The 141,135-nt window shown below is 41.0% G+C and overlaps 13 protein-coding genes across 15 annotated transcripts; 3 read left to right on the forward strand and 10 right to left on the reverse strand.

Annotated features, from left to right (window-relative positions):
- Window positions 1–940: 940 nt before the first annotated feature.
- On the reverse strand, window positions 941–3,594 carry LOC139299918 (T-cell antigen CD7-like). The gene is made up of 4 exons (XM_070922868.1): window positions 3,498–3,594; window positions 3,062–3,397; window positions 2,587–2,702; window positions 941–1,521 (listed from the first exon to the last, which is right to left on the reverse strand). The coding sequence occupies exons 1-4, from the start codon at window positions 3,562–3,564 to the stop codon at window positions 1,435–1,437; spliced, it is 606 nt and encodes a 201-aa protein (XP_070778969.1). The 5' UTR covers window positions 3,565–3,594; the 3' UTR covers window positions 941–1,434.
- Window positions 3,595–8,241: 4,647 nt separating this feature from the next.
- On the reverse strand, window positions 8,242–17,525 carry LOC139299919 (jupiter microtubule associated homolog 1-like). The gene is made up of 5 exons (XM_070922869.1): window positions 17,375–17,525; window positions 14,758–14,900; window positions 11,611–11,759; window positions 10,946–10,976; window positions 8,242–8,773 (listed from the first exon to the last, which is right to left on the reverse strand). The coding sequence occupies exons 1-5, from the start codon at window positions 17,428–17,430 to the stop codon at window positions 8,634–8,636; spliced, it is 519 nt and encodes a 172-aa protein (XP_070778970.1). The 5' UTR covers window positions 17,431–17,525; the 3' UTR covers window positions 8,242–8,633.
- Window positions 17,526–18,378: 853 nt separating this feature from the next.
- On the reverse strand, window positions 18,379–24,247 carry LOC139299742 (small ubiquitin-related modifier 2-like). Of its 2 annotated transcripts, XM_070922627.1 has the most exons (4): window positions 24,182–24,247; window positions 22,453–22,584; window positions 19,984–20,055; window positions 18,379–19,111 (listed from the first exon to the last, which is right to left on the reverse strand). In XM_070922627.1, the coding sequence occupies exons 1-4, from the start codon at window positions 24,200–24,202 to the stop codon at window positions 19,049–19,051; spliced, it is 288 nt and encodes a 95-aa protein (XP_070778728.1). In that variant the 5' UTR covers window positions 24,203–24,247; the 3' UTR covers window positions 18,379–19,048. The 2 variants fall into 2 exon arrangements, with proteins under 2 accessions (XP_070778728.1, XP_070778729.1); XM_070922628.1 differs by lacking the exon at window positions 19,984–20,055.
- An 816-nt stretch (window positions 24,248–25,063) lies between these two features.
- nup85 (nucleoporin 85) lies at window positions 25,064–32,931 on the forward strand. 2 transcript variants are annotated; one of them, XM_070923301.1, is made up of 19 exons: window positions 25,064–25,168; window positions 25,614–25,710; window positions 25,799–25,955; window positions 26,101–26,171; window positions 26,276–26,319; window positions 26,587–26,656; window positions 26,780–26,901; window positions 27,033–27,167; window positions 27,904–28,026; window positions 28,257–28,388; window positions 28,509–28,615; window positions 28,743–28,826; window positions 29,010–29,075; window positions 29,433–29,584; window positions 29,691–29,808; window positions 30,287–30,387; window positions 30,967–31,118; window positions 32,268–32,369; window positions 32,747–32,931. In XM_070923301.1, the coding sequence occupies exons 1-19, from the start codon at window positions 25,136–25,138 to the stop codon at window positions 32,843–32,845; spliced, it is 1,965 nt and encodes a 654-aa protein (XP_070779402.1). In that variant the 5' UTR covers window positions 25,064–25,135; the 3' UTR covers window positions 32,846–32,931. The 2 variants fall into 2 exon arrangements, with proteins under 2 accessions (XP_070779402.1, XP_070779401.1); XM_070923300.1 differs by having other exon boundaries at window positions 25,614–25,704.
- A 1,516-nt stretch (window positions 32,932–34,447) lies between these two features.
- Window positions 34,448–40,023, reverse strand: gga3b (golgi associated, gamma adaptin ear containing, ARF binding protein 3b). Its single transcript, XM_070922812.1, has 17 exons — window positions 39,954–40,023; window positions 39,345–39,429; window positions 39,191–39,266; window positions 39,015–39,113; window positions 38,787–38,910; window positions 38,600–38,703; window positions 38,025–38,105; window positions 37,722–37,859; window positions 37,435–37,516; window positions 37,221–37,340; window positions 36,831–37,079; window positions 36,523–36,605; window positions 36,292–36,431; window positions 35,809–36,095; window positions 35,525–35,694; window positions 34,762–34,872; window positions 34,448–34,645 (listed from the first exon to the last, which is right to left on the reverse strand). Exons 1-17 carry the CDS (start codon window positions 39,991–39,993, stop codon window positions 34,535–34,537), a joined length of 2,100 nt encoding a protein of 699 aa, XP_070778913.1. The 5' UTR covers window positions 39,994–40,023; the 3' UTR covers window positions 34,448–34,534.
- Window positions 40,024–40,233: 210 nt separating this feature from the next.
- On the forward strand, window positions 40,234–42,579 carry mrps7 (mitochondrial ribosomal protein S7). Its single transcript, XM_070922789.1, has 5 exons — window positions 40,234–40,286; window positions 40,804–40,995; window positions 41,078–41,141; window positions 41,216–41,383; window positions 41,466–42,579. The coding sequence occupies exons 1-5, from the start codon at window positions 40,243–40,245 to the stop codon at window positions 41,685–41,687; spliced, it is 690 nt and encodes a 229-aa protein (XP_070778890.1). The 5' UTR covers window positions 40,234–40,242; the 3' UTR covers window positions 41,688–42,579.
- mif4gdb (MIF4G domain containing b) lies at window positions 41,885–45,431 on the reverse strand. Its single transcript, XM_070922790.1, has 5 exons — window positions 45,347–45,431; window positions 45,038–45,147; window positions 44,568–44,723; window positions 43,982–44,074; window positions 41,885–43,735 (listed from the first exon to the last, which is right to left on the reverse strand). The coding sequence occupies exons 1-5, from the start codon at window positions 45,423–45,425 to the stop codon at window positions 43,508–43,510; spliced, it is 666 nt and encodes a 221-aa protein (XP_070778891.1). The 5' UTR covers window positions 45,426–45,431; the 3' UTR covers window positions 41,885–43,507.
- Window positions 45,432–47,927: 2,496 nt separating this feature from the next.
- slc25a19 (solute carrier family 25 member 19) lies at window positions 47,928–50,730 on the forward strand. Its single transcript, XM_070923785.1, has 6 exons — window positions 47,928–48,059; window positions 48,385–48,540; window positions 48,665–48,835; window positions 49,419–49,599; window positions 49,705–49,835; window positions 49,912–50,730. Exons 1-6 carry the CDS (start codon window positions 47,928–47,930, stop codon window positions 50,125–50,127), a joined length of 987 nt encoding a protein of 328 aa, XP_070779886.1. The 3' UTR covers window positions 50,128–50,730.
- A 3,068-nt stretch (window positions 50,731–53,798) lies between these two features.
- Window positions 53,799–93,144, reverse strand: pitpnc1a (phosphatidylinositol transfer protein cytoplasmic 1a). The gene is made up of 9 exons (XM_070923483.1): window positions 93,097–93,144; window positions 69,227–69,375; window positions 66,263–66,351; window positions 64,246–64,253; window positions 61,022–61,093; window positions 58,969–59,064; window positions 56,234–56,389; window positions 55,557–55,620; window positions 53,799–54,109 (listed from the first exon to the last, which is right to left on the reverse strand). The coding sequence occupies exons 1-9, from the start codon at window positions 93,142–93,144 to the stop codon at window positions 53,799–53,801; spliced, it is 993 nt and encodes a 330-aa protein (XP_070779584.1).
- Window positions 78,024–79,735, reverse strand: LOC139300161 (class II histocompatibility antigen, B-L beta chain-like). Its single transcript, XM_070923166.1, has 5 exons — window positions 79,623–79,735; window positions 79,243–79,509; window positions 78,779–79,057; window positions 78,557–78,691; window positions 78,024–78,463 (listed from the first exon to the last, which is right to left on the reverse strand). Exons 1-5 carry the CDS (start codon window positions 79,672–79,674, stop codon window positions 78,414–78,416), a joined length of 783 nt encoding a protein of 260 aa, XP_070779267.1. The 5' UTR covers window positions 79,675–79,735; the 3' UTR covers window positions 78,024–78,413.
- Window positions 81,039–82,385, reverse strand: LOC139300818 (H-2 class II histocompatibility antigen, A-Q alpha chain-like). The gene is made up of 4 exons (XM_070924015.1): window positions 82,267–82,385; window positions 81,868–82,113; window positions 81,462–81,743; window positions 81,039–81,356 (listed from the first exon to the last, which is right to left on the reverse strand). The coding sequence occupies exons 1-4, from the start codon at window positions 82,319–82,321 to the stop codon at window positions 81,214–81,216; spliced, it is 726 nt and encodes a 241-aa protein (XP_070780116.1). The 5' UTR covers window positions 82,322–82,385; the 3' UTR covers window positions 81,039–81,213.
- An 18,768-nt stretch (window positions 93,145–111,912) lies between the features above and the next one.
- LOC139300669 (voltage-dependent calcium channel gamma-1 subunit-like) lies at window positions 111,913–121,110 on the reverse strand. Its single transcript, XM_070923829.1, has 4 exons — window positions 120,870–121,110; window positions 114,116–114,190; window positions 112,339–112,476; window positions 111,913–112,145 (listed from the first exon to the last, which is right to left on the reverse strand). Exons 1-4 carry the CDS (start codon window positions 121,108–121,110, stop codon window positions 111,913–111,915), a joined length of 687 nt encoding a protein of 228 aa, XP_070779930.1.
- Window positions 121,111–127,416: 6,306 nt separating this feature from the next.
- On the reverse strand, window positions 127,417–138,685 carry LOC139300199 (voltage-dependent calcium channel gamma-4 subunit-like). Its single transcript, XM_070923213.1, has 4 exons — window positions 138,463–138,685; window positions 130,418–130,501; window positions 128,379–128,519; window positions 127,417–127,943 (listed from the first exon to the last, which is right to left on the reverse strand). Exons 1-4 carry the CDS (start codon window positions 138,683–138,685, stop codon window positions 127,417–127,419), a joined length of 975 nt encoding a protein of 324 aa, XP_070779314.1.
- Between the last annotated feature and the right edge of the window lie 2,450 nt (window positions 138,686–141,135).

A 141,135-nucleotide genomic window follows, 5' to 3' on the forward strand; every position in this document is an offset into this window, starting at 1 on the left:
AACAATTCACTGAATTCTCCTGCGTTATAATTAAATTATAGAATTATAGAATCATTATAGAATCGTTTCGAAAAGCCACAGTGACAAAGGGACTGATTTGATGTGAGGTGTTACTGGTTGAAATTGTGTGAGGATTTGAGTCACAGACAAAATGATCATGAAAACAGTAGAAGTTGTATCTGTATCGCTTGTTCGTTGCTCTGATGTTATCTCTTTTACAGTAAGTCAATGTAAGTGCACGTTTACAGTAAGACCCAAGGATGTTACTGACTCATGTCATCACATCTTCACTTTTTCACATATTTCCAATGAATCTAATGAATCACCAAAGTCTGAAGTCGAAGCCCAGAGATACGTTTTGAGTTTTACTCAAAGAAATAGAAAACTTCATGGTTTATCACTCATTAATGTAGCATTTCGAGTAAATATTTGTTTGCTTAGATTAACACCTTGACTATACATAGCAAACAAAGGGTTGTTTCATCTGGTGCACACTGGTTTTAAAATATTTAGATCACTAAGACTTTCACTCCCCTAACTTTTCTTGTTTTGTTAACAGTATAAAATCAGACTGAAGGGGCAGGCTGCCTCCATCACTTTCAGGAAATATTAAAAAAGAAAATACTTATACTTAAATACTTACCTAATTTCTGGTTCCTGTTTTTTTCTTTTCATTCATTTGGAACTGATTATTTTCATTATGAATTAAAATTGTACAATATAAAAGTGAAATGTGAACTGATTTTCAGATCATTTCATTGTTTTTTGGGTTGTGTGTCGCGTCATGGCTTAGTGGTGGTGCAACAAAACCACTGGATGGTCTCAGTGAGCGTCCTTGTATTCTGAAAAGAAATGTCTCTAATTATGATGTTTCACCATCCTCAAGAAAAAACGTCAAACAAAAAGTAAATTATTTCAGACATGGCTACTAATCCCAGGAATTATTTGTTTTATTTATCCAAACAAAAAATTACAGTTATTATTATTACAATACATAGTATCTATCTTTTAAGGCATTCAAATTAACACAGCCTTTAGTAATACAATAAGTCATCTGCAAAAAGTATGTTAACATTGTACAAAACTATAGGAAATTACTGAAATTAAAGAAGACATATTTACATATACAAATACATATCAGGGTCACATGTCAAGGCTGTGTCAGGGTACAATCCGGTTTTGATTTCACCGAAAGACTGTGCCAAGCTGTTCACTGGCAGTGCAGGTGTTCGGACCTGTTTTGCAATCGACGGAACTTATTGTCTTAACTGTCTTTCACTGGCATACACTCTGTCACACACAAGGCCTGAAGACATGTCTTGAGTCTCTGAGTATGTGGGAGGACACACTGAGCTACATTGCTTCACATGCATCTCTTGCACCTCAGCGGTGCAGAGATGGAGTTTCAGGTCGCATGCTTGCAGACTGACATCTTCAGCGTCTGAGAGTTCCACGCATGTCCTCATAAACATCATTGGTGATGACGCGTCTTGGTTTCACTGTGGTGCGCAGAGCCTTGGTCTGGTAACAACAGATATGGTGATGTAGGGTTATTATACATTAACTAACAGGATTATCATTCAGTGTATTTTTTTGCAACTTCGCTTTATTGTCAGTTTTTTTTTTCTTAGCTCATAGTTTATCTTTGACAACTTGTATAGAAAGTGACATTTTTAAGTGTCACATTCAAAAGTTTGTTGTCAGGCATGTTTGTTGTCAGGCATGTTTAGGCAACCTGAGACAGGTGGTTATTCCAACTATGAAGAACTGTCATTCTCCTTTCTTCTTCTTTTGTTTCCCCGTCTTGTATAACACACATTGTTGAACCACTATTGGGTCAGTTCACCTTGTATATATTAATCTTAATCTCTAATCTCGTGTTAGTTTTTTTTTAATTCATGTTAAATTCATTCATATCTGTTGAACTGTGTCACATTACACAGAGAGGTATTTCCTCTGTTTTAGCCTACCCTACTATACCCCTATAAATAGGGTGAACAAAGTAATAGAAACACCAGTCAGTATAAGGCAATACACAAACTATATCCTCCAGAATGACGATACAGTTCAATCAACACCTCTCTAACAAACAGTTTTAACAAAAACTGAGCATTATAACTTTCATGAATGTAGGAATTGTTGTATTAGACTGCATTAGAGGTGTAGCTAGGTGTACCTAATAAACATCTACAGTGTATGTATAATTCACATTCACTTTCATTCCTTTTGCTATAAAATACTTTGTTCTCATGCAGCTACCATTATGTTTTGTGCACTGGGTAAATGAAAAGTGTGAAAGTGATACTGACAATAAACCTTGGCTGTCAACAGTGAAAGAGAATAAATTCCACAAATGATTTTACTATGTGTTTGTCACACAACTACTGAGCATAACAGCAACGTGTGCTGTTGAGAAAAACAGGAACATGGAAACAGCCCCCAAGATTCCATCACAGCTTGTGAGTCACAGCAAGATACAATCAGATGAAGGAACCCACACAGGCACCTACAAACACACACACACACACACACACACACACACACACACACACACACACACACACACACACTAAAACACATGGGTACCTTGTGGATGATCAGTATGAGGAAGATGATGAAGATGATGACCAGGACAGCAGCAGAGATCGCAACAGGCACCAGGATCAGATTCTTATTTGATGGCTCACACTGCTGCGCTGTATCTGTTATGATATGATATATATGATATAATATTCCACTTATGTAAGTTTGGTATGTGTCAGACACTTTGCAGTAGTACTGACTGAATACAAATAGTATGTTAACACTTGAATTATTTCATACCTCTGAATTAGTTATCAGTAGTCTACTGTTACAATGTATCGTTGTAATGTTGGCCTTCTATTTCAATTCGATTCAATATGCTTTATTGGCATGAATGTAACAAAGACAATATTGCCAAAGCGTCAAGTAAAAATTGGTGGACGAATCATTGTTAAATTGGCATTTAGAAAACAATTGTTTCCAGTGGAATGATGATGAAGTTGTACTGTGAGTTAATACATAAATTGATGAGGCTCACCTTTCACCACCAGGAGCACAGACCCTTCGCCTTTCTTGATCACGACTTTACTGAACTTCTGGTCAAACCTTTTGTACTCGCACCAGTACGGCCCCGTGTCGTTAGAGGTCAAGTTTTTGATGAGAATGTCCACGTTGGGGAATTCTCCGTTTAACTGAAGTCTGCCTGTGAATTCTGTGGCGATGGTAGTTTTGTCGGAGTTTCTATCTTTGTACAAAACAGTGTTCTCCTCACTGAGACCCATCTTCAAACTCAGGAACTCTTGGTTTGGTTCAGGTGATCTGCACTGGATAGTGACAGTGCCTCCAAAATCTCTCCATACCACTCCACTGCTCCCTACACAGATAGACACAAAAATCTAGCACAGTTTTTCCTTTTCATGAATCACTACAAAATACACATCATTCTTCAGCATTATATATGTAATCAGTCTTACCTGGGTCACTCAGGGCTTCACAGGAGAGACAAAGGATGGTTATGAACTTCAGCCAGACAGCAGACATGCTGACAGTGACTGTCACTCAAGGTTCACTTGAATTCTAACTCCTCAGTAGGAAGTGTGTGTGTGTTTTCACCCACATCACCCAATACGATGAGTAACAGCAACACGTGACCTAAGGTGTCAGATGTGAGGGTGAAAGACATCAAGTCATCTCAGAAACATGGTAATGTGACACTGACTCTTAAAGATAAAGTCTTCGCTAAGGTCAAACCACTCGGAAGTGAAGATGAACACTAGACAGGTTTTTATCCTTCACTAAAGCATTAGGCAAGATTTTATCATTGCTTGAGATATTTTGAGAGCTTGCACTAGTGCAACTGCAGTGTTAGCAGAGGGTGAAAGGCTCCTGTTTTGCTGCGACAGTTAGTGGCAGAGGAACAAACATGTCTGAGGAGAACCAGAGTGCTTGAAAACCAACTAGATAAGATCCAGTTCTACAATATCTATTTCTATTTAAACTGGCACTGGCTGTGTATTGATAAACATGACTGCACAATATACTGTATAGTTTGAAGATGAGTATATTCTGAGTAGATACACTCATAGACAGACAAACAAACCGTGTTAATGCCAGCTAATGCCATGTTTCAGATACCACTTCACTGGCTCAGTATACAGCATCGCCAGGTATGAAGTAAAACAATACTCTGATATGGAAAAAGCATTTAACGAGACAAAAAGAGACAAAAAGTAGCACAGCCATCCCAAATTTGATAAAGCTTCATGAATTCATCATTACTTACATTCATTACCAGACAATAGTTTAGAGATAGAAATTTAGTTTAGAGTGCTAGAAACTGGTTTTGCTTATGGATAGAAACATGTGACCCTCATGCGTGTGAGGATGAGGAAATTAAATTGTGAGATCCAGACAGGCAGCTTAGCATGAAATATTTTATCACCTCGACAAAAAACAGATCAACACAAAAAACTGTTTTGCTCAGAGGTCACATAACTCACACTGACTGTTCTTCATTAGACCTCAGACACAAGGAAAGACATTAGCAGTGGATGATATGTTTTTCTGAGCTCGCACTACAGAGATAGTCAATACATATTCAACAACGAAAGTAGGTCAAAAGTTTAGTTTTAGCAGAGGCTGGAAGGCCACTGTTTAACAGTGTTTGCATTGCCCTCTAGTGGCAGAAGAGTGTCACTTAAAGTATATCCACCCTCCTTCTCTTTTAGCAGTTTTAAGCACTATATAAACATTTAATAAATGGTTTATATCACACTAGAATGTAGTGTTAATAAGTGTTAATCAATATATTTGTCAACAGCTGTAACTCCGAGTGGAGGTTGGTATATAAACAGAAAATGAATGATAATATAGTAAAACAGTTGTAATAATATAAAATGTGTTTTCATAGGAGAAGTTATAATTGTTGACAAATATTGTTTAAAACTACATTATAGTGTGTTACAAACCATTCAATGTTTATATTGTGCTAATAAAGTGTTACAAATATGGGATATATCAGGATACATGGATATACTCATGTAGAGATGGCAAAAATGCCAGCCAATGCTGGCTCAGTACATCTTCAGGTACGACATAAAACAATACAGAGATATATGAAGACAAATTTAAATGGTTGTTTAAAAAAACAAAATATTCTCTCCCATGCCCATTTTATTTGTTGAGATTTCTGACTCCATCCCAATACAATGGAGGTTAATGGAATTTTGTTATTGGTGCTGACAGCATTAAAAATGACATTTAAAACATTTAACAGCAAAATGTCTTTGAAGAAACAATGTCCTGTTCACGCTGTCGAAGATTCTTATAGGGACTATGTCTATGGTAGAATTATTTTCAATTCCAAGAAAGAATAACAAAAGGAATGAAAGGCCTAAACTGAACTTTTACGAGTGAGGAACACAATCTTGCAAACCAAATCCAGTCAAAGTCTCTTTGTAAACCAAAGCCTGAGATCAAATTTGGGAAAGTGAGTGGCTGTAAGAGCAGAGCACACTGAAAACCATGAAAACACAGGGACTCTAAAATCCAGACAGGCATATCTCAATTAGTCTGTAAAGTGACAAAGACCAAAATAAATACAGCCTTTTTTATTGCATCAATTAAAACTAAATACCATATACCATATATTCACAACACAGTCAAATATATATAAGATGATGACCATTGTAGTTTGAAGCTGAAATGACCTCAACAAACTCCATTAACTTGTCACTGTCCTGAGGGACTTGCAAACTCAACATCAATAACATCAATAAAGGCTTTCACAGTCTCTGGAGATAAATCCAAAGAACACAACCACCTCCTGCTCTTTCGGCCTCCCTGTGGGACAGAATCAAAAAGGTCCCTGTCCCTCCATCAGTTCCCTTCCTCCAGTCTCATCCAGCTAAGAAGCTACTATGTGAGCCGGAGCAGACGCTGCAAGGAGGGCTTTTTACGCTCCCTTTGTTGCTACGGAAACGGCCCTGTCCATTTGCCAACCAGTGCTTCCTGTTTAGGGCTTCTGGTGAGTGGGAGGCCTTTTATATTTTTGAGACTGCAACATAATCAGGAGGGTCTGTCTCTGGTCACAGAGAGGACAGGAAGACAACAATAGTACATATAGAGATTCATTAGTCTATATGTTCTTAATACAAGAACAAAATTATTTTGGGGGTGGAATCATAATTTCAGGAGAGCGGTAATAAGGGTCAGCATATTTAACCCTGCTGTCTTCTGAGCAACATATTAATAATGTATTTCCTCCTACAACACCCCTTCCTCCTCCTGCCTTGAGGAGTTGCTGAGTCAGAGCAGTATGACTGGATGGGGGTATTGATTGACTGATTGCTTGTCACTCCGAGATGACTCATCTCATTTCCCCTTCCACGCTCACATCCTTTTCCTCTGGAGAGATCTCCTGGGAAAACACACACATGGCCGGCCTCATCTGGAGTGCACATGGTGTAATGGCCCTGTCAATACATTGAAGTTGCTAATGAGCGAGGATGCATTCATCGCAGACATCAATTAAATGACTTGGCATATGGCTGTGGGGGAGGAAAATGGTAATCTCTCGTCTTTCTAGAAAGATTAGTCGGATGATCAAGGGGGATAGACAAGAGAGTCTGTTTCTAATGTGGTTTTACTGATTAGCTGTTGACCAGGACAAAAGAGCAAGCTGCAGTATTGTGTTTGTTTGCAACAGCCAAAAGTACACCAAACATTATGAACTTAAAATGAATACATGGGCATCACTATTCACTCCTTTCTCATATGTCTATATGTACATCGGGTTAAAAAGACTGAGGAAAGCACCGGAGATCCAGGCTGACTCTGCGTCTTAAGTTATAATAAAAGGCACAGGACTTTCTCAGTGGGTACAGCACTCTCTGAAAACAAGCCTTCATTGACTGCACTCCAACATCCTGGCATTTCTCCAGGGCAGGAAGTTCTTTTCCTGATCTTGAGTGACCTCTGCATGCCTTCCACGGCAGATGAGGGCTTAAACACACCGCCGTGCTGCAGCACTGCTCAGGTTTTTGGCTCTGAAGGAGTTCGAGTCGAAGCTCAGGAGGCGGAGAGAAAAGCCACTGAATCTGTTCTGATAGAAACTTTTATTCAGGTCTTTCTTTGGACACTTATGTGGCTGGTATGCAGACACGTGGAGCATGCACAATATAATGGAAAGACACTGTCTGGTTAAGCCCAAGGTGAGCACAGAATGAAGGTTTGCAGAAAAATTCTAAACTCGATCTGTCCAATGATCCATTCCCTGTTATTTCTGAAGAGTTTGTCATCATTGCCCCTTCAGCTTCACAGTAAGAGGCTTACAATGATTCATTTACTCAACAATACACTGCCATTCAAATCAAAGTCATGGAGTAAAGACAAGATGGCATTGTAGGGTGATCAGAAGTGATCTTCATATCCATAGAGACATTTGCTGACAGTGATGAGGTGTTTTGTGAGAGGAAGGCTGAAGTTCATCTTTCATCTTGGTTGAATACAGTTCACTAACTTAAGGATTGAACTGAGGTCTTGAAAATATGTAGTTAATTCCTGGGGCTGAACTTTGGCATCTATTTCTATGATAATTAAAGCATCCAAATTAACATTAAACAGCCAGTACATTACATGTGCCTCATGGTGCTCCTCAAGGCAAATAAGCTCAGACTAAAACAAGCATTTCCAAATAAAGCCATCTTTGAAGAGCGCTGTCAACGGTTATGTTTCACAAGTAACATCATGTCTGGCATGAATCGCTTCACCTTTTGAATCTGACTTTTGTTTTAAAGCTCCTCAGATTCTCAACAAAATGCAACGCCTATCTTAAATCAAGAACACCGTAAAGAGAGCCAAATACTCAGCGCATGATGTCATGAGGAGATAGTGCAGTTTCTCTTTTGGCAGAATTGGAGGCAGCTTTCGCGATTACTTTGTCTGGGCAGATTTCCAGTCAGAGAGCCTGTCTCTGCTCTCAGCGGCCGCAGTCTTCAGGCTCCATCTCACTGTACATAAATAATACTCAGCTCCATGTGTGGAGCCATTTACACAAATGAAAACTGAAAAGGTGAATAAACAGCGTTGTTGATTTTCTATCTTCATTTTTATGCTTTATATGACTTTATTATTTTTGCAATATTCACCATAGCATGATCAAAAGTTCCTACATACTATTACTATATTAAAAAAAGAAAAAGAATCAGCCACAGCAAATTAATATCAATCTTTATTGTATTTAGAAATCCACGCATCAAATCTTTTTTTATTATTTTTTCCTTTACCATTTACAACAGGGAAGAATGAGGGACAAGCTAGACGTCATGCCTTTCCCAGCAGGCGCGATGCACTACAGGATGGGCTGATATGGAAGGGGAGGGGAGGGGGAGAAGAGATACATAAAGTGCTTTTGTCAACAGTTTTCTTCTTTTAATACAAAAAAGGATCAAAACAAAAGGTTTGAGGGTGGAGGGAGAGGACACGGGGGTCCATGGACGTGACAGCATGAGTGCATGTGAAGTAGGTGAAGAAGGTGACAGGTTGATGAGAAGGAAGAGAGTGGTGGGGGTATTTATCTTTAAAAAATAAAAAAAGCAAAACAAGTGGTCTCAACCCAGGATGAGGCTGGACTTGCCACCAGGTGGGTTTCTTCGGCCGCCAGCGGCAGCGTTGGCACCTCCCGACGGGGCAGAGGGCTGTGGCTCCTTCTGCTGCTCCTCTTGCTCCACCTCCACATCGTCAGGACACTCTACAGATGCAACAAAATGACAAAACATTAATCCAATGCATGTAACGTATTTAATGAATGCCATCACAGACTGGATGACAGTATATGCGATTAGGCCCCCACAGTAAAACATAATTTTATCTGGTAAAACAAAAACTATAGCTAACTATAGTAGATAGTAGAGAGGAAAATGTCCTCCAACAAAGGCAGAGAGCATTAACTACAGACAGTTGAGAAAAAGGGCTTAACATTTTCAGCTAAATTGGTAAACTGTGTAACATAGGGATAGGATGTAATGACTTAATTGTGTTTTAGACTGATTATTTTACCACAAAAAAACTGACATAGACCATAAATATGACCTAAAAACTGTACTGCATTTGAAACTAAGGGGAATATGAAGGAAAACACCATCTACAAACAAAATGTATTCTTTCAGCTTTCCATCTAACATTGTGTTAACAATTACCATGAAATCAATATGATACATTCATTTACAATTTATTGCATTTGAATATGTGATTTAAAAAGTAGCTTAATGAGATGGCAGTTTCTGCTACTCTGCTGATCTAGGCTAGTTAGCTTTTAGCACAAATAGTTCAGCTGTTTGTATTCTCCATGATGTGATGTAGCTGCTGCCTTATTTGTGGGATAACAAACTAAATGACCAGTGTTAGTTACTCAAAACTGATAGGATTACAGGAAACAGATAGGGATAAAAAGAAAGTAAATTTAGCTTCAGCAAAGGCTAGCTGTGGCCAGGTTTAACTGCAAATTTACCATGCAACTCTGGTCTCAACTCAATTTTGACTTAATATGCAGTCACTGCATTTTTGTTAGAGTACTTCAAGGAGGTTACCCAGTACGCAGTGCTGAAGCATTGGGCTCTTGTTGTCCATTAGTGCCTGAATTACTGTCGAATGTGTAAATTCAAGGGGACCTTTTGACTTATGTAAAGGCAGCAACCACCCCCCCAAAAAACAATATTCTCAGCTTGACTGTGACATCTGCATTAATTATAGGTTTAGAGGACTGGTGCCACAGATATTAGGACTGTACATGGCAGCCTGGAGGATCTAGAAGCTCACATATTTAAACTCTCTGGGTCAGAATTACTAAGGCTTTTGTGCCTGTTTTTGCTGATGCGATGCAATCTACCTCAAACACATATGCTGTATTTATCAAACAGATGCACCAGGCTGGGGGTGCAGTTTGAGTGTCAAGTCTTTGCAAGGTGCGCCCCTCTCCTCATTGCATATGCAATTTTGAAGATTGTGCAAATAATAGGAGAAGACCTTTTAACAGAGGATGATTAAGTATTCAGCTGGATTTACTGAGGTCACGCTATTTACGGCTGTCAGTTTTACAGGGAAAATTCTCTGCCTCTGAAAAGAAGGTGGAACAGCGCAGATGGGATTTACAGCAGCCACAAGGAAGATTCTAGTGGCAGAAATACACATGCATTAAACATAAGCTGATACATAACTAAAACTGGATTATTAGAAACAAAAATGAAGCAATTTGGATTTTATTAATGAAACAAGATCTGATTACTGTAACGCAAATGAACAGTGGTCAGGAAATTGTGGTTTCTGTTGATCAAACTTGAATTAGCCATCAATGTTCTGTAAAATCACTACAGACTACAAATACACTTTTCCTTTGTTTTGTTAAGACATTTAAGTGTGCTTTAACATTTAAACGTTAATACACATATAAACACACTTCAAAGTGCACACATTCCAATCATATTCAAAAGCAAGGCAAGTAAGTGAGCTTTGATTTCTAAATGTCCATAGAGATGTGTGGTCAAACCCTCCATTATCTGCAGAGCCAGCCACTCACTCACAAACATGCACCTGGAGGTTAATAAAAAGCTTTTCATACTAAGTGAAGCCTGCCATCAAAGAACAGCTGCTTGACTACAGACCATCACGCCATTATGACAGGGAAAAAAACACATCAAAGAGATCATGTGGTGTTGACTTAGAGAGGGAGAACGTGTGTACTGTATCTTTATGGTACGGTCACCAGAATCAGACTTTTTAGAGGCAGTGAGAGTGGAATTACCTGATCTGTTATAGTGTACCATGGAGCTAATCACTGAATAATCCAAGTCATGCACTGCTGTTTAGACATGGTGAGAGTGTGACAGCAACTTAAAAGCCTCTGCTCAAGAGTCAGGATACTTACCATCATTTGCTTGTTCTTGGCCATTTTCACCCTACATTGAAAACATAAGACAAGAACATCAGATATCCTCACTGAACATAAGTGACTTTTTCACGTGTATATAAAAATGTCTTCCTGTATTACATCCAAATCCTATTATTTCTACTTTGTGGCAACACAGTGAGTAGACACAGTCTGCACATCATGGGTGGATATGCCAGATCATCATCTTTTTTTTTTTTTTTATACCACAAAGCCAAAAGAAAATACTTCATAATTCATGTAGATAATAGTAATAGTTCAAATAGAAGTGTTTGTGCCATCGCCAGCCAATTACCAACAATTTACAGAGAGGACCTTCGCGTTATCATCATATCTCATAACAGATATTAAATTGAATTAAATTGCTCAATTAGAAATTCAACCCATGTCAGGCAGTGAGGACTGGCAGATTCCCAGAATAAAAATTAAACCTCCACAGGGATTACAAATGTCAGTGGAGAATATCTATCACAACATCCTGGGTCAGTTTCAGATAGATGGATAAAGTCATCCATCCCCCAATGAATTTTCCACTGTACTGTTTAGAATTACACTTAATCTACGACTGTGTGCTCTTTAGAACCAAACTAGGCTGTGGCTGTGTTTTGGAAACAGCGCCTGTCAGACTCGATGATTGTAGGTACCTCTTGTCTCTGGTTCCAGACCAAGGCTGCCCCAGAGTTGTGGATGGTGGTCAGTTCCGGCTGAGGGTTCTTGGGGAAGAGAAGAGGCTGCTGGCACCGCCTAAGTGGGGCAGAAGGCTCCCCGCACAGGGTTCCTGTGGGTGCCCCGGCTGGGGAGGTAAGAGACAGAGGAATAGAGCAACAAACTTATTAAAGACTGAGCAGAGTGTACTACGCTGGCTATTGTGCCTATTTTATTATCTTTTTCCTTTCTGGCCAATGGATTACATTGAAGCTAGACAGGAAGCACAAGAGACAAATGGCAAAACATGACTCAGGCTTCAAAGCCTAAGAGTCATACACATATGGACACTAATCCCATTAGCCACAACACCACCCCCAGACCCCAGTGTTTCTAACCCATGAGGCAGCCACAAGATTCATCTTCTCAGATTTGACAAAACATCAGCTTTATGAGGGAATTTGACTGAAATAACATGAGACAAAATCACTGAAAATCAACAGGAAACATCACCAAATCCGCTTGGGCGTCTGCAGCAGACCCAGAAACACGGTGGAACGCTTCCAGGCAGACAACCTGAATGCCAAAACTCACATAACGCTGTAGCGCCTGCATTCTCCTTTAGCAGAAAGAGCATTAAAAGCCAGTGTTTGGCGCACTGTGGGGAAGCAGACTGTGCTAACCAAAGCCACATAAGGTAACAGCCCAGCTCTAGCCCAGAGGGCCAGGGAGGGGACAGACTGTCTTTGTCATGAGGGGAACAACGCTGCTGAAGAAGTGGAGGAGTGGCCATTGTTGTTAATGGAGTGAAGTGAATCAGCGCTGCTGAGAGCCTCCATCACACAACAAGAGCTCCTTCATTATTAGCTCCACATTTCTGAGTCTGGTCAATTCTCTGGACCGTGAACAGCAAATAGCAAATGGAAGAGGATTAAACTTGATTCAGGGGCTACACAGTGATGCATTATGTTATCATCCCTACAACACATAGCCTTATAGATCTCCTGGGTACATGATATAAATGCATGATAACAAAGAGCTCACTCGTCAACAAGCTTGGAGACAGGAACAGAAATCATGCTGCTGCTGCTGGTAGTCTTGGCTTACTCTCTGATTACAGAGTGCTCCTCATGTGGCCAGAGGCTGAGGGCACTTGAACAAACCAACAGCTCTGGTATCTGAAAAACCCTAAAATCCTGCCAAAGACTATATGCTTTACGAATAACAATATGCTTATGTGTCAGCATAAACATAACATCAGCACATTCCTGCAGTTACACTGACACCACACAGTCATAACTCTCATTAGAAGACGTTTAACCAACTATAAGAATTGCGTTGACACACTTATGGACTGCCTTATGAAGAACAGTTTATCAAATCAATTTTTTACGTTCATCCCAAATCACAAAAATACTTTTTCTCCCCTATCCCTAGTGGTAGCTATGAAGATACTTTTAGGTTTATTTACTCTGGTTTTGAGATAAATACGCTTTTAAGGTTTCTGCCATCACCACAATACTGTTAAAGTGAATGAAATGTCATTGCTCGTAGCATTGAAAGATGACACTTGGAGAAAAAAAAAAAGACCACAATCTATAACATAACCTCCGCTTACAGTCTACGGAGACTTTGAAAATCAGCTGTCACGCCTTCCCGGTGGCCCAGTGATCTACTTAACTGCAACATCTCTATTTTGAATCTATGATGGGACCTTTGTAGCATTCCCCACCTTTCTATTTGTTCCCTGTAACTCTAATTTCAGAAATAAAATCTTCCAAGCGGTTAGTGTACACAATGTTAGAGAATGTCTTACTATGACAAGGCAACCAGCTATACCAAAAGTGAAGCATGAATATGTAATGCAGGGCAGTATTCACAAGTAAGTGTACATTGTTCTAGATGGCTGAAACATGTATAGAGCACATAAAAGGAGGAGGTTTTTATAAAGGATCTACATAGGACGGCATGTCAAAGGAAACAAACCTGTTCATCTAGACTATGAGTTCATACCCAGGCCAGACTGACTGCACAATGCTTATAAAACCTGTTATAGTAATAAACCTTGCTCATTGTGGCAGAAACAAATATCCTCATCCAGTTGTATCCGTTAAAGCGGGACAACTTTGAGAGGGCTCCCCTGAACTTGACCCAAGTGAAACAATGCAAGCAGGAAAAGGCTTTACTGTCCGCAGCTGCTGGCCGTTAAGGTCAGAGGCTGAAGTAATGATTTTAGGGTAAATTCTTCATTGTCCACACAAAATTTGATACACCATGTAAACAGTTTTCTACAAAGTGGCCAGTGTGAAAACATGTGATCCCCAGCTTGTGAGTAACTTCATGGCCTTGAGCTGAAATGAAATCCTGCGGCTAGAGGGCTTCAATTTTCCTCTTAACACACTTTATCAAATCGTTGAGCCTGAACCAAACACTGACTAGCTGCGAAAAAATGTCCATCCTTAATTACTAGCAATAAAGATAAAGCATACTAAAGAGTGGATTGTGTTTGGCTAAAGTTTTACTTGCATTATTAGAAACATACTGGCAGGGACAATAATGTCAGACTACATTAATCTTTCATTCAAGCATTTGTGGCTATATGCTTGCCTTGAACTTGACAACTTAAAGCCATTTACAGGTGTCACATCCCCCTGCTGCTGCATTTGTCCGCCTCTCCCTTTTGTCTATCCAAGGCCACACATTTCACCAGTTGACACATTTTTAACTGACCTACTTCTTCCCATCGAAGGCTGATCCTCATCCCCATTTAACAAAGCCTAGCTTCAAATTACCCTTATCCCAGTACTCCAGGGCTTTTTGGCCATTACACTTGTGGGATGTTCATTCTGACAACCTAAATGGAAAAATACTAAATAACACTCCAGTTTGTATCTTTTCCTAGCTCAAGTTGGAAGGATTAATTCCATGGTACTTTTTGCTTACTTAAGTCTTCTGGTAGTTCTGTCTAGTTTTGCAAGATTGAACTTGCCCATACATAAGCACCACATAAGCACGCCCTTCCTGGTGCAAGACTCATACCACTGTTAAGGTTACAGTGTAAATCAAAACCTTATTGTTTTCATTCCTTTGGCTCTGATAGTGTCACATGGAAAATTAGCTAAGATAATGATGTTAGATTGATTTACTGGGTGGATTGTTCCTCCGATGAGCATGGGGGTCCTCAGGTTCTCCAAAGATGCTGGAGGCCATCTTGCTCTTGCGCTGGGGGGTCGAGTCTTCGTCTGTGCCGAGGGAGAAGCTGGAGTCCCCGCCTGGCGGTCGTAGTACCCTGAGGAGCAACAAATTACGAATTATAATGTAATTTGACATCCTGCTACCATGCTCCATCATCCACTCTTTAGGCCAACTAAAACACATAGTCTTTGTGTCACATGCCACTGATCAGCTGCACAGTGCAAAAAAAGAAAAAAAAAAAATCAATAGTCAAATATAACATGAGGATGCCTCAAGCTACTTACAACAGTCTCCCTACTCCACCCTAACCCTTTTATACACATACCCCACACACAAAAACACACAGGCTACCAGTAAGGTCTCTGCTCTCTAAGCCCCGGCTGTCAGCCTGTCAGACAGTCACAATCTCTGCCCGGCAGCTGACTCTAGTCGCATATAATCACAGAGTTAGCTGGCTAGCTGCAGCCTCTCCTCAGCACAGATTCCTTTGCAGTGACACAAGAGCGGTTGGTGTCAGTTCCTGGTAGCATTGGTATTCCATTATTAAATTAGTAAATGTAATACTCTATGATTTTGGGTCAATATTACACAATAGAGGTGAAAAGTCTGAGGTCCACAGCTAATATAGGTCAACTAATAAATGGACTGTTCCAGAACAATATAGAAAGCCTGCATGCAGACCACTGCATGGTAAACAAAGCCCACTTTCCTCCGACATTCCTTCCACCAAAAGCGGCACAAAAGGAACACGATAATGAGTAGGGAAACACTTTTTCCTTGCTGTGCTGAAGGACAGTTGGGGTGGATGACAAATACTGATGTGTTTGCAGAGCCCCTGCTGGACCCCTCCCTCTTTTTTCCAGCAAACTCTCCTCTCCTCAGAGTCCCTGAAGCCACCAGCTGACACACTGAGCAGCTGTCCAAGGGCCAGGCGGGCAGATGGAGTCCAAAAAAACAACTCAGCTCTCGAAGCACTACTACAAAGAAAGCAACCAAGAAGAGGAAAACCCACACTGCGTGGACTGCACCGGCGTGTATCTTCTCAATCAATTCTTGTATACACACACTACTGTCCGTCACACTTGGCTGTGACAGTAATGCCTAAACCAGACTTCACCTCCCGGCCAGAGAGGATGAGCTCATGCTTTCCACACGAATTGCAATGGGGGAAAAGCTTTTAGCTGCCTGGCAGCAGACCCCACCCTAGAATGAAACTGCAAATAATATCTATGAAATGGCATTATTGTTGAAAAGCAGGGTAGCCTAGGGGCAGGTGAAGCTAGGGCAGATATAGCTGTGCTCCCAAGCCAAAGATGGCTTGTGTGATAAGGCAGGGTGGGAGGCTTTTGATGGCCTACTAAGATTTTAGCCTAATTCTGCTCAACTGAACTGCTGTACGGATCCCTTTGGTCGTCCAGCCGCAGAAATGACCAGCAGCTCGTAAAAAGGGCTTTAAGGAGCAAAAGCTAAGAGCTAAGGAAAGATTTACAGGCTTAGCTAGCTCAAAGCCCCCACCCAAGCCCCGCATCATCCGAAAACAGCATGCGACTTCAAAACGCTTAATGATTGACCGAGATTTGACTCGTGCTCACTCAGAAAAGGGTAATAGTACTAGTTTTCCCTCAAAATATGCTTTATATTCCCTAAAATCATGGCCCATTATTGAGGTAGCCTTCATAAAAGTCATTTTCTTTGCATTGTTTTCACTGCAAAGGGGCAGGAATGCATCCGGACGAGACGCATCACTTGCTGGAAAGCCATGACTGCGTGCTTGGAGGATGAGTGGCCCTCTTAAGGTGTTTTTCCATTTATATAAAGATTGAATAGATATTGTGCGTCAGGCATAGACCATAGCGTAACGTTAGACCTTTTCATTGAAACTACAAATCGACATCACATCTCAGTTTCTCTAAACTTCCATTCGCCCTAACCAACAATGAGCCGTATCAGTGATAATGACATATGCAGACCCAAGTCTCGTCTAGGATTCTTCCCGCAACTGATCTCATATTTGGACTCTTGCTCCTTCGATCCTAGATTGAAACATTGCGATAAAATCCACAGTGTAATGTAATTAGGCTATAACATTATTCGCAACTCCAGAGAGCAGTACATTTAGAAAACACCGCAGGAGAGGAACTGTGACTTGAACGTAAAAAAAAAAGTTATTTTGTAGTCGACCAAGGCCAGCCGAAAGCTAACGTTAGGCGGCTTGAACCATTTCTCCACCGAAAAATAGATTGAAAACATCCCTTCGAGTGCTTCTCTCTCCTTTCTTTCTTAAACTCGCATGCCTAATTATTCTACAAAGCTCAGACAGGCTAACTCAAACTAACTTGTGTAGCTAAAGGCTAGCCGTTATATGGTGCATCAGTCACCCAATGAGATTAACTTAATTGGCAAGACTATGTGACAGTTTAGCTAAATCCAGAAAAATCCACCAGCGGGCTAATGTTAGGTAGCAGGCTCCATTTAAGCAAAGGCAAAAAAGAGGCGTTTGCTAGCTGTGAGGCTTGCCCGCATCCCACTTCTTTTGTTCCTCCGTGAAATGTTTTCAGCTTCTTTTACCTGGAACTGCTTTTAGCACCAGGCTCCATTCCTTTAAAGGTGGTTGTCGTCGTCATCTTTATGGAGTATTTCGATGTATTGGCGGTAATAAATGGTCAATGAGAAACTAATAAAAAGTCCTCTGCCTTCCCCGCAGAGATGCGACAGGATGTAGACTCCACCCGACACTGAAAAACATAACGAAGACCAGATCCTCTGGTTCTGCGGTGCCAGCCCACGAGACCCATCCCACCAGCGTTCGACCCGCTCTGATTGGACAGAACGTCACAGAACGCCCCTCTCATTGGACAGAACCTGAGAAACCGCCGCTCTTGTTGGTGGCAGGTCTTGGCTTCATGTCAGCGATCAGACAGAGTCCACATCCCTGAGGGCCTTTTTCTGCTATCTGATCTATTAGCATTGATTATGACAATCTGCAAACAGTTTTAAACTGCGACGTAATAGTAAAGAAAACGTGGGTGAACCTTGACCTCCAGCTGGTCAAGATCTTGGGATTGACCTTCAGTCTTAAAAATTAGGCAACAAAATTACAATATGGATTTGTGCTCAAGTCATGGTTCTACACATGTATTTTATAGTCGTTGTATTTCTGCTAGAGGTGCAACGATTAGTTGATCGAAAGGAAAGTAATTGCCAACTATTTTGATAATCGAGTAATAGTTTCAGTAATTTTTCAAGCAATAATGTCAAATTTGCTGGTTCCAGCTTCTTAAAGGTAAGGATTTGCTGCTTTTCGTTCTCATTTATGATAGTAAATGAAGAGTCTTTGGAAACTGTTGGTTGGACAAAAAAAAGCAATTTGAAGACATCACTTTAGATTCTGGGAAATTGTCATGAGCAATTTTCATAATTTTCGGACATTTGATAGACTAAATAATTTGTCGATTCATCATGAAAATGATCGGCATCATCGATTGATAATGAAAATTATCGTTAGTTGCAGCTCTAATTTCTGCCCAGAAGAGTGTCAAACAATCACACTCGAAAACCCGACAAGATTAGTGGAAGTTTGGAAAAAGACAATAGCTTTATTTTAACAGGCATCTTAATAGACAATACAGATGTTTTTTAACTGAAACATCTTTTTGGCTTCCCAAAATTTGAAGCTTGGCCAAGTCAAACAATTAATCAAAACATTTTTCTACACATCCACTACTATATAAAAAATGTATAAAATCAAATATTTTTTCTGAAGATAACAGAAATCAAATGACAATCCAGCCCCATTCCCAAACTGGGTATACCGTTCACTAAGCGATTGCCAGTCCCAAAATAGTACATTTTAAGAATAGATTTGCTGGACACTGACCAACCCTAGCCCAATGACATTTGATCAGTGAAGTCATTTAATTCTCACTATCACCCGTCCTATCTGTCTGCAACCTTAGAAGAAGCCCTTCAAATTGGGAAGGGAAGTCTTTAACATTTACCACAATACAGCATGAACAAACAAAACCTGAACTCGGGGTGATCTGGATGTGGTTTATGTACAAATACAGAAAAGCAAGAATGAAAATACTATACAGCAGTTATGTGTAGCAGAGAAATGACAACTTCTTCTGCATGGAATTCTGTTGAGACAATAGGACAAGTTGCAAAGAAGCAGCCGCTGTGTATCACAGGCGGGGCAGGTTGATTGTGTTGAGGAGGAAAATGGTGACGCATGTGGTTGATTTAAATACAGCCTCCCGTCTGTTGTTGAAACACGTCAATTGTATCTTCATCTTCCATTTCCAACTGTTAAAAGAGGGAAAAAAAAGTTATTTAAACATGTGTCACATGACTTCCACGAAGTTCTGCACAATCTATTTGCTACATAGCCAGTTGGTTAGCACCTTGTGTATCTATTTTGTATTGGCCCAAGGCGGACTGTATGCTCTATACAAACACAAATTTGTCGTTTGCATAGGCAAAATGGCACCATTGCGACCCAAATTAAACATTTTATTTGGCTTTGATGGCCGCAGTGTGCACAGACAGGTTTGCACAGCACTGCAAAAACATGCAAGTTGTCAACTCCAGCCATTAATTGCAGCAGGAATATCGGCAACTGTCTAAAGTGTCGTATCCAACACAAGTTCGAGAACACAGACACCAAAATTTAGTTTGGTGTGTTCGGACAGCCTGAGGCATCTCTACATGCTTCCCATGTTAGCATGTCCTCAACTGTGACTTGCACAAAGACCTGGTGTGAGTCTGGTTTCAGCCTACAGACATTTCTACCACACACTGCTCACTGTGGGGTGATCTGTATATTTAACTTTTTGTTATATCTGTGTGTGCCTGTACGTCCTACAATTGCATTTATCAAGATTTCCATCATGCATTTAACATTGTAGAGGGAAAAATGGGAAAACCAAAAATCGAAAGCACTTACATGAGGGTTCCCATGAAAGGTCATATAAAAGAATGCATGAAATATGCATACCTTGCTTGATAAGGATGGCACAAATGCACTAACACAAGTGATGACGCATGTGGATGCACATGAAGCATGTTTGAGCTTGCTATAAACTCCACAGCGTGCCCTGTGAATGTGTGTTTTTTAAGCACACTATTCAGTCTGTTTTGGTTTGCTAAACTTGTTGTTTCACATGTTTCACACTTACCTGTGCTGGTGTGTCCGTCTCATTTATTGGCTGTCCATCAAATCTGAACCTGATTTGCCTCATTGTAAGTCCCTGGAGAGACAAACACATAAAACCTTTGTTGTAAATAAAGCCTGCACCATCCCATTTGTCTACACAAAGACACAGTACTAACCAGACTTTTACCAACTCTTTTAACATTTGGCAGCCTAACAAAGTTAATTAAAGATGATGCACACAAATAAATCATATATTCAAGAGAACAATAACGGCATCAGGGGAATGCTTGTAGCTTCAGTAAAGGTTTGTTGGCATTTGTTGTGTGACATTTCTATTCTAAAAGCCCCCAAAAATATATATAAATATTATAACTATAATACTTTAAAGTATAAAACCTTGTTTAAAGTGTGTCTGCTGAAGTTTGCAGGTCATAGAGAAATAATGAGTTATACTGTCTCTTGCAGTGAAACACGAATAAACGGAATAATGAAAAACATCTGGTTCTCACTGTAGTTTTAAAAATGAGCTGCATGACAAACATGTCTCTTTTTCCCTGCAGGCAGTCCAAGGAACAGACAATATAGGCATTGGGTTTCCATTCTTCCAGAGAGTTGAACCCTCATTTGACTTTCAGATAAAAAGGAAGGTCAGAGGTTGCATTAGATATTCTATTCTTAACTTTTAGGTACAGACAATTCAGAATTCAGGATTGCTTTTGTACCCGTAACAGTACAATTTTAAGAACTGAACTGGCACTCATCCCAATGTTAACTCATCAGAATAAGTTATAAGAATAAGTCAGCATTCCTGCATCCAATTATAGCAAACAGCCTGGCGAAGGACAACTTCATAAGTGATTTAACTGCTGATGGAAAAGATGAGATCTCTTTTGTGATTTATGTGAAATCACAGTCGGACTAAGTGATAACGAGGTTTGGTTTGGGACGATGAGAAAGAAGTAGAGCTGTGTTCAGCTATTGAGGGAAGATTTGCATTGACTCTGCGAGCATGAAGAGAAGAGCTGTGGAGGAGAGCTGGATCATAGCCAATAAACAATGAACAATAAGTCTTTCAGAAAAAAATTACTGAATTCATGACCATGATGAATAATTCTTTAATGAGCATCATCTGGCTTTTATTTCACATTTGACCTTTTAGCATACTGCAACATACTCCATACGTACATATGAACTGTGAACTTACCATTAAGTAAATATCTGCAGTCAACTAAAGTCGAATGTCAAATAAAAACCTGTTAAAAACGTTCACTACATAATATATATGAAAAGTGGGACTTTAAAATAATTACTCTTATCCTTTTTTGTCTTCAAAGAAGATACTTGATGCTTTGAACCATCAAGTAATTCCAATAATGATTTCCATATAATATAAATGCAGCATGACTTAGCACCATAGCTCTCCGAAACCTTGCTCCACACTGTCAGTTGGAAAGACTACTTTAGTAAATGTGTAAATATTCAAGTCTCCGCTATGCCAAAAATATTCCACCCTGATAGGGCGTTTTAATGGCAGACATTTTGACACGTCATGGCAGGAAAAGCTCAGATGTATTTGATAACTTTTCTAATGGCTGCATTACATTAAGGTGTGCCAGTTCCAGGGCCTCAGTATTGTGCATGCTGGCTCACAGCCATGGCTGACTGCGACATGTAAATAGAAAGGAGACATTGTTATTGTTATTACTTACACTCTTACTAAACTCTTGTGCACTGCATGCAGTGAAAAAGGCAAGTTAAGAGATGGCAGGAGTTTTGTTACAAATGTACAAGAGGAACTGTAGGTGTCATTTACACAACATATTGTTCCTAAAATCCAATAACCGAGTGGATATATCACATGCAGTGAGTGTGAGTAATAGTGGAGGTGCTGCACCTTTCTCTCCAAAAAGATTAAAAAGCTAGAGCATGCGGTTCCTATCTAAACAGTACAGACAATGCAGTCTCAAAACTACAACTCCATTACAGGCAAATTCAATTCAGTCCAACTCTACATAATAAATACAACATTACTCGTTTCTTTAGAGATTCACTGGTGGTTGATATACTCACCTTTAAAGGTTAACAGCTTAGTAAGAATGAAAAAGGAGACTAGAAGATATTTATTTTAATATGATTCCCTTTTTCATTATTAACAGGGGCAGAAACACAGGCATGGGTGATATCAAAATCTATCCTTCTTTGGATCATTAACTTCATCACAGATAAATCTTAAGTCACCAAGTGGCAGTATGCACGTTATAGAAAAAGATAGTCAAATGTCTTGTTTGTGGTGAGAAATTCAATGCAGTAATTATGTTACACCTGTGTTTCACGAGTCAAAATGTCTGCTGTGAAAAAGGTCTATTCAACTTTAGTTACGCTACAAAAGTTCACATCCTGCAATAGATCTGTGCCCCTCTGTTTGGGAACCACTGGTTTAGGAAGTCAACCCGTAACATCATCCTGAATGCTGATATTGTGCCATGCCCACCTGTCTGTCGCAGTAGGCCTTCATGAGTTTGATGAGCGGCGTGTGTCTTTTGATCTTGAACTGCACTACAGATCCATCCTGACCTGCTACCTTCAGGTTTATGTGTTCATTGTTTTCTGTCTTGACTGCTTCCTGAGGGATAAAGCCGGAGAGAAAAAAAAACAGTCACACACAGGCATGCAGGGAACCACAGCTGGAATTATTAGTTGATTAATCAGTTAGTTGATCAACAAAACAAATGATTGGCAAGCTCTCTTTTTGAAAAATATGCAAATGTTATCAACCTTAAACACCATTCATTTCCTGGCTCCATCCTCACAGGTGTAAAGAACTGCATGTTTCTCTCTGTTATTATAAACTGAATACTGCAGCTGCCATTTTAAATCATCAGTCTGGGCTCTTGTAACTCGTGATGGGCAACTGTCATTATTGCTGACATTTTACAGACTAAATGAGTAATTTATATATGTAATAAAAGAATAGGAAGCAGCCACAGTGAACAGGTTAGACAAAGAGCTACAGAAGCACTTCGCTGAACTGCCCTCTGGGTGCAGGTACAGGTCCCTGAGGTGCAGAAGGGCTCGCTTTGGCAAAGGCCTGGTACCCGCAGCCATAGCAGCCCAAATCAGGGTGACTTGCTGAGGGAACTACAAGTTGTTTTTCATGTTGTTTTGCCTGTCGTTGTTGTGTGCTGTTGTGTGTAAAGTGTTATGTTAATTGTCCCAGGGATGCACAATGCTGTGAAAAAGAATTTCCCCCCAGAGACAATAAAGTCTAACTAACTAACTAATAACTAACTAACTAACTAGCAGGGGCTGATTTCAGAGTGGGTGAACTTCACCCCCAACATGTCATTAAGGTAAGTTGGTCAGTATGATTACACATACACTATGAGACAATAGGGATTTATTTTAAATCTGGTTGAGTATTGTGGCTATGAATTTCTACTCAGGGAGATATCCCTTTAGTACTGGGTTTGACCTATAAACTGTTGCTGACAATGTTGCAAATTATATTGAATAAGGTTTGATACAATCTGTAATTATTCATATTTATGTCCTTGTGCTCTTATCTTATAATCAATTCACCGGGTTAGGCAAAAACTGAAATTACAGTGTGGTTTGGGTATATATAAATGGTTACTAAAATTAATTTCCAGAAACTGTATTTTAATAAACTTTAAAATCTTTCCTGGCGCACATGTTCCCTTTGTTTACATTGTTTCAGTTTCTGCAAATTCAAATCAGTACAAGTTGGCCTCAGCCTGATATAAGCAGAGATGTAAGATAAAAAGAAAATACTGTAGTTTCAGTTGCATATACCAATTCTTACTGGTGTACCACTGCTGAGTGCAAAAACTTTCTCCCACTTGCACAAATGCGGGCGCGCGCGCACACGCACGCACACACACACACACACACACACACACACACACACTTAACAGGACAAGCCATTCACACACACACATTGGTAAATTGAGGCATGCACTGAGGATGACACCAGCTGGTTGGCTGTGTGGGATCAAGCAGAAAACGATCTGCGCGCCTGTGGATGCGCGTTCACAAACCTTCCGGTCTATCAAAGTAGGTATAGATAGTAGTTGAATTTCAGCTCTCAACTTTAACAAGGTAAAACAGACCATCTGAAAATGTTCGTTTTTCTCTATGAGCCCCTGTGGCACAGATCCGGTAAATAAGCTGGTGTTTAGATACAATGTAGATACACTCACCTTTGGTTTTTCATCAGCCATGGCCACTCTTTTGGCGCTTCTCTACGCTGCCACACAAAGAACACGAGTGCGCGCACGTACTCGTTCTGGTTTAAATTATTCGAACTGAACGTGCGCGCCCACGTGCCAGTGCGCGTCCACAGCACCGGGTTTTGAATGGCTACAGGTAATCACGAGGGTGAAAGCGCAGTCTGGACATGGGCGGGAGAGTCCAATGCGCGTTAAAGAGGCACTCAGCAACACATGCACGCGCATTGTGATGTTTTTCCTTTTGTTGTCAGGTGTTTAGAGGTACAGTAACCCCACAACATGCTCCTCATCACCTTGCTGACCTCTCATCATTGTTGCATGGTTCAGTCGTCATCATCATACAGTACATTACACATACTGGGAATGTAGGATATGCACTTTTTGCTTTTTTTTTTTTTTTAACCCTATAAATCCCAGCGGCCATCTTGTTTTTCTGTCTGACGGTGAAGATCCACTTAAACTATGTAATATGAGTACTTTACATATAAAGAAAGTGTGTATTTGCATAAGTCAAATCAAAACACTGATTCTTAACAGATTCCAGTGAAAACATTGGTATGCTGGGTTTGTATATGGATAAAAGATTCCCATATTTTGATAATTCATTATTTCACTCTTGTATATGAACCCGGTTCCCCAGAGCTTTAGAGTTATTGATTATCTGTGTTTATGTATTTATTTATTGTGTTTTTTTCCTATCTGTATGTCGGGACAACACCCTATTGAGTCAAAAACAGCAGCTGGAAAAACAGGCAGCCGGAAAGCCAGCTCTTCCGTGACGTCATCACACATGCGCCGCAAGGGCTTTGGAATGAACGGCTGAGGCGCGTAAGCAGCACTGCACCTGTAGTTCATGGCGTGAAGTGTTTCCAGCTGAATAGTTAGCTATTTCATATTTTATTGTATTGATCATATTTCTTCCTGATGGAGGAGGTAGACGTTGAGCCGGCAATCACCGTAAGTAACCGCTGCAGCTTAGTTTTCTGTCTTTTCTCCCAGTGAGTAGCATTGCTAACAAGCTAACATGTATCGCAACAACATAACTAAATGTCAAATCTATCTAAGTTGAATAATTATATGAAGACAGAATAAACAAAACAGTCAGACACACCAAATGTTAATAACAGAAATGCATACGTCTTAAAACAACAGCAACTGATATCAAAATAGTAATAACATGATACAAGAAAACTATTTAGAAAGTAATTGTAGTAACTTATTCGTTTGCCAGGTAATCATTAGTCTACTAATACTGCTATGCTGTGAGCAGGGTTTAAATAGTTAATAAAAATGTGGAAATTTGGCTTGACAATTTGAGATGATATTAAATTTGAATCTATCCACCACCTGTTTTACTGGATTATTTCAGTGTAATGACCCTGTCTCTCTTCTTTAAATGTAGAACATTCCTGCAGCCAGTGATGGGAAGCATTTGGGATTTGCATGGGGTCCTGGTGATATCCTTGTGCATGAGACCCTTTACAAAGCATCAGGTATGTGTAAATATTAATAAAAGCCCCTTCACACTCGCTTGCCCTCTCTCTATCCTGTCTAATGTAACATTTCCCTTCTGTCCTGTATTTTCAGGTGCTAAAGGATCAGGCAGCTCCTTCATCCATGAGGTTAGGAAAGACGAGGACATATATTCCCCCATTTTACGCAAACTCTTCAATGAGTCACATCACATCTTTGTTGGCCTGCAGACAATTAGAGAGGACCTACCCAGCAAGAACAAAAAACCCCAGTAAGACCACCTGATGGACAAGTGCTCTCTTCCTGTGCATGTCACTGTATTGATTTTCAGTTACGTAACTCACTGTTACAAAAGACGAATGAAGCACCTGCATAAATTATTGCATATAATGATTTGTCTCTGTCTTGCTCCTTAGATTTGTCAGCATCAGTAAAAACTATAGATCTGTGATACGAGCCTGTATGGAGGAACTTCAGCAAGTTGCAGGTCAGAATTTTGTAATAATTAGTATTAGTAGTATCATTTTGATATTTTAGTCTTCAATGTGATTACTCGGATAATCAATTTTTCCCCTTTCTCTTTTTCTGCAGTTTCTACAAAAGATACAGGAGTGGCCACGCAATATGGAAATCAGGTATGTACTACTATCGTATGTGTATCTGTGCCACAACATGCAGAGACATTACATCCTGATGAAAAGTGGACTAATGCACTTACAGGATGCCATCTTTGTGTTTGTTTCCTACTTGAGCTAGGAAATAATTCAGTATTTACATTTAAAAAACACACGCAAAGTATGTGGTATAATTTGTGACAACAAGAACATTTTATTTGAAAATATTTTATTTTTGACTGAAAAAATTATATTGCTAACCTCAGCCTCTGTTTTTTTTTACGACAGGTGTCCATTCTGTTGGCCATAGAACTGATCTGGAATCTGTGTGAAGTGCTGTTCATTGATGCTGCCCCTGGTTAGAGTTTGACTTTGTGCTTGTAGTTGATCTTCTTCTTCTTAATTCTACATTTTATAACCTTGAGACTTTGAAAGCACCCAAACAAACAAGTCAATGGTGTGTGTTTGTCTGTTTCCTCAGCGGGCTCGCTGTTGCTCCACCTCCTGGACTGGGTAAGGTTACACAAGGCTGATGTGGATGAGAAAGCCAGAGAAGTGCTGCAAAGTGAGAGCCCTGCTGAGCATCATGACTACTGGGATGTGGTAGGTGCAGCACACACACATGTACACACAAGTATGTCTTTGACACTATAAAAGCTCATTTTGTATATTGTCTGACATAGAGTGCAGTGTGAAATCTCAGTTGTCACATGTTTTGCGTCTGGGCTGTGCAGGTGGTGAGTTATGTGCTACAGGGCAGGTTGGAAGAAGCCAGACAGATGCTGGTGAAGCAGGCCACCCTAAAGCCTGCTGCCAGGAACATGTACAAGCTGATGGACACTCTGCTCAGCAAGATGCCCTTCTACAATGTAAGACCATCTGCCAATGGTTTATCTTATTGTGTAACTTTAGTCGTCCGTGGCAAGATGATAATTGTATTATATGTTCTTGACAGCCAGAATTAGTTCACACATGGTTTGATCTCAGATGTAAATTAAATTGCATTTTTACATTTATTGTCAAGTTGAAAATCACACATATGCACAACGTCATCTTAATAAGTAACATCTTACTGTATAATGCAGTTCAGCAGAATGACGCCTCAAATCCGCTCCTCTGACGGTATATACTGTAGTCTCAAATAGTTGAACACTATAATCAATATCACTGCTATTGATTCCATTGTTTCAAAGGTATTCGTGTTACTGTGTTACAACAAGATTTGTTGTAAATAAATTTACTTGGTGTAATAGTGACATTAGAATCACAGATGTCCCAAGATGATCTGTGGTACTGGTACTGTGGCTTAGAAAGGGATATTGTAAAAAAATTGTATTGGCTATATTGAGCTGCCTTTTGAGTTTGTCATCCATCAGATTCTTTGTTTATTTTAAACTACTGTGCTATGAATATGAATACATCTGTAAGCCCGTCTTTAAGTTCCTTATTCCTTAAATTCCTTGTAGATATTTAACAAACATTGTGTGTGGTGGTGTGAAATAATATGAATTAGCTAGCCGTTTCCATGAAGATATCCAGACCGATAGTCTCATAAACCATCCAATGGAGGCCTTTACCTCTGAACTCTCTATGGTAATCCTTCAGCCTGGTGGCACTGAGACGCTGACAGAGTTTGATGTGAAGTGGAGACACTGGCATGAGGAGGTGGACCGCTGCCTGCAGGACAACTCGTTTGCCAGCAACCAACACCTGGAGCTCATCTGCAAGGTCAGTAACCGTGAGCCCTCAGTAGCCCTAGCTGCTGTCAGAATATGTCAAACAAGTCCTGTTGAAGACACAGGAATGTACTGTGTTGTTGTTTATTTGTAGATCTGTGCCCAAAACTTCCAAGATATATTCCTGTGCATTTATTGCATTGTGTGAGTTTTATCTTAAGTTTAATCTCAAGTATTAATCCAACACCTTTTCCCACCACCTGATTTTTTACTTAATTTTAGATCCTAGTTGGGGATGAAGACACTTTGCTGGAGCACAAGGAACTGCTGAGCACCTGGTACCACTTCCTGGTCACTAGACTGCTCTTCAGCCACCCCACAGTCAAACCCACTGAGTTACACTACTATGCACAGGTACACTACACTAACTGCTGCTGCGCCACTCGCCATTCATACTTACTGCTACTACAGTCCTGTAATTTACTGTGTGTGTGTGTGTGTGTGTGTGTGTGTGTGTGTGTGTGTGTTCTGCAGTCATGCATGACCATGTTTCTGGACTCAAGGAGCGTCCCAGAGCCCCTGGACAGCATCTTACTGGCTGCCTTTGAGTTTGACATCCATCAGGTCATCAAGGACTGCAGGTAACTTGCAGGATTACATACATATACACATTATGTACAAGCCACATACGAGTTTATGCCTACAGTCTGTAAACTTTAAATTTTTCAACACACTTTTTCCTAATTTCTCCACCATGTGTCTCTTCAGCATTGCTCTCAACAACTGGTGGTTTGTGGCCCATTTGACAGATCTGTTGGATCATTGCAAACTCCTCCAGTCTCACAATCTACAGTAAGGACTCTGTTTGGCTGCTTTTGTACTTGCTGCTTTTAAGACTTTTAATCTGGAGATAACAAAATTTCACAATTTATTCATCTACCTTTTACTGTGTCATTCTTGTGTGTGTGTGTGTGTGTGTGTGTGTGTGTGTGTGTGTGTGTGTGTGTGTGTGTGTGTGTGTGTGTGTGTGTTCAGCTTTGGCTCCAACTTGAGAGAGTTTCTCTTGTTAGAGTATGCTTCTGGTCTCTTCACTCATCACAGGTATTGTTATCTAAGGCTCAGTATGTTAATTGTACTTATGGTATGGAAATACTGTTAATTAGTATATTTAATTACTTTGTTAATTTAAAGCTTTAGATTTACCCAATATATGATACACTTGATACACGTGGCTTTTGGAGCTGCAAATTATGATTATTTTTCACTATGAAATAATCTTTTTATGATTACTTATTTACTCTATAATTGACCTAGAAGGTGTCATGAAGCATGAGCCAGCTGACAGCAGCATCGTAATTTTGTAATAGGCCTCCACAAATGCCTCATCGTATAGTGTGTGTGTGTGTGTGTGTGTGTGTGTGTGTGTGTGTGTGTGTGTGTGTGTGTGTGTGTATAAAGTCTGTGGCAGTTGGCCGTGGACTACTTTGACCACTGCCCAGAGTTTGGTCGTGTCTACCTGGAGCTGCAGATTGAGCGGGTTCCTTTAGACACGGAGCGTAAAGCCCTCAAGGTGCTCAGGATCTGTGAGCAGAGGCAAATGTCAGAGCAAGGTAGCACTTTCTTTCTCTCATTCTCTACGAAAACACAGACATTAATATCATTATGTGTTTCCAATGCAGTGTAGGCTTAAACCTTTAATTTCCTGTCCTCACCCAGTGCGGAGTATCTGTAAGATCATGGCTATGCGGGCTCTGAGGAACAACAGACTGGGCTCTGCTCTCTCCTGGAGCATCAGGGCCAAAGATGCTGCATTTGCTACCCTCATTTCAGAGAGGTTTGTTCCCTTAACAACACACTCATTCTTCAAGATGTTTGTCAGCTATTTGCCATATCAGCGAGTGGTTTGTCTTTTTCTCCTCAATACAGTTTCCACCATGGACTCTTAAGAGCAACCTTTTTGCAGGCCTTTTTGAAAACACGCTCTTGTATCCTCCTCAAACTTGGAGTTGAGATGAATTTTGTGAGATGATATTTGTTGAGTTGATTACACCTAAAGACTGAAGACAAAAAGCTCCTCCTTGTTGCTGTTGCTTTATGTCTGTCGGATCTGTCCATTGTTGGGCTGATATCTTGTATTCTGGGGAGGCCTTTTACGCAACAGGAAAAAGTAGCGTGAATAATTACATGTGGTTTATTTTAAAAACAGATCAAGCATTGTTGTCTATTTAAGCTCTCAGATCAACCATAGCCAGCTGGTCTCCTTGTGAAAGCACTTTGTTGTGAGGTTTTAAAAGTGTGTGTTTGTGTGTCAGGTTCTTACAGGATTACTGCGCCAGAGGGACCTTCTCTGATTTGGACCTGATAGACAACTTGGGTCCAGCAATGCTGCTCAGTGACAGGCTTACTTTCCTTGGTATGAACAAGGAACACACACACTGCAGCATTGGTAGCACTGCTCAACATATGACTCAGCCTTGGTAGTGCTCTCTACGTTGAATTCACACATCAAGTGCGGGGACATTCAGTCGGGGCTGATTTTCTCCTGGACAGCTTCCCTTATAGTCTCTTAGGCCGTCACATGAGACTCAGACTCAGACGCAGAGACACGTGTGCACACAGAGATATTAATAAATGTATGAACTATGTACTGCTTAATGCAACAGCATGTGACAGCGTGTTTTACTGGAAGAAGATCAGTGAAAAGAGATGAACCATTTATACAAACCTTCTTAAGTACAGTACATTTAATTTAAAGAAAATGCTTTTCTATAGATTATAATTTATTCTAAACTTATACAGGGTTCATGAATCCAAGTGTTTGTCTCGTAAAAGCTGTTTTAATTGTAAATAAGAATGTGACCAATTCATGCAGGTGACAGGTAACAGGATACATACTTTTATACTGTGTGATAACATCTAAGTTAGTAATAAGCAAAGTATTAACATGGGCCAGTGTTGCAGTCTGAAAACATTGCTCTCTTTTCCTTCGTAGGGAAGTACCGTGAGTTCCACAAGCTGTACGGAGAGAAGCGCTTCACTGAAGCGGCTAAGCTGCTCCTCTCCCTCATGACGGCCAAGATTGCCCCCCGAAGCTTCTGGATGACTCTGCTGACTGACGCCCTGCCGCTGCTGGAGCAGAAAGAGGTCAGTCACCACAAGGTGTTCAGTATGCTGTGGATTTTTATCCATTTTTATTATTATAATCAGAAGATATTTGGCTCAGTATTGGTATATAGCCAAGTTACATTAAAATATCAAATTGATATGAATGTTTTGCTGCAGGTACAATAAAACCGCCATTTTTCAAATTATATTCTACTGCTTTGTTTCATATTATTTTGTCATGCCTTTAGACAAATTGATAATCTATGATGAAAATATGATGTTTTATCAAGAGCTTCAACTAACGATTATTTTCAGTATCGATTAATCAGACTATTTATTTCTCGACTCATCATTTGGTCTGTAAAACATCAGAAAACAGTGAAAACGTGCATTACTACAATGTCCTAGAGCTTCAGTTGATGCCTTCAAAAGTCTTGTTTTGTCTAACAGTCAAAAACCCGAAGACATTCAGATTACTGTCATAGAAGATTAAGAAAACAGCAAATATTCATAGTTACGAAGTTGGAACCAGAGAATACTTTTGCATTTTTGCTTGAAAAACAACATAAAAAATGAATTGATTATATCAAAATAGTTGCAGATTAATTTAGTATCGCTCAATTAATAGATTGATCGTTGCAGATCTATAAATGAATGAATTAATTAATTAATAAATTATAGCCCAATATTTTTGACAGGCATTTGTTGAAGTATGTAGGATAGACAAGCGTCCACGTTTTAATAGTTGGTATTAGACAGATGAAAACACATTTTAAGTGTGATCGGATTTTAGTTGCATAATTGATCTAGTTTAGTTTTGTGCATTTTCCTGTCTGGGAATTGTCTTATAGTATCAGAGGACTTTGTGCGTTGCTCTCTGAACTTCAGTGCGATCATGATCATGCATTTTCAATTACTAGTCTCAAGACTAAATCTTAGAGTGGATCATGCTTTTCTTCTGCATTGTTTTGTCAAAATTGATTTTATAAAGTTTACTTGATGTCATTCACTGAACAGAAATAAACTACAGTATCGAGTATTTTCATAAAACCTCACAGGATAAACTTTGCAGTCCACATTATTATGTTGGATACAAGGACAGAGGAAGCGTGAACAAGAGAGGAGCTGCAGTGCTCGCAAAGAATTTGGTCTGTGGACTGTTTTAACTTTGTTTGTTGAACTTTTTAGGTGATCTTCTCGGCAGACCAAACCCATGAGCTGATGTTCTGTTTAGAGGAGCTCACCTCCTCACTGAACACCACAGCTGCCGGTACAGACAGGCCCATGCAGGTATGCATCTCCTAACAGCCTTAATTGTTTGCCTAAGAAACTAGCTTTTAGTTGTTGGTGCAAGATCTTCTTTTTCCCATTAAAAGTGTTGGTCTCCTCAGCAGCTGCTGTTGACATAAGTGCTTAATATTTGTTTGGTCCTACGGTCTGAATGAAGTTATGTGAAACCAGCTCTACAATCATTGCTCTCCAGTTTACATTTTGAGAATCCGGCCAACTAGAAGCAAGTTATTAAGAACAACTCCTGGAGAACAGTTCAGCTCAAAAAAATGGGGCTGTAAAGTGTATTTCTTTAACAGCTGCATACAAGGATCTGCCGCGATGTTACAGACATACAATCCACTACACTTCTTATTCTTGTGTATTTGTCATTTCAGGATGAAGACATAGAGCTGACCAAAGTGGAGCTCCTGAGACTCGCTCTGGCCAGGAATCTGGCCATGGCTATAGTCAAAGAGGGAACTGTGGAGGCATGAATGTTTGAATTTTGAAATATAAAGAAAGCCCTTTTTTTTTTTTTTTTTCAATTGTTTGTACTGTATATAAAATTCAAATGAACAAAATGTGCTCTTTGATAATAAAACTTTTTTCATGACATAATTTGTTTTAAAATCTGACTTTTAGTAATCCTGTATTTGACGAGTTAAACAACCTCAGAATATCAGACATCCATTGAAAGAAATATTTATTTTTTCATGCAGCGAACACATGGCACATCATACAGTATGTACAGGCCTAACACTCTCCCAAAATCTACACGTCACATGTTCACTTAACTTCTCATACAACAAACAATAGGTACATTACATACTATGTACATTTAACACACTTCTGTACATCCCACATGACATCGAGTTGAGGACTACCAGAGAAAGGAACGTAAGGGAGGATCGTGTGGACTGATTTATGAAAATGTACTCACAGCACAGTCCCACTCTATGCCACTGCTGCAAAGGTTCAGATAACTGCGGAGAGATTTCCCTTTCGAGCTACCAAATTCAAATTCAGATTTTTCAATTCACGTTTTCTAGGATCAGTGATGCACTGAAACACTATAACAGAAAATAATAAATAAAAATTTGCCCAATACTGACACTGGTAGAAGAGTAAACATCTCTAAATACGGAACAAAATATGGATACCCACTGCTAAAAACATGACTGAAATGCTGACCATCTGGGGAAATCACCTTTCATTTATTTTCAAAAGAAAAAAACTAATCACATTAAATAAATCCAGAGTTGGACTCAAGTCATGACAGCATATTCATAATTATAAATGACCATCTAAAGTGCAGTTGGCTGACTTGACAGCACAAAATTCAACATTGTTGGTCCAGTAATCTAAAACAGGGCTAAATTAGATAAAACAATTGAACAGAAATTACTTAAACATGTCAAACATCTTGATCGCTGAAATAATCACGTAATAATACAGTCAACAACTTCCTGCGACTATACGACTATATGTGACAACAGATGCATTTTCCATCTTAACTCCATCCTAAGACATCTACTAGATCCCATTTCCACATTTCTGGATACATTCAAGTATATTTTCTGTGGGCTAAGAAAGTGCTCAGCCAGAGGAATAAATAAAAAGCACAGCTGTTTGTCTTTTAGGCTCTGTTAGCTTAGAGTTTAACTTCTTTTAAAATACTTTGTTATGCTGAAATGCATCCTGTCAGTCTGAGGCTGAGCTCTAATGCATTGATTATTTATAGTACATTCAAATCTGTTATATTTATTTTGGGGGAAAATCCATTAGAATATTTATCTCAATACCATCAACCTGTAAACACCATGGCTGTCTTACTCGCCAGTGTATATCTTTAGCTTATTAGCTATCTGCAGAAGAGTACACAAGCACTGTATAAATAAAACTTTAGTGTCTGCTGTTAGCATCTCGCTGCCAGTAATAACAATGGCCAAACAAATGGACAACGATTAGGAATGTGAAGCTGAAAGGTAAGAGTGCAGCTGAGTTCCCCTCCTTTCTCTCTGGGATGGATGTGAATGCGTACGCACGCACGCGCACACGCACACACACACACACACACACACACACACACACACACACACACACACACACACACACACACACACACCCCTTCATGGAGCATGAACTGCTCTGTCCCTGCTGAAAGGGAGCAGGCCTGCGTGCTGCTATAGATGACCCCATGTCTCTTGTGGGGGGAACTGGTCGACCTCTCCAACCTCGTTGCACAGACGGTCTCCTAGTGTGAAAGCCAGCTTGTAGCGCAGACGCACCTTCTCCTGTGAAGATGCACACACACAATAATCTTTTTTTCTTTTATCAGCATCTATCCACAACTTTTCTCCGCCTGACTGGTTTGTGTATTAATGTCTGTAAGCGTTTTAATGTCACCTACCTTTGTTGGATTGGCCAGCAACATGATCTGGGTAATGGAGGCTGGAGATAGGATAGGGTTAAATGGTGCCAGTTCTGTTCCTGATGGAGGCTGCAGCTTCACCTTCATTGACTGGTGGAGGATGAAAGGAAGAGTCAGCACTGTATTTTAAATGCCTTTGTTAAAAGGAGAAATTTAAAAAATGTTTCAAGTCTATCTTCATGTTTCCACGGACAGTGTTTCCTTGATGAGGGTGGCCTAAACTAAAACACTAAACTTGAACCTGAACGAGGACTGTGGATTTCAGCCCCCTCACTTACAATGAAATCCCGTAAGAAATTCTCTCTTCACAGTCAGTACGGAGAGCAGGAATGATTACAGCGACCAGATAATCTTTCAATGTACATAATGGCATGAGAGTATTGTTTTAAGACAGACTTGAAAAATGTGAACCTCTCCTTTAACATGTTGACAGCAGAGAGACGACAGGCAACTCCCAACAAAGAGGAACGTGGACCCGCTCTGTTACTATTACAACTTAGCGATTATCTAGACACATCAGTATATGAGCTGTATGGAAAGATTGTATATAGCATGGATCAATTTATAGATTTTCATATAATAAGGAAACAAAAAGCTTCATCAACAGTTTGAGGAAAAAGCTAATAAAACCCTCGGCAACATGGAGGACCTCCAACTAAAGCAAACAGTAGGTGAGGTTTACGCAATGACAACATAGCAAATAAAAGAACACACGAATGAACAGAAGAGTAGGTGTCTCTACCTTGGGGACAGCAGCTTGCAGTACCACATTGTGAACAGGCAGGGGAGCTGTATTGAGCATGGACACCACCATTACCAACACGTCAGGCCTGCCGGGGGGGCAGTCAGATGCAAAGTTGAGGAGCATCCGAACACCGTCCTTATCGTAGGCCGTCACAGGCAGCACTTTGCCTGAGGACAGACAGGGAACAGCCAATCAGAAACAGGCAGACATGAGCTATTCAAAGAGTGCACATCCAGATGTGTATTTTTTTTTGTTATTCCACTGCTTCCTCCTGTCCTTACTCGGTCTGATGGCCTCCAGAGGGATGTGCACATTGCTCAGGGAGACGTGTGTGGCTCTGGCCGGGCTTCCCTGGAGGGGAGGGTGGCAGGGGGACAGAGAGCGGAACAGCGGGCTGCCTGGGGCTGAGCCCAGGCTCTGGGCCTTGGCATGGGACAGAGCAGGAGAGCTGGGCATTGTACCCTGGAGAAAAGCGGGGGAGGAGGGAGAGCCCTGTCCGGGTACGAGGGGGGGTGCTGCTGCAGGCATCCCAAAGCTGCTTCCTCTGGCCGTCATCTGGCTGGACAAACTGAAAATAACACTTGATGGATCGCTATGAGGCCTTAAAGTACTGGTCAAATAAGAGCACCAACATCGGTTTAAAATGTCTACAAACAAGGGCATAAGAAGAGGAAATGCTATGGAGCATGGTGTTTGCTATTATTCCAATTGTTAGAAAGTACTGATTTCCAGTGAAGAGAAAAACACTGTAGATGACTCTGTACCTCTTGTGATCTGAAAAGCCCATCATGGCCAGGTCTTGCAGGTTCTGGAGACTGTGTGTGGCAGCAGCTGGTTCAGCTGGGGGCACCACTGAACCTGAACAAGCTAGACTGCCAAACATATCCACACTGGAAGCTGGAGCCTGCAGAGGAGATGTGGAGACAAAACCATTTACACACTGACTAACAAGCTGTGGTTTGGTTAAAGTTGCTCGCAAACTATTTTAGATGTACCTGCAGGGAAGTCCACTGATTGGACAAGTCGTTCAACTTGGGTTTTGATTGGCTGCTTAGAGAGGTAGGGGGGTCGTTTAGCCCTAAAAGAAGATACAGGCATTTGTATTGTCAAAAGAGAGAAATTATTATTTATATTATTAAGTTTTTCTTTTCAGGACTCTCACAAACCACATCAAGGAAACTGCTACATTAAAGCAATACTTAAACAAACAAGATATCACATGTTTTTTAGTGAGCTTTAAATTGGATTTTGTATTCGTTTGACAGAGCTGAATTGTGCCTTTACTCAGTAAGGGATGAACTACCCAGAGACAGCAGCTCATCATCAAGGAGAGAGAGTGCAGCAGAGGCCTTATCAAGGGGGGGGTGACTCGGGCTGCTGCTCTGACTGCCATGGGAGCCGGCCAGGCGTTTGGGAGGAGGAGGCAGGACAGGGATAGAGGAAGCCATGGGATTGGTGGAAACAGGGTTTGAGGACTGGGAAGGAGGGGCGGCAGGTTGAGGGGGGCTCGGAGTGTCAAGGCCGGCGAGGTCGATCAGTGTATCTGTTGTCTCTGTTGAGTAACGAAGAGAGGAAGATGATGATGATGATTGCAGTAGCTTATTACACCGTGGCAGGATATCTGGAGCACAAGGCAATCACATTTTTATGTGAAAAGCAAAACCATTATGCATAATTATAAAATGTATCTCACCACTCTCATTGTGACCACCTGTTGGCTCTTCACTGTCACCGTTGATGGGCTGCCCCTCAACAATCTTCTTATAGGCGTTGATGACCCTGGAGAGGTCATCGCTGGCCTGCAGGATGTCACCTGAGGAGTCAAAGGTCAGAGGTTACAGATTATACACGATGAGATGATCAGAAAGTGAGGTTCTTCAGATAAAGAAAAATCCAAACTAGCAAACCTAAACTGGCGTCATTGTCCTCAGTCTCAGTGGCCATTTTGAAAGCAGCACGCCTCAGCTTATCACACCGCTCGTAGAGCTCCTGAGAGGAAAGACAAAGGAGGTGCTGTACAGTTTCAATGCAGCTGTGACACCAACCACCAGGGAACTATTCCAGTTTCTACTTTATAGGTTAAAGAACTGATTCAAGTTCACCATCTCATTTATGTGTGTGTGTGTGTGTGTGTGTGTGTGTGTGTGTATGTGTGTGTGTGTGTGTGTGTGTGTGTGGGTGCACGGACACACACCTTAATGATCTCCTTGTCTGAGTCAGTGGAGCTGTCTTTATTGTAGTGGGACAGCATCTCGGTCAGCAACTTGACATTGATGTTCACCTCCTCCAGCGTGTGTATACGCTTTGTGACCTTATGCACTCGTGCCTCATCCTGACAAAAGCAACAAGGCACAATGTACTGGATGCTGCACATAGACATGGTCATGTTGTATAGGACAAATATAATATGTAATATCACCATGGCAGAAACTCTTAGCCAAAACAAGAAGCTTGTAGGTACATTTCAAATGAATGTGACGACTGTGACATGTCTTACCTCTTTCACCATGTTTTTGATTAGTCTGTTGGCTTCCTGGAGGTCCTCTGGATTTTTACTCCGGAGAAGCTCAGCAAGCAGCTACACACACCGGCACACACACACACAGCCGTGTTTCCATCACTTCAGAAGACATTACATTGACTTCATTCACATTCATTTCCTAGACCCTTACCCGAACCCCAACCTCAAACTAAGTCTTAACCTTAAAATTCGATGATCAATGATTCAATGGTAACGTCCCCAAAGGGATGGCGAGTCCCCACAATGTGACTATGTAAAAAGATTTGTCCTCACAACATGAGTAATACACAATCACACACACACACACACACACACACACACACACACACACACACACTTCATCATCAGTTTGCTTTTGTAATAGTAGAAATTCATCATTCACCTTGAACAAATGAGTCTACACTTCTGCTGATGATGGCAATCACTTCTTCGGAAATGTATTTAATCAAGAGCCAAACATAGTTATGTTTTCTTTTCTTATTTTTCTGAATCACTTTATAAGTTTAAACAGCCTGTTTGAATCCCAACATTGTTTTCCTTCAGTCTCTCACCTTGCCCATATCCTCGTTGTCAAACACCGGATGTTTAGGTCGTGTCGGAGGAGAAGGAATCAGAGTCCTGTCCAGCGGTAACTCCGGGTCACGTGTCACAAGGCCTGATGGAGAGTGTGAGGACTGGATTAATAAGCTTCCTTTAAGATGTCTTTTCACATGCATTATGTTAATCATGTAAACACACCCTGTCTTCTCAGGGTCTGGTAGGCCTCGCTGATCTTGGTTTCACTGGGAAAAGCCACTGTCCAGCTGTACAGCATCTCTACAATCTTCATCTTCACCTTCTCAGGTGCACTGTCACCCATATACTGGAAACAAGAGGTGACTCATTAAAAAGAGGCTGGATAGGGGGTCATACAGTCAGCATGCATTTCATTTGCACGACATATACATATACACGACATATGCTCACCTTTGGAGACACAACTTTGATCAGCTCATTCAAAAATCTGTATTTTCCGACTTCATTATGAAACCTTCTCCCGCAGTTCTTCATACATGCCTCCAAGACCTGTACATTAAATCGTTAAGTGTTTCAGTAGTTGACAGAAAGGGTGCATGGTGACATTTGGACGTGGTATTTCTTACTGTCAGAGCCTGAAGAGCTTCCCATTCTTGTGGTGAGTGGATTTTGTGGACGAGCAGAGTTACAGCTATCTGAGGACTGCGAGAGGAAATTCCAGATGAGAAACCTTTTCTGAGGTGACTAAAAGAATGGTTTGTGAATATTTCACAGACATACCCTTCCAGTTCCTTGTTGATCTGATCACAGAAGCCTATGATGTACTCCCAGTCCTCCTGCCTGTTTGTTGGATGGGTGGCTTTATCTGTGAGAGAAACACATTTACACTCACTTCACTTGTGTTTTAGGAGCATTATGCTGTGCAATGTACATGAATGCACATCACATCGTACTGTGAATATGGCTCTCAGCGAGTCTTGTGATCAACGTGACAATGCAGTAATTGTTATCATTCCTCCTCTTTGCAATTACTGATGTAGTGTTCATTGTATTGGCAGTGCTGCTCATTCATCATTCAGACCAATCTGTTTTCTGTCCCAACAGCTGGGAGTATGAAGCTGTACTGAGGGACAACTATTTTTAGAGCTTCAACAATCACTGCACACACTGTGCTGTCGCTGGTAAAAGTGACCCAGACAGTGTTTATTGTAGCTCTCCACCCACCCTGCTAATGATGCAGACAGTAGACTGTCAACCAGGAGCCTCTACCAGCTGGAAATCAGCGCTGACAGCTTCCGTACTAACGGATTTGCTACCCTGTCACCCGGTGCCATGTATCTAGCTAATTAACCATAATATTTAATTCACAAAATGGGATTAATCACTCACTGAGCCAAGATTCAAGCGACTCCCCTTCCTGGTACGCCATAGCACTAAAAACATCGCGCGATGTCACCAGCGAGTGCGCGAGAGTCCACAATTACTGTTCGGAGTTATTCTGAAAAAATACTCAGTATCTACCATTGTAAAAAAAAAATAAAAAAGAAAAAAAACCCTCATATTTAGGCTCGGCATTGAAATCAATATCTGCCGAAAGAAACGCTGATATTGAATTCATTTTTAAGGCATCTGCAGGATATACTAATGTGGGGTCCTAACTGAGACTCACATTTTCAAGATGGCTGCCTCCATCTCAGGATTATTAAAACCTTGGACACCGAGGTAATTATACTTTCCAGGAAGACACAAAGAATTAACAAGTGGTGTTAGCTGTCTGTTTAATGTTACTGTGCAATGGGCGCATTTGTCGTGCAACTCAAGAGTCCAAACACTGATGTAATTTACTGGCTGTATAGCGAATCATCTCTCACATTAAATATAGTAGCGAGGCTGCATTTAACGATTATTTCATCACTTAATCTCTCGAATATTTTCTCATTCAATTAATTATTTGGTCTCTAAAAATGTCAGACAGTAGTGAAAATGCCCATCAAAAAGTCCACGTTGCAGGCAATGCAGGTTCTGTCCGAAAGTCCAGAGAAATTGAGTTTATTAGTTTAAAAAAGAAGAAAACCAGAAAATTTCCAAATGACAATTCACAGCCAGTGAATCTTTGGCATTTTATGATCACTGCTTAATTGTTGCTGATTGATTTTCTTTAGAACGACTAATCGATTTGTGCTGAATTTGAAATGGATTTCATGTCCTCACACACATTTCGTGTGTCCTTTGATTGCAGAGTGTTCCTGGTGAGATGGAGCAGGTACAATCCTTACTATCTGGAGCCAGAGGTCAGGAAGGAGGCCTACAAGACACCAGAGACAGAGCTGAGCGCTGAGGAGAAGGATCAGCGGGAGCTCAAAGCGCTCAGACCCATTAAGGCAGCTACCAGTGGAGTCACCAGCTCTGTTTTCAGCGACCCAGTCCTCAGGTAGAACAAACAAACGCCTGTTTAGTTACAGCTGTGCATCTGAAAGTTCATGTCAGGTGATAATTTGTCTTTTTGCTTTCAGTAAATTTATCAACATGATGATGAAAAGTGGAGACAAGGTTTTGGCCAGAGAGATCTTAACACAGGTAAGAAAGCAAACACTGCTCACAGTCACAGTAATAGTATACGAGTTAACCACAATTTCTCCTTCTGCTTACAGACCCTGGAGAACATAAAGAGGAAACAGGTGGAGAAATACCATAAAGCTCCAGAAGGGAAGAAGGAAGAGATAGAGTGTAACCCCTACACCATTTTTCACGAGGCTCTGGAGAACTGTAAGCCTGTCGTCGGGCTGGCCAGCATACAGAAAGGTGGAAAGTACTACCAGGTCAGTGATGAGGCAGATCAATGTTGAAACAGTTGCTGATCTTGTTACAGCAAGTCTAATTATATTCTGTTTCTATACCCAGGTGCCCATCCCTCTTTCGGACAACCGACGTCGCTTCCTCGCCATGAAGTGGATGATCTCAGAGTGCAGGGACAACAAACACCGACGCACACACATGTATGAAAAACTTTCCCAGGAACTTCTGGCAGCCTCTGTGAAGGAGGGCAACGTTGTCAAGAAGAAGTATGAGCTGCACAAGATGGCTGAAGCCAACAGGGCCTATGCTCACTACCGCTGGTGGTAGAAAGAAACCCTGCAGGACTGAAACAACTGTTAACTCAAATGTTTCTTCACATTGGACGGACGTTGCGTTGGATCGATTCAGTGACACATTTTGTTGCTCAAAGCCCTACTGTAAATAGTTAACACCATGAAAATCCTCGTATTGTTAATTTAAAACACAATAAACACATAAAACTGAATTAAGGAAAAACTTTCAAGATTTATTAGAACAAATAAAAATACATTAAATGTACAACCCAACCATAAAAAATGGAATTGAGTAATGTAAAAATGGTGCAACAGTGTAATAAAATATATAAACGTGTACTGCAGTCAGTACTGGGCCCTGTCATTAAGGGACCATTAGTGTCTACAGCATTTAAATGTAGTTATTCGTAATTTAACTCTTTAGGACTAGTTCAATTCTTTTCATTTCCAACATTTGAGGATTTGTTCACTGAATCGATCAGAGGTTGACATGTCTGACTGCTGTGAAAGCCCATTTTATATTAAGCTTTACTTATTTACATATTATTACAGATGTCGCTTTTCAAAATAATGACATTTCAAAGAGATGTGATATTTGAACCACACGACGTGTCCTACGCTTGTCTGTCTGATTCCAAGGCACAGCTTTGGTTGTAAAGCCGTCACTTAGTATCAACAAAGGTAACAACGAACTCCAACGTAAAACTGAGCTCAGCTACATAATGTTTGTAGTGCTGCTGGGACCCGAATTCAAAGGAAAAAATGTTTACTTACTTTATACTCATAACTGACCTGCTTATATGTGAAGGGAGGAAAAATACCTGCTCCTCCAGCAGTGATGGATTGTACATTTACTCAAGTACTAATTTTAAAAGGTGCTTGTAATCCTCCAGCACCTCAAATACAAATGAAGATCTTAGGCCTTGTCTAGTCTCCTGTAATGAATGATGCTGTTCTTGTTATATTGGCACGACTTGTTTAACTAACAAAGATTTCAAATCCAGAAACGTATTAAATATCTGACTTATTTATCTGTAGAAACAGTTTAAATATGAACTGGAACCAATCTCTTTTATTTAGAAGTTGAGCTGTAACCCAAAAAAAGAAAAAAATGAAGCTCCCTGAATTAAGACACAATGCTTCATCTGACAAAACAGCCTCACACAACAAGATGTAACGAAACAGTAACACAGGAATCCTACAGGTCAAATTAGGCAGAAAATTCCTCTAAACTGCGTTTCAAACCTTTTTGTAAAATTTCAATTCTATGCTAAAATATTCAACTAAATAATTATAATGTTGATTTTCAGTTAAATTAGAATGTTGGTCACACAACAATAAAAAGTAAAGCAAAGACCAAATCAGCTTGCTTCTGACTGGAATGTCTGTTTCAAGCCCTTTGGATTTGGTAAAAAATAAGTTGGACTTATGTTTTCTCAAAACAGGAATGCCTGCAAGATTAAAAAAACAACATAAAAAATACCTTCAGCTTCTTTATCTGTAACCAAACTTTAAAACAAACTCCTTTTAAACAAAGTGTACCTGAATGTGGCTAAACCTCGTTAACTTAACTTCAACTTCTTGTCAACTATTGCACATTCCACATCCACGGCACCATGTCTCAGTAAATATTATCAAACGCAGAGAACAATCCAGCAAAATCTAAGTTTTTACAGTTCATGAACCCGCCGTCCTCACAAAACCCTCCACTGATCTCCCGGGGGATGTTGCTGTCTGTTATGAAATTGCTGGTTTTATAATCAGTGGTGACTAAGGAGAGGTATCCAAGGTGCATGACGGTTGGCTAACACACCAGCAAAACAGCTGCTCAGCACTCTTGTCCTTGTGACAATCCTAGTCAGCAATTTCACTGTAGTAGTACTTGTGGGCGGTGCTGCTGAGCATCCAGCCTCCAGCCCTGAACTCCAGGATCTCCAGCAGCAGCAGACGGGCCATGGAGGTAAGGCCCTCCTGGAGCAGGAAGCCATCCCGCAGCAGGAAGAACAGCTCGTCCATCCGCTGGCTGTTCACCTTCTCCAGCTGCTCTCCGATGCGATGCAGCTGCAGCACCAGGCAGTCCACCTGCAGAGGGAGGTGGAGGACACAAACTCTGGTTTCTTAAAAACATTCACAGAAACAAGTACCAGATCAATAAGCAGTATTCTTTTAATAAAAGAACAATACTGTCAATTATCTAGGAAGATAGAAGGTAGAAGTGTTGGATAAAAAAAAAAAAGCTTACAGAGAAAAAGTATTTTACCAAATAAGCATCTAACCAAATAAAATGAATATAACAAAAGCACAAAATAACTATGCATTCTTCTTCACCTCCTCCTCATTCATTAGAGCATCTGGTTGGGCCAGCCGAATCAGACAGTCAAACACAGGATGGACCAGGGCCACCATCGGCATGTTGTTCACCTAAATTTCAAGATAATCACAGAGAGTACAAGACTAAAACTTGTAGATGTGTTAAGTCCTTGACTATAATTTCCCTTTCACACAAGCGAGAAAGGAGCGCAGTCGACAATGGCCATTATCAAGGATGAAACCTGAGTCAAGCTATAGTTGATGTGAATGTGAACTGGGGGCACACCTTCCAGGATCATTTTCCCATCATTAAACGCTCACTTTACCACATTTACAAGCAAGATGTTCAAGATGTTGCATTTAAGCAGCAAAATGAGAGGCAAGAGTACAGAGTTAGTGGTTGGGAGAGGTTTCAGGAAATTGACATCTGCTACACTAAACACAAGAAGTAATCAAAGATATCAGAAGGTGACAGCTAAAAGAAAATACACTCAAACCATTTTGCAGATACTTTGATCCAAAGTAATTTAACAATGGCACTCTGTATTCATGATGAAGACAATATGATAACATGATGTTTGAAATATCTTAATGGGTAACTTACTTTGAGGTAGTCAAAGATGTTACAGATGAATGTGACGTAGCACACCCACTCCTGCAGCGAGCGTCCCCTCGTCTCCTCACGGTTCTTGAATTCCTGCTGGAGCCGGTTCAACAAGTTCCTCCTGAACACATTTCCATTGCTCTGATTGGCCTCGGCCTGCACAAGGTGACCAAGAGAGGTCAGATAGAAGGTGGAGTATGGACAAAAGGTCAGGAAACATTGTGATGTAGGTAAGCTGGTTTAAGAGCCTCCTGTTGCTGGAGTGTAAACTACCAGTTAGGCATATATAAGGTAAGAGGATTAAGAATTTGGTTAAAGAGACTCAATCAGATGTCCTGCTCTTAAATCCCTCTGCCTCAATGGTGCTCAGTGTCTTGATCAAACAAACTAACATCGACAGCAACTGCAGTTAAATAGTGATGGACAACCAGCCCATCTGCATCTGTTTGCAAACTGCAAACGGTATGGACCTGCACAATGGTGTAGCAGATGCGTCCAGCCTCTTTGCTGAACACTTGGTCCTTTAAAGACTGATCCACGATGATACTGGATACCTTCTCCAAGTTTACTGAACTTGGATCTGAAAGAAAGAAAAATGCATTTACCAAAAGATTGTTTGAGATGATTGTCGTTCACACACAATGGTGGTTATTTATTGTTTAAGTTACAGCAACATGCAAATGCAGGTAAGGCTGTGAAAAATATTGCAGACGTTTGCAACACTGCCATGATGCTGAAATTCCTGTAAATCACTAATAAGAGTACAATAACACGCTAACCTTTCAAGGCTGTTTTCAGCAACATCTGTGTGTCCAGGTCAAATGACTGGATCCTGTAGTCATCAGTAGAGTTTTCCATTATAGATGGCAACACCCAAATTACACCTGAGAGCTGCCCCGCTGTGAAGATCAGACAAATACTTTTTTACTACATTTTAGACAGGTCAAAATAACACTGGTGTTTGTCAAAAGAAATGCAAGCTTTACACAAACAGATCGAGGTTCTGCTTCAAGCCTGGGCACAAAATACATTACAGACAGAGACAACAATAACCGCAAAATCCTGTACTGTCATCAAACTGGCTGCTCCCCACAGCTCATTCAATGAGGGATAGGAGGGATTACATGGGCAAACCCAGGTCAACCAACAGGTCACCCAATACCCCATATCAACAGTTTCACATACAAGCACACAGTAACGTTATTGTTTTAATTAGTAATACTATACGTTTAATAGCCACGTACCAATCACAAGTAACTTACGCTACACGCAACGTTAACTGTTAAGCACTAACGTTACATTTAACGTTAGCTAGTTAAACGTCAATTTAGGTAACGTTACTTTCGTTTATCGCTGGGTTAACAAAAGCAAATGTAGCGTTAATATAGTTTTGCTGTTTTGTTGTCAACACACTGAAAGCTAACGTTAACTAATTTTGAATTAGTTAACTAATTTTGAATTAGTTAGCTAGCTTGTGTGCTTCTGCTCCATTGCAGTAACGTTAGCGTTGTTAAGAGGAGTTAGCGTCAAGTTTAAACGTTATTCCTAACCTACATTTACGTTACAATTGCCAGCCAAAACAAAGAAACGGGTTTAACGTTAACTAACGTTACATGCCGAGTTGGTAGAAATGCCATATTTTCAGATACTTACATTTACATAAAAAATAATGTGCGAAAATGTATCTAAAATTTACGTCAATTCTTTACATCTAAGCCGCTCATACCATTAGAGTAGATGTGAGCAGACGTTACTCAACACAGATTTCAAAGCTGAAGTATGACGGCAAGATAAACCACTGCTTTCCTTGACGTCTCCAAAAAGAAGGTAACCACGAACTGGCTATGCGAGACTACCACGAACGACGCTTATCTACACTTCTGCTTAATTTTAAACTTTTATTTTTAATGTCTTTACCGGAAGTAATAGTAATGGATATATCATTTACTTTTGTGGGTATGACATTTGGCCAAAATGATACAAAGATTTATAAGATAATACTGTGGTACATAATACTTATTTTCATCTTATTTCCGGCCTGTTGAAGGCAGGCAGGGATATATCTTGCCGCGATATTTCTGCCTTGAAAGACGGAATACGCGCTATCTGACCCGGAAGTAATGTTAGCAATTGACGGCGTGCAGTAGGAAGCTGTTCTTGTCCCGTCAATGTTGGATTGTACATGCCGGGGCTCAGTACTGTAGCTGTGGTTGTATTTATGAAGGACTTACTGTAAGGTAAGAGGCTACCCGTGTCACCGCTGCAGCCCTGTGCGTCGCTACAAAGTAAACATCTGTTGTTGTTAGCTTAGCTTAGCTTGTCCCAAGGTCCCACTGCATGCCCTCTAGTTACATGTTGTGACTGTTACTTTTCTGGACCTCATATGCGTGTTGTTAGTATTATTATTGTATCATATGATATGATATGATTATATATTATAGTCTTGACAGTTTGATTTTGTCTTGATATTAATACTCTGACAATATTTTTGGGTCAACTACAGTATCTAAAATGTCCCCATGTGCCACACATTTCTGCACAGACTCAAAACATATGAATGAATGGAGTTATTAATATTGTGTCATGGAAACAACTACTGGGCTTACAAGACACCACAAATTCATACAAGCCTGCTTATATTCAAACAAAAAGTATTTTATAATTCAGGTAATCAGATTTTCATTCCTTCATGTCTACAGCAAAATTCATAAATATCTGTCAAAACGTGCTAAGACTTGTGCTCATTTGAAAGTAACTAAATGCATTTACTTAAATCATCTTATCTTGCTACAACATGAAAATGCTGCATCAGAAATAATAATAATCCAATATATACTGTATATATATACACACTGCAGTATGTCTACTTCCACCACTGTTGTATAATATAGGAGAAATCAGAATAAATTCCAATTAAATAATCCATCTCATTAGCAAATATAAACACATCAAAACTAAACGACCTAGTCTGATTTTTTTATTTTATTTTTTATTTTGTACACTAGAATATATTAGGGTTTTGTTAAGCCCTTTCATGGGAAAATCCTAGATCATCATAGTATGCAGAATGATACAAAAGAAAATGGGACTCATTTTTAACAAATCAAATCTGTTTTCCTCCTTAATATTTTTGAACCTCAATATTCAGAGGAAGAATACCAGCTCTCAACTGTGAAACCAAAGATATTTGGCTGATAAGCAAGATATAACATATGATTCACAGCCATACTTGTTATATTTTCAAACTAATTTTTCATTAAACTTGAATAAAAGCTTACTTTTAATTGAGATAACATTACAAAATACAGATTATTAATCATTTCTGTCTGCAGTGTTACAGGAATCTGAAGCCGTGGAGACATGGTGGGCTTTGACCCCGGGGCTCAGGGTGCAGGCCTCGCCCCAGAGGAGGCAGCCCTGGCTGGGTCAGCTGCTGGGATGGTCACCCGAGCCCTCATCAGCCCCTTTGACGTGCTTAAAATTAGATTTCAGGTAATTATTTTTCTGTGTACTTACTGTGGATTCATGCATTCAGCTGAGACCAGACCTTTTCATAATAATGATTTTCTTAAGTATTTTCACATGTCCAGCTGTAAATATACTTAATATTCAGATTTGGAAACCAGTGTATTAAACTGTATTCAGCCCAACACAAAGATTTAAGATTTAAAGCACATTCATCACCAGTTGTCGATTTGGCTTCCTCACTCTTTACCCTCTGAACTGAACTGTTGTGGAAAATTGTGTTGTAGAAATTAAATATGCTGTTGATGCTGTTTGCTTCCTGTATGTTTATCAGTATTTATTTTCCCTGCAGCTGCAGATTGAGCGTGTGTCTTCACTTAAGCGGGAGGGGAAGTACTGGGGATTATTTCAGGCATCCCGCTGCATTCATTCAGAGGAAGGACTCTCTGCTTTCTGGAAGGGCCACATCCCTGCACAGCTCCTCTCCATCTGCTTCGGGGCTGTCCAGGTAGAGCCTGTAAACTGTAACACCGCATGCTAGCACAAACAAGTAAACATCTCCAAACTATCTTGATAATACAATCACCTGTATTTACAAGATTTACTTAATTGTGTGTGTGTGTCATTTGCAGTTTGCCAGTTTTGAGTTTTTGACTGAGATGGTCCACGAGACGACGCCATACGACAGCCGGACAGCAGGAGTTCACTTCATGTGTGGCGGTTTGGCTGCCTGCTCTGCTACAGTGGTCTGCCAGCCTCTGGACACACTGCGGACTCGCTTTGCAGCTCAGGGAAAACCCAAGGTAGGACTTGGCGCTGCTGATATACTGTAGCTTTCAGAAATACAAAGGAGAGGAGAAACAGACCGCAGTGAAAATGTTGGTGCAGACTGTTTTTCCCCGAGCCCTTGTATCTCTTACATGCCCATCTCCTACGCTAACAACAGCATTTCCCTATACTGGGCTGCACCTTTTTTTTCTGCATTGTCTTTAAAAATCTTTTGGCTCTCTACCCCTACCAAAGTTGGAAACTCAGGAGGTCAGTGGAAATCATAATTATGAAGATGCATATTAAAATCTTTTTTGCACCAAATAAAAGTTGATAAGAAAGAGTCTACTACCCATAGACCGAGCCATTCAATTTTGTTAAGATTGTTATTTGGGAATATATTCATCCTTCATTGCATGAGATGAGGATTGCATACAACAGTATGGACCTGATCCGGAACAGACCTGTGTTAATTAAGTTCATTTAGTTAATTATATCAATAGGAACTATTGTTATTTACTCCTGGGAAGTACTGAAAAAAATGGGATATCATTTATTTACTTTGGCTGGTATTAAACTTAGCGAACCCTCCTGAATATGCTTCATGTGTCTTCTCAGGTGTACAGGAACCTGCGACATGCTGTGTCTACAATGTACCGTACAGAGGGATTGCTGACGTTTTACCGCGGCCTGTGTCCAACACTGATGGCAGTGTTTCCGTACGCTGGGCTGCAGTTCTTCACCTACAATATCTTTAAAAAGCTGTTGGCTCCACCTCCGAAAGCTGGAAAGTCAGGAGGTCAGTGGAGATCAAACTCAATGTCCCGCCCATGGCATTTATTACACCACATTACAAACACATGTGAAGTATTCACAGATTGTCTTTTCGTGTCCCCCCTTCAAGGAAACCTGAGAAGCCTGGTCTGTGGCAGTGGAGCTGGAATCATCAGCAAAACAATCACTTACCCCTTCGACCTCTTCAAGAAGAGACTGCAGGTGGGGGGCTTTGAGGCAGCAAGAGTTCACTTTGGAAAGGTAAGCTCTTCTAAACATGTCTCACATTTCTGGAGCACATATTTTGGGTCTAATTTCAGTATTGTTTCATGTGCAGGTGCGGAGTTACAGAGGCCTGGTGGACTGCATGGTTCAAATAGCCAAAGAGGAGGGCTTTCGAGGCTTCTTCAAGGGCCTCTCACCCAGCCTTGTGAAGGCTGCATTGTCGACAGGCTTCACCTTCTTTTGGTATGAATTTTTCCTCAATGCCATGAGTGACCTCAAGATGAGACGGAGAACAAATGGCCTCACCAAAGACCCAGAGGAAAGATAATGAAGGAAAGAAAATTATCACAATCATGCATCGGAAACAGACTCACACCTTGTTCTTTGTCTGCACTTGTCTCAACTGGGTCGATGTTTGGTGGTGGTTTCTGTTGTGTTTACATGTAAGGATGGGAAAACATAACCTCATTTTATTTGTTTCTGTGCTGTCGTTACACCTTGTGTTGTATAAGCATTGGATTTTTAAAAAATGTATTTAATGTCGTAGTCTGCGTTTTTAAGGCATATGGATGATTGCTTTTAAAAGATAAATGTCATTATAACATTTTATGTTCAAACTGAACTTTGCACATTTTACGCTCTGACTTTTGTCAGCGAGTCATAACTTATTGCCATTGTTGACTCGCATTTTCTTGACATCAGCGAAATTTGCAGTGATTGCTTGGTCGTATGTGTATAGACAAAAACATGAACACTTAAGTGAGTGTAATATTTATTATATGATGTATTGTGGTGGGAAAAACAGCATCCTGTTGACTGTTGGCCAAATGCACTGCTGATTAAGAGTTAGTTTGACCTGCTAAGTTAAACTCTTAAAGTGTCTGTGCCTACATGTCTGTCCAACATTGTAACTTTATTTTTTACAATAAAAGGTTTTTATAAAGACTTCTGTGTGGTCCATTGACAAGAGGGTACATGAATGTTTGAATCACTAACAGCAGCCAATGGATCAATGCTGCCATGTGTGAATACTAGTGTGTTTTTAAAAGTATAATCCTGTGCAAGTGTTACAGTGTGGAATACAGTACATTATTGTTTATACAGCAGTATTTGAAGGATGCTATACTATTGTTGAGTGATCCACCTGTGTTGTGTCCGAGTCATACCCTCTTTCCCCCCTCTCTCTTCTAAGTAACAGTGCAAATTCAGTTTAACAGTTTAAACTAAGTTCAGCAGTTAAGGTCATGATGTCCTTTAGATGACCTGTTCTCCAAATATGGGACCAGACTGTCTGTAAATTCTGCTAAATTGACAACTGAAAGGTACAGTTACAAGCTTTGTTTTTTGCACCTATGAAGCGAGAAACCAAAAAACGTTCAGGGCTATAGGCGCCCCTCGCTAAGCAAGGAAGTTGAAGCTCATGGAAAATGTGATTTATGTTCTCATTGTGTTGTTAATCAAGAGCAAAGATGTTTTTCTTAGAGAAAGACCCCCGACCCCCAAGAACAGGGGGTAAAGGTTATAAAAAGGAATAGCAGAACAATGAGGGCAGACCTGCGCCTCTGACTGACTGACTGCTTGGGCTCTTGCCTTGGTTGTTTGTGAGACTTTGTTACTTGATTGTTATATTTTCTTCTTTTTGAACATTTTGTATCCATTTACTCTTTTTGATAAAACTCCAATAAAACTGGGTTGTACTTTGTACATTCCAACCAAAGTCCTGTGTTGCTCCTCTCTGAGATCATCTAAGTAGCCGCCCTCAGGTAAGAAGACTCCTCTCCTTGAGATAGGCTGACAGTAGATAATAATTTGGCTTTGATTGATGAATTCTAATGAAGCTGCTATGTATATATTATGATGTTCAACATGGAAGGACATGGTGAATAGGTTCAGCTCAGTTGTCTAATGTTTTGCTGCCGCTGTGGTATGTTTGATGTTTATTGCTGCTGTGATATGTTCAGTGGTTGCTGCTTTAAGATCATGTTCAGTGTTAAGGTTGAAGTTTTCTGAATAGTTGGGACACAGGGAGGGATTTCCTAAATTTATCTCTAAATTGTAAATTAGGGATTTGGGCATTTGAGGCGGCCCAGTGTGAAACCAGGCGAGTATCCGCCACCCTTCTGTGTGGACCTCCCCCAGTATTGATCTTTTCCTTCAGGGTCTTATTGGGGTACCACCAATTCAAACACCTACCACACACAGATATTCCTGCTAATATTCGGTCGTTGGCACATAGTCGACTATATAGGCCCTAGTGTTATGATATTCCGGGAACGTAACTAGACTCCCTAAGCAGGCTAAAGCGGTCTTCCGTGTAGATTTTGGGGGTCCGTTCATAAACCTAAAGCTTAGGTCGTAGAACAGCCGTCACTCAATGTAATATCCGCGTTGGGTGGGGGTATCGGTTGTAACATCTAAGAACCTCTTCACTATAGTGTCCACCAGAGGTGTGGAGTTTGACTTCAGTCACAAACACCTGTCTTGAATCGGTCTTTTCATATTGCAGTAGCATTGCATTTGTTGAAAGTGCATTATGACTTGTTTAGGACTTGAAACCCAAAGGTTAGGATTTGAGACTTCACTTAACTGTATTGACCTGGAACTGGAGAGACAAAACTGTAGTACGGCACACGTTTTTTATTTTATTAGAACAATGGCCACATAAATTATTGTTCATAGTTAGCATTACACTGATTTATTTATTATAAGCAAGAAGTTAAATATGGTAAAATATATCTAATCTGCACTTAGAACTGGTCAAGAGTCTCAAACTAGTCTCAGTCACATCTAAAAGCATGTTTTGAGTGAATCAGTGAAATATATTTTGTATGTTTGCCATGAGCATTTTGCATATCCTAAATTTGAATAAATACTTTTGGCTTCTGAACTACCTTAGGTTATGACTTTATTTGCTTTGGGTGACTATGTTTAATTCCATTCAAATAAACAATATTAACAAAGACTCCTCACACAATTATGGATACAACAGGATTTAATTTAATTTACTGAATACAAAACCCATCAACAGTATGACTGAAAAATGAATACAGATGAAATGCATAAAGCAGCAAAACAACATGCAAACCACATGACCAGTCTGTTAAAACTCTGTTAAAACACAACATCAAGTAGGAGGCCGAGTTAACAAAGAAAACAGAGAGAACATTGAATTCACATTATTCAAAAGCAGCCTCTGGAGTCAAAATCATGCAATTGCAGAAGTCATTTACAGACACTGTGGCTGACAGAAGTCACTATAATAAACAAACACTTGAAGAAGACAGAGAGTCCTGTTTAAAAACACACAAGAGCGATTTAATAGCAGCATCATCACTAGATATGATATTCTTTTTGAAGACATTTTACCGGTTTGTTCATACAATATATACAAGAATACACAATCACCTTACACCTGACTGTGAAAACCATAATACTCAACTGATACAGTGGCCAACAAGAATCTCCCGACCACATAAATACATACGTCAAACCACAAGCTCAAGTTAACAAAGCCAGAGACTCCGATGCTTAAAGCAGAAATAAAAACAAATTCTGTACATGTAAAGTTTATGTTCAGTGACTGAATCTCAGCTTATCTTGTCAACACACCCTGAGCTTGGATGAAAGCAAGGTGATGCTCTGTGGGAGAAAACGTTTTCAGGAATGTACGCTACGCTCAATCTGACTAATTGGACTCCATACTGTCTGATGAGGAGAGAAGAGTGAGGAGCCTCCAGCTGCTTTTGTTAGACTCTCAATGGGACGCACTATACCTTTACACCTTGCAGGACTGTGGAGATCAGGCTGCCTGTCTGTACCTGTTAAGGGCAGTCTGAGAGCTGTAACACCGGCGAGTCTGCTGAGGGGGGCTGGGATCACCAGGACAGTGAAAAGTCTCCTTCACTTCAGCTGGCTGAGGGGGCATTGTGGGATGTGCTGGGCAGGCATCCTCCGCTGATCCACAGATTGAGGGCGTTCACCAGTGGCACAGCCCCGCTCTCATTCTGGCTGCGGACTGGAGTTCCAGGAGAAAAAGCTGGGCAGTTTGAAGATTGAATCCCTGCGGCCCGGATCCGGCAAGGTCAAGGTCTCCGGAGCAGACTTCTTCCTGGGACGATCCTTTGGCACCGACAGGAATTCTGGGGCTTCTGTGGAGAGGGGAGTGGACGGGGCGCTGTTAGGGCCGCTGCGGGCGCTGGATGCCAGGGGGGTCTCTGAGATAGAGATGGCAGGGGGGAAGGTGCCAATCTTCAGGTTGGTGGCTTCTTGCGTGGCACGCTCGTACTCTCGGACTTCCTCCATGGTCATGTCTGTTGGGATGGAGTCATCACACACTTAGAAAGAGTGTTAGGACTGTTTGGTCTGCCAGTGTGACAAAGTTAGTTGTTTGGTAATTTAATTCTACAGAAGGCAGTGAAACATTGTCCAATGTCTGATGATTAACATAGAAATAGTTGATTGCTCAGGAAGTCAAACAGACATTGGCTATGGTTATACTTAATTAAACAGTCCAGTTATGGTTATATCAGTTCTATGTAAAATAATGAGAAGAGCAGAAAAAAGGAATATCGGTAGAGACCGAAATATAGCATGTGATGATATAACAGTGCAGACATTCATCAATGTCTATATGTCTAATCTTAGCCAGATCATAGGATGTCCTAGAACAGTGATTCCCAAACAGGGGTACTTACTATATTTGTGTTGAGGAGGAAAATAAACAGCCAAAGGATTTCAACTGTTTATTCATCACTAATCCACAACTATTTCAGCTAAAAGTAATGGATAAACAGTTCAAACTGTTACCTAAGTAAGTATGGTTAAACAGTTTATATTTGAAAGATATCTGATAGTCAAGACTAAACAGTTGAAAAAGTTAGCTAAATGTAATGGATAAAGGGTTGAAACATCCAGCTTCTGTCGCACCAAGTGGTAGTAGAATGCAATCTTGACCAAAGCAACCAAACAAGTTTAATTGTGTGAAAAATATTAACAGTGAACATCCAGTTTATAATCCATTCATAAGAACATATTTGGAGCATGGCGTGTGGTGCTGCATGATGAAAGGTACTCGAGCTCATTCGACAGGGCTGTGGAGGTACATCAGACAAAAAAGTTTGGGAAGCACTGTTAGAAGTACTAAATACCTGGACCTGCTGTTTGGACTTGAAAATGTTTTTGACACTTATGTAAGAGGCTATATGAGTTACGTCTGAACAATAATATTTTCTCCTCAAAGAAACATTTAAGAACATCTCCAGTGTCTTATTTTGACCAGTAAAAATAGAAACAGAAAGCTGCATAGCATCAAACAGTTGTTGATGGCAGAAGTTAGTTTTGTACGTGTGCTTGTGATTAAGTACATGGTTACATCTGTGCATCTGTTGTATGTACCTGTACAATGTTAATAATAAAATCATTTATGATAGTTTGCCTGTAGCACAGTAGACAAAAAGCTAATTTAAAAATAATGGCTCAGAGGACACATTAAATGAATCATCAAATAATGGAGATGAAAAGAGGGTGTGCAGTTGGAAAAACGTTTTCATAAAAATGTAAAACTCATCTTTGTGGCTTCAGTTCCACCAGAAGATGGAAGCTGAAATTAGACTACTACTATACCATTATCACTATCATGCACTGATTCAGCTATGAATAGTGTGACAGCAACAGCAACCAGTTCAACAACGTAAAAATAAAAAACCTTAACACACAAAGCAAACGCATGTTTCATGAGCACTGCCATCATAAACTTACCAATCCACTCATCCACCCAGGCAAAGGCCTGTCTGTGTCCTAAAAGCAGGACATCTCGAATCACCTGAGCAGAATTAGAAAAAAAGGAGAGGAAAAGGAAGTCAAAAGAGGCAAGATCACAGAGGAAAGAAAGGAAAAGAGGGACAGAGGAAGCAGAGAGGATGTGAATCAGAATGAGTTAACTATGAAGGCCAAAGAGAGTTTAAAACATTTTTAAGTTGTAAATGTTTCTGCTCAACCTTGGAGGAATGTGATTAATATGAGTCACTCCTGGTGTTACCATGTGAGTAATGGCCCTGCCTGTGTGTGTGTGTGTGTGTGCCTCGGGCAAGGAGAGGACAGGGACAGTTCACCCTAGCTACAGATGCTGCAGAGGGCTGGGCGAAATGGATTCGGGAAACAGGAGATATGGAGTTTAAACTGTGCATCCAAGGAAAAGGGAGGTGGTGCAAGGCAATCAGTAGGATGTGAACAGGGCAGATAGTGCAGGAGGCGATAATGCAACATCTGATTTGATTCATGGCCAACTGGTTGTGTGTCACATGTTTTCAGAGCCCCTGGCACTGAAACCGAGCTACATGGGTCAAAAAGTTGACTAAGTCCGGAAAGGGTATTTCTGAGAGGGCTTCTGCAACATCAACTACCCACAAAAACACAATTCACACATTTATCCCGACCTTGTGTACAAACTGCTCCACGCGTGTTTGCAGTCCCCAGACTTCAAACTTGACTGTGACCAGTTTGTAGGAGCACATGATGGGGTCTTGGTTGTTGATCCATCCTTCCTGCAGGAGGCCTCGGTTAGTCTTCTTAGACTTAAAATACCGCAGGTCCTGCAAGGCCATGAGACACCAGATTAGAAAAATGTGAAAGTACCAGTACCTAATTAAAATGTTTCCCATCATTTATTTTTCTTTGTCTCTCTCTCTCTCTCTCTCTCTCTCTCACACACACACACACACACACACACACACTTCCTGTCTACAGGACAGGATCACCTGCATTCATTACGAGCTTCATGCGGAGTACAGCCAGGCTGCACAGCAGGAGTCTCTAATCACAAACTTTACGTGCATTAATCACTGCTCCCTATAGACTAATTATACCATAGTGCTCATTTGTCTTGGGGTCATGTGTGTCTGACTGTGAGAGTGTGTAGGTGTGATACACAACTCTCTACATCCCTGCAGGGAAAGCACCTGCAGTGGAGGTGGAAGAGGCCCGTTGCATTTGTCTGCGCATAAAATGTGTCATAAAGTTTCTTGGCAGACAAAGGGAGCTTGTCCTTTTTAAGATACTGTCTACATGCCAACACATATGATAACACAATGTCTTCCACATTTGCTCTGCAATAAATGTGCTGGTGTTAAAAGTGGTATTTCACTGTGATAGATCTTTTTACAAATTTCATATACTGCAGCGTAACTAACCACAAAATACAACTTGCCGGGCGCGGTAACTTCCTAATCACAACTTGTTGTTTGTACACTTAAACAAACGAGATATAACAGTTAGTCAGTGAGTTTAGAGGTGCTGGTAGACGTAATTTGTTTCCTTTGGGCAGAGCCAGGCTGTTTCCACAGTTTGTACTAAGCTAAGCAAACTGGCTCCTGGCTGCTGGCTGTAGCTTTATATTTAGTGTACAGACATGAGAGTAGAGTAAAAGTCAAGTCAATTTTATTTAAAAAGCCCAATATCACAAATTTGCCTCAAGGGGCTTTATAATCTGTATAGCATACGACTCCCTCTGTTCTTAGAGCCTCAATTCAGAAAAGGAACACAGACATGCTATTGTTGTTGTGTGTAGAGAATAGACCAACATAAAAATGACAGTATAGACAATCATGATGACAAAGTTATGAATAGAATGTAATATATTACATATATGAGGAATGGATCCAAGAAGACGCCGCCAAACAGATAGGAGCTATTCATCTAACTCTATAAAATACATCAGTGTATTTCCCAAAATGTGGAACTATTCCATTGATATCCATAGATGATAAATAGATAGATATCTTTCCTTTTTAAATTTGTAAAGCACTTTGAGCTGTGTTTTGCTAAATAAAGTGTATTATTATTATTATTTTTTATTTATATATTTTTTAATAAAATAAGATAATCCTTTATTAATCCCTCAGTGGGGAAATCTGCATTGTTCCAGCAGCATACAGGATAGTGCAATAGAGACATAGTAGAAAAACAAGATATAATAAATAAAAACAACAAAGACTGTTACTAAAAGCGGCTAAAAAACAACTGTAATTTACAATTTTACAAATTCACAGAAAGATAGAAATGAAGGTAAAGGGATTATACTGGATTGCACATAGAGGTGTGGGTATTGCACCATTGTTACATTATATGTGGATTGTCCATTCCGGTGTGTGTGTGGTCTACTGGGAGCAGGTCTGATTGTGAAGCCTGACAGCAGCCGGGAGGAAAGACCTGCGGTACCTCTGCTTCACACGCCGCGGGTGAAGCAGCCTGTCACTGAAGGAGCTGCCCAGTGTTGTTCTCCCTCAGGGATGATAGTTTCGCCATCATCCACCTTTTTCCCACCACTTCCACTGAGTCCAGGGGGCATCCCAGAACAGAGCTGGCCTTCTTAATCAGTCTGACCAGTTTAATAGATGACTCCATATAAAGGAGTATGAAACAAGTCTGTCTGTGACCATTGTCTTTTTGAGGTGTCTGACCACACTGGTGACTCTGGTTCATTCATGTATGTACTGGTCTCTGTGGTGTATTGTGAGGTGTGACTGTATCCAAAACCCATCTGTCATTAAAATCAAATGATATTGACATCAGCCATGTGACTTCCACTTTTAGCTCTGGACAGCATCTCTGTGCTATTCTTAGCTCTGAGTGGATAAAAGCAGAAGACCATAAAGCCTGGTGGGAGGTGTGTACGCCTGTGTGTGTGTGTGTGTGTGTGTGTAAGTGGGGGGTGTTAATAATAAAACACCACTGTAGTGACACCATGACCCCTCTTGATTATTAATAGCTCAGCTTTTTATCACCATCACACCCTGATAGACAGGCACACACACACGCATACAAATGTCAAATCACCACAGCTAATGTCCATCACCTCCCCCACATACACACATGCATTTCCCTCGCTTCCATTACTCTGAGGAGGCAGATGGCCAGCTGGTGGTCAAAAATGAGCTGGCGCTGTTCGAGAAAGATAACACATTCTTCTGTTTATCCGCTCGCACGCCATCCCTTCTCTTCATCTCTCCCCTCCCCTCCTTGTTCTCCTGTTCATCTCCATACTCTCTCCTTATCATCCTTCTTTCCAACTTCCTCTATCTCTGCCACATGTGCATGCAGTCATTCACCCAGTGCTCCTCTACACACAAACATAAACAGAGTATCCTGAGGTCAGTGACTTGACTCCCCTCACCTCGGACTCCTTGTAGTGGCGCTCGGGGATCTCGTCATAGGCGATGTCCACGACCCACACCTCTGTTTCCTCGTCTCTGGGCTCACTGCCAAAGATCTGAGGAATGGGAGAACAGTTCAATGTGTGAGGAAGACAGCTAAATCAATAATGCACTTTAGGTGTTGACAAATGTTGTGGGTTGATGTGCTGTGATTTGTGCCACTTAGAACGGCAGTGAAAGTATTTCACAGGAAAACAGAGGTTCAAAGAGATAATAAGATCATTTCCTGTTGGTCCTAAAAGTACATAGCGCAGATGACATGATGAGCACCATCCTTCCTTCAGGCTTTACCCTGAGATAATACACTAAACAAACTGTGAGGATGAATGTGACTCACACAGACGGTGACACACCAAGTGGTCAGTGATTTCTTCCTGCGTCTGACTCACACAGGAACAACAAAGCAATGGCGGCTAGTTACCCGCTCCTTTCAGAGTGCCCTCACTGCTCTTGCGTCACAAACAGTTGATCATAACTTCCTACATACTTTTATACAGGTGTAGCGGAAGGGAGAAAGGGCAGGGAGAGGGATGGAAAGGTTATTAAAAGAGATGAGAATACAGATTGTACAAATGGTGAAGGCGGTCGGGGGAAAGTGTAAACTTGAGAGCGGAAGGAGCAAACACTTAACTCTTCTACACCCCCGCTTGATACGATCTGTTTCAAATGTGAAATTATGACCGCCTGTGAAACCATCATAATTGGTTTGCAACCCCTATGAGCCACCACTAAGTGGAGCTGCGGCCTTGTATTCAACTCCAGCATGGATCGAGGCAGTATTGCATAAGCTGACTTACTGCCAGCAAAGAGTTAAGTGTTACTGAAGGAGAAGTGGAGGTTGTCATGTTGCTGTAGGAGAAAGTCAACATTCACTTTCTCTTATACAGTAGTTTTATTATTGTTATTTGATTTATGGATATGTGCTTGTACTGTAAGCTTTCAAGCCAATAACGCTGATTAAATTGAACTGAACTGTAAATAATAAGTGGTTCTATGATGTCTGTGACTTTTAGCTGTTGATGATGGTGTAGTTACAGAACATGGGCAGGTGGGGACATGCTTATGATTTCCTCAGGGTTCGTACAGCTTTTTAAGAGTAAAATTCAAGCATTTTTTCAAGCACTTTCAAGGTACCTAAACCAAAAATGTCCATTCTGAGAGCAAATGGTCGCCCTTGTGACGGCGGGTTTACACCAGACCAGGAGCGGAATGGAAAAATGCCCCCCATGTCGGTCAATCTAGCTCCGCTCTGCGTCTGGTGTGAGACGCCAGGAGACAACAAACAAATATGATGACGGGATTGTTTCATTTGAATTCAAGCATATTCCTAACCTTGAAAACATATTGGTTAGAATTAAGCATTTTCCACTTTCTTTAAGCTGTTGCTATGGATGTTGACATAAGTTCGCACAAAGATCTCCATTTTAGTCACAGGAAAGTTTTAATGGAAAGACATCAGATAGCATTGTAAGAGTGCGGTGAGTGAAAAAGAGATGGGGGTTTTTTTCCACTAAGGCCACATCTTTGTAGCTTGTGTGAGATATCAATGTCAGGCAAAATGAATTTGGGCCAAAATAATAATGTTACTGAAAGACTTGATCACACTGTGTGTAAAATCTCAGCTATCTACAGCATCGAGAACATAGTGCTAATCCTCTTCATATCCTTCTCTTAATAAAAGGACTGAATTATGAGCAAACATCTCACAATGAAATGATGGCACAATGATGCAATAACCCTCTGACGAAGAGAATTCACCAGATTTGATTTGGAGGCTTTGAAGAAAGAAGATCAGTGAGAATACATGTGGAAAAAAAATGAGACAATAAAAAAAGAGACAGGTGTTAAACAGGGGACTGGCAAAGGTGCAAGAAAGGAAGATTGTTTGAAATGCTTGAACAAAAACATCAAACATGAAATATGTTGGAAAGCCATGTTGAGATCCCCTCTTTCTTTGTCAGACCTGCACACACAATACGCTCCCAACCACAGGACACTCTGAGCTCTACTCACATTATCATTGCTGCCTTTGTTGTCCTCGTATTTGGTCTCTATGTGGATGGAAAACTTGGGCAGGAAGGAGCACTGGAGAGGATAGAAAAGACAAGACAGTGAGACATTGATATGCACAGTGATAACTTTGTCAGATGATAATTAGGTTTAGGAAGGTAGAAGAATTTCTGATCCACAGGATGAGATGTGGGACTAATTGTGTGTCTCTGCGTCTGTGTTTTATCGCCCAAACCAGATGAGCAGTAATGATTATTCTCTCGCTGCGTAGATTTACAACTGCACTGCACATGCTGCCTATCTTCATGAGCACTATACACACACACACACACACACACACGCTTTATTGCCTTTGGCCATGCTGACTGCCGTTCATCAGCTCTTAAAAACAGCAGTTTGCTTAGATTATAAAACCAAAGAGTAAAATACTGGTTACATAAGCTGTTGATGTTGATGTGTGTGTGTATGTGTGTGTTCATGTGTGGTACAGCAGGACAGAGGCAACACGACGGATGAGGAAAGAGCTATAGGGCTTGATGCCTGGAGCTCATGGTGTGTGTGTGTGAGAGAGAGAAAAAGATAGAGAGAGACCGTGTGTATTGCAATTGTAATCATTGTGCACAGCGCAGTAAGTCAGTGCTGCCTAGTCGATCTCACTGGCCTTGTGAGTCTTAGGAGGAGACAACAAGAAAAGTGTGTGTGTGTGAGAGATGTCCATCCTAGAGAAGATAATGTAATTCACAAAAGACTGACTGAGCTTTTATTTAACATCATCATTGACTCTTTGTTAGTCATTTCCTCATCATATTCTGTACCATCCAGGAATCTCTATGAATATAAACCTCACAATACAGTATGCAGCATTGTCATGGACTGATGCACACACACACTTCATGTAGTGTGTCGTGCTCATGCAGTGGTTACATCTCATGCAGATACTGCTAATTGAAACAAGACAAAGAGTCTAAAGCCACACTAGCGGCTAACATGCTCACAACGGCGAGGCTAACATACTGATGTTAAACAAGTATTATGTTTACCATTTTTAGTTTAGCACATTCACATGCTAAAATTTAACTTACTAGCTGAGGGTGTACTAACTCATTCGTTTTGCAGGTATTTGGTCAGAAATCAAAGTATTAGACACATTAACATTTTGATGATGGTGCTAGTTGAAAAGTCAGATTATCACCAAAGAGATTACAATTCACCCATGGATGTGTGCACCAAATTTCATGGGTATATTTCACTAAAAGCCAAAAATGTCATCGTGCTGGTGATGGGGTGATACTGGCACAGTGGCGGGGTGCAAACTGAGTATGAAATGACTTTGTAACATGACTACCTATTTTGAACAACAAAGCCATTGTCATTGCCACCGCCAATCATTATCCTCATCTTTTGCATTATCACCACCCACCTTCATCACAAAACATTCCCAAGTTTAATCAGTCCCATGAGGCAGCATGACTCTACAAGCACCATCAATACAGACTATAAACACTTGTTTCACTTATAAGTGGACCTCTGTCTTGTTGGAGGCTCTTATCAAAATCATGCTGATTGCTGATTTGAGAATACTGTGAGTGGCTTTGAAAACCTACAGCATATTTCTTTCCAAGAAAGGGAGACACATTTTCAGCAACACTCATATTCTTGAGGTTCTTAAGTCAGAAAAAGTTACTCATTTGCTTTCACACCAGCTGGCATGACCTTCCTCAAACACCCAGATGTTCCATGTATCTGTGCAGTCTCAGGGGAAAAGATCAGCCTGCTGCTGATGTTATTTGTGCTTCATTGATGTTTCCTTGCTGCCTTAGACATAAGGTGGGCAGACAAATGTTCCCCCTAATGTCCCAGAGCAAATCATTAGTGCTTTTTCTCAGCGACAGTCAATTAACCAGTTGTACCGTTGAGAGCAGTGGGGTTTCTTAATGTTTTTAAAGGTAAATTTGCTTGATTAGTTGATATTGACAGGTGGTTTGGTGCAGCAGGATGGCAGGTGTTGTATCAGACAATTGGTGAAGAAAGATCTGGGCCTGAAGGTGAAGCTACTACTAAATTACTACTACTACTAATTCATTTATGTCCAGGAACTCAAGTAGTAAATTAAACAATTTGAGGAGTAGTAAATTAAACAATTTGATTTCAGATACAAGCGGCCAAAATGAGATTCCTTCGCAAAATGAATGAATAGTTGATGCTGATTACTACTCTTGGGTATCCTTTTTGATTGACTGTACATGTACAATACAAAATAAGGGTCGAGTCAAAAGGAGAAAAACAAAACAAAATGCAAAGTTTGGAGAAAATATGTAAATATGTAAGTTCGTATTTAATTGAGGTTCCAGATCAGATTGGGGTTTTTGACTGATGTGAAATTACATGTGTTCAAAGATGGTTGTATTTAAATGTCACTGTATGTAAAATGTTAAAATCTGAGACAAGATGTTGTTTCTGTTTCTGATGAATGAATGTCAGACTAATATAAGCAGAATGTCACAAACTCTCTCTCACACACACACACACACACACACACACAGTTTAGTGGTGGAATCACACTGTAACTCATGAAATGATACTTTCACAATATGTTCCCTGTGACAATGATGATAAATACAGACGATCTATGCTACAACATGCAAGGCAGTTGTGCATGATATATCACAATATTCATGTAACCTAAGAGATAAACACACCTTCAAAAAAGCAGTCATCATTTATATACTCATATTCTGATACTACTATTTACACAATGCATTATACGTGACTTCATTCTTGTGAACATGAACACATCATTCGAATGTCAACCAGCCATTAGCTGGCAAAAGGCTGAACTGCCAGAAAGCCAAACATTTCCAAGAAAATAATTAAAAGAAGGAAACAGCTAACGTGATATTGAGGCTGGTGTATTGATTGTATCACAATAAACAAGTGTATTGATGCACGACTAACACAAATACAGATGTGCACAGTGCGACAGATGGTGCAGCAAAAGGTTTATATGTCACGGTTCAAGTGACCATGAATTCCTGCTGGAGACCGGATTTTATCAGAAAAGGCACCTGACACACATTTGCCATCCTGTGCCAGCAGCATAAAGGAAGCCACTCTCAACCCTTTAACCTCCACCACAAAGACTTACATGTCAGCTTTTGGATCCCCATGTTTTTTATGTTTGCGTGATTTTGTGTGTGCATGTGTGCAGACACATTAAAACTACTCACCGTGTACTCTGACCGTATTCCCAGCAGAGGCCATCAGTATAATGGACAGAAATGGGACGCGTGTGATGGGCACAGACAGGTAGAAGACAACAAAGGAATGAAATAGCACGAGAGAGATACGAAGGGAAAAGAGGAGAACAAATTATTCAAACTGGAAAAAAGACCATTAAGCCAGCGATAGCACTTCAGTCCCAGCAAAAGCACATGAGAGGAGCCCATTTTGTTATGACACAGTCCCATTTTTTTAAATCTGTGTGACACTGATAATTTTTATGTAATGTGTATGGACCTTCTGCGGTCATATCTACACACGTGTGTTCATCACATGGACATACTGTACGTACAGGAGAGTTGCACGTGCCTGTGCAGTTGCTACTCTGTTATTTTACATGCTGCAGTGGTCACAGTTCAAGTGCAATGTAACCATGAAACAATGTGATATCTGCGGACTGATGATAGCTTATTAGTTACTTTTACAATTGGTATCACTATTTCAATTCTCTTCACACAATCAGTAGAACAGAAGTCAATGTGGACTAAACTGTGGATCACTTTTCATTGATTTGACACAAAATTCAAAATTCATGAACTGTTTTACCACCAAAACCCTGTGTATTTACACATGTTTAGCTACCCTATACATGTACCTATAGTGAATCTATACACATTTGTTTTGTATCGTATTACTGGAATTACCTGAGTTTAGGAAAATAAAGTATATTACAGCATTTATGAATGATTTCTATAACAAATACTATAAGGTAGTACAATCCATGCAGTAAATAAATGCCATTCTTTTTGTTGTAATGGAATTTTGGTTCATGCAAAAATATAATAAAACACAATAAAATAAAAGCTACTTCAAAGTAGCTAGTGATGCATGTTGTAGTGGTACCTGTTGTCGGTGTTTTTTTAGGTCATTGTATTACGAGTGACAAAGTGTTGCTGTTGGCAGACAAATGTTGTCAGCGTGTTGATCCTGAGATGTGTATTAAGTGTTTTGGTTGCATTAGTGAATTTTGGATGTGAGGTTAACTGCTGAGCTGCATGTTGGTGCAGAGAACAGCCTGAACAGTTTTGAAAAAAAGGTACTTGGTACATGGAATATGTGCCACCAATTGTGATGTGAAGTGACAGACTGTAATGATGCCACTTTAAATGAAACCCTCTACACAGCATATTTAGAATGACTTCAAAACAGCTGTCTGGCTATCTTCACAAATACTGACGCCATCTTTGTGTCAAGTATGTTGTGGAACCTTCACACCTGAAGGATATTGCATCCTGGCATTGCCAGATGACATAAACACCACAGGTGTATCTAGAGTGCCACTATAACATACAACGTTGTAATATGTTTTTGAAAAGCTGCTGGTAACAGATGCAGTCATATCTTATGTAACACATCAAACTTCTGACACTGAGATTGGTGTTGCAAAACAGAAACTGTTATTTTCGTGTGCAGGGTCCATGTCATACTTAAGTTGCTGCTGTACTCATGGTGCTCAGAATTAAAGTGTCCCTTTTAAATGTAACAGAAGACAAAACTTGTGTTTATGTTTAGCCTTCAACTTCGCTCTTCATCTTTCAGTTAAACCTGCCTGTCCTCTGCCCATCATTTCCACCATCTCTCCTGACCTCTGACTCTCCATCCCTCCATCCCCTCTGTTCATTGTGTTGGCCAGAATATTGCTTCCATATCCTTTTGCCCTCCCAATGATTCCATATAATGGCTGCCAGCAGGTGAACAGAGCCATGTTTGTAGAGGGCTGCAGAAAATGGGAGTTTGTGTGTGAGTGCGTGTGTACATTGTTCTAGTACAAATCAGCAGGCAGCCATGCTATTACAGAGGGAGATCCTTATTAAAAGAGACAGTCTTTGTCTTTTAAACTAAAGATAATTTTTGTTTCTTACTATAATGTTCTGCAGGTAATAAACACATGCTATTTCATGAATATGTATACTTTGTACTATACATTGTAGATAAAAGCACATGGACGTGTAATTAAAGCATTACCTGTGATAGTGTACGGGTAATAGTTCCAAGCCTTCTCTGTGACATAGAAGATTTTAGGGACCACTGCTCTGGCCCAACTGGGCAGCTTGCTGAAACAGAGAAAGAAGAGAGGCTGGATTTGTAAACTGAAGGAGAAGAAACTGATGAGACAAATAGTTTGTGTGCTGTACAGCCAAAGTAGTCCTCTCCTAAAGTTGCTCCACTCGTTTCCTTGAGCCTATCACCCAGAAAAGCCAATGACAAGCATCCAGCTGTGTGGAGCCATAATGGAGGCCATATAAGGCAACCATGATGGCCCCTGGGGAAGTTGATTGCACTGATTACACCCTGCGCCCTGCAGTGGAGTTTCACCAGAGCTAGCAGTGTGATAGATACCGAGAGGGACATGGAGGGAAAGGGAAAGTACAGAGAGCTCGCTATTACTCAGCACCAATGGATTGTAAACGCTGATAGTTGCAGCCGAGTAGCCGAGCACCTTAATGGGAGTCCAATCAAAACGCAAATGATTACTGAGAAAGGGGAACAACGGGGGTCAAACCTTGGTTAGCTGGAGGGAAATTGCAACGCCACAGACTTGAGAAATGCATGAATTCACAGGTGAATAAAGATTTCCTTCTGAAACTTTGACACTTTTAAGAATGGAACAGTCCTGATGATTGGCGATAGAGAGAGAGAGTCTGATTATTGAGTCCCATCAGAAACACTTCACTGAAACCCAAATCACAGTTGGCCCACAACTCCCACATTATCACCCTCTTCCTTTCTTATGCTGTGTCTAGCAGCCGTAATTGAATGTGGAGATTACACTGAGAGTCTGTATGGACCAGGGGACATGAGACGGACGGAACTCTGGTCTCTCTCCAATGAGCTGTCAAACTGCCAGGGGAGTGTCCAGACACAGCAGACCGATCACATGTCCTTACACTGCCTTAAACACAAGCCACTCACACACACACGAACAGACTACAGCTATAACATGGTAACAGGTGGTTTGTGGGTGGAGAGAGGCAGGCGCGACGTCCGACAGTGACTGCTCAAATTATCCATCACTTACACGGACCTCATCTCTCTCTGCCCACACACACTCTACACTCTACACTCCAGCACATACACACACACACACACACACACACACACACACACACACACACACACACACACACAATCTTCTCTGTCAAAGACACTTCACATTTCCCAAAGGCCCACTTACTTGTCACTTCTGACCAATAAACCTCACCCTCTCTGCCTCTCACTTTGGGTTTCTCCATGTCTCTCTTTTCGTCTCTGTCTCATTGTCTTACTTTTGGGAATAAGTGGTGCAGTCGTCTGTGACAGTATTTGATTTCGCTCAATGTGGACTTCATCTTATCAGCCGTCTTATCACACCAAAAGAAGACGACATGGAAATGAAATTCTTTAGAAATGTGTGAGACAACTGTCCATAACCATAACTGTCCAGCCTAAAAGCCCACATGTCCCAGCTTGGTCCAGTTGTCCATGTCGACAAGTGCTCGCGCAAGACACTGAATCCATACCAGCTCAAGTGCACCGCAGCTGACCCTGCGCTCCGATCTGTCTATGGAAATCAATAGTTTCAAATTACATTACTTTGATAAGAGTTGGCTGAATTGATGGATTTGTGCTCCTGCCGAGTGTTTAGTGTGGATTTATTGAACTCACTGACCGGTCGTCGACAGGCCTTCAGTATATGACTGGCCATGAGCTAACTGAATTACTGCTGTAGACGTAAGCCAAGCACAAAAAACAGTTCTGGCCAAGAAGAACCAGTAAAAAATGTGAGGTCTGTATGACTATGAGCTGCTCTATTTTTATGATGCCTATAATCAATTTTCGTTGACACTGTCTCAAAGGTGTTAATTAAATGATATGTTCATTAGTGACATGTTGTGCAGGACTGCATTATATTCAGAGGTGTTTCTAATATCCTGCCCCTCTCATGTATGTAAATGAAAAGTCCAGTATAACACCGCCAGTAACTATGACCTCAGTAATAAACAAATAATTGAATTTACACATTTCTCACAATGTCACCCAAAGCTGTGCATTATGAGCTTCATTGTATGCTGTTGAATTGTACAGGTGGCCACTGAGTGTATAAAATATTAAATAAATAAATCACTGACATTAACTTGCAGGCTACTTTTTAAAATCCATGTTTCAATCGTCTCAAAGCTTTGAAATTCTTCACCAACTCATCCTTTACAATCATAGATTTAATAAGGGAAATCAATGAGGCGCTGATCCAGGCATTCACCTGGATTCACCTCATCAGAGTACTCAATGAAAAGTCCAAGTGTCCGTGATGTTTTTTTTTTTTTTGCTGTAATGCTGCACAGAAAGAAACTGTTGCAGGTGTGTGATGAGGGGTCATCCTGAGCAAATTCCTGAATGAGAGTGAGGAGACCGCCCTTCAGACTGCACACAGACACTAATTCAATTGTAATCTTCATAACAGAAAATCAAATACTCAATTTCACGCTTATCAAGTTTAACAAAGCACAGGCCCAGCTCTGAGCTGGGAAATAGGCTTGGGAGAGAGATGAAAAGGGACACCTACTGTAACAGCAATACTTAGTGTAGCTTGTAAAGCCTTATGATATCTGAAATGTGCATATATTATGATTAGCATGTCCTACATGTGACTATATGTACTCAGCTGTTTATTGGAATAAGACAGCCAAGAGATGTTGACATGAACACGCCATTAGACGTCTAACCAATGTGTGAAAAAATGTCACGTCATCTTTTCTTTGTCAACTCACTCCTGACAGCTTTATAAGTAGCAGCCTAATGAACGGTGATAGAATATGTGGGTATGTGGGTTTTGATGTTTCTCCTGTTGGGATCAATGGAGTATTATATAAAACACACATTTATACACATTGCAAATCATCTATTTAATTAAACTGAAAACATGTTACACGGCAAGAGGAAAGCACTCACTTGTTGAGGTAGATTCGCTTCTCGGTGAACTGGCCTGATCCATGCTCGGGGTCCTCATACGGCTCATTCTGGACCACCTCCACCCCCTCCCCACGTTCACTCTGCTCATGACTGTGTTTACTGATCATATACAGCTGGCCAATCCGGTACTGGAAGACAGACAGGAGACAAACAAACAGAGAAGCTTGATATTAGACTGAGGTAGGAGGAGGAGGTCATCCTAACGTATTGTTAAAGCACTATTGTGATGAGGCTACCTTGAATGGCAACACTGTGCTCTTGCTCAAGTCCAACAACTGACTCAACAGTATAATTTTATAGCAACCATAAAAATAAACGCAGAATGGAACATGCCAGGATTATTGCTGTCACTGCTTGGTCCTGACACCTGGGGACAGTCACCATAGAAGAAGAAAGCTGGGGGATTAGGAACTGTCTACTGCATAGTGACAAAGGCCTCATATCAAGCAGCAAAACAACAGCAGCAGCAGTAGCCCGTTAGATGGCCCTATCCCACTCCCCCTTGTGGCACATCAGTCAACACCCACATCTTTCACTCAACACTGACTGACCCACTTGGCCCAATGTCACTTTTGGTGGCCTTGACAGACTGGACTGGTGCATCACACGGAAACTATTTTCCATACATTTGGAAAACGACAAACGTTGGAGTGAGAGTGCTCCAGGACGGAGGTTTCCGACTGCTTGTAGGCCTATTTCCGGGCCGGGGGAAATCAATACCGCCCTTATGGTGACTTATGCCACTCTGCTGGAATGCCAAGGATTCATGTAGGACTCAACTGCCACACACACACACACACACACACACACACACACACACACACACACAAATAGAGCTCCAACCAAGGATAGCTGTGTTAAGCTAATGGAAAAAAGGGACAAGGACTGCCTGGGATGTCAACTTGTGACTCTACATCCAGCCACAAAAAGCAAGGAATGGAGAGAAGAGAAATGTGATAGTGTAGTGGAAGAAAAGCAGAGCCAGTGTGTGCCAGTAAACAAGCTCAGGGTGTAAGTTTATATATCACAATGTCAAATTTTTCCATCTGCCGACCATGACAGAAAAGCGAGGGGATGAAACAGAGTATTCTGGTATGTTGATGGCGGTGTCTTTCTGACTGAACAGTCTGGCATAATTCTTCAGCTGCAATGACACAGTCACAGGTCAGGCATAATAGAAGAGGAACCTGCATTTAGTCACGCACAAACACACATGACAGACACACAAAGCCCACTGAGAGTGAATATGTCTGAATGAATGATTTGTGCATACAACAACAAGGGATGAAATTCTAAGGACTCACATTTCACGAAAAGGGGCTTCACCTCTACAGTAACTTCAAGCCGCTCTGATCAATATTTCTGTATTATTAATCTTCTCAGCACTACAAAGCCTTTCAGCACCAGTTAACTCATTGTTTTGGTTTTAACTTATTCTTTGCATTTTCTTTTTAAGCAACAAAAGCTAAAAGAATTGACAGTACACTTCCTGCCCAGCAGCAAACATCAGACAGACAAAGTCAGTGACTTGCTGGTTCAACAAAAACTGCTCTAGGCCAACAGACAAGTCATGTTGGCTTCATTGACAGTATACTCAATGTCATCCGTGTAAAACTGCAGTAGTATTTAATATGTATGAGGAGATGCACAAGGGGAATGGTCTCTAAAATCATCCTAACACATGCCAAACACATACTGTATAAACAGCATCGGCAGAGAGGAATAGCAGTCACAAGGTGAAACGAACCATTATTGTCATTAGGGTGAGAGCGATGGAGAGAGACATTCAGACACCTAAAAGAAGAAGAAGGAGGAGGTCGGTGCACAGATCAATAACATTTCCAGAGATTTCTGTTTGGGAAAACCAGAGATGAGAGACGGTTCAACAGCATACATAAATCTGCCCTGCTAGATGAAAAGCATCAAGGCAGAGTACCCACTCGAGAGGACCTCTGAGCACCACTCTGATCACACTGATGGCTAGCAACATTCACATATTAACATTAAGCCCCATCTGTACTGTTTCCCTGGGCTCACTCAGGGTTCAGACATATTGTGTAAACACAGCAGCCGTTGTAATGTTCTTCCTACCTGCCATTGTGTTTAACCCGTGCCTGCTGCCTAGCTGAGAGCTGTGGCTGATGAATGAGAGGCTGTTTTCATTGTTTTCTTTAGAAATCTTGCTCTAATAACGAAGAGGGAGAAGAGGCCATGAATGATCCCCTTTTATCTCTAAAGACAGTAGAGCCATTGGGCAGGGGGCTGACAGCAAGGAGAAAATATACTGTATCATGAGCTCAGCTTCCACCTGTCATTTGATTTAACTATCAATTTCTCTCTTTCCTTCTTTCACGCCACCTCTACATTTCTGCCCAATTTCAACCTCTCCTCTTCTCACTCTCTGCCTCCAAACTTTGCAATAAGCTCATTATGTTGTATCTGTTAAAGCCACATGCAGTTCAGTCATTGCGAATTGTCAGTGGATAACTTGAAATCGACTAATGGCAGAGTATCATTACACATGGAGCTACTCTTAGTGCCGGGGGTGTGAGAGCTAAAAGACCACTTTTAAGAGGGAGACTGGCAGGGTGAGCTGACCCAAGAGAAATAATGAAATCAAAAACACATTTCTGTCCCTCTACTTGCTTCCTTTCAATTCCTTTGTGAAACTCCTGTTTTCACATCACAAATTCTACAGTATTATGTAGCAACATGTGCATATGTAACAATATCACATGACAATGTCAGTTCAACAAGGTAATGACAGCAATGTCCTGGTTACATTTAAATGCAGCCCCCAACACATAGGAATTAATGACACATGTCCTGATCTTTGGAAATTGACAGTGATTTCCCCAATAAATGCAAAAAAAAAACCCAAAAACACAAAAAAAATGCAACAGAGTCACCATGGCTTAATATGCATATATGAAATGTAAAATACTCTTAAAAAGTTGAAAACATTGAGCCCATAGTACTGTGATCAAACTCTCTGTGTCTCTTTCTGCCTTTCTGGCTCTCTGTTCTAACACAACAGCAGGTGGTGAGGAGCTGTGGTCGATGTGCTACAGCCGTGTGTTAGGAGTGTGTTAGTGAGAGTGTAAGATAAGAATCATCTGACACAGTGCACACACACACACACACACACACACACACACACTGAGCACACTGCTAACGTGTAATTAAAATTCAACCACAGACAGAGTAATTACTTCTTTGAGCGCTCAGTATTCTTGGATAAATGACTGTGCTCCTGTTGAGATAAATAGCTTCTGTGTTTAGATGTCCATTTAAGAGCTATGTGTGTGCGTGTGTGTGTGTGTGTGTGAATAAGAGAGAGGGAGAGACAGATATCTGTATCTGTGTCCATCTGTGGAGACACATCATCCTTAAATCCTTAATTAACACAGTACTCACACAAAGGGGATCTCACATTATTATCATTGTGTAATCATTTATGTGTGAAATGTTGCAGTAATTTGACTCACAGTGTGTACTATTGGATTTCAATGTGTAAAACACAAAGGCTCCGGCTCTGAGTTATTCCTTAAAAAATACCATCTATCCATATCACTTGTTATGTCCATCCATGGACACAGATACACACACTCTGCCTCACAGCAGATGCACACAGACAGAGGCCAAAAGAAAATGTCCAAAATGCAAATAAAGGCATATTTATATTTGCTGGCGAATTCATCAATAATTCATCAAACCATATGCTAACAAACATTTTCCAAAACTTCCACCAAAAATACATAATGAATAACAATGCAGCAGCAATTGAATCTTTAAAAAAAACATGTGCCATGTAAGCTTAAAACAATAAAGTTATTTCCACTCAGTAATACCTAACTCCACATCTTGTTCCTTCCCTTTACTTACATGTATGTATTGGTTCATCGTACACAAAAATTACACTGCAAATTGTAATTTCCATAACATGACGCATATGGATCTGCAGGTGTACACTGTACAGCACACATGTCTATAAATTAAGCTGCAACAAACTGACTCAAAACCTTCCAGCAGATGAAGCACACAACACACGGTCCAGGTCATGGGATAAAAAAAACAACAACACATATTGCGTTACTACATTGTGCCTTCAGGCAGTGTGAGCAACAACCTCCATTTACTTCTTCATCTCACAGACTTGGTGAAATCAGTCAGCATCATGGTAAACAGAGAACTGCTGAATATCTTACATACAGATCACAGAACTCCATTAAAGATACAACCAGGGGGCCTAGAGCTCATACACTGCCATAAATGACATTGTGCTCCAGAGCAGAGCTGTGTCAGGGGTGTGGGAGTCCCACACAGGACCTTTGCCATAAAGAAACGTGTAAACAGCATGGATCTACAGCGTGAATAAAGTCTTATTTGGTTGACATTGTGGCGGACATTAATGTGACAATGCTGATCTTGTCCAGCTGATAGTGGGAAGTTAAAGTGAAAGGGAGGGTAGAGCCGGTGAGAAAGAAAAGCATCAGATATGGCAGATATTTAAGGGATCAAATCTGTGTTCCAGGAAAGCATTACTGTTGACAGCACATGCAGAAAATGCCAAGACCAAAAATAGTTAAAGAGTTAATACTTGTGTAATTATGCAGAAAGCTCTCTGGAAATTTATACGAGATTTTTTAAAATAGACAATATCAGTGCAATAAAATCAAATCACAGCCAGGCTGTTTTTATGGGAGGGATGTGTGTCTTAGCGTTTTTACATGGACCTCAGAACTGATGGCTCAGCACGGCCCACAGGAACATGAAAAAGGAGACTCAGCAGTTTTGTCAAATATAAAGAAAACATTCCTGAAGTAAGTGATTTCAGAACAGCTCACTGCACGGCCTCATGCATCGACTCAATTCGAAACCAGACAACAGAGACATGAAGGGAAGCCACTGAGATTAGATTAAAAGTTACAGTTACTTACTTATCTGTGGTCTCATGCTGAGTCGCTTCACATCACTGAGGTTTTACTCAAAGCTAAAAACGAGGAGCGAGTTTGATTTTCTTTGATGACATTCCTCTGCTAAAAATAACCTGTCAGAGATTGTGTTTTGTAGCATTTCTCTAATTTCCAAATAACACACCACTAATATCACTGTGACATTGAAATCAATCCCTCATGACTATACGTCTAACAGTAATTCTAACCTTAACTTAGATGAGGTTACGTCACGTTGCAAACTTTTTTTTCCCCACAAGCACTAACGACTAACTCACATCACACATTGCTGTTTCAGCAGAAATGTGGGCCTGCAGTTGAGAGTGAGTGCATATGACTGGCTGCATTCACACTGATGCAGCAAAATGTGAAGGTGAGTGTTAACTCTCTGTAATGGTTTGATAAATTCACATGCCGGAGCAGTGTTGGTCACAGAAGCAACATCGCAGGATGCCAAGGATGGCATCTGGCTTGGGGAAGCAATGTGTTGTGGTAGCTCAACACTAGTGTGTGCCGTGCCGCACAAGTGGACAATTTCCTAATTTCGTGGCCAAGAGCAATTGAGCGTGACAGGTCTGAGAGCAAGATAACCTAGTGCCAGTGTCTTTTCTTCAGGAAGAACAGGAGGCTCAGATTCTACCCAAGAGGCTCAGAGTACACCGTTTGCATTTTGAATTGTGTTTGCCTGCTCCCTCAAGCCAACCTGAACTTAAAGGTATTTTCTAGACTCTCTGTAGGGTCAAACATCGGTTGCAGGAATTCTATGCAGAAGTTGTTTTATAATATTGGACACTTGAGAAAAATGCAACAGCAAGTCCTCTTACACAAGATATACGGAGGTAGTCGTGTCCTTTTCAATGTAGCTTAACAATAAAAAGCACTTAAGTCTGAAAAAACATGGATAAAACCGACCACATAATAGCCTATAGTTTAATCATTTATTGTGCTTCTTTAAGGGAGGTCAGAGTTGAAAATGTAAACCCCCATTGTAGTATCATACCAAACCACACAACAATATTATAAATCTGTAGAGATATTGGTTTTATGTCACCAGGTTTTGAGACACCTCACCTCACACACCTCAGTACAATGGAAGTAACTGGAATTTGTTTTGCTCCAACGAGCATCACTTTCACTTTAGTAGTGGCAACATATAAAACGTTACTATTATGAATGGATTGAAATGGAAATGACACCAGCCCAGTTACACACAGGGAGGTCTTGTGTAACTCAAAACTGATCACTGCAGGTGGGAGAGAGCACTCTCCTGATTCCCCCTCTATCCCTTTCTCACTCTGTTCCTCTCCACCCCTCTTCCAATCCTGCATCTCTGCAGTGTCTGAGGTCACGGAGCCAAAGATTACATAACGTCAAGATCACTCACTACGAATCACTCGGCTATGCATCATCTTTACTCCCCGCCTGGCAAGCACACTGGGTGGCCGACTGAAGTGATGTGTTTGTATGCATGCATGTAAGAGGAGAGAAAAAGGGGTAAAAAGAAGGGTGCTGCACAAGATGTTCAGGAAACTGACAGACGATTGAGCCATTACATAAGAGGACTTGATTGAGGACAGCTCTCTGTCTCTTTCCCTCCTCACTACTCCTCTTCCTCTTCCCATTTATATGATGCATGTCACTGTCTCCTTCAACCTTTTCTCTGCTGACACTATCTTACTTGCTTTACTAATTTTTTCCCTCTTAATATTTTTTCTCGTTTCTTTCTCTTTCTGTCTTTGCCTCTTAGTTTGAGAGCATCACCATGTCGACCATTCAGCATTGCACCCATTTTTTGCCAGAAGACAACTCCTTATTTAAAACCCTACAATAATACGTTTGACAAAATGTCACAACTAACAGCACATTAGACCTCACCTGGGCAGGCAGTGACAGCAGTATATAATCACGTTGCTTTTAAGGACTCCTGATGCGAGACAAATGCCTTCATAATAAGACAATGGAATATTATTGGATCGTAGTGTAGGTTTTTGTGTGTGATTATATGTAATTTAAGTCATGTCTAATGACTAGCTTTCACACCTGTGTCCTTTTTTTATTCTTCCTCCCTGCTGTAAGTGTTCTCAGGTCGAATAAGAGATAAAGAAAAGAATGAATGAATGCTGCAGAAAGATTTTGTTTGTGTTGCAGGATTAAATCCATTTCCTCATACAAGTGTCATACTACAGGTACAGTACACACACAAACACACATTTTGGAACTGTTGCGATGTTCAGGGGACTGCAACATAATGAACATATCGAAAAGAGCAATTTAATTCATAACAAATGTAAATATATATTTTACTCTGCCATCCAGAATCTGTTTAATATCACTCCCTGCAAAGCTTAATCTAAAGTCAGTAAAAGGCAGGCGCAGGGAGAGATTAATCAACCCTCCCTGTGGAGAACAAAGAAGAAGCAAAGCCCACAGGTGGACTCTGAGATGTGATATACATTAGCAGCAAAACTGATTTTTGATTGATGTCATTTGTGTCATAAACATAATATGTATGTGTGGGCACAAACACTGTGTTTCAACTCATTTTGGAGCTGTACGGATGTGCAGCTCACTGCAACTTCCAGATTCCACCTCTCCCTGCTGCCTGGCCATCACCTCATTCCCCTCACCTGGTCCCCCCCACCCTCATCTCCTCACCTACAGCTCATTCCCCCGATTAGCCAGTTATTACAATCAGCCCTCTTTCACTTCCCCACCAGATCTTCAGCCTAGCTATCCAGCGGTCCCTTGTTCTTGTTCTGCCCGTGTTGCTCCAGTGTGCCTGTTTTCTTGAACCTCGCTTCTCTTGCCTGTCCCTCTTCGGAATGAGTTGCCTATTGGACTGACTTCCTGGTATTCGGACCCTTGCGTGCCCGATCATTAAACTGAATTTGCATATTGCCTGTCTCAGTATCGTGGTTTTGGGTTCCCATCTGCAAGCAATACACAATATTCTTAGACACCTCTACTTTTTCAAAGAACTATGCCTTTAGCAAGAACCAGGTCATTTTTTCCACAGGCCTCTTTCAGTTGGTTGATAAACACATCTGTTACATAAGCCTTTGTCCTCTATGATCCACTCTGGAGTGTTTTGGTACAACTTGAATTTCAGGTTGCTTGGGGAAAACCATCTCATTTATTATGCATAGAGAGAGCACAGTGTACTTTGTACAGCCCTGTTGAGATGGAGAAAGATAAGAAGTGAGCACAAAAAGTAGAGAAAAGGATTGACCACAAGTGTTATCTTGGTTCGATCTTGCATAAAATATAAGCCTCTCCATCTACGTTCTACTACCTCACATTTTCTCTGCCTTGGTGAAGCTGCACATCCCCACTGTTGATGAGAAAGGGCATGGCAAACGCTCAATATAGATGAAGATGAAACCACAAAGAGAAGTCTGTTAAAAACCCTAGGAAGTTGGCATGACGATAATCGTGGACAAAAGTTTGACTGGCTCATGTCTTGATTTGGACTTTAGTCTAACATCATACCAGCAGTGCCGGGTGCCATAAGGGCAGGGAGGTTTAAGCTAGCTTCATACTTTCCGCGTCCGCAAAGGTCCACGTGACATAAATGTCCTCATGGAGTGTGGATCGAGAAATGCACATGGAAAAAGCAGTGGATACTCCCGCCATTTTTTGATGGATGACTTTGACAGATTTAAGAGTCTAGGCCTGATAAATTAAAGTAGGAAATTCCTCATTTTTATACATAAATTGTCATAAACATCTCACCATAGTATTGCATTTCACAGGTTGGGCAACAATACCAGTGCCAAGGTTGATTATTTCCTGTTTGTTTCGTAGGTGTACCATCAAACAGATTTCATTCAATGCAAAAAGTTTCTTTATTTGGGGACTGTGTTCATACAGTTGAGAAAGTTGATACAGCAATGAGTACAAGTGAGTTTCACTATTTCCATACTAGCTGCCTTCACTGGCTAGTGACCACCACCCCACTGCAAGCTGAAATAAAACCACCACCCCAGCCTTTACACATGTTGCCTATTATTCAGTTATTCAGATACACTATACAGTGGCTTTTATGCCCAGGCTGTAAAGCCCCAGCCATCACCCAATAGTGACTATGACAACAATGATTGAACTAAAACTTGAGACACACAGAACTACGACTGTCCACTATAATTTTTAAGCGTCATATTCAGGCCGTCTTGGATAGTATGTGCCAGCAATACTGGAGTTTGTTCCGAATGCTAAGTTGCTGCACCTACAGGGAAGTGTTGCACAGGAATCGACTCTCGTCCTGTTGAAATGAGGAAAAGAACAATTAGTTATCACAGTGGTAAATGTCTAAGACTGTACCAAAGCTAATTACATTTACAATCAATGTCTTCACCTTGATAGAGAGTGACGTATGCAGCAGACTTCCTCTTATAGTAGATGAATCCAGAGCTCACAGCAACAAAACCAAGCATCAGACCACACAGTCCCACAACAATTTTAATCTGTTCTGGTGCAGGAAGGGAGGGGTCTATAATTGTGAGAAACGGATGTTTCATTTACACTATCTTACATATTCTTATCCTACACACAATTTGCATCACAGTGGCACACTCACCCCAGACCTGAAGCGCTGGTTCAGAGAGACTGAGGTGTTCGACCATGCAGGTAATTTCTTCTCCTGCAGTCGGGATGTACCCTAGGTAGGAATGAATCTGATAGTACCATTCCCCATCAGGCATCACTTCAGACCAACTGACAGCTGAGGTCACTTCCTGCTTGTTCCGCAACCACTTCACTTGGATTTGTTTTGGATAAAAGTTATAGGCACTGCACACAAGCATGGACGGGTGCTTCACTGAATTCAACTTAATGGTGGGTGTAGCTGTAAGATTATCTGAAAAAAAAGAGACAAGCTTAGCTTTTCTATTGGGGGAAACAAACATCAACACACCTTTTTTGTTTCAGGATTTATTGTTTTTTCATCAGATATAAAGGATCTATGTGCATAACATATCCACAGCACCTCAAAATCTATTTAGTACATTCAATTGAAAGTAATCTTAAAGAAAATGCTCTTACCTAATTGTTTGAGGAAGTCTATGTTGTCTGTACACAACAGTTTCTTTTCAAATACTCGCCGTAGTGCGTGATAAGGATCACTGTTCCAGTCTTTTGCCTTTTCAGCTGTATAGGCTGTGAATCCAGTCCAGTTGCCTGTTGTGCTGTTGTACTGCATCATTACTTTCTTGTTAAAATAATCTGTAATCATAAACTCTATATCCTCAAAATCTTGACCCGTGGCAGTACAACACGCTCTGGTTTGTGTATAATCTTCATCTGAGAAAACTGTGATAAAAGCAGAGAAATGTATTAATGTCGATGTTTTTTTTTTTTACTATAATAAACACTAAAACATGACATTTCACTGATGCATTCAATTCAAGAGTAATGTAACTCACCTGGACTGAAAAGAGAGAAAACCACACAAAAAAGAAAATTATGAATGTGCATGTTTTCCCATGAGTAGGAAACTACGGTCGCAAAGCTGCTCTGATGTGAAGCATTTACGTGTTCACAGATACTCGGAAATAAACGCAGGTGCACTGACATGTCAACAAAATGCAAGAATGCACCCGCCCCTTGGCTCAGTTGAAACTCCCTCTCTCCATTACAAGATTTATAGGGATAAATACTGATTATTAGTTTTAATGATTATAATCACTATTGTTATTTTATGTTTGATTTATGTTTTATCAGAAAGATGTTCCTTGGTTTAGGAAAAGAAGGAAAAACAAAACAAACACACAAGCAAGAAATTAACAAGAAAAAGATAGAGAATAAAAATGTGTTTTAAGGGCAAATTTGAATATGTCTGTGGTGGAGGTCATTTCAACACTCGTGAAGCCACCATAGCAAAAGACCTGGTCCAACAGCAGAAGACTACAGGGAGTTGGAGACTAAACAAACATTAAACACCCTGTACACAAACTGTTGTTTGACATTGTAATGGAAAGCGGTAGAGGGAGGTCAGGGAAGGGGAAATCGGTTATTGGTGTCATAAAGAAGCCTTACAGTATTTTAGATTAACTACAGATCAGACAGGCGTGATTGATTAACGCCCATAAACAAGGAAATCTAGAAGGACTTCATCCTCCTTAAAGTGCAAGGCACACACACAAGTACTACCTCTCCTTGCAGTAAAAATAAAAATATCTTCCAGTCAGCTGCTGGTTTAAGTTCAAGCCTTGCAGCAAACTCTGACTTCCGTGAACTCTTTCTTGGTAGTGCACCTGATTCTTGGTTAAATTAATTTTGGGATACTCTGACACACAAGACCGTTAACAGGGACTCATTTCATGCAAGACATGAAGTTCACATTCATATTCTCCCAAAATCCATGCTTGCTTGTTGTAGTTAGTCTTAGATTTTCCATAAACAAACTCATTAATGCAAAACCTTTAGCAGTCAACTCTATAATGAAAGGCAGTCAAACTATGCCATGAAATCAAGGCAACTAAATGATCACTGTGATGGATTACATATCTCTAGAAGGTTTAAAATCTGATGACTTTCACTTAGTACTGAAATGAAGTAAAAAGGAAATAACTGTCTGTTTTAGATTTGACCAAGATAAGTTATTACTACATATACTGTAGACTTAGGATATGACCCATTTAAAGCCGTGTGGGATCTCATAGCACATGCTAGTTGAGAGCTCAATCTTCATTGTAAGGTGGTTATTCAAGATTAAACAAGTCTACAGCCAAAAGTCACAATCAGATGCATTTATTACGAGTTATGAATGTTAAAAAAAATTGTGAATTAACAACAAACAATAAAGAAGTGACAACACAAATAAAAAAGACATGACAGGATTATGTATATTGTCAGACACAGAAAAGAAAGAACGTTCAGTGAATTACAGATATGCAAATGATTCAGATTGATTCATATATGTTTCCATTTTTTAAAAGGAATTCTGGGCATTTTAACTCGATAGAGGACAGTTGAGATGTCGATGTGATCACAGCGCTGTATATGGTTTACGTCTTAACCACTAGGCCACGAGGTTTCCGGACACTGGTTTCCTTTCACAAGAAAGAATGCTCCGGCAGCAACTCCAAGAAGTCCAAGACTCAGGCCAAGTCCACAAAACACAGTTGGACCAATGCTAATCTCTTTTGTGTCAACCTCTGGGGAGGACAGGAGATATATATTTTTAATCTGTTAAAAACCCAAATCTTTGAGTGATGTTAGGCAAAGGAAAAAGATCTGATATAACATTTCTTTGTTCTCACCCCAAAACTTTGTCTCAGGTTTTTCCAGTGCCTCGTGTTCCACAGCGCAGCTGTAGATGTCTCCTTCCTTTGGGACAAAGTTCAGGTTGGAGAAGACATAAAATGTCCCATCAGGATTGGGTAAGCATTTGTTGAAAGGATCTTCCACTGTTACTTCTACATCATTCTTGGTCCACTTTATGTTGACAGAAGGAGGAAAGAAATGGTTGACGAAGCAGATGAGAGTATTCTCTTCCTCTTTTATCACGTCGTCTCTGGGGTAGATGATGATTTCTGGTGCCACTGAGGGTTAAATCCACACATATTTTAGTGTACTGTCTACTTTTTTGTAAGTAGTAAAAACAGAACTAAATGGCTAAATAGTGAAAAAAATGAATGTAAAATCAATATGCTGAGTACCACATACCTTTAGTCTTTGTTGAAGCTGACTTGTCTGGTTTCCATTTCTGTATATTACCTTTGCATATAGCTCGGTAATACAATGCATATTTGTAAGCCCAGGGAACATGGAAACTTGTAGGCACTCTGCTTTCCCAAATGAGAAGCTCTTTTTTAAAGTCTGCGTAGTAGATTTCGTCACCATCCAGTGTCAAACAGAGTTGAGTATCACTTGATTCAAAGCATCCATAGGTGTGACAAAGTTCATAACTTCCTAGGAAATGTAACAATACATACATCAATCCAGCAACAACTGTTATATAGTATTATACACGTTACAAACAAACTTGTAAATGTGTCATTTTGGTTCCTGTTTTGTTTTAGATACAAAAGGAACAGTTATAGGGAAATACAAAGCCATACTCACTTTGTGCATAGATGCAAACTGCTCCTGAGAAAATGAGTACAATTTTCAAGTACATATCTTCCAGTCTGTGTATATTTAAGTGTACTGTCACAGCTCTCCAGTTCTCTGTGGTTAACCTCTTAAGGTTGGCTGTGTTAAATGCAACCTTCCTCATACCTAAGAAATCATGTAAATGTTTTGCAAAAAAAGGACAGTCAGGAGGAGAAGAGTCAAGTAAGACCACCGGGGCACCTCTCTATGGAGTTTTCAGGTAAACAAACCAAATTTATGCTTGAATTCAGTGTTACTCATTAAAACTCATTGTGTGTATCCTTGAACTGTAAATATAAAAAGCAGTTATTGTTACATGAAATACATTTCCCACACTTTGTGTTTGGTTTCTTTCTCATGCTTTGACATCTCTTCCTGCTTGGCAGGCTAATAAATCAGAGCAGTTTCCTCCTTCAGAAGAGGGAAAAGATCATATTTCATATATTTGCATGTTTCTACATTTTGTTCCTTGTCTATTTCTATTATTTAAAATTATTTTTAAAAAGTAAGTACACTTTACTTAATCCACCCAATGTAAGATAAATAAAGAAATTATAAAATATTATCATTTTAATTAAAAGAAATCGGGTTATGCACAGAAATCAGATTTCTCTAATCACCCACCCCCTTAATAGGAACTGTTGATCACACTCATGACGTTTAAGACATCAGGTTAACTGTAGAAAGTTGAAAAGTGAATGAGAGACGTGGATACAAATATGTACAGTAGTCAGGCTTACATCACAACAGCTGCAGAAAGGTTTTACAACACACACACACACATATGATCTTCCCAGGCAGTCAGCCAATTATATTTTACTATGAGAGCAGTGTCCATGACCTCTGTGCCAAAAATAGCTGTCACACAAGAACAGTGTATGTCAATCAAAGTGCCTCCAAAACTGACATAAAGGTGTGCGAACACAAACTGTGTGTGAATGCGTGTTCGGGACACAAGGTCACCACGTGTTATGTTTGTCTGAAAGCAGCTCTTGGAAAAGTCACATCACTGCAGTTAAATAGCAGTTTGGAGAACAGAGAATAACTCCAGATCACTGACAGAAAGCAACAGACGCCAGAAGGACAGAGAAGAGGATCCCTGCTGATGGCCACCTGCACTCATGGCACTAACTAGCTGCCCAAGAACGTTGAGTCAGGCAAACCAGGCAGGAACAAATACACAAGAAAGAAATACTGTAGCAGAAAGTCCTTGTGGTAATAAAAAAGGAAGAGGATAAAATGTGAAGAATGCCACAATCACCTCATGTTCCACAAAATGAGAGGGCTTTCATTCCTTTTGAGTGGGTGGTTCAAAAAATTCATTTGTCAAGTAAAAGCTTGTCCAAATGACTCCCCAACTCTTTGTGCACATGCTTGCCCACATGAGTTAAGTCAAAGATGTTCTCCTGGGAACATGTTCTTCTCTTATCTTGTTATTCGTGTCTTTGAATAGGTGACTTTTACTCGTTTATGGAGATAAACAGAAGGAAACAGTTGCAAATACTTTTGTGATTATTCTCAATCAGGCTGATCACATTCAGAGGTAAAGCATCAGGCCTGTGGTCCACTTGATGGGAATGTTGTCCTTGTGTGATTGTGTGTTTCTTAAAGATACTTGACGAGGAGTCACTCAGAAAGGGAGAGGAAGTGTGTTTTTTGAATGGATTTCTGATGGTGTCTGATGTGTGTACCTATCTAATTTCTATGTGGGTGTTAAAATACAAAAAGACATGGTAGACACACATACTCAGACCATCTGGCGTGTTGGATGAGGACACGCTGCCATGCTGGAGCGCCCCCTGAAGCAAACTCTCTTCCTCTGTGGTTTCTCAGGAAAACCAAATGGCCATCAGGGTCAATTGGGTTGTAATGTACACACACACACACACACACACACACAAACCTGACACACACGTGTGCTCACTGCACACACACAGAAGGCCACTTCATCATCAAAGAGATTTCTAATCAGTTGTGAGCTGCTGATGTTCCTATAGCAACCAGGGACACTTGTACCTGTTATTCTAGTATGCACACAGTGTATCCGTGCATACACCCACATACTGTCGATGTGTGTGTGCGTGTGTTTGTGTGTGTGCGTCATGGTCAATACATTAATCATGATCTACTCTGTAGGCTTTTACACAGGGCCGTTTTACTGTGAAGCAGCCCTCTGACCTGCTGAGAGGGTTAATGGCACATGCAGAGATGAGCTATACGTGATGTGTTACTGTAACTTCATCTTGGTGATGACCAGGTTGAGAGTTGATTGGGTTTACCGCAGTGGAGTATGGAGTGAACGTCTCCTCATTACCCTTTAAAAGAGAGCCCTTTGAAAAGGATCAGATGATAATTATGCGGCTCATTGACTGAATTGGTTGAATCTCTTGCTTTGATTTACTAAAAAATACATTTTGATTGGTGGCACACGCACTCGTTCTCCACCCCCAACAGAATAAGAGTGCTTCGATGATTAGCGCCGGCATAATTTCAGCTTCAGACATTTAAACGTGGCAGATTTGATTCCTGTTTCAACATAAGCTTGAGGGCTGAATATGAGACTGAACTATTTGTTAAGATGGATGTTTTATCGCAGTGATGAGTTAGAAGTTACAATTTTAGATCCACGTCACTCCCCATTAACATATACAGAGTCTGATCACATTTACAATCCATCACCAGTCAGAGAGCACAATGCGTCCTGATACATTGTGATCACATTATAATGCGGCATGCACAGCTGCTCCCCCTTCTTATGCTGCATCTTTCCTAACACCTGTCCCATAACTCTTCTGACACATTCACAATGTGTCAGCACAGCTTCTATTCTCAGTAGCCATTGTTTCTCTTTGTTTAGACAGGATGTTGACAGTAAGTAAGGTTTAGGAGGACACGAAGAGAGGGAGAAACGGATGGACAGGCGATTAAGAGTTTCCTATTCTGATGAGGTGAATGATGTTAGCTTCCCATTAAACTGGTGGGAGTGCAGCCTGCTCTGTAACACACACTAACACGTGCACACATTTTTCACACCAGTGTTGTAGTCACCAAACATTCAAATCAAATCTGACTTGCAAACGTCTCAAGTCATCAGTACTTGAGTCCAAGCAAGTTTGACAACTCCTTTGTCCATCGCTACAAACCAAATGTGGACTTTAACTTTATTTATATATTTACAAGCAGTTGAAGCAAGATTTAACTGTTAAATGACCTTGTGTGCTTCTTCTGAAAGATTCAGTTTATACATCAAGATCATTTGAAGAATAGCAGATCTCCAAACCCCATATTATTTACTATTTTGTTCCAAGATTAAAGGACTGATTAAGAACTTTTTATTTCTGTTGGACAAATAAGGACAAAAGACATAAATTAGGTTTTGCAAATATGGAGAGGAGGAGCAGAACTGAGGAGTCCACAATGTACTATTTCAACTAAATGAACTGTGTTTGCAGAATTACAACTGGTGCTGGTGTCCATGCAGCTGCAGCAATATAGACTACATCAGCTATTAATCAGCTTCTAAAAGGTTTCAACAGTGTTTTGTAACGGTTTGGAAAGGCACAGACAAATTATGTCATCCTGCCGTTAGGGGTGTCTGATTAGTAAATGCTTCTAGAGTGCATGGACTAACATCTTTTCATTTGGACGTTTTTATGGTGGTTTTTCTATTTTTTTGTGAATGGGGTAATGTGTTGGTATATGTTTGTAGTAATGTGTAGTGTTAGCAGGGCTTGATATTCTTGTTTATAAGGGAAATATTAATGAAAGAAATGTCCAGAGTTTATGCAGGTAAATGCAAAGTGAGCAGAGCTGATCTGAGTTCAAATATCCTCACTTTGCCTGTATTTCAGCAGAATCTCCTAATGCACTTTCCAATAGATACTCCAAAATAAATTATATATCTGAGTGAGGCTGCTCTTCCCTGGAATTAAAGCAATGTACCCTGGTTCTTAGGACATATCAGTACAAAGTGTATGTGTTTCCGCATCTGCGGTGTGTATGTGCATGCAAGGGGCCATTAAAAATGTGTCACTGCTTTCTCTGTCCCCACAGGGCCTCTGTTTGAAGCTCAGTGCTGCAATGTGTGGAGTTTCAAACACATTGCCAGAGGCAGCAGCAAGAGGGCACAACAGATGTCAAGCTTTGGCATGACGGGGGCTGTAGAGTTACTGGCTGAGATTTAAGTTAATTTCCAAGTAAATGCATCACAGATTCATTGACATTGGATAAGAAAGGGTTTCTACTATCTTCTAGGACGTTTATCTTCACTAGATCAGAAAGATTCCACACCCAGGCATGCTGTTATATTGCTCAACATCTGTAAAACCCCAGCACTTGGGTTGCTTAGTGATATGGCAGTATAGCCAGTGGAAGGATAGATAGATTCACATCATCTTGTGTTATCATCCTCCACCCTCTCCAAGCAGCTACAGATGTAGATATTGAAAAGGTCTAAAATAAAAAAGAATAACACAATGCCTTTGTACAAATATTCCTCCTTTAGCTCTGTGTAATTTGTCAAATGTCAAGGGTCATTAAAGTGCCACCCTCTCTGGGTTTGTACTGTCCCTCTCTTTTTCTAGTTACACAAGAATGTGTGTGTGTTTGAGGCTGCTCAATAGTGTTTCTAAACCCTTTCATTGTATGCTGTGCTCTGTTCTTTTCTTTTTGCCGCTGGTATATTACCCTATTAATCACCATGTTTGACTGTTATTCTTCCCAGCTCATGTCCCACTTTGTGTCTGCTCTTTATTGACTGTGTGCCTTTAAATTAATACACATGCACTATGTATACTGTGTTCCAGTCAATATTAAAGACTAACTAACTGGGCTAAATCACACGTTTGAATCTCTCTTAGGACACTATCATTTCTCACCTGTTCGCTAGTCACCTCGGTTCCCACAACGTCCAGTCACCTGACCAACTGTTCAGTCCTTAGCTCTGCTAAAAATAGAAAACCATTGACCCTGGATGTTTACCAGATCATTAACGTTGCTACGTTGCCTTTGCAGTGGGCTGTTTCTGCCTGCTTGTCTGTTCCAGTATGTAACCTTGCCACGCCTTCTCAGTAAATTGCCTCAAAAACTTTACTCTGCCTGCCTTATATGAAACTGAGGCGCTTTCAGCGCTTTCTGCCCTTCTATCCCTGTGGGTATTTCCAACATGTCTACTGTCAACTGTATGGGATTTATTCTGCCAAGTTCTGTTTAAAGAAAAAGATTGGCCAAGTATTCCTTTAATTCTGGGCACCTGCATGGAGGCTGGTGAGTCTGGGAAGCCTTCTGTGCATTACTTTGTCCTATGTAGGTCCTTGTGGGCAGGTGAAAAGAAGCAGCTGGCGACACTAAGTGACATGGAGGTAGCACATGTCTACACCCTCCCCAGGCCAACAGCGGAGAAATCAGTGACAAGGACCACAATTGAAAGGGAAAAGGGCATTACAAATTTTGGGAAAAACATGCTACATGCCATGCTTTTAAAAACGGTGTTATTGCCTTTTAAATCTGTAGTTGTGTAGTCGAAAACCCTGGAAGATGGCAGATTATCATGTGAAGAGCGAGAAAAGGAGAGAACTCTTTCTCTCCTTTTCTCTCTCATTTTCAAGAAGAGAGAAGTCATACAGACCTAACATGGAAACAGCATATGCAGACATCAACAACATGTAAGTGTATTCCAGCTCTCACTCTGCTGTACAACATCTCTGTGTGTGAGCCTGAAGACAAACCATATTGCATTAATTGCCTGCACTTGCCCATTGTTCATGAAAATATTAGACCTGCTGACCACAATTTAAAGCACAGATGGATGTAATATCAATGTTGCAGGATCCCAAAATAATGCATTACAGTGAAAACAGTCAGACTCAGAGAGAACGGTTCTCAGCTGGAGAAGCATTGAAAATTAGCTTTAATTGAGAAGCCATAATCTGAGACAAAGACGGTGAGTGCAACCTCGAAAATAACCACCAGGGTTTCAATTATATCTGCACAGCGGTTGCTGTGCTATGAGCAAACAGCTGGATAACCATAGATGTCAGGCATATGGAAGCAATTCAAGTAATGGTATGCAGATAAATAATCAGACAGACTGCAGGTAGAGGACTGACTGAGAGAACGGAGGAACGTAACAAAGCCATATAGATACATATATATATATATATACACACACACTGAGTACAGATCATTGAACGCAACAGAGAGAGCAACTAATACAACATGTGACTGGAAAACATCAAGAATCAGCAAAGAGGCGGCAGAGAACAAATCTGTTGTATTCCTGTTATGCACTCCGTTTCTTTCATTCTTTAAATGATCTGGAGCTTACAGCAGTTTAGTGAAAGTATCGAATGAACTATGATAGGTGTGTTTTCCCATGATGTTCTTCTACATCACGGCGAGGCAGCATCAGAAGTGGTCTTCAAGGGTTTTAATGAAGATAAGTAGCTTAAACTGACTGGCTAGAACTGACTGAAAGCGCAACTGAGCTCCATTTTAATGACTTAGGGGGCTAATTTAGACTTCTGCCTTTAGTAAATGATGATGGTGAGCGGACACTTCCCCTGTCTTCTAACAGCACAAAGATGATGTTCTTGTTCCCTCAACCCATGCTCCAAAGCTCATTACTCAGGAGCTGAGCAAGCGGTGAGAGTAATTCAACTGCTTCTCAGGTGCAGAAAAGACACTCTCTGTTCTTTAACCAGTCACTGGTTAATTAATTGCAGAGGAAATTGCATGGTAATTGATGAGGCAGTGAAAGCTCTGCTCAGTGTAGTCTGAAAACAAATGTCAGAATGAATCCTCCATAGCTCCATGTGAGATTTGTTTTAGTAGGTACTGAAAGTAATTGGTAGAGTAATTTATCCCTATGGGGAAACTAGTTTGCATTTCATTAGCTACAATACTGTAAGTTACAGCATGAAAATGGCTTTAACTGGAGCAGTACACCAAACCTGATAGGCTTAGTTTAATGAATTTTGTTTAAGTAAGAAGGAATCGTTTGACATGATGGGAAACAAGCTTATTGCTGAGAGTTAGAAGACAACATCAATACCATTCTCAAGTCTTTACAGTAAATGTGTAGTTGGATCCAGCCCCCTATCAACACCTCTAAAGTTCACTAACTACCAAGTTATATCTTGTTTGTTTTATGCACATTCTGCACATAACCCCCCATTAAATGTCGATGTGTCACTTTTACACTTTGGTGTATGTACTAATTAAACAAATGATATATAACATGTTAGTTGGACAGAGCCAGGCTAGCTGTTTCCCCCTGTTTCCAGTCTTTATGCTAAGCTACGCTAAGTGCAAGCACATGATGATTGTTGTACAGTATAGTTTGTGTGTCAAAAACTGATATTGTCCTAAAACTGCCTCAATATCTGTAAACTTTGTGCACACAGAAGCTTCAGAGAATCATCGACCCGCAAAACAATTACGGTGGCCCAAACAAAACAATGCTGACTCAGACAGTTACCCAATACTCAGTGACCTTCTCAACACACATGCATTTTCTCTCTTACTCTCTCCCTGGCTCATCTTTTGACGTCTGGCGGATCATATGAGTGAGCATGTTTCTCTCCATCTGGTGTGTATGAGCCAGGTCACTGTCTGGCTGAGCTACCATCTCCTCCGGGAACAACGAAGGAACAGGCTTCTCGTTAGTCAGAGCACAGAGTCTCCACTCTGGGGATGTAAACAAGATCTTGGGTCTGGGCCTGGACGTGCTGTGGGGCATCTCAGTATGCAGGGACACAAACAAACATTTGGAAACCCCCCAGAGACTGACCTTACACTGACGTGCTTATGCCACTTTTATGAAAACAGTAGTCTGTCTCTCATAGATCATTAGCAGCTTCCACGGAAGGTGCTTAGTATTATCATGTATTATCATTTTTACTTCATGTAAAAATAAAGAGATCATTGCCTTGTACAGCCTTGTTTCTCAATGTGCACACTGATATGAAAGCCCTCAGCTCGAGCACAACATACTAACTGTACAACAGAGACATTTTGACAATAATGAATTTCATTTTAACTGAGATAGATGTAGCTCTGAGAACATACAGTACTGTACCCGCCTGAGTCTTTAGACCTTATATTAGTCAAATAAATGGTCTGCTATGCAGTGCATCTCCTGAAAGCATATCATTTACACGTACACACATACTTACAGGAGGCTCAATACCAGTGACCTTATCTAAAGTTAAACAACGCTAAAGTCACCGTGAGAATATAATATCCCCCATATTGTCTGTTTGACAAATAACACTCAGATTTAATATGAATGTAACAATGTAAGCAGCATTATAACACACAAACATATGAACCGCAGAATACTCAGATCATTGCATTTTATTTGCATGAAAGAAAACAGCACTGCAGCCATTTTTTTGTTAAATCTTTTGTCGTAATAGTCAACTGAATTGATCTTATACCACGAGGAGATCATCTCCAATTTGTTTTCTCAGCAGCGCTTCAACTTAATCGCCATTCGAAGATGAGAGTCTCCTGAAGAGCCCATTGAAGATTGTTGGTAATAACATTTTTTTTTAACAGCTGTCTAGCCATGTCATGTGCAATACAGCAGTCCACTTCACTAATAGACTCATATTTGTCTGAAGAGATGCCCTCACGCTGCATTGCTATTCGAGGAGATTCGGATTTGTGACTCTCATGATGTGTTGTGTAAGAAATGCGTACAATATAACCAGGACAACGAAACACTAAATGAATCATCACTCATCACGAATCCAAGGGAAAATACAGCATGCTGACTCCGTGAGATGAAAAGGTGTTTTTATCATGCATCCACACCGCAAGCACACTGCAGTACAATATGTAATATACACCTGTCCAGATGACAGATATTGACCACTTCAAAATGTCATGGCTTGCTGCAGCATTGAATTAGGAAAGAGCAGAAACTGGTTTTCCTTTGAACGTATATTTACATTTGAAAATAACTGCAGCAAGAAACTATTTAAGAAGGACAGAGATTCACTCACAATTACTGTTTTGTTCAGAGGTTATGTATTCAAACTCTTCTGAGATCATATCTGTTTACACACACACACACACACGCACACACACAATGCTGATGATGATTGTATGATTTATGTGTCTGTGTGTGTGGGTGAGAATGTGCATGCTGCAAAAAAACAGATTGCAAATGTTAATTTGTCAAGTCAATGACAGATCAATAGATTAGGTTGGGCAACATTATTATCATTACAACAACAGATGTGGTAGCCTTTAGCTGGCCACAGCGGACAACAGTGTCTTCCATCAACACTGGAGCAAAGCAAAGCAGAGGAGCCAATCAGCCTCCGGACAAAATGTGATGAAGCAGCATCCCAGTAATTATAAACATGAAACTCACAGAAACTACTTAAGGGTCCAAATCAGGACGATCAAGCAAGATAAGGATCAATAGACTTCAGCAGAGGCTGTTCAAGTCGGCTCATTTCATCCTCAACCGACTGAAGAACACAACAATGGGCTGGACTGCAGTGAAGGATTGAATCTTCTCAAACAGCACAGCTGACTAAGATACAATTTAATCGTAGTGACTCAACGAACCCTTTATTCAGAGGTGCACTGACTCACTGTAAGCTGCGCCTCATGTCACATCATGAAGTAGGTTAAATGGTGTGTACAAATCTGACACAGTTACACTCAATAAAACGATTCAGCTGGAAAACATGTTGTTAAGGTTCAGTTAATACTGGAATGAATCATCTGAAGACTATTTACACCAGGAGTGCAAGTAAACACATACAGTTACACAATAACAATGCACAATAACATCACCTCTTATAACGTCACATACCACTATTATATGAAAAAAGTATAGACATGAAACATGAGAGCCCACTCATGCGATTAATGCCACTCCATGAAAAGACACTACAGCAGATAAAGGAGAGACAGAAGCAGAACCAAGCAAAACAATCGAATAAATACACTGAGCTGAGCACTGAACGTTCAAGAAATATTGTTTTGCTCAAAACACAGCAGCATTGCTTGATGGTGAAGATGTTTCTGTGTCACTGTGACCTGAGGGGAACTTCAGCCAGCAGATGCTTCTCTCCCTCATCCTTTCTTTCACCCTCCCCATCTCCAAACACAAATACTGTCTGTGAACGTGTCTCCTCAAATGAAACGTGATCAAAAAATGTGCAGTAAATCTGCATTTTAGTCATTTTGCTCTATATATATGCAGATATATATGCAGCGGTTGCATAAGCACCAAAAACAAGGTACAGCACAAAGGTAACAGCCCTCGAGTCCTTATAATGTGTGACTGGGGTGGATTAATAAAATGCAGAGTGGTGTTTGGAGGAGAAGGAAGAGAGTGAGAGCTGTGAAGAGAAAGCAATTTGTATTTACATGCATTACTCTGAACCCACAGAACATACAATCACACTCCAAACACTCAAAGTAAAATAAATGCACGTTTTGTCCTTCACTATGTATAACAATCACACGATTCCCTCTGCTGCTGCTGCTGCTGCTGCTCACAGTCTCTCTTACAGTAAATTGAGTTCTCAGCATCCTAAAACAGAGGCAACAGCAGCTCCACCCCGCGGCGGATGCCTGACCGCACCTCGGCTGGAAGAGCTCAGTATGTCCTTCGGTGCAAAATGATCAGCGCGCCACTGACAACTTCGCAATAATCTGGCTCCCCGGTAAAAACTATCAGCACATCAGACAAAACGCGCTGACCTGCATCTCTGTGGCAATCAGCAGACAGAACAGACTGCAAAACATCACGAAAACCAAGAAAACTTCACCTACCTCCTCCACTGTGAGAGGCATGCAGATGCGGTACTCCTTCATCAACATAGTCCTTTGCACAATGGTGACGGCAACACAGAGGAAGATGTAGGGTGTCAGTCTTGGGGACGATCAAATCAGTTATTTAGTTTAAACACTTCAATGGAACAAGGCCACTGAGATCCACCGGTTCACTAAACCTTCACTTCTGCATCACCTTCTGCAGCCTCTGCACACACCTGGTCCGAAGTACAAGAGGGTCTTCCAAAGGCGAAAATAACCCCAGCAGTTGCCACTTTTCTGAACTACTCCAACAGCATCGCCTCCAACAACAACTGCAGCTTCACGCGGACTCTTGCAGCCGCTCGTGTCCCGGACAAGGATCGAGATTTTCGTCGCCCCCTGGCTCTTCAGACACAAACACGCTCCGTTTAACCGCGTTCACTTGAAAGCGTGCTTCCTGCTGCTTTGAGTTTTCCTGACAGCTCCGTCCAGGGATGCGCAGCCGTGTGGAGCAGCTGCGTCAAGTGAGCGCGAGAGAGACAGGAAATAAGAAGAATTGACCTTCATTATAAAAAACGATGCACCCACTGATCTACTGTATAACAAATATAAGTAATGGTAAAAGTGTGTTGTAGCTCACTCGGAATGTTTTTGAGCAGCCATTGATTGATTCGATTCAATATTGACGTTTGCATCAAACATGCAATAAGATCTTATTTTGAAATACGTGGTCGGAAGTCCTGCGTGCTTTTCTGGCTGGTTTTAAAACACGAGTTTGCCCTCCGCACAAGCAGAGTCGGCAAAGATGATCTCAGTGATTTCAGTACACATGGACACAACGATAACCTATGCGAAAGCAGAAAAAGTGAATCGATTTGTGATTAATCTGTTTCTCTCTTTGTTTGCATTATCAATTAAACAGAACCCATTTATTTGGCTTATGAGACCCACATTAAGTTCATATGTTGTGTAATTTCCCCCCGGGGATCAATAAAGTATTTCTGATTCTGATATGTAATATACATAGAAAACATATGATATAGAAGATCTATAATAATACATATAACGCAGAGGGGCTATAAACAGTATCATTAAATCTTGTCCCCTATGATGCTTTCCTGGCAGAACCATGGTTCTGACCATACACTGTCTCTGGTTCTGACCTGGGACTAAATTTAGGCCTAGTGGAGCTGGCCATGGTTCTGATCTGAAGCTGACCATGGTTCTGAAATTTAGCCAGGATTAAAAGTTTGCTGCTTGAGTAAAAGTGTTTCTAGCCAGTTAGAAATATGATTTTAAAACCAAACTAAAGAAACTTCCCCCACTTGCGTTACGTTATGTTTTGGCTATAATTAATTTTTTGATTTTATACTGTATTCATGTGTAACCATGTACACACCCTTTGCCCTATTACTGTTCTTTGGCTCATCTTCTAGCAGTCAAAGCTACTTGCGAGCTAACTAACTAACACGCCAAGATATTCTTGTCTCTATTCAAGCTATGTGTTGGGTCACTTACCAGGAGGTGTGTGTTTATTTTCTCCCTTTTTATCTTCACGTATATATCTTGTTTGTTTCTTTTAGTCTTTTCTGTTCTGGAAGTGCTGCCTGTAGTTTTGAGCATAAACTATCTTCAGGTCAGAGGTCGGGCTCAGGAAGGACCTGCAGCTGTTGACCATGCAAGCTATTTATCCAGTTTTATAGTGATGATGGTAATACACACATCATATCATTTATTACTTATTAAACGTTTATATTGAGTTTTGTTATCGTTTAAAAAACTTCTTCAACATCATAAACGGAGCAGAAAAATATAACATGCAGTACTCATTTCAAACGACAGATGTCACCAGAGATCTTCATTTCAGTGAGTTGCAGGGAGGACAAACACTTGTGTCACATAAATGTTTAATTTGTTTTAAGGAGATCAAGGTGGTACTTTTTATTTTTATTTTGAGCCCTCGTCAGTTTAAGAAATTAGTTATTTAATTTTTCATTTGCACACAATAAGATAAGGATTTTCTGGTTCTTGGATAATTGGGTGCACAGTACAGTCAATAGTAACTTAAGTGACTTAATGTGTGTCATTTACTGCAGGAAGGGTCTACAGCATGTGTGCTTTTATGTTTGATGTTGCTCTGCATTCATATTATGTTGAATTTTATTCAGTACACATGTGAAAAAAGTTGGAATCGGTATAGCTAATAAATTGGCCACTGAGTATGTATTAACACAGCTCATTTTCTAATTTGGACCACATTTGCAAAATGATTGAAAATCTTTGCACATCTGGTGTTGCACATGATATTGTATAATGTTATTGTACAATAACAAGAAAGATCAACCAACCTTTCAAACTACCACTCATTGGTTTCATATGAATAAATAAATGAAGCAGCAGTGGAGCATCAGTGTTGTGGCTGGTGGGATTCATCTTGATGAAATAAACCTTTCCCTTGTAAAGGACGGAAACAGAAGTTCTTATGTCTCAACTCAAGAGGGTGCAATGCACTCGCATGTGTTGTGTATCTGAAATACGTTTCTTACACTTTTAGGGTCACAGAGGAAGACAGTGCAGAGGCACCAGCACAGATGTAGAAACAGAATTATGTGCACAGCGCTTAAACATCTGATCTGAGCATGCACACAAACACAAATATGAAGGTCTGTATGTGCCATGATTCAAACTACAACTCTCACAGCATTATTAAAAGCATGCACAGACACCACATTTTGCATCTACAGTAGCTCAGGCGTTTGAAGTTTAAGATATTTTTAGGGGCCGAGTTGCAGGTAAATATAAGTTATATTACTTTGGCTAAACTTCACCACATACTTTTGTTTTGGCTTCACCAGCTTGTGAGAATTAAACAGTTTTGTCCTGTATGGTCACAATACATGCACTCACTTTACCACAGACACAAGACATGCATTGCACACACACACACACACACACACACACACACACACACACACACACGCGTGTGCACACACATCATAAATTTATTAAAGGGCTGAACAGTTGACTCTGATTGGCAGGTGATGCACTCTGTTAAAGTTACAGTATAATGTTAAATGTCTTCAACGTGCCGTTCTCCAGCTGAATTCATTATATACCCACACGCACACAAGGCAAACACACACACACACACACACACACACAAAGCAAGCACACACACACACACAAGATATTTTTTTGGTCTGAGTTAGACAGCATTTTAACCAACCGGAGAAGCCAAAGGCAAATTTCCACATTTGCGAACAATAAAGATTATCATTATTATTGTGCTAAGCTGTTTGTAGTGTCAAACTGATGACACTTGCTACAGTTAGGCAGACACATATATCTGCTCTCTCTCACACGCACACACACACACACACACCAAACTCTGTTTATTCCAGCCGGTATGAGAGTGTCGGCAGAGAGGAGACACTGTTGCTAAGAGACCTGGCTTCCTCGCCTCTCGGCATCATTAGTTGGCCTTTACTGTCACTTTCCCAACCTCTCAGCCCAGTCGGTCCACTTTTACTGTGGAGGAAGGAGCTTGTTTCTCAGCTGGTTCGATAGGGGGGGCAAAATTAATTAGGGGTTTATTGGAGCCATCAGTCTGGGAAAGAAAACACTGGTGTTAGATGGGTGTCACAGGCCAGCTTAATGATTGCATTACATCCAGGTGAATAGACTGGGAGGGTCCTGGGGGGGGCAGCATGATTTAGTCCTGGTAGAGTTCAACATGGAGCTGCTGCTTTTCAAAATTGGGCTATTCAGTGTGCACATCAAGGATTTTGGTTAAGCGAGTTCAAAACTATGACTTCTTTGATCCTCCTATTGCTTGGTGGAAAATGTGTCTGTGGGTTGTTCTCCTTTTCATCTTATTCTGCTCTTGTGGCAAACACATTAGAGGACTCTGAAAATCCTGACCACCTGTGGTAACACACATTTAAAGACCCTAAAACCCTTCGATCAGTAAGAAGTCAGTAAGAGTGAGGGGGTCTTAAAAACATTCTGCCAAAGTTAGAGCAGTTTTGCTACAGTAATTTCACAGGAAAGTTTTCTGTTTTTCTTTTTACTTACTGGTGTGAAGTGGGCGGGGCTTAGTTGGACAAAATTATGTCATACACTTCTATGCACCAATCAGGATTTAGCAGCCACACCAACACAATCCTGATGAAGCAGATTAGCAGATTCGTTTTTTGGTGGTAAAATCTTAAGGAATAAAAAGTATGGATGTTTCTTTTCCAAACTTTAACTTTGTTTGTTGCTCATGAAGTCATAAATATTTAAGATTTGAAGCCAAGTTTTCATCATTAACCAGCTGTTATTGTTTGCTTTAAAAATTTTCAAGATCTTAGATCAAGATTAAATCAAACATGTTTGATGTAGTCTCAGTCAGGAGGCAAGAAATTTGAATTCAGAACCTTCAATGTGTACCGATAATGCACGGTGGTTAAAACAGAGTACCAGTATTGCATATCAGCATGGTATCCGGAGGAAAAAGTGGGATTGGTGCATCGCCAAGAAAAGGTAGATTGTTTGAAATGTTATGCTTTCATTTTTTTTCCAGCATAGTAATCTTTTCACATTTGATGGCACCAACAATATATGGAAAAACCACAACATTTTCATGAGATGAATTAAATCCACAATTGAAATAAGCCTCTCCATCAATGTTAATAGCTCTGATTCTGTTTGCATAATTGCAGTTTTGTTAGCAATAACAACTAATTTCTGTAGTCTTCTGAATTTTAAACATATCATATCATCGCCATCAGACTGTCATGTATGAACCAGGCGTTAAGCACCATGAACCTGATTTGGGCCTCTGCAGAGCAGCGCGTGGCGGCCAGTTCATTAGTGGGAGAAGACGGGTGACGACGTGGCTGGAGGGTGTAAGGTGACTATGTCATATCATTTGGAAAACGTGGCGAGTGTCGCGCTCAGCTGTGTGTGTTTTCACCACAGGGATTCACACATAGACGTGACCGCCACTCATCAGCATATGATACATGCATGGACACACACCTCCACATGTACCCCACACTGTACGTAGACAAATAATCATACACACACACACACACACACATACACACACACACACACACACACACACACACACACAAACTACCACCTAATTCAACACTCTTATTCCAACACACTCTTTCTAAGGCGTGTTGTCAAATGCACTCCAGTGAGGTGGCAAGTGAGAGTTGAGAGCAGATATTAACGGTGACACTGACAACACTTTGAAGACAGAACACTTTTGTCTACAGATAAATTGCTGCCTGTCTTTGTTGCTAAGCTGGGACTGTCGAAACAGCACTCTCTGCAGTAGCACCTGTTCCTGTTGTCAGGAGTCTAAAGGGACTTTGACCATGATTGGTATTTGCAAGTACACAAACTAATTAATATAGAGATTAAGGGATGTCTGATCAAAAGTACAACAAGCATCCTCTTACGATGAATGCAGCAGGATAATTCTCTGTTTTTCCCGAGTGGAGTTGATTAGTTGAAAAGTTTTCTAAAGGACGGCTGTGTTGATTTACCCTAAATACAGGAAGGTTACTGTGGCAAGGAGCAGTACAGCACTTATTCACAATCAGAAAGAAGAACCGAAGAACAGACAAAAAAAACAACAAGAATCACGAGAATGTGGCATCAAGTGGCATTCCCCTTCATCACTTTCAAATGTGGATAATTTACAAATTGAAGATGACGAGATTTTACCAACACGTCTCTCACAAATGCTCTTCTTCTTTTCCCACATCTGCATTCATCCTTATCAATCATGCACATGCAACCTTTTAGAGCGTGGAGATTGACGCTTCGATGTCAAGACTGTTTCCATGGATACAATACAATCCACTTCTCAGCTTTCCCCATTGCTGGTCTAAAACCCAAACATGTAGGGTGTGGTGCTGCTTCAGGACCAGCATTACCATGAAAATAAAATGTACCAGCCTTATAAACGAGGTACCCATAATGTGTCTTTTTATCCAGGTAATTTCAGGTTTCACATTTCCCAATCTAGTGGGTCAGACAGCCATCTAGGTGTCATGCACATTTCATTTAGAGCAGAAGATTGTCTCTTGCATAATGTATAATGAAATCTGAACTTATTGCCAGTGGAGAGATATTGCTGTGAGAGATGTGGCATCTCTTTTTCATCTTGGGGCTCAGCTTGCATTTCTCCTCAAAGATTAAACAACAACCGCTCAATATCCCAGCTATTAGGTTGTGATGTTGGAAGGGAGGTGAGCGCTTTGAGAAGTGTACGTATGTGCATTTGTGTTTGTCTCCTGTGCACGTGTGTGTGTGTATGCGCACGTACTGTATGTGCATGACTGTGTGTGTGAGAAATTCAGGATTTTTACAGACGTAATGGCTTTGCTTTGTCACATTGGCCACATTGCATTTTAGGGCTACTGATGATCATCCCCTGCTCACAGACAAGCTGCTGCCTCCATGTCACTATGGAGACACTGGTTGCTATACATCAGCCAATCAGTGCAGAGTGGGAGATGTTAAAAAGTTGCCGGCGTAAAGGTCCTCTATGTTGTTTGGTGTTAATCTCTATATGTGTCTTTCTGTCTCTGCCTGTTCCTCTCCATGGATGGTTTCCATCCATGTTATTCTCTTGATGTATAGAAACAGAAAAGAAGAATGGACATGGCAAAGTTCAACACAATGTTCTCATTATTGTGAAAAAGTTTTCACCACCACTTGAAGTGGAAAAGTTGTTGATGAAGGACTTTTTTCAGAAAAAGTGCAGCGTGCCACATTCTGTTGAATGAATAATGACTGAGTTGACACAGTTAGTTCAGTAAGAAGTAAAAATCCACCTGGTGGTTGGATGAAAACATAACTTGTCTTTCTATCTCTGTCTCTGTCCTATTTTCAGATCCTTTTTTCAGTTGCGTGTCCACCAAACTCAGGCCACATGAGGACAGGACAAGTGATCAAACTGTCATAAAGAATATGAAGACATCCTGGCGTGAGATGAAGAAGCTGAGGTGCTCTAATTTTCATGTACTTTAAAAGTGACTTTTTCCTTTTACTTCATTTGCATTTTGTTTTACCCAAACTGTCCATTTCATTTTGTAGTGTGACTTTGCTGCTCAACTTTAACCCATGCTTACTGTAGTTGCGAGTAGATCTTCTTTGCAATGCACATTTCAAATGGTTTCATTTAGAGCTTTAGATAATGTGGTTAAACTGGTGCTTTCTTAACAACTTGTATGAATGTTTGACTGCTCATGCTGCTTGCCCAACTGGACGCTAGCAGTGTTGTTGCCGTGTCCACAGATCTCAGCAGGTAACTTAGTAAATTGTTATTGTAATGAAACGAATAGATGCCCAAAAATACAGAAATAACACCCCCCTCCAAATGACAGACCTTTTCTTAAACTGACCATTAAAATGATTATGTTTGCTTTTCAGACGATAGCAACAGTAAAGAACAATGGCAGAACAGCAGGAAGAAGCTGAAAGAAAAGAGGAAGATGTGGGGAAGAGAAAGGGGATGAAAAGGGAGGAGTGGGAAGAGTTCAAATAAGTAAGGGTGTGGGAGAGAAAGAGATGGGAAAGGTGAGTTAATGATCCTTCAGATGGAGGCTAATGAGTTCATCTGAGGGACTCTGAGGTGCTGTCTAGACCGTGGTGAAAGTTAGACACACACACACACACACACACACGCCTCCCCTCACCCCTCCTCTTCTGTCTCACCTGTGGAGTTGGAACAAAGACACACCATGAATTGATGAGTTACTTCCTCCAGTATAACTGATGTTAACAGCTTGTCTCTAGCTGTTCAGGCTCGGGCACAGACGACTACTGTACTGCTTCTTATTAACAGAAGTCAGGTTAAAGGTTAAAAACAGGTGTGACAAGAACCCCTTTGTCTTAATAAATATGAATTGAACCCTATATTGTGTGCTTTGTTCCGCCTCTTTTATCTTCCGTCTGTATCTTTGCAAGTAAGTGGTAAACCAATGCACCGCAATTGCTTTGCATTTTACCTGAATCTCAATTGTCTTGTGCCAATTTTCACTTAATAATTGATTTATAAAGAGGCCCTGAGAGAGCAACATATTCTTAAGTCTTACAAATAACAGATTTTCAAATGAGGAGATGTTTTTTTAACGATACACCCCATTGATCCACCCTCTGCTTTCCAAATTGCCTGTCTTTGATAGCGGATGAATAATGTAGGCGCCTCACTCCTCTGAGGAACACCAATGAATGGATGGAAATCTGGCTGTCGCTCGATGTGCTCCGCCTCTTCTGTGCCGCTCCAATTAAACATACTGTATATACACACACACACATACATGTGGATGATCATACCTGTGCTTCACCTTTGGAAATACATTCTGTTGAAATGTGAGGAAGTGAACACACGCAGCACACACACACATACAGGCAAATGTGGTTGTCTGTCTGTGACATGTCGGTTTCTTCACGGATGTGCTCATCATTTGTCTACGTCCATCCAGAGGAAACAATGGGCTGAATAATGGCACAGAACAGTTTTTTTTTCACACATCTCCATGCATCACCCTTGAAATGACTAAAAATAAAGAAATGTCCACCAATAACAAACCATAACAGAACAGAAAAGGTCTCATTTGTCACAGGAAGTCAGCTTGACCTCTCCCAGAGAAGAACATGACACCACACTTCAGTTTGAGCTTGTGAAGAGAGTGGATGATTGTTGGACTCGCATGTGTGCGTTAGTAGCTGTTTACATCTGGTTGACAGTAGAAGAAGAAACCAGCTGATGCAGAATGTGACCATGCAGCAGCTGCCTCTGAATAATTATAACCATGTTGCAGATAAAACCAATCCAAATAATTTTGAATGTGTAACATATGGCACGACATTACTTCGGATCTAGTTTCTAAACATGAGTAGTCCATACAGTATACACAAATGTACCTGTTCAGCTTGGTGTATTTTGTATTGCGACAATAACTTACTTTCCTTAGACAGCTAACGTTTTAAATCACAAGATGTGACGATTGGTTGTTGACGGTTGACGGTTGTTTTTTTTCAAGGTTAGAAAGTTGAGATTGAGTAGTAGTACTGAAGTACAAAATAGAGCGAGTGCTCTAAAAAAACACCTTGAAAAGGCAGGCAGACAGATAGAATTAAATACATGTAAAATCAAGAGCTGGCCACATGCGGTACTCATAGCTGTGACGCACAAACTTGATGCAAATGAAGACAAAGTAAAAATAGAACCAGTGCCAAACCAGGATTGATCACAGGTGGGTGGACAACCAAGCAGGATAAAGCAACATGATAGAATAGTGAGACAGCATTAATCCCATTCACATTTTCTTCATTGGATGCCCTGCAGCTAACAACTTTTGTCAACCCTGAAGCAGCTATGCATGTTGTGGAGGAAATGCCCTTTAGCCATGGCTGCCATGGTCCAGGTTGGGGGAACCAGAGGAGGCCGTGGGACGGCTGATGGGCGTGAGGGGAGCGTGTCAGGCTGAATCAGTACAGAGCATTATGAGACTGGTGGTGTCACCTCCAGGAACACAGAAGGCAGAGAGAGCAACCCTGAAGAGAGTTTAGTTTTGTTAGACTGGAGGTGAACATCTGTGTGTGGGGGGGAAGTATCTCGTTCTCTTCATCTCGCCACAAAAACATGCAAATGAATGACGCTCAATATTTTTCACCAACAGCCCTGACAATTTAAACATCCTCTTGAGGGAAACACAGACCATTGTGCCCTTTTCTCCACCCAACACAACATCTCTCTCTCTCCCTCCTTCGTTCTCTCTCTTTCTGTCTTTCATCCCCCCTCTCTCGCCGTCACCATGGTGATCACGGAGCTCAGACTAAAAAGCAAGCATAAACTGTATAATGAGAAAAAAATTAAAATTAAGATTGAGAAAACTTTGGCCGTACTTCTGTGCTTTCCTCCCACGTTAGCCTATGAGTGAGTCACAGGTCTGCATGATGGAGATGAGAGCTTTTACTGAGCAAGTGAGAAAAAACGGTCGTTCTGCAAGCGTCATTCAGAGGTACAATTAGCACAGGAGCAGCATGGCACTGCACTTCTTTTTTTCTTTGCTATCTGACCTGAATGGGTGGCACGAATGTAGTATACTTGTTATACTTGTTCTTACCCCACTCGCATATCAAAACAAAATGAAACTTGACCGCAGATGAAGCATTACGTGAGACCTCAAGTCCAGATTTCTGTTCACAAACTGCAGCTTTGCTCAAAATTTGCACCTTTGCTGTTTAAATTCAGGGCATTTCTTTGTGCAGGTGGTCTTAAATCCCACATAAAAATTCTGGCTTTTTTCACAGAAATGTAAGTTAGATGACTGGAGTGACCTAAATAGCAAACTCCAAATACAAAAGGTGGCCAGAATGAGACAGAGAGAGAGAGAGTGTTGTTCTTTCTCTGATGATGTAATTCATTTTGTTTGCTCAGTCACAACTTGTATTATCAGAAGGTTTATAAGCAAACTAATATCAAGCTCCCGTGTTCACTTCTTCTACGACATTACCTGATATTGCTTCACTTTCTTCAGAAGTAAAAGTAAAGTAAATGACAACAGGTACAACAATAAAAATAAAGACAAAGAAACTTAGACAAGGGGAAACAAAGACGTTGCTGTCACACTATTGCTGTTTGCCAAAAGCTCCTAAGAAATACTTTTCCAAAATAGGTTGTCATTTCCGTGATTACCCATTGCTGGCTTTGTCAGCGTGAGTACTATTTATTTCTTCTCTTCCTGTCTCTGCTCCTCTCTTACATAATAGAAAAAACATTACGGCAGTGCTCAAATCTATTATTCCACAAGGGCCGGACTGAATAACGCCTCCATGCTCATCATTCTTAACAATTGTTTCCTGTGCGTGTGTGTGTGTTTGTCTGTGTGTTTCGGGCAATTATTGCCTGACCTTTTCTACCACCTCTCCTCCCTATTGATTGTGAAAACAGACTTGGATTAATAATTCACAAAAAAAAAAAATGGGAGTTTTGACAACTCTTGTTGCCCATGGCAGCAAGACCAGAGCATGCGTTTGCATATTTGTGTGTATGCGTATCCCTTTGCTTGTGTCGTAGTCAGCATTAGTGTGTACCTGCAGGCTTCTTGTATCTGAAATGTGTTGAGTACATACTGTACATACAGTATGTGCCAACTCAAACCCTCTGAACTCTAAGTCTGCTGATATCACAACTTCCATTATCTCCATTGCTGTTTGTCCAGTCTTCCCTTTGAACACTGTGAGAGGAAATGTGCGGTATAATATGGGTCAGTGTGAGCATTGTCAATGCCACCTGTCGCCTAGATCTGTAGATCCACTTCCTGTAATCACTTGTTATTAAAGGAATAGTTTGACATTTTGGGAAATATGCTTATTTGCTGTCTTGCTGAGAGTTAGATGAGAAAATGTCCACTCTCATGTCTGTTTGGTAAATATGTAACTCGAGCAAGCAGCCGGTTGAATTAGCTTAGCATAAAGCCTGGAAACAGTGGGAAACAGCCTGATAAACAACATTATCCTAATCTGTACAAAAACAGAAGTGTAAAAAGTGACAATTTGCTTTTTTAAAGGGGGGTTGTGCGCTGGACTATTTCTCAACCAGGACCAGGTGCCAGGCACACAGGCACACACTCCAGAAAGTCACTTACCCAGTGAAATGGCAACATTTTTACACTTCACTTTTTGTACGATTAAACAAGCAAGACATAATATATTAGTGAGGTTAAGAGGTGCTGGTAGGAAGATTTTGTCAATCTTATCATTTTACTCTTGGCAAGAAAGTGAATAAGTGTATTTCCCAATACGTCGAACTATTCCCAGAGTTCCCATAAACACTGATCGTTTGAAGGAATCTATTTAAGGAGATACTTACTGATACTAATATACAAAAATCTGCGTCACAATCAGCCAAAGCATTTCTTCTGTGCTGCTGCAACGTCAATCAAATCACTATTGATTGTGAGGTCATCTGACAAAATAAGCATCAATGCAGCGGCCGGAATGATTGAGAGAATAATCAAACAGCATCTCAAACCCCCTCTCCTACGCCATCTGACAATTTTTGTGTTTTTCCAAAACCAATAATCAGACGATCACGCCCACTTTACACAGCAATTGGCCATGTGTGTGGAGGCAAGACAAGATGCAGTACAGCGGAAGAGAGATGTGACAAAGGTTCCTGGCTGGACTCGAACCAGGGACATTCAGCAGCTCATGGTCTGCAGGTTAACCCCCCAGTGTGCAGGATATTTATCTCAAGCTCTCTCTTTTCATTCCTCAAACAACTACTTCCATCACTTTTCTTGTGTAATGTTGTTAATTCTTCTTCATTCCCCAGATGTAGGCGATGATCCGATGATGGAAGGAAACTCCGCTGATACTGACTTTTCAGTACAAACAAGGCCTTTGAGGAGAGACTGTGAATCCTCTCGTCTTGCCACCTCTCTATGACGACAAGGCCTTTCGTTCCGCCATCAAGTGTGGCCGTTATAAACACTTTTCCTTTAGACATGTTCGGACATCACTTTGCACAAACAAGTTTGTTTCAAGCATACCCAGAGGCAGCAGAAATATGTCTTCTTATCTTGACTCTCTCGAAGCCAGTCTGAGCGTGCGTACAACGCAATTTTCCAAAAGTTCTCAGATTCACCCACTCCAGAGAGCATTTTCTGGGTGTCAGTCCATGTTTTATGTGGACTGACAGCAGAAATAGAGAGAAAAAGAGGAGTTTACAAATACAGCCGGCTGATGAGATTTCTGTACAGTCTCTGACCTGTTAAGTGTAAACTACTCATATTAAAGTGCATCAGATGATGAATTTATGAAGTGAACATCCCACGGTGAACAAGTTATGTATCAAAATATTTACCTGAGCCAATAATTCCCAGTAATGTTCATGTTCATGTTCAGTTTAGATTTTAAATCAGACACTAAAGCTGTTAATTTAACCGCTTAATCCACCTAAGACCAGACTGGTGACGTTAATTCGTGAAATGTGCTGCTGCAAGATTTGGATGGAATAAAAACCTGCTCATACGTGGACCTTAAAACCATATTGCTGGAGACTACTGGCCAAGCTCGCTAACATAATTTAGATCAAATGTAGAAACAAAATAAGAATCTTTATTTTATTATCCTCTTCAGAACGTTCATTTGTTGAAATACAATCCCTTCCTTTCTAAAACACCACTTCTCCTCTCTTTTCTTTGCAGCATCAAAGCAGTAAACGTGTGATTTAGTCAAGCACTCTCAACCCAGAGGACATTTCATCTCCACATCCATGCTCCGTCAGCTCCTCTGCCTCCAGGCCGGAGAGCAACATGCAGTGTATAGTATGTACAGATGAAGCACTGGTAGCACGTTGCACTCTTGCACAGGGTTGGATTGCCTTATTACAAGTCTATCTCCTCTCAACAGTCACTACCGATCCAAGTCATTAGGCAGCAGAGTGCCTGCTTGAGAGAGCACTGGAGCAGAAAGATAGAGAGGGGGGTGGAGAGAAGGGGGGAGAAGGAGAGAAAGAGCTGCTAAAAAGAAGATGGTGATGAACCAATGGCTCACTGTCACTGCCTGCAGAGGGAAGCGTCAAAGAAGGGAAAGGAAACAAGAGGAAAAGGAGAGGAGGAGAAAGGAGGAGAAGATCGAAGCACACTCACAAAGAAACATGAAGGAAACACAGAGGAGAGAGGGGGAGCTGCCAGGCAATACAAAGTGATAAAGATCAAGAAAACAGAGGAAGACAAAGATGTGTGTCAGAGAAAGAAAAATCAGTACAGTAAAGAGCGTAGAGTGTGGGCAGCAGAGAGAGAGACAAAAAAAGAGTGACATGATGATGACGAAGGATGGAAACTGGCAGTGTCAGAGGAAGAAGAAGAAGAAGAGCGGCAGGTATGACTGAAGGAAAGAGAAACACAGTCAGAGAAAGAGAGAGAGTGAAAGTGGTACTTCAGGCGAACCTGAGTGTCGGTGTCTCCCTGAGGTGAAGCGCTTAGTTCAGTAGAGTAGATCAGCTATCTGGACAAGCGCTGCTCTCTGTCTCTTTAGATTGAATTCAGTGATAATGTCCCAATACCCCCACATGTGGTCTTAGTTACACACAAGTAAGCGTTTGCAAGAAAATAGCAGCGTTCAGAGCAATTTCTGTTTGTGTTTAAATGTGTTAAAATATTGCACTTTGTCTAAAAGTGGAGGATCATGTTTTCTTCTGTCGGTCGGTCTCCACGGCCAGCTTGTGTCCATCTGTACTTTTTCAAGGGGTTATTCTGTCTCTCTGTGGCTGTCATCACTCCTGCGCCGTCATTTCAATTTCATTTCATGTTCTGTTTCTTCCCTGTCCACTGGACTGGGAGGAAATCTAACCCTGTGATTTTTAACATTTTTGCCAACTCATACACTCTCCGAGGAACAGAGCTGAATGGAAAATGCTTGTACTGTACTGCTGTGTGTTGAGAATAGTAACAGCTTTGACAGCACTCAGTCAGAGGTCAGGAAAGGGACTGACAGCTTTACTTTAATAGCTGTGACTCAAAGGACCCGATGACTCCTGCAAACGTCAGCTTTCCTCGTCAACAGAGTGACAGAAAGGTGGGACAAACCAGTGGCATCTCTGAAGCTACACCTAGCCGAGGTCACATGTCCAGAAGTGTTTCAAATGTTTTAATACAGCACTAAATATTTTCTTCTTCTTCTTTTCAGTCATTTTCTAAATGGTACTAAAGATAAGTAGGAAGATTTCATAACTCTACATGCAAGATTCAACCTTATATTCTACTCATTATAAACACTGAATATAATTTGAATTTTGCACCTTTCTCAAAATCTCACTTGGATCATTATGTGATGTATAGCACAATCTAATGTTATCTTAACTGTAATATCACCTAATATGATGAATATGATACAAAATAACTATCATCATTAAGTTGTATTAAGTTGTTGCATTTATAGAAATCCACAAGGTGGGAATGTGAGCTTTAAAAGGATACTTTCAGTTAATAACGAAATATTATATTAATATTATATCATTATACTATTATAACCGTCGCGTCTGACCTCGAGCTTCTGTGAATAAGAGATGAGTGAGAGGGCGTACCACACATCGGCTGCATGATTGCGTTTCTCCACAATTTCTCACCAATTACACATGAAAGCAATTTCCTTGACCTTTTCCACAAGAAAAACAGTTACGAATCCAACAGCATAATGTTTGATGCAATGGTAAATTGAAGTTCATTCATAATGGGTCTTTTTTTTCTGGTCTATTTTTTAATCTGTTTGAATTATTTTCAGGCCCACATTTACCTGTGCACAAAGTTTAAATCGTGGCTTTCCTTGTTAGTGGGTACAGTCAACAATCATACAAACAAATCAACAACAAATCATATGCAAGCCTCCAAATGCATCCACTGCCAATTTCCATATATTCTTCCAACTATTTTGTGCTCCAGCAAAGCATGCATTGCATGGAGACTGGTATTGTTATCAAAGCCAATGTGGGAGGCACAGAATAATAACACGGCTGTCTTAAGTGTCCTAAGTCTCTTTCACACGTAGTTCCCGGTAACCTTTCAGGCACCGCTAGTGATTGTCATGATTCACACATGCAGCTACATTCAGGAACATTTCCGTCTTGTGCCTTTTCACACATGCCATGACAATGCCAGAATAGAAGGGGCAAGGGACAGTGATGCAACACTGATGGATGCTTGTCCCTGCAGTGTTACTGCTTTCCTTCACAACACAGACGTGCCGGCATTTTCCCTGAAATGTTACTAGGACAGGAAATTGGCGGTACAGATTTCCCTGAATATCGATCCCTGCTCCCATTCACACATGACCCCATGACTGCATGTGTGAAAGGGGCTTCAGTGTTCGCTCTGCCCATGCTGCTCTCATCGCTCTAAGGTAAAGGTCTCATGAATGATTTAGGGAGCTTCGTGCATCTATTACATCCCCTGCTGAAAAGCCCTGACCTGCAGTGTGTAAGGTCTCTGGAGCATTTCCAATAGGTTTGTCACTCAATTCAACCATATTTTCTGCTTGAAAGGTTCCTGGACTGAAGCGACTGTGAATGTGCGAGCAATGACACAAGGTTGAATTCTGAGTGAAGAAAAGACTTGAAATGACATTTTCATTTCTTGAATAGATGTGCTTCCATTGACTCTCTTTGTTTATAGGTGAATATATAAAAACATAATATGGAGGGAGGACTGTAACCCTGCTTTATTTTGTATGTGTTAAAAGAATTTCCACAGTAATTGAAACAGAGGGGAACTAACATGATTATGCATCATTACACATTGGTAGAGGACTGAAACCTGTGTGGAAAAACAAAAGCTAGAATATTGCTTTGTATTGCGCACAAGAAGTCATACCAACAACAAACAGTATTATTGACCTTTTTAGTGGTCAATCTTTATTTTAGTTCTTTTGAAAAAACACAATCATGGACATATACTTAAACAGAGCATTTACAAATCTAAAATAATATACAAATCAGGTGTATTGTTTACAAGAAATATTAAACTCTGGGTGATCTTTTTTCACAAAAATGTGCATTTTGTGTATGAAACTCCTACATGTTTATTCTATATATTTTATTAAATATCTCTTGGGGGTTTTTTTTAGCTGTTGATTTAAATTACAGGTCAACAGCTGGTTCTTGTCCAGCTGAATATGATGGCAGGATTCATGTAATCATTGTAGATAATATAAAATAGTCAATAAAATGAAAAACACACAGGTATTGTTTCAATTTTCTAAAATACAAACCTGTATAATGATCAAGAAACTGTTGTGATTGCAGTAAGAAAAATGGAAAGGACCTCAGAGCTAAATGTAATCATTTCTTCTTGTGTTCCCCTGTGAAACAGCGTCACTTTAATTTCACTGCACCTGCACCAGCTGAATGACTTCGGGGCCAGAGTGACTCACTGAAGAATAACACGTTAGACATAGATGACTGTTTTACTAACAACATACGACCTTTGCGTTGAATCTACATAAGAAAAAGAGCCAAATAAAAATTAGTGCTGTCAGGTGAAACATGATTTTTGTGCTTTAATTAGAAAGTTCACCTATGATTTGACATGAAAATAATCAAAGAGCTACTTAAAAGAAAAGTATGTCCATCTGAATGAGGTTTTCATCTGACAGCAACAATATAGTTGTCTACAAAACAGAAAAATCTTACCATTTTACAATCATAGGCAATACTTAAATGAAAAAGTCATCTGCTTATCCTAAATATTTTAGCTTTAGACATATATGGCCCAAAAAGAAAAGTACAGAATTGCAAATAAAAAATAGAAGTGTCACAAACATCTATATTTTTTCTAAATTTGATGTTTGATGGATGTTTATGATGTATTTTATGTGAAGGTATGCTTCAATTGACGATTCGCTAAGCCACGCCCCCCTTAGTTACTGCTGCAATGCCTGTCAAGCTTTCTGTTTTCACACAGCACAGTTTAGTTTACAATGATATCTAATGCAGATTTCCTGGATTTACCTCGAAATTCTTAGTAATTTTCGCAACAATGGTCCAATCCTTTATTTCAGACAAAGCAGGCTTCTCATTACTACCTGGCAACTTTTTATTTTGAAATGACAACTGTCATTAATTTTAATTAAAAACCCTGTAACCCCACAAAAATTATGAACTAAGATTATAACCCTAACCCTAACCCTAGCGAACGGTCGATTATTTTCTAAACTTTCTCTGTATATTTCTGGTGCTTTAAGTAGTTTTTTTAATTTCCACTAAAAGCAGAGTACATTTGCAGACACATAAAGCATAACCCAGAGGCTCAGCTAATACTACGCACAATATAATGGATCGGAGCCCTGGACTTAAGTCACCAGGGGTCTCGAACATTGCCCTGAAATAAATGGCCGATGTCAACAAGGGAGTATCAGACAAGTGGTCTCTTTCTCAACAATCAATGGCACAGATTGATGGTAGGAAGTCCTTGGAGAAAAGAAAAGACTGCCGCCACAGTAGCCCATTATAACGATTCACTTCCTCATTTTAAACAAAGCGTTACAGTGCAGTGGCTCACTGTTGTTGTCTGATTTGGTGTGATACAGTTTTGGTCCAGTCTTGTCTGTTTGTTGTCATACTGCAGTTTTTTTCTAGTTTAGTCCAGCATAAAACAGCATCTGAAAATCATTTTACTTTCATAAGTCAAATATTTAAAGGGTGATTCAGGTGTGTTTGCATGTTTTACCTTGTTTACTACGAAGTGTTTGTACTTTAACATTACCATACCTCTCTAGATTGATCCTTCCTTGACTGTCAGACATCCACTGGTTGCAGTTAATTTTAGTACACAATGAAAATCAAGTGGGAGTGTAGTTACAACAGGGCTCTCTTGGTGATCGTGGAAAGCTCCAACATCCTAAACTTGAGACACTGTTGCTCAAAAGCATTCCATTTATGAGATATGTAGTCGCACAACCAAACCCCAAACACAAATGATAAGCACAAAAAAATTCTTGCTTTAAAAAAGGTGCTGTTCAGCAGATGACTCATAAATTATTCCTCAGCTCTTAAACGCACCAACAAGGAAGAGTTTTCGAAACAGTTCCTACTTCCAACTGCTTTACCACGTGAAGTTGATTTTTATCTTTTATTAACGTGAACTGCAATCAATGGATGTGGAAGGTTTTTAGATGTTACTGCTTTGGAAAATAGCTTGCAGTAATGATAAACATGTGGGATAGGATATGTAGTTAAAGGGCTAAAAGATGCAAAACCACAAGTATTTATTTTTGTCATTTTAACCGGGCTTTCAGACGTGCCTGTTGCGTCACCTGTGGTTAATCCAAGGTGTCAGGCTCAGCGTCCATGCAGGTCTCCCAGGGGTTACGCGGCATGTGGGGCATGGAGATGAGGAGCAGGGCGCCTCCACTGAGGATGAGCAGGGTGAAGGAGGCGCAGGCACAGGTAAAGGACCAGGAGTAGTAGTACTCAATCCAGATGGTCTCATCACTGTCAATCATTCGCTTGACAGATTGGCGCATTACCTCGACAGAAATGATGATGCAAAGGCCTGCGTGCCAAAACAGAAAGTAAAAAATCAGCCTTGTCGACTCTGTTAAATTAGCTGTAGTACTCTTCACCAAAAGGGAAGGTGTCCACGATGGTGACACCGACACACCTCATTTCAAGTTGAGCTCTGACACAGAGACAAGAGTATCACACAAAGCCTGATCTGTGATGTCACGTTATCTGCCATATCTCACCTGCAAAGGCGAAGAACATCCCAGCAGGCCGGAGCAGGTAGTCCCGCCCCTTCCCGAAAGAGAAGATGACACAGAGGGTGCCCAGGATCATGAAGAACAGGCTGAAGATGGCGATGGCTGCTGCTGAGATATTGTACTCTGAGGAGAGATTGAAGACAAGGGAAGGAAGGAATGAGGAAGGATGTGAAGGAGACAGTGAAAGGAAACAAAGAGGGAGAGAGAGGACACAGAAAGAAAAACGGTGAGGAGGCGAGAGTGAGTGAGAACGTGATGGAAGGAAGAGAAACAGCAAAGTGGTAGCGATTAAAAAATTGAAAGAGTGGGCAGGAACAGAAGGGGAGGTTGCAGTAGTTTACATAATTGTTTCAATATTGCACTCGGGCGAGTTATGACACAGATAATTAGCCTTTAAATTAGCCTCACTTTAAAAAACAACACTCATTCATCCAAACTGGCAATAATGCCATTTGCATGACAGATAAGATGCTGTGGGGCTTCTAACAGGGCGATTAGGACGTCTCTCTCTCTTCCCTCCTGTCTGTTTGTTAGATAAAGATAATCTAGTCTATCCTTCTCCCTTCTAACGCTCCTGCTGTGATAGAAATGATCCTCGGAGCATCCTATTCCATTTCAGCACCCCGACTGTGGAGAAACACCAGGTGTAAAATAACCTTAAACTCAGTCTCTCCAGTGCAGGTCGGGCTCATTCTGTGTCTGTTTGAGGACTGTTGGCCTGTGTGAGCATGAAAGTCTCTGTCAGTGTTTTCATGCCTTTCATGTGTGCATGTTTTGACTCAACCCGGTTCACTTTTGCACCGTGCGTTATGCTCCATCAACAGATTTTCAGGCTGTACAAATTTGATTTGATGCATTTATTTTTTATTCTATTATTTTAGGCCACGTCTGTCAGTGCACTTCTCACTAAAGTGGTTTCCTCCTTTTATTCTTTCTCCTTTTATATATATATTGCATTTTATTTGCTTTTTAGTTATTCCTGATGTGCTAAGTAAAGTTTTCACAAATACCTGTATAAAATATACTCAACAAATAGAGTTGCCGTTGCTGTTCCCGTCTGCACTCGATGTTGTGCTTATGTACGTAATTACAGTATAAAAATGACTGTTTAATTTATCTTAACAGATATATCTCTTGGTCTATAAAATTCTGTTCTATCTTACGCTGTACAGTGAATGTACTAAACTGCCAAGTGTGTACCATGCGTGTGTAAATTTATCATTTTCATAACATGTTCACTGATTTCTCCAAGACGTAACATCTAAAACTTGGACAATGATCTGTAATTGCCTGCCTTTATGAGTATCTAGCTGTGTGTTCCCCCGCGCTTCCCTGTGTGTTCGTCAGAGGCTGAAAGGGTCAGCCAGCCAACGTAGGAACAGAGGAGCTGTTTCCTGGAAATACATTCACTTTGAAAACAGCAATCTTGCTACAGCGAGGAAGATGAGAAGATGAGAATCAGAGGATATTGGAATAGATTTCTATATCTCTATCTGATGTGACTGAGTTTGTGTTCAAACGTTTCCTTGTTATATTGGGGAAAAAAGGGAAACCAGGAGGCATTAACAGTGTTCTTACATGTGACATGCCGGCTTTTCTTCACATGTTGTGCTTAGATTTGTGTAATATTATATTTGTTATATCAAGAAATGCTGTTTCCCTGCTTTACTGTACACATTCTTTCCTCTTACCTTACTAGAAATGGTTTCTCTTATATCTCTTTCTTAACGTGTAGTCTGGGTGGCAGTGAGGAGGCACCCACCTTTCTGGGTCTTGACTTCAAAAACTTCAGCTTCTTCCCCCGAGGTAAAGTGTTTGAAGTAGGAACAGTTTTGTGCTGCAGAGTAAGACAGGGAGAGAAGAAGATGGGGGGGTGATTTTGTGTTACACCACATAGTACAAAAACTACATGGAACAAATATAAAACAACAACAACAACAACAACAACAACAACAACAACAACACACTGCATCAGCCGTCCCAGCCTCCTCGGCCAAGGATATTCAAATCATGAATAAATAAATACATAAATTGCAAACCCTCAACATGCTGAAATTGTGATTAAATAAAATAATATATAAAATAATAATAAATTGCAACCCGCCCATATGCTAAAATCCTGACAAACATACTGTATATTGCACCTCACCAATAAGGCTAATTTATTTGTGTTACTGCCATGGGAATAAAATTGTTTTTACACGGTTGGTCCTTATTTTGGGGTTTCTGATTTTTCTTTTGGATTTCAAGAATTGAAAAAGTTACTTTATTTAATAATTTATAACTTCACAAGTTTGAAACTTGAAATGATTCTGAATGTGGGCCCACTATTCATTAATGAATTCACAAGGAAATTAATTTTAATCCGATTCTGATTCTGATTCTGAAATGCTATACTATACCCCAGAAAAAAATGTCTCATCCAAACATAAAACAGCTTTCTCATTTCTAAATTGGTAAAGAATCTACATTCACAACTGTTGCACTTCCTTTTTGGCTGTTTGATCAGATGTACGTTCACCACCGCCCCCAAATCACAGCAGTGTAAAATGTCTTAATCTCAAATCCTTCACTGTCCTCCATGTTGGCTGTGTTTACTTTTCAGAAATCAGTCTACACCCATTTCTACACAGGAATGATATATTTCTGCACTTTGCTTGCCCAAACTCTAGTCCTTTGACCACAATCTTCAAAACAGCTTCATATAGAAAAACGATTCCCGGCTGCAGTCATTGCCCACACATCCATCTATCTATTTGCTGTCTCTAAGGGCAGGTGGGCTGAGAGGGAGGGGTGGAGAGGACGTAAAGGCCAAGCGAGTGTCCCCTCTTTCCGCCACTCACCATCCTTTCTCACTGAGATTAAACCCATAAAGCAAATAAGGTACTCTCTCTGTCCACACAGAGATGGACAATGTATGTGTGTTGGTGTCTGCAGTGTACATACACAGTATGTGTGTGTGTGTGTGTGTGTGTGTGTGTGTGCGTGTGTACCAGGCAACAGACAAGTCTGTTTGTTACCCAGGATGAGAAAGAATCACTAAAGAGGTAACCTAGCAACAGGCTGCTGCAGGTCTTGGCTAGTCCTATCTATTTACCCATGTAAAGGCATATCAAGAGGAGTGTGTGCATGTATATGTGTGTGTGTGTGTGTGTGTGTGTGTGTGTGTGTATGTGTGCGTGTGTAGTATGCGAGCGGGGATGTGTGTGTGAGGGGATGGACAGGCAGGCGGGAGGGAGAATCGGAGGCGGGGTCACAGTGCAGCTGGGATCTGTAAATATATTATTTTCATTAGTCTTCTCTCATTAGGTGCCTTTACCTCTGGGGCTAAGCTAATCTAAGCTAATATGTGTTTGGGTGCAGCTGTAAGATTTAGTCCAGTCTCCATGAAGACTATTATCTGCCCACCACACAAAGACAAGACAGAAAGACCTTTGATTAAAGGAAGCCTCAGTCTCTAGTTATCTGCTTGATCCTGATGAATTAAGCAGGATGATGCAGAGAGCAGTGAAAGAAAATGAGAGTTAAGATATGTGGCTGATTTTCTTAGGTTGAGTAATTGACATTTTGCCCAGTTACTGTTGCTACGCATGTCAAGCTTTCCATTAATTACCACTCTAGCTAAATTTGCAGGATTTCTTTATGAACAGCGGGCCTTTGATTTCATACAGAGGTAAACAAAAGCAAGCTTTTCGTTTCTAGCCGACGGACGTGGATTTTGTTACCTTGAATCGGCAGTAACTGATTTTCTTGACCACTTTGGGGCAGCCGAAACAAGTTGTGAACACAGCATTGACATATCATCATCTCTAAGTTGATATGGTGAACTTGTTAGCAAACATGTTAGCAACATTGGCTTTCATGCACTTTCTTTTAGCTCTGTTTTTGATCTCTACTGTGAATTCTATCAACACCTGAGGGAAATATCTGACTTTTTAGCTGCTAAATGCTCCACTATGTTCACCAGCATAAGTAACCACCAAGTAACAAAACAGGCAATGATTGTCACTGGCTCAGTATGCTAGGCCAAAAAACTGAAAAACATTTGTTGCCAAGTTCTGTCTTTATGACACATTATACTGGTGAGTTCACTGTTACTCTGTTGCTAAACATATCAAGTTGAACTACAATATGAATGCAGCATAAACACTCACATCTTGTAATGAAAGTAAAACATACTACCCAGAAATAGTTGAAAACAAATCTTTAGATGGTGAACATTCACTGAGGAAGAGAACATCTGGGTGCATATAATTGACCTTGCAGTCAGGCTAATGGGGAGATTTAGTTCCGGGGGGAGAGTAATTAGAACGAGGTATCGCCTGTCATTTTAGTTTCGCCTTTTTCCATTAAACTCTGCTGCCACCTCCTCTCTTTGATATGCGGCTTCTCCTTTACCCTTTCCTTCCTCTCCATCCTCGCCTTTCCAACCGTCATTATACCCGTCTCCCTCTTCCACCTCAACCTTTTCTTTCATTATTCTTTCAGCTTGGTATTCTTGTGGTTTTCCTTTTCTTTGTACAGTGTGTTTGCTCATGTACCTCCTTCCACCTTTTCCCACTTATTTTGGAAATTGGAGTTTGGAAATACATAACTAACTGACTTTTAACATGCGCATGTTTTTACCTACAATGGCAACTGTGCACACAATTGACATTTGGTCTTGAAAAGTGTTACAGAAGATGGGATTTTTTAGGTGATAGGAGGGGGGGGCTGTTCTTTTTCTAGCCACATAGAATGACCGAATTCTGGGTCAATGTGAATAGGATGGGTGGTGGTGGTGGTGGTGGTGGTGGTGGTATTTGAATGGCTATTCCACAAGGAGCGCTGATAACTGGGACACAGCAGCACAGGAGAGTCCTGATCCTGCATGTGCCTGTATGTGTGTGTGATGTCTGATATCATTGAATTCAAAACATTTATGTTTGACTGTCATCATCACTACAAATTACATCCCAGCATCTCATTCTGTAAGCGATGGCAGCAGTTATCTCTGAATATGTGTTTCCTATTATATGTTTCAGATTTACATAATGGAGAGTGATTCATTCCAATTTTGAACCTAATACTCGTTTCTGAATGCCAAATCAGCGCCACACCTCCACAGTTTTGGCTCTGCAGCCAAAGCAGGAACCTGGCAGACTGGAGAGGAAAATGACCAAGCGTCTAGAAAGGGAAAATGGTGGTTCAAGGTGACATCGGTGATTTTGAGGGTATGAATTGGGGGCACCAGCCAGGCATTGTGTCACTGAAAGACGCAGAGGAAGAGGAGGAGGAGGTTTTATTTTGAAGGTGTAAGTGCTCTGGAGTTAATATCTTTCCACTGGCGGACTAGAAAACGTAATGCTTGACCACTTAGAAACATCTCTGGTAATAAACTCCTCTCCCCGGCATCTTTGTGCACATATGTGTAGGAACACACACACGTGCACACAAAAGCACCATTTATGCTCTTTATTTCCCAGATGAGCTGCATGATGTGATCCATAAAGGGTTTGTTTGATTTTTACAGCACTCAAGCTGTCATGCGTCATTTGTGGGAAGCTAATTTCCAAAAGTCATTTGGGTTCACCGCTTTGCTACCGTTGTTATGCAACCCCTACACAAAAGCAGCGTAATTGTGCCTATATGAAAAAAAATGTTTATGTACGCGCCTCTTGTCGACTAACTCCCCCCTCTGTTTGGGAAAATGCAAATGTGTGTTATTAAGTCCAGTCACTGCTGCTTGCTTGGATATGCTGTTCATAAAAGATGTAAGCTGTTACAGTACACTCTGGATCAACTTGGGCTTTTTTTTACACCATTGTGATTTGCTCATGTGTTAAACACTCAACCTGCAACGCACATTATATTGTGAATGCTGGTGTGGTGCTGTTAGCCAGTCCATTAGGCTCTAAACTCAGTGGCCAGTTACTTTTGTAGACCCATCAAAAACTGTATTGACTCCAGAACCTCACAAGCTTATGCATACTACAACACACCAGTAAGAGTAGATGTTGAGTGTATTTTGCACCACTGACTTGCTGTTAATTGAGCCAAAATATTCAAAATATTTGTTCAGAAGTGTCCAATGATATTTTATGTTGAATACTGGAGTATAAAATCCATGGAAACAGTCAAAGTCTTCAGGTGTTGTTGTTGTTGTTGCTCGAGGTTTGCTGGCCAAACACTGACTCCCTAAAAAAACACCTGTGAATCTATCACATGTGAAACACTATCATGCATGTGAAATTGCGCTCCTAGACCTTTTATGGTAATAAGAGGGAATGACTCATTTTCCCAGGTAAGCCAAATGTGGAAACACCACTGTGGTTGTGGGAATGTAGCCAAGGGGGTCTCAAAACAGCTGATAGTTTGGTCCATCAGATGGCTTCATTCCTGTCACAGAAGCAGTTGGGATTCTGCACAGTTTTATTGCTGCTGTCGTCAGGTTGTGGAGGTTATAACTGGATCATCATACATTGGAGTTTGGAGTCTGTCAGCTGCAATAGGTCCATCATACATCCCACAGGTGATTGACTTGTCCATGGGGATAAAAAAATCTCCAACTACTGGTCTTAACAGTCATCTTACGCCAAGAGGGTGCTCTGGAGGCCATCGGTGTTGTCACATTTTTATGTCAGACAGCTGTCACAGCTCTTGCCTGTCAGGCTCTCTGTCTACCGGCCCTCTCTTTCTGGTTCTTGCAACATGCAATGCACAAAACGGTGTCAAATCCCTTCACTTAAAAGCCCCCCCTCCGTCTTTGAACACTGTAAAAGTACTCCCCCGTTTTTCCCAGTCAACAAAGGCATCCCTGCCTCTATCCACCCAAGCAGACTTCTGTTTTCTTCCCCCAATCCCCTTCATCCCCCTCGAGTCTCCCAGGTGTACTCTAACTCATGAGCTGAAGCGGGACGCCACACTTCATTAAGGCCTGTACTGATCCTGAGGTGCTGGAGCTGCAGGCTAAGTCAATGATAGAGTCAGAGTGAAATCTCTCTGTTAGGCTGCAAGGCACGCACACACAGCCAGAGGCCAGCGAGACACTGTTTACCCCAGGGCTGGCTCTGTTCTAACACAGCTAGTAATTAAAGCTACAAGGCCATTTTGGAGAAGCAGACTTTTAAATAAAGACAGAACTTACTTTTTTAGAATTATTTACTGTTTGCAATATTATGCAAGGAGGGGAAAGAACCTCCAAAGTGGACTTGTAGGTTGAAGATCACCGTTTTACAGTTTGATCAGATTCTGCAACAAGCAGTCTCTCCCGCTTCTTTTTTGTAATTAAGTGAGAGTTTGCCCTCGAATTGGAGCATTCCTTAAAAACTGCTCTCCAGACAGTCTTGCGTGTCCTTTCATCAAAGCCAACGTCAGATCAAGAGACGTGGAAGTTAATAGCATCTTATGATCCTAACATTTCAGTAGATGTAGAGTATGCTGATAAATGATGTAACACTTTCTGTTGTGATCTGAGAAATAGTAGTTACAGGAAATGGGGCCGTCACAGTGAGATAAATTGGATTTTATTTCTCATCTTACATTGAGAGTCCATCAGCACAGGCTGAGCAGATTCATGTTTTTGTCATGTTAACTGTGAAGAATCGCAGCTAAACTCTTCCATTACGCACTTGACTTCAGCTGTGCTTAATTGGCAGTCTGTTCAGAGACTTCCTCTGTGGAAGATAATGATGGTTCAGAGAGAAGCTGCCCATAGAGCCGCTACACATTTAGTCCCAACACACGTCCATGTGTGTCCATGCCAACATATGTGCCGGTATGTGTTTTTGTGTGTGAGAGGAGAGACAAAAGAAGAAGGGACAGACACACAGATGGAGAGCATGGGTGGATGAAAAGGCTGACCAAAATACACTCCAGCCTACTGTCCTTGACTGTCCTTACAATGATTTTTAGATGACAAAGCAACAATATTTGAGGGTTTGATGTATCAAGATTCATGGGAAAATGAAATGGTGTTTGCTTTGTCGGTTTCTGGTGCATATGAAAGGATGAATGAAAAATGTGAAGTGATGGCAAAAACGCCAGTTCTGCAAAGCTGAAATCCACCTACGTCAAAGTCAAGGCTCAGTTCTAACTGGTCATAAAAAAGAGTGAATGAAAGCCAGCAGACAGACCACAATATTCAGAGCTTAAGTCACTTTCTTCTGTTGTTTTTGTCTGCTTTGGCCTGCTTTGGGACGGTTTACATAGACACATAAAGCAGAACTGCAGTATGAATATTTCTTTACAGCTTCAAATCCATTTTCCACCAAAAAAAGCTTTTCTTTGTCTGTCTTTCTAAATTTGGCAAAAAAAGACAAACAAACTCATCACTGTGACTGTACATCCAGGATTACAGTCACTCGGCAGCCACACAACAAATTCACTTTGTTAACAGAGAAATGTTTAGCCCAGACATTTGACCGCTAAGTCAGAATATATTCAGTGTAAAGAAGACATGAACCTTAACCTTAAGCACAAAACCCCTCAAACAGAAGGTTTTTATTCACCAACAGTGAGAACAAGAGCCTCCATACCTCCAGGTAAGCTGATGGGGCCGCAGCCTTTGCCCTGAGGGTCCTCTTCCACAATGAAGATGCTCTTCTTGCAGAGCCTCCAGAGGCCGAAGTGGGCCGCCTCGCAGGTGGCGTTGAGCTTCTCCACCCGGGGGCTGAGCACGGCCCAGTGGTCGGTCACCACCGCCGCCAGCATCGCCGACATGCCCACCACGATCACCACAGACGTGATCTTGACCTTGGTCGCCTGCTCCTCAAACATGTTGCTGCTCGGTGTGCGCGTGTGTGTGTGTGTGTGTGTGTGTGCAGAGTTGTGGATGTGTGTGCGAGCGCGTGCCCGTGGTCGCACGTGTGTCACACGAGTAAGTGAGGTGCTAGTGTGTAGAGAGAGTGTGTGTGTGTGATAAGACAAGGTTGCCTTTGTTTTGTTTGTCTTCAGGTCCAAGAAGTCGGACGTCGACTCCAGAGGTTCCCCCCGTCTTGTCTACAGCTTCACGACACTTCAGATGTCCTCTCTTCTCTCTCTCTGCTCTCCTTCCACCGCTCTTTCTTTCTCTTTCTCTGCCTTGTGCCTGGTGGTTGGCAAAAAGGGGCCAGATAACAGCGCCCTAGTTTCTACCTCTCTCCTCTCTGCCTCTCCCTCCCTAGTTGCCTTTGGTGAGCTGAGGCCGTTCAGCTACGAGATGAAGATGCTCTGGGATGTGCTTCCACCTATTGCACCTGTGAGTCGGGTCAAGATCACTTTCATTTAAAGTTTAGACAAAGTCTGCTGTGCACTTCCAACTACAACATCAAAGACAATCTAATGAAAACTTCTGGCACGTTTTGACAGTGATATTTAATATTTCATTGCCGAATACTGATGTTATCAATTTATCATTTATCTGAAACATTCTCTGTCTCGTCTCTTTTATGTTCTTATTCAGTCCAATCCGTTTCCAGCTCAATTGTCTCAGGTGCCGTGTGCCATGGGACTCCCGGGGGGGAGATTTCCTTTATTAGTTGTCATCTGAATGAGCTGATCTACTTACTCAGCCAATCAGCAGTTAAGGCTTGAGACAAGGGTCCCACCTGATGCCAGCAGCTGATCCAGATTCGGAAAGACAGAAAAAGGGGGCTTTGACATAGGACCTCTAAGAGTTCCCGATTTTTAGATCTTCATATATTCCTGTGTTTAATGCCTTGACCTTCTGAATGTTCCTGAATGTATATTTACATTTTGGAGCATTTGAACCAAAAAAAAAACAATCGTGCAAGTGGCTGTGACTGTGAAGTTTATCTTTAACAATATATTGAGGTAATAATCTGATTTTTTGACAGCTTTACTAAAAAATCACACAATTTGAGGATGGGAAAAAAAACTGTTAAAACCTGACACATCTCAAAGGCACAATCAACCTTTTCCCTATGAAATGCTTGAGTAAATGGGCATGCTTTTTATAAACCACTGTGCCCCACTTTAGACAGGACTCTGGCCCATTTTCAGCCCTGACAACGCTCACTCAGCTCTGGGTTTTTAACACACTACATGGTGAGACATTTAAAGCGACAGGTAAAGGGGAAGTTTTTTAACATGACACAATGCTGAAACTTGTGTGTGTGCGTTCGTGTGAGAGCGTAAAACAGAGAAAAAGAGAGTCTAGATTGTTTGTATATAATACAAGATATGTGTTCATGTCTGTGTGTGTCAAATAGAGAGTTGGACAGAAACACTACAGCGAGTCTGGTGTCTGATGTAGAAAATGAATGCAATGTGAGAGAACCAAAGTGGTTTCTGTAAACACCATCAGTTGCTAACTGAACCAGGAAATTGATCATTAAAGATAAATCATCTCACTCTCTAGCTTAGAAAAAAAGAGAAACCCCAGAGTGTAGGCTGAGAGGAGATGAGAGACAGTTGTGTTCATTATCACGTTCCACCTGGATGCATTTGCAGAAAAACTGCCTTTTCTCCCAGAGGACTTGCTGAGGCTGCGAGAGCGGCTGCTTGTCTCTTAAGTGTGTAATAATAGTGTCTTTTAACGCAGCCTGTCTCACCGGGTGACCCTCTGACCTGCTTCATTTGCTCACGGTCCCCCCGGTGACTGCGGAGATACCAAAACACCTCACAGCTGCAGAGTCTCCAAGCAACAGCCGGCAGCAGCAGCGGGGACGACTGCGGTAGCATGTCATCGAGGATACATGTCACACTGGAGGGGATCACCTCATGTCGACTGAGCGCGGATGAGAAACAAGATGAAAACAGATGACAGCATCCGGTAAGAAGGCATCGCTGACTCACCTGTGAGTGCCACTCGCTGGACTGTCATGAAACATCACCAGAAATATCACTGGCAAAACTGTTTGAGCGATGACAGAAACATGCAAAATCACTTCTGCTGAAATCAGGATTGACACGTCTAACCTCAGCAGTGATTAACTGCAATTACAGCTGCCAGCTTCCCTGTTAGATCTTTTATTCCAGGATGAAAAACAGCCTTAACTGGTGGCTAATTTTACCCACAGCAGAATAGATTGCACAGCCTTCAGAGGGCCCCGACTGTATTCATTTGCTAATGACAGGCAACATTACTCAAGCTAAATTAGATTACCCATGCCCAGAGGCAATTTTTATGAGGGTCATGTTAATATTCTTCTCTAAAACAACGGGGATCGCTTACCGCACGTGTTCGCCTCTGTGACGCCGTCTGCACTCACTTGACCTGATCTAGCAAAAAGCTTTGGCCATCGAGCCACGTGAAGCAGAGGTTGGGTGATGTGGGATGGTGAATTGTGAGTTAATGAGCACACATCAAAGAAAAAAAATGAAATTAGTTGGGAATTACAAGGGGCCGATGTAGCTGTTGTACTGCAACATCAGATATTACCATCAGAAGATGATTTCCCTAGCTAGATAAACAGCTCTGATTCCTCTTTCACCAAAATGAAATCTCACCAGCATAATTACACCTATCAGACAGGGTAATGTAGTTTGTATTTTCTGATGTGAGGCACACCATACCTATGCTTATCTAACTAGTGGTACTTGAAATGGAGAGGGATCTGTGCTTTTGAACTATTACTATTACTATTACTAACTGTAATACAAGTGATATTCTGCTTTTCCTTGCAGATTCATAGCTGCATGTGAGCAAATACAGAGACAGTCATTACTGTGCATTAACATGGAGAAGCCTTCGCTCTGCCTCGAGAAGTAGAAACACTTGAACACCAGAAAAAAGAATGTAATCTGTCTGTATATTTATATGATTCACACACTCTGAGAAAAGAGAGGTTCACTCTGCTCACTGACTGAATCAGGTGGGTGACTGAAGGCTTTTTCACATTTTGATCTAAAAACACGGTGCTGACTGATTCATTTCTTTGTCAAACAAGACTAAAGTGGCTAATCGCTCATTCTGAGAGGACAGTGATTCAGCCGAACTGAAGAGGCATTCAGGACTCAGAGGTCAGCCATAGAAATATGAATGAAGCACTGCAATCAAAGGTCATCAATGGAAATCAAGCTCCACTGAGATGAATGCTTATGGATGTAACTCTCTGGTATAAATCCTATACATTTCCTACACATCTGTATCTGTATTTTTATAGGTAGCTGGTGGGTTGTACTCTTACATTACATTACCAATGACAATGTCTGTTGGTCGCTCGATTCTCCACTTCCTGACTGAAACATCTAAACAATTATTGGATGGATTCAAATTGTGTACAGACATTCATGGTTCCCAGAGGATGAATCCTACTGACTTTGGTGATCCCCTGACTTTTCCTCTAGCGCCACCATGAGGTTAACATGGCTCAACAACTATGGGATAGATTCCCATGAAATTTGGTGCACACATTCATGTTCCCCTTCGAATGAATTTTGATAACGTTGTTGATCCCTTAACAACACTCCCATCAGCCTCAGCTGTACTTTGTGTTTAGTGCTGATTAACGAATGTTAGCATGCTAACGCACTAAACTAAGATGGTGAACATGGTAAACATTATACCTGCGTAACATCAGCATGTTAGCATTGTCATTGTGAACATGTTAGCATTTACCTCAAAGTGTCGCTGCATAGCCTCACAAAGCAGCTAGCATGGCTGTAGACTCTTAGTCTTGTCAAAAGAAATCACCACTAAAGCACAACAACATGACCCTGATTTAGTTTATTTGTCTATGTACAGTTTGTTTTGGGTTGTAACTAAAAGTGATAATGAGAGAAACAAGTAAATTCAGATTAAGCTAAAAGCAGGAAATACAATATATTATAAATAAAACAAAGGCACTCTACTGTCCAATATAAAAAAGGAAATACATTTACAACTGTGATGTTATTCCAGTAAGTTTGGTCTTGAAAGATACTGTAGCGTGGAAAAGGAGCTTATTTTTCTTTGAAACAATACAACAAGTGCCTCTTTCCCTGTGATTTTTTTAATTATCCAATTAGCGCCTCGTCTGCACTCAAATGTCTATAGTTAATTTCTTGAGAGATAAATTTGAGAATGTGCTTATTTCACAACAATAGTAAGCCATAAATCAGTATAAGCACATAAAGTACAGCTGCCGCATACACATTGAATAGAAAATATAGTTTGGTCTCCTAAACGTACTTACTGTACTTCACCTTACAAAACAGAATATTCAATAGATTAACTTGTTAGACTGATAACAGCAAAACCAGTGTGCTTACCTGAATATAAAAGGGTAAATTGTATGACTAATGCCAGATTGCATCAAGGCATTATTATTGAGACATTGTTCAGTAAAATAATGCTTTGAATCCTCTGTTCATGTCGTTGCACATTCAGTGTTTTTTTTTTCTTTTTTGTATGTTTTATTGTACTTTTATATACAACTTTACAGCTTTACATTACAAACAAACACATTTGGATTTTTTCCCTCCAAACTGTAATATAAAAGTGTAAGCTCTACACTCATGGATGATGGCTTTCTTTTACACAATCTCAGCCTAGTATATGAAGGGCTATCTCTAATGGACTAGCAAACCACACTGAATACAATCAAATACTATTCTGGGGTTGAGTGAGCTCGCCTGCCAAACCAGAACCAACTGAATAGCCCTAACACTGAAACCCCCCCCCCCCCCACCCCAGCTGGTTCTTGGAGAAAGCTCAAGCAAACACTAAATACAGTAATGGCATTTTTTTTCACCAGGTTTGTCTTTATCACTGGTCCACTTCCCAGCACTGCCACAAAGTAGGGAGAGGACCTCAAAGTGTTCAACCTGCCACAACAACACATTGTTTCCTGAGAGAACTAAAAGAAAGAGCAGTGATGGACGTGCAGGACGACAACACACACACACACACACACACACACACACACACACACACACACACACACACACAAGTCTGGTTACTAGAGCCAAATCCTTCAGGGATGCAGTTGCAGACAGCTCCCTCTGCTTCTGTCTGAATCCTGAATCCTCTGTTTGACATGGAAGGGGGGGGTGGCACCAGATGGACTCACAGGCAGTGTGACAGACAGACAAACACTCTCCGCCTGGCTCTGATCCTTATCCATTTAAACACTCTGGATGCTGGGGTTTCTTTCAGAGCAAAAGGAAGTCCTGACCTGTGCCGTTTTCACAGTTCCTGGCACACCCTTTTTGTTAGCTGCTCTTCTTGTGACAGGCACATACACAGTGTCACATCCTTCGGGGAAGGGGGTTGTGATGGAAGGAGGGTGGACTGATATGGAAGTGAATAAAAAGGGGCCATTGTACAGAGGTGTTCCACTGACAAAAAGGGGACATTTTGTTTCACTGACAAATGTCAGAGAAGAATAGGATTAAAAGGAAGAGACAGCGAGGGAGACAAATCTTTCATATTGTTTGGGGGATTGGATGGTCGACTTGTACAATCTCCTAAAATACTAAACATTCATGGTTACAACTCAGCAAGTCAAACACTTGTAAAGACACTGACTCCCAAACCACACTCTCATGGAAAAAAAGATGCATTTAAAAGGCCATACATTATTCTGTAGGACAGAGCTGAGAGATAGAGCCCCTGTTGTCTCTATCAAACCTATGATTAACCTATGAGTATAAGGCAAGACCAAAACTGGTTATGAGGATACAATACAAACTTTGAAGAGAGGTCCAACACTTTATAGCAATTGAACACACAAATGGAACACGTTCGAGTTGAAGTGTTGAGTACATTTCATTTAGCACCTTGTTAAATAATTTACATGTAGAATTCCCTCTCAAGTATACCCACAAAGCTCAGTGACCATTGCACGAACAAGGGTTGTGATCCACTCGCTGCTCATTTAAGCATTTCGACAGTTGAAAGATTAACACTAATTTTGCATCGGCTACAGCACAAACAACGTAACTCTATTCTGCTTTGATGAGATCTAAAATCAGATAAATGATTCAGGTTCTGTTAATTGGCTCTCCTTCTGTCCTCCCTTCTCCTCTTGTCTTTTCAAAAAGGACAGTCTCTCTGAAAACTGCACCTCTAAGATCACGAGCACTTGCGCGCCAACAGATTAGCCCACTGATTTTTCGTCATTTCCTGTTCATCCAACCTCGAGCCCTGCAATGTGCCTCTCACACCGGTGTGGTCCTGCGATTCACGCCGTCCTTTAAATCATTAGGGAAACAGTTATGGACCTGGAGGAACTCAGCCGCCGCCTCATGTTCGGGGCTGTACGTGTTCTCAGTCACACTGTCCCTCGCCAGGGCGTACATGGACAGCTCGTCCAAGGGCCCGCTGGAAGATGGCGCCCCCTTCAGGCCGACCACCGGCGAGTTCTCCCGCGATGCCTCTGAAGAATGAGAGCTGGCATGCGACGTCCGCCGGCGGTAGCGGAAGCTTGGTATCCTCGAGTATGGGGAGGAGGAAGATAGTGAACGGATGAATTCGCGCCGTGCCCTCCAGCGGACTTCCTTGTTTTTCTCGATGTAGATGTTGATGGCGAGGACAGCCACGGTTTCGGCCACAATGAAGGAGAGGGCGCCAAAGTAGAACGACCAGCCGTAGGAGTACGTGTACTTCTTGTCATCGTCACGTTTATCAGCCGGGTCTCCTGCGTTGCTGGATATGTAGACGATGATGCCAATTATGTTGCTCAGACCTGATAAACAAGAAGAAGAAAAAGAAGAAAAAGACGTGATTTGGTGAAATAGGATGAACCAGTGTGAAAGTAGAGAAAGAAAAGTGAAAAGAGCAACAGTAATCAATGATGCATGACTTTACTAGAAACAATGATGAAACCCGTGAACTCCCACTGCGTAAAGTTGTTCATCGACCAATGATTACAGGACTCTCATCACTACCGAGGCCCTTAATAACGTGTCCTCATCACTTGTGTGTGAGGTGTGTGATGAATGGAGATCCTGACCTTCTTCAATGGGGAGTGACGTTCATCTCTATGATTACACCACTGATGAAGTACAATATGTGACCACAGGTGCCACATCAAGCTGCCTTTATTCATTATAAGACCGCAGCCCCTCACATGATTGCTCCTCGCTGGGAGCATGTTTGACATTGTAATCCTCCGGCTCACCTGCAGCTACAAAGAGAATGCCAGCGCTGAGGAGGACGTTGTTCGTCTTGTTGTAGACTCGGCCCACCCCAACACACATCCCACCAAGCATCAACAGGCAGGTACTGAGGATGGGGAACACACTGGAGGCACGAACTATACCTGCAGAGACGGAGGAGGATTATTCTGGGACTCCACTAGAGTAGCTTTGCATTATTCACAGTTCAAAAAAGTCCTTATTTATCTTTTACTGGCCCTTTATGCAGCCCCTCAGTTCACCCTCAGTCTGAAACAAGCCGTTTTAGACAATCTGAACAACCTCAAAAACTTGAAGAGTAGTCCTGAGCAGACCAGTCAAATAACTCAGACAGACTGAATAGGTGGATGAAAGTCCCTGTACTTGGTGGGTGGTGCTATGCCTGGAGCAGATGACCTGCTGGAGGCGTGGCTGGGGGCGGTGACATCACAACCTTACAGAAGTCCTGACGGCTCATTCAAAGGCATAGTTTCTCTGTGGACTGAGCGTTTTGATACTTTCACAGTATTTATACAGCACCTAGACCTGCTTCATAATCAAACAAGACATGGAGATCTCACTTTCTACAACATGGGACCTTTAAGTCACCGTAAATGGTTTTAACACAATTCATTAATCAATATTTGATTGGACAATAAATAGGCCAGTTAAGGTGAATACAAATGAATAAATCAAATTATAAAGCAATTTATAGATACCAAAATACATAAAATATATCAGTAACTGAATTGTGGAATTTGTAAATTCATTTAACAACACTGTTTTTTAACAGAAAAATGGACTCTTTTAAATAATTTGAATTTCCATTACCCCGGTGAGCCCTCGTCTATCCAGTCCCACCTCTTCTCCCATCCATTTTTGAGAACTCCATTATCTTTTATGCTTTGGGCCTTGTTGTGACAAAGCTTTAATCAGCTGTGGGATGTAACAAGAGCTCTCACTGACTATCACCTCCCCAGAAATGAATCACTGTGCCATTTTACAAGTGTCCAAGGATGGATGAGCTTATTCAACTGTAAAGTTGAATAAGCCCTCCTGGCTAATGGACTGAGTTTGGACTTTGTCCAAAGTCTGATACGTCTTCTTTGTTCTCTGCATATTAGGCAGATACTGAATTGGCTGTGCCTTAAATGAAGGTCCTTTGCTGATTGAATATCCCCATTTCATATCAAACTAATCTCAATCTATGTATAAGCCTTGTCATTTTCATTTTAACCACTTTTCATAGAAAAATACCTTGAATGAAGGAGCAGATCAGTTTAAACTGATTTTATCAAGGATTTTATGTCCCCACAGCCAGGTCAGAGTAAAGTTCCTCTTGTGGTGAGCACAGCTCACATTATGCTTCATGTGATAGATAACAAAGACAAATTAGGAGAAATGCAAATAAGCTGTTGATCCTGCACCAGCATCACTCAAAGTAATTAAGAACTAAAAAACAAAAACAGTTTCACGCCTTTTAAAAAGAATGTTTACAATTTTTAATAAGAAAATAATAATCAGCCTCTTCTATGTTTGAGCACCATGTCTGAAACCACAGTGTCCAGCTGCCTTTTGTGGGGTTGGAGCTAATTCATTAACAAGTAAAAAACATTTCATTCAAGTGTGAGAGTCAATGAAACCCCTTGAACATTGTGTGAATACAATTGAATCAATTAAGGCTTTTCAGACAAAACGGATGCAGCACCTTGCAGCAGTCGGGTTTGGCCCAGCTACCTTTAACTGTCCCTTTATATAAAAAGTCATTAATTGCTTTGAAATAATTATCAAGAAAGGTCTGACGTCCAAACAGACCAAAATAAACAGATGAAAAATGTCATGCATGCTGTCACATTTCTCTGCTCACTTCACGCCTTTGTTCTGCATTTTTTAAGCCTCTGTATAAAAAAAATTGCCTGTTTGGAGACTGCTCTCAGAACCACATAATCAGATGTTGAAGGTCAGTGGACTTTCTGCACGCTCTTAAAAATAAAAGACAGCTTTAACAATGGCAGACAAAAGAGGACGAGTGGGGAGCCCTTACGCAGCAGGTATTCAGAGCTGTCTGTGTCGTAGTCATTGTCGTCAGGGAAATGGTTGATCCTGTAACAGCTGCCTTGATTGATGCCTGCAGGACAAAGACAACCAGAGAGAGTCTCCATATTAATGATCAAGGTGCTTTAACAGTCTGATGCATGTGATGTTTAGGAGATGAGGACTGTTAAACCAACAAACAGGATCAAGAATCAATAAATGAAAAGCCTTTTGAGGCAAACTGAAGTTAAACTGGATTTATTTGATGTGAATTCACAGTTGCTCCCTACACAGTGACCTGCTTTTTGTTAAACTGTGTCCACTGGAGTAAGACGCTCCTGTGCTCCTGTCCTATGTTGGAGGAAGGAAAAGCAACATGGGGAGGGGTACTGTGTGCTTCGTGGATCAGTGCATGTGCTATCCGGAGGTGGGATTAAGATTGCATTGGCCGGAGGGATTGGATGGGTTGGTGGCGCATGTCCAAATCCAGCTCAGGTGAATGGGCTGAGTGCTGGGAGGAACAAGAAGCCTATTTGAACAACAAAAGACGGTGTGCTGGAAGCTTTTAATGCTGAGCTGAGTTACAACAGGAGAATGGAGGGGAGAGAGAAAGAGAGAGAGGTTAAAGCTGAGAGAAGCCTGTAGCTGTAATTGAACTGGAGTATAAACAGCACCTTGTCTAGAGAGGGGGGTTGGGGGTGGGGTTAATGGATGTGCTCAGTGCAGTGGTGGTAATGCTGGGAGCTCTTTGGCTATTCATTCACCATTTGGGCTGTGAATACCCTCAACAATTTTGTTATTCTGCAAACACCCATGGAATTGAAGGTGGGCTGGGCAGGGGCGTCATTATTTTGAACATGTTTTCACATGAGCATATCTATGTTTTTGTGCGCATGTATGTGTGTGTTCAGGTGCATATCTTTGCATTTGTCTGCATCCCAGGAAAGCAACTGACCATTCACTGAGCTCACTTAGTTACTACACCTGTCAAGCATTCAGTTCCCACCCAACACTGCAGTTTACAATGATAACGGTGGCACATTTACCAGTTAAAATCTTAGTAATACTTGAAGCAATGAGTCTTTGATTTTATATAAAGGTGGACAAAAGCAGGCTTCTCATTTCAAGCCGATGGCAGAGTTATCATCTGCAGCTAGCCTGCTAATTAAGCTAATGTTAGCTCCGAGAGTTGGTTTAAAATGGCGTCTCCCTGCAGACTCTGAATGCTGAATGTTGAATGTGCCAGACATGTAAATGAAAGAACAACATTGCTCTTGTGTTGCTGTGTAGATGTTGTTATTCATAGCATTATAAGTATGAGAAGAAAAATATGTAAGATCAGACTCTTTTCTTATTCTTACATAACCCTGTTGTTGGCTGCATAGCTTACTTGTTCATTTCACACAGTTTAACACAAGATGTGAACGGGCCATTTGTTCTACAACCCCTCTAAGCAGCTAGTTAATAATGTGCTCCATGGCCTTGGAAGAAAGGCTTGGTTTCTACTACGGTACTGAGCTAGTTAGCCAGACATAATAACACATGCAGCTTACATTAGAGCAGATAAACACACATTTTAATCAATTTCTTACACTTTTGCGCTTGTGTCTTTTTTAATTCTTTAAATTCCAAGTATCTCTCAAGCACACTGAGAGATGCACACACTGCCTTGGCATGTGAAGAAATCCAAAGCATGACAGACCTGCAGGGCCTAGTTACAGTATGGTTGCTATGCTATGATTGGGCAATCACTGTTTGGGGGGAGGGATTAAGCTTTGCCTGTAAGTATTAAAGACTTTTACTCTTCCCACATCAAAAAATACAAAGTTCCCTTTTCATGTCTAAAGGCCTAACAGGCAGCAGGGATTAGAGCTGACCTACCACGGTATAAAACTCAACCTTTCCATTACCTGACTATGCCGAAGACAGACGGACACCTGTCAACTCCATTTCCCAGGTGCCTTAAGGGTCAGCAACCATCATTGTCTGTGCCACAGCTTTGAAGGGCTTGCTTCCATTAACTAGGTCTGCTGCTTAATAAGGGACATCAAATTAATTAGCGTCAAATCAGTCTGTGGAAATGGAGCACAAGTTTCTGTGTCTAGTCACTGATGGAGAAAAAAAAAGGCTACGGGGTATTTTAAGCAGCGATATGAGACTTTGTGCCGTGTGAAAAAACACACATCTGGCTCTTGTGGTTAGATTGAGAACTGTGAAGATAACAAAAATACAGACACCTTTGCTGTGCTGTTAATTACTGTGTAAACACTAAAGTGTGTGTGTGTGTGTGTGTGTTTTCTACTAAACTGAAATGTCAAACCGCTTGCACATTTTTTTAAAAACTGCACACAAAAACACACCTTTCACTGTGAACCCAGAATGCTACTATTCATTTTGACGTGTACACAATATTCTCTATCCTCCAGACCCCAGCTACTCCAGCCAGTCTGACGCCTCTGTCTGTCTCTTAGTGTGTGTGTGTGTGTGTGTGTGTGTGTGTGTGTGTGTGTGTGTGATGGAGAATGGAGGAAATAAAAGACAATATTGCAACTGATTGGGAATCTCATTATAAGCGGAGGCCTCGAGGCTTGTGATTTATGAGTGACAGTTATCAGCTCGATGTCTACGTTTATTTTGTGTGTGTGTGTGTGTGTGTGTGTGTGTCTGTGTGTGTGTGTGTGTGTGTGTGTGTGTGTGTGTGTGTCTGTGTGTGTGTCTGTGTGTGTGTGTGTGTCTGTGTGTGTGTGCTGGCTGTCAGATCATGAAATGAAATAAAGTCTGAATACTGACGAGCTGGGAGGGAAGGGGGGAGGGAGGAGGCAGAGATTAAACAAGGGAAGAAGGTAGAAGGAAATGAGACAACAAAAGCAGGAGAGAAATCAGGAGAGGCAGAGAGAGCGTTAAAGGTCAGAGGACAGTTGTGAAACGTAAAAGCTGCGAAACTGAATGGACAAGCAGAGACAAAGGTTTGGCCAGACAGACAAACAGCTGGCCACACGTGTCTAAAGTGGTGACAAATGAAAAAATGCTCATCGATAAATTTGGGGGATGCTACAGGAAAATTGTGTTGCGACAAATTGACAATTAATCTTCCACAGTCAACACATTACATGGGATACAATGGCTTCCCTGGGCCTGACTGGAGTTGCAAAGCCCCATGCTGAGCGTCTCCTCCTCCTCTCCATGGCAACCTCTGTTAGCCTTTAATAAGCTCATTTACATAAACAATCTCCAAGGATGCTTCTGACGTCTTCATTGTATTCTGATACCCACCAAATAAGAGACGGCACTTCCCCTTCACAGATCTGTCACCACTGTACGTGACTGCCAACACAAATGGACACGTAAGCACACACACATACACACACACACACATGTACATACAAACACATACACTTAGTATTTGGGCAGCTGGCACAGCTGTGGTGCCACAGACAACAGGATGATGCACATCGTCATTATTTTGAATTAACGATGCTCAGCCAATAAGGGAGCGGCCTCAGTGGAATACACCAATAGCGTTGTCTCATTGAGTCCAGCACTTCCTCAGTCTGGTGTGTGGTACATTAAATTCTCCCCATTTCCTCATTTTCACACTTCAATATCTCTGCAAATAAATTGATGAGTAAACCGATCAAAAGTGAGTTTAATATTTGGTTTCACTAGAACTGTGCAGCCTCCGGTGGGTGACACGCTTCCAGTAATGCTACACATAACAGATCAGCAAAACGGAGGAGCAGCATCCTGTTCTGCTTTGCTTTTCTTCTTATCCTCGTTGCGTTCAGATCTGCGACGGAGAGTGTGAACACTGACGAGGGAGAGCGCTCCGTGGTGTACAGCAGGTGGGGTGATTAGGCTTTATGAAGCTGTAAACAGATAGAGCACTGTTACTGGGGGCTGGATATCAAACGCAGACATGCACGCACAACTCACACAGACTTAGCGACACATATATTTATTACTTTGGAAGCAGGGAACGTCCGGACAGAATATAAAGGCATCTGGGTAATCAAACAAACCGCTCCAATTTTGTCTTTTCAGTCCAAGTGGGGATGAAAGAAAAAGCAATTTGGCGAAGACATCAGTGATTTGGTGTTGATATGACTGACAGTTGGTTAATTAAATTGTCACCAGGCAGCAATTTATTCAAACACAGCTCTGCTTGGGGTAGACTGTGCGTGTGTTTCCAAGTTGTTGGAAGAAAACTGAAATCTCTCGCCCCATGTAGTCTGTCACTTACTTATAAAAAGATACATATATATATATATATATAATGGATTCTCAACACAATGCTTAAGATTTTTTTGTTTGAGCAAAGACAAAAGATCTATTGCATTGCAGCCCATTGGTTCTCTCTTACATGTCTTATATTGTATATTTCCTATGTGATGGAAACCTAAAACAATGGGGACACTTAAGAAGACGTGTATAAATGTAGATTATTGCTTCTTATTTCCAGTCTCATTCTTTTACTTTCAAGTTTTGTTTGTGTGTATTCCATCCCAATCACATGTAAATGTAAATAAATGAATAAAAAGGGATTCACATTGGTATTGGTATTCTCCTTCTCCAGTTTATCAGTAGTAATCCAGGTGTTCATCCCAAACAACGCTACCTTTTTGAAACTTTTTTACCAGCTGTGGAGCCAGTATAGTCCCAAGATATTAAAGTAATTCATCTTAAAGCAGAAAATTGGGTTGCATTGAGGAGGAACTTAACGACAGAAGAGCTTCTTCTTCTGGACAATTAGGAGTTGAATGAAAAGTTTAACAATTTGGGAAATACACTTATTGGCTTTCTTGCCGAGAGATGAGAAGATTGATACCACTCTCACGTCTGCATGGTAAATATGAAGCTACCACCAGCAGCCAGGTAGCTTATCTTAGCACAAAGACTGGAAATAAGGCGAAACAGCTAGCCTGGCTCTGTCCAAAGGTTAGAAAATCCATCTACCAGCACCTGTAAATCTGGTTTGTAAAAACGGCAATTCACCATGGTATATGGGGTTATGTGTTACCTTTGGACAGAGAGAGGATAGCTGTTTTGTCTCCAGTCTTTGTGCTAAGCTAAGTAAGCATGCTGCTGGCAGTCGCTTCATATTTAGCGAGAGTGGCATGAATCTTCTCATTTATTTCCCAAAATGTTGAGGTTTTTCTTTGAGGTTACCTATTTGCAAATAGCTATCAACATAACTTGACACAAAGGAAGTTTATTTAAGAAGAGAAGAGAAGAGAAATGCATCCAAAATTAAAAGAGGCTGGGGGTTTGTGGGTATGAAGGGTGCGACAGAGGGTTCATTAAAGAAAAGTAGAATAACAGAAGAGATAGAAATGAGGCAGATGAAAGAATGATGAGAATGGAGAGGAGAGAGAGTGAAGAGTGGGCATCAAGCGGAGCAGAGGAGGATGGAGTGACTGAGGTGGAAGTTGGGGTCTGCTGGCTAATTAGTGCCCCCGCATGGCTTCTCGGTTGTCGCGCTTTAATTACAGACTTGTGGAGCATGGTGGGAATGACAAAGTGACCCCCACAAACACACACACTTCCACTGTCCCCCAAGAAAAAACAGCTGCTTCGCCTCTCAAGCCAACCCACCTCCAGCTGGGATGTTTACTGTAAATATGTGCTAATTGGATTAGTCATTAGGTTATTCCTCTTTGTTTGTTTCACGGCCTTTTGAAGCACTCCCGATTCTGATGAAAATTATGGGAAAAACACAGGAGGGGGAAAAAAATCAAAACAGCTGTTGAGAAATGCAAATGACTCCATAAAGGAGGGCGTTGCTGACCTCACTGTTATTCGATATATTCCTGCCTGCTACTCAAATGTCATGCCAGCCTGCTGAAGAAGCTCGTTTGAACACATTCGCTATCGGGCTCTGATGAGAGACAAGCTGCTATGTGTGTTACAGAAATGTGTTGTCGCTGAGAGAAAGACATGTTGTCGCTGCAATCTGTTCAGCCAAACGCGGTGATGTTTCCCCCAGTAGCTGTGATACACACAGAGCCGTCCCTGTCAATAACCCAGTGTGTTTGTCATTATGACCGGAGGGGTGTGTGTGTGTGTGTGTGTGTGTGTGTGTATGTGAGTGTGTGTGAGTCTTCCTTCCTTGTCTTCTCCTCTATACTTATGAGTCTCCATGACAACAGAGCCACCGTCCAGCATCTCGTAGTTTTAAGCAGAGGCACAGAAGTGAAACTATTAGCACTGGGAGAGAGCGATATGATAGGCTGGCCTTTGTTTGTCCAAATTACATTTTTAAAAGGAAGTCTCGCTGCACAGAGCCAATCTTTGTCCCCCAGCCTCATCAACATCAATTCAGTCTCTACTGTCATTCTTCACATGTGAGAACATGTTCACAGCTGAATCTCTCCTCATATGTGGGCTCTGATGACATTAAGTGTTGAAGGTTTGAATGAAAGCAAGATAACCAACCTGCAGAATGAACTGCAAATACCGTGAAGCACCGGATCGAGCACCAAAACAGATTTCATGAAGGCAACAAAAGTATCAACTGTCCAGACAAATGTTTTGTTTTGTTTTCGTTTTTGGGGGAAAGAAACAAAATAGATATAGATGCCTTTTGATAAATAGGCGAACATTTTAGCATTCATAAAAAGTCTTTATGTATCCACACAAAAGACAATACACTCAAAAGAAAATGCATAAAACAAACAAACATTAGAATTTTAGGAGGTGACAAAAGTTTCTGATCATGTTTCCTTCTCACAACACAACTATGTATTTTTGTGTCTGCAATAATCTCTCCAGAAATGACTACAAGGCTTTGTGTCACATTTCATAGCAGCTCCGCTGTGTCTGCTGCTGGAACACAGTGTGCTGCGTTCAGGGTGGACACCTCCTGTGTCTACATTTATCTGTGTCTCTGAAGGGCCGGCCTGTATCTTTTTTAATTCTACAGTTTACTAAAGTTAAAATAATGTTTTGAGATAGAGTTTCAAATTAAAGGACCTCATAAAATGTCTCTACACAGACTGGCATGTACATTCTATATTTACACAAAGCTAAATATGTTTGGGATTGTATTGTATATATGTGATGCCAGCAGTGCATTTGAAGATACATTTAGTGTATTGTAAACATATTCAGAAGTAAGATATGCGAGTTTTATTTCTTTGCTTTCCTGTAGCAGGACATTTATTTGCAAATCTCTTTCTATCTCTGCGTCATGACAGACGTCTGTGACATGAACAGATCCATCTAATCACATCGACTCATTCATTGATGGCTGAGGCGAGAAGTCAAGGGGTGGCCTGAAGGAGGATTGGTCAATGAGTAAGTGTCTGTGTGCCTCTGAAGTAAGACGTCACAGCCAGCGCACCTCCTTTTCATGCATCAAATGATTCAAAAACACTTTCCAAACGCATGAAAAGATCATGTTTACCTCATGTCCGACAACAAAAACTAGTTCGTTTCTATTTTGCTTGGACATGACGTGAACTCGGAGTCATCTATTTTTAAATCACCTGGCATGTTTCCATAGCAATTCAGGGATGTTGCCAAGCAACAGCATCGGATACAATGAAGACATGAATGAAAGTAGACTAATAGCGCGCACATTTCCTGGCTTACAAGTGAATGGGCTCAGACGCGCCGGCTTGGCATCGCATTCTCTCGCAGACTATAACACAGCCGTATTTCCTGTGTGGGCCCAGGTTTGAACAATGTAACAGTTGGCAGACAGCTCGAGAGGAGCGCTTAGCGGGACACCGGCCGCTTGTTCATCAGCTCCTTCAGCCGATCAGCAGTGTTAAACCCGCAGGTGTGCATATCGACGCGTCTGACCTATAACCTCTGGAAGTTGTTCCAGCGTTATGGTCCTATTCTTGTTGTGTCCACATCTCTTGATTGAGACATTTGGCGTGCGTAAAGGGAGTGCGTCCTTTAGTGCGCTCAGGTGTCTGTGCGCACTAAGGAACAAAAGACTCATCCTCGGAAAAAAAGAGAATACAAACTATTTGTTGTAAGAAAGGAACCGCGCAGTCTCTGTTACAGTAAATTGCCACGCAGAGCCCCGCATATTTTAAGCAGGCTTACCTTCAATACAGCAGATCCTCCATAGCCCGGAGTGGGTGAGGTCGCCTTTCTTGGTTTTGGGCTGCGATTGTGTCTCGTCTGTGGTGGCATTGGTGGTGTTGCAGATGTACGCCCGCGAATAGAGCCAGTAGTCCGTGCCGATGGCGATGGTCATCAGGCTGAAGGCAGCGAAAGCCCCCACGGTGGCCAGCAGCGTTTGAACCCCGCGGTCACACCAAGCCATGGCGCTTCATACTAGTCCACACTCTCAGCGATCCAGCATGCACTCACCGGCGCGCGTCAGGGCGCTGATCCTTTGGTCATACTCTCCCTGCTCCTCTGCTAGAAGAGTAGCCCAGAGAAAGAGGAAGAAGAAGTGGGAGCAGAGTCTGAAACGTTCACCTGATGCTCAAAACCAACTGGTGGCTGCTGTGAATATGAGAGGACACCAGTTGTGCCCACTCCAGAGCGCAGGACAGCACGACATCGTGTCGCAAATCAGAACACTTCAAACCTCCTCACCACTTCATTCTTCTGTTTCCCACCCTTTATCTCTGTTCCTACACAGACTGCGCCTCGGTTAAAACCCCTTGCCAAAGAGGACTACGTCAACGGCTCTTAAGTGAGACCCCACCCTCACCAAATCTAACCAATGGAGGAGATGTGCTGTTGAATAAAGACAGAAAAAACTCTCTATGACATTACAATTTTCAATTGGGTCACTAATGCGTTTAAAACATGTGGAATCTTTGAAGGGGGGATGAATTAACCAAACAACCTGTCTCTCATCTGAGACACTTGGACTCTCTCCACTGAATTCAGAAGCTATGAATATTACCAAACTCACAGTCAGCTGTCACACGGGTGGAGCTGGGGGTGGGGGAGAGAAATAATGAGAGGCTTTGACACAGCGGTTCTTCTCAGTGGTGCACTACCGCCAAACAAACAATCCCTCGCGGAACAGAGCATTAAAAAAGCAATTAGGTGCTTGGTGAGTGCTTGTTACCACCACTGTGACTATCTCAGGTTCATCGGATTTCCCAAGAGTGTAGATAGATAGATAGATAGATACGGACACTTGTTGCTCAGCAGTTCCAAGTAACACTTTTATCACTTTAACTTTCTCTAAGTAAAGAAAGGAGATTCATAAAATAATGTGGCATTTACATTTTGACACACAGTTATCGAGACATAAATAAAAATAACTTACAAAATCTCCATCTCTCAGTCACACTCACACAGACTCTTCCCTCCCTCTGATTCTGACTTTGATCATGCAGCTAACAAATTGGTTTATTAAACTTGCAAAAAAAAAAATAAAAAAAAATAAACCCCGCCATTCATGCCCATGTGAACACCAGATTAAATGCATGCTTAATGCATCTCTGAGCCAGATGGAAAGTTGTCAAACAAGCAGGGATGGCTTCTACTGGCAAGGCGCCTCCTGGCCTGATAAAAAAGAAACACAACTCTTGATGGTACCACCAGCCTGGTTTCTGTAGGAATCAGCATGCTGGCTAATTTCACCCTGCAGCTCATCTTAGAATAAGAATTGTGTTTGTCAATTTAGTGTGAATGTGTCACATTTATATAAACAACTGCAAAATAACAACTCACAGATAAAAAGCTTTCACTATTCCTAAGCTACGAGTATAAATGTCCTCAGGATAGTGCAACACTTAATTGAAAAGTAATGGCCACAGGTGTTTTTTGGATATATGCCGTAATGCTACACCAATACAATGTTATTTTATTCTGGTGAATGCTGTTACATATACTAGTCTTGCTGCTATTAATCATATCACTGCCACTTTACTCTGTAATCTTGTCTTAAATCGCTCTTGTGTTCTTTGTATTCTTATCTTAGTTTTTACCTCTTATTATTTCTTCTTTTTACTTCTCTATGTATCTGTACTTACTCTGTCTTTGTGCTGCCGAAACGAATTTCCCCTCTGGAGATGAAGGCTTGTTTTATCTTATCTAATCTTATATAGACTCATGCAAAGTAGTCTGAGCAGGAATAAAGAGAGGTATGAGGTTACCCTCTTCACTGTTTCTACTCTGAGGCTACTATCTCTCAGTGGATCTGCCTCTCTTGCTTTGATTCCTATGAGCCAAGTTCCTGCATGCTGCCAGATGAATGAATGAACACCACTATGATGTCACTTTTAATCTGTAAAGTATTTCAAATATTTAAAGATCCCCTCCATTTGAAGATGTATGAAAATACTACTCCTTGTCCCTATCTAATCTAAATACAAAACATTTATCAGAAGGAACAAAAGACATCAAAAGTTTAGAGACACAAGATGCATCCTACGTCTCTGTAAAGTCTACTCTCAGTGTATGTGCACTGGAAGCTTCAAGTTTTCACATCACACTTAAATTACATGCTGGACCACGATTGGCTGCACCATTGATGTCACAAAACCATGCTCGTATGCACACGTGATTTAAGGTGAGCTCAGAGAAACGTTCCCCCTCCAGCAGATGAATGTGAAAACAGCCTTCTAGTGTCAAACTCATACATCATCCTGCACAGTGAAGCTCAAACACCCAAGTAAAGTGACGATCAGAAAAACACAGTGGAGGTGCAGTGTCGGTGAAAGAATCAGCCCGTAGAAACAGCTAAAAAATATATGTTTAAGACCAATTGGAATATACACCTGTGATCATTAATTAAAGCCATGGTAA

This window comes from Enoplosus armatus, chromosome 17 (assembly GCF_043641665.1).
Source record: "Enoplosus armatus isolate fEnoArm2 chromosome 17, fEnoArm2.hap1, whole genome shotgun sequence".
Taxonomy (NCBI): domain Eukaryota; kingdom Metazoa; phylum Chordata; class Actinopteri; order Centrarchiformes; family Enoplosidae; genus Enoplosus; species Enoplosus armatus.

Excerpts from the sequence above, each read along its gene's own strand:
- LOC139300199 (XM_070923213.1), bottom strand. The coding sequence starts at position 138,685 with ATGGCTTGGTGTGACCGCGGGGTTCAAACGCTGCTGGCCACCGTGGGG. Across the intron at positions 130,502-138,462 it reads GAGGATCTGCTGTATTGAAG|GCATCAATCAAGGCAGCTGT; the intron begins GTAAGCCTGCTT and ends TTTGTCCTGCAG. Across the intron at positions 128,520-130,417 it reads CAGCTCTGAATACCTGCTGC|GTATAGTTCGTGCCTCCAGT; the intron begins GTAAGGGCTCCC and ends CCGTCTCTGCAG.
- gga3b (XM_070922812.1), bottom strand. The coding sequence starts at position 39,993 with ATGGCGTACCAGGAAGGGGAGTCGCTTGAATCTTGGCTCA. Across the intron at positions 39,430-39,953 it reads GTCGCTTGAATCTTGGCTCA|ATAAAGCCACCCATCCAACA; the intron begins GTGAGTGATTAA and ends TTTCTCTCACAG. Across the intron at positions 34,873-35,524 it reads TGCAAGCTGCTGTCCCCAAG|TCAATGAAGGTGAAGCTGCA; the intron begins GTAGAGACACCT and ends ATCCTCCACCAG.
- pitpnc1a (XM_070923483.1), bottom strand. The coding sequence starts at position 93,144 with ATGTTGATGAAGGAGTACCGCATCTGCATGCCTCTCACAGTGGAGGAG. Across the intron at positions 55,621-56,233 it reads TGGAGCAGTTTGTACACAAG|GTGATTCGAGATGTCCTGCT; the intron begins GTCGGGATAAAT and ends AATTCTGCTCAG. Across the intron at positions 54,110-55,556 it reads CTGGGTGGATGAGTGGATTG|ACATGACCATGGAGGAAGTC; the intron begins GTAAGTTTATGA and ends CCATCCCAACAG.
- nup85 (XM_070923301.1), top strand. The coding sequence starts at position 25,136 with ATGGAGGAGGTAGACGTTGAGCCGGCAATCACC. Across the intron at positions 28,389-28,508 it reads AGTTACACTACTATGCACAG|TCATGCATGACCATGTTTCT; the intron begins GTACACTACACT and ends TGTGTTCTGCAG. Across the intron at positions 31,119-32,267 it reads CGCTGCTGGAGCAGAAAGAG|GTGATCTTCTCGGCAGACCA; the intron begins GTCAGTCACCAC and ends TGAACTTTTTAG.
- mif4gdb (XM_070922790.1), bottom strand. The coding sequence starts at position 45,425 with ATGGAAAACTCTACTGATGACTACAGGATCCAGTCATTTGACCTGGAC. Across the intron at positions 44,075-44,567 it reads ACATCTTTGACTACCTCAAA|GTGAACAACATGCCGATGGT; the intron begins GTAAGTTACCCA and ends CTTGAAATTTAG. Across the intron at positions 43,736-43,981 it reads CTCTAATGAATGAGGAGGAG|GTGGACTGCCTGGTGCTGCA; the intron begins GTGAAGAAGAAT and ends CTCCCTCTGCAG.
- LOC139299918 (XM_070922868.1), bottom strand. The coding sequence starts at position 3,564 with ATGTCTGCTGTCTGGCTGAAGTTCATAACCATCCTTTGTCTCTCCTGT. Across the intron at positions 2,703-3,061 it reads TGTGCTCCTGGTGGTGAAAG|ATACAGCGCAGCAGTGTGAG; the intron begins GTGAGCCTCATC and ends ATATCATAACAG. Across the intron at positions 1,522-2,586 it reads TCATACTGATCATCCACAAG|ACCAAGGCTCTGCGCACCAC; the intron begins GTACCCATGTGT and ends TGTTGTTACCAG.
- LOC139299742 (XM_070922627.1), bottom strand. The coding sequence starts at position 24,202 with ATGGCTGATGAAAAACCAAAG. Across the intron at positions 20,056-22,452 it reads AGGCCTACTGCGACAGACAG|GGACTTACAATGAGGCAAAT; the intron begins GTGGGCATGGCA and ends TTGTCTCTCCAG. Across the intron at positions 19,112-19,983 it reads AGACGGACACACCAGCACAG|TTGGAAATGGAAGATGAAGA; the intron begins GTAAGTGTGAAA and ends CTCTTTTAACAG.
- slc25a19 (XM_070923785.1), top strand. The coding sequence starts at position 47,928 with ATGGTGGGCTTTGACCCCGGGGCTCAGGGTGCAGGCCTCGCCCCAGAG. Across the intron at positions 48,836-49,418 it reads CAGCTCAGGGAAAACCCAAG|GTGTACAGGAACCTGCGACA; the intron begins GTAGGACTTGGC and ends GTGTCTTCTCAG. Across the intron at positions 49,836-49,911 it reads CAAGAGTTCACTTTGGAAAG|GTGCGGAGTTACAGAGGCCT; the intron begins GTAAGCTCTTCT and ends TTTCATGTGCAG.
- LOC139300818 (XM_070924015.1), bottom strand. The coding sequence starts at position 82,321 with ATGTACTTGAAAATTGTACTCATTTTCTCAGGAGCAGTTTGCATCTAT. Across the intron at positions 82,114-82,266 it reads AGTTTGCATCTATGCACAAA|GAAGTTATGAACTTTGTCAC; the intron begins GTGAGTATGGCT and ends TACATTTCCTAG. Across the intron at positions 81,357-81,461 it reads ACCTGAGACAAAGTTTTGGG|AGGTTGACACAAAAGAGATT; the intron begins GTGAGAACAAAG and ends TGTCCTCCCCAG.
- mrps7 (XM_070922789.1), top strand. The coding sequence starts at position 40,243 with ATGGCTGCCTCCATCTCAGGATTATTAAAACCTTGGACACCGAG. Across the intron at positions 40,287-40,803 it reads TTAAAACCTTGGACACCGAG|AGTGTTCCTGGTGAGATGGA; the intron begins GTAATTATACTT and ends CTTTGATTGCAG. Across the intron at positions 41,384-41,465 it reads AAGGTGGAAAGTACTACCAG|GTGCCCATCCCTCTTTCGGA; the intron begins GTCAGTGATGAG and ends TTCTATACCCAG.
- LOC139300669 (XM_070923829.1), bottom strand. The coding sequence starts at position 121,110 with ATGTTTGAGGAGCAGGCGACCAAGGTCAAGATCACGTCTGTGGTGATC. Across the intron at positions 114,191-120,869 it reads CCCCATCAGCTTACCTGGAG|CACAAAACTGTTCCTACTTC; the intron begins GTATGGAGGCTC and ends CTTACTCTGCAG. Across the intron at positions 112,477-114,115 it reads TGAAGTCAAGACCCAGAAAG|AGTACAATATCTCAGCAGCA; the intron begins GTGGGTGCCTCC and ends ATCTCTCCTCAG.
- LOC139300161 (XM_070923166.1), bottom strand. The coding sequence starts at position 79,674 with ATGCACATTCATAATTTTCTTTTTTGTGTGGTTTTCTCTCTTTTCAGT. Across the intron at positions 78,692-78,778 it reads ACCAGCGCTTCAGGTCTGGG|ACCCCTCCCTTCCTGCACCA; the intron begins GTGAGTGTGCCA and ends TCACAATTATAG. Across the intron at positions 78,464-78,556 it reads ATACGTCACTCTCTATCAAG|GACGAGAGTCGATTCCTGTG; the intron begins GTGAAGACATTG and ends TCATTTCAACAG.
- LOC139299919 (XM_070922869.1), bottom strand. The coding sequence starts at position 17,430 with ATGACGACGACAACCACCTTTAAAGGAATGGAGCCTGGTGCTAAAAGC. Across the intron at positions 14,901-17,374 it reads GGTGCTAAAAGCAGTTCCAG|GGTACTACGACCGCCAGGCG; the intron begins GTAAAAGAAGCT and ends GTTGCTCCTCAG. Across the intron at positions 10,977-11,610 it reads TCTGGAACCAGAGACAAGAG|GGTGAAAATGGCCAAGAACA; the intron begins GTACCTACAATC and ends TTTTCAATGTAG.